The following is a 128,507-nucleotide window of genomic DNA, read 5'->3' on the forward strand; positions in this document are numbered from 1 at the left end:
CTGCCACGTTCAATTTAGTTGTGCTTCTTCCGATCCCAGCACAGCTCGATGAGGTGTGCTTCTTAGTAAACCTAGCTCTGCTTGAGTATCGAGCTGACTTTCATCAATCATCATCGAGAGGCCTTGGACCAAGGATGTTCGAGGTGCTTCTAATTAGTGGTCAGTTTTACCCATCAAATCCAGTTTGACTAAAATGTGTGTTTTTCATCTCTCTCTCTATATATCCGCACGACATCGCAAGCAAATGGAAGATTGGCTTGAAATTCAAAATGCCTACGTGGTGCTGACGTAGTAATGTTATACTTGAAACACATAGCCCTAATCTACTCCCATCTGTAAGAGTTCAAATCGCCTGTAATTCTACACGTAATACCGGGTGATCGTGATACACCAAGTCACCTCTGTACTTACAAGAAACCCACGTAGCAGTCTGATTTGCCTTGTCACGATTAGGCAGTGCCATTGTAAGGGCACTTGCTTTACCGCTTACCGATACTCAGCTTGCACCAAAATAGAACTTCGAACTAGTTATTCATGAACACTAATGAGGAATTGGTCTTCAGTCTTAACACACTGTATTCTTTTTCTTTTTCTTATTTTAATATCTTTTATGTATATGAGGAATAAATTAGCAGGACTCCTGCGATTCACGGGTTTTGTTAAAATAATTTGAGGTAAAAGGAGCTAATGGGGAAAGTTGGGTGAACCCAATCCAAGCCTACCCTATTCAACCAAAACTTTTTGCATAGGGATTGAGTTTTTGAACTTAATGCTGGACCTGGGCCAAAAAGGGCCTAACTAAACTCGGAATAGGCTTAGGTTGAGGCTTTGGGTACTGATCAGGTGTAATCTAAGTTTGCCCAACATTTTATATTATACATATCTATATATTATTAATCTATTTTACTGTTTTTATATTGAAATTGAGCTACAAAGATCAATATGCTTAAGTTCAAGCCTAGCCCAAATAGGAATGGCAACGGATTGGGTTCAAGAATAGGGATGATAGGGTTGGATTTTGAGAATCCAAACCCTTTCCGCAAATGAAAATGTAAAACCCTCCTTGGTTTGGAACCCACATCTAATTTTCTATTATTTCTTGTTATATATAACTAATAAATAAGTAAACTAACATAAATAAACAACAAAGTTTCCAAATATTTGAGTAGGACATAAAAAAAACGCATAAATTATCAATTATTCTTTATATCAAAATCAAAATATTATTAAATTCAACACCTAGTATACAAAAGTTTATATGCTTTCTAATAATATGTGGGTTGGGGATAGGAGGGTCGATTTTAGCCTAGTACCATACCTTACTCGTAACGTACGGGTTGTAGAATCCCAAAACCCGATTTGCCCCAAAACCCATCCTTCAAGCAAAATCCCGCCCCGTCGGGGTGTATACCCATTGGATAGGGTAGAAAATGTGCCTAGGTTGGTAAACTCGAGCTTAATTTTGAGTTGGCCAAGCCTAAGCTCAAGGTTTGAGACTTAGGATTGGGTTGACCCTTAATCTAACCCAATCCACCCAAGTTGCACCCCAAAAAAGAGGACTGTGACTTTCCTAATTGTATTAGTTTTAAATTTTTATTACATTGTTTTAACTTTTACTAAATTTTTATTTAGTATTAGTTTTTATTATTTTAAATTAATAATTATTGAATGTAAAATGAATAATTTTGTTACTTTTTTAATTTTATAAAAAATTATAGTATCATTATCAAATTATAAGATTTAATTTGAAACTAAAACTAAACATGTATTAATTTGTACTTACTTTCTTTTTAAATAAAAAATCTTGTATTAATAAAAATTATTAAAATATTTTTGTTAATATGTATCACTTTTATATATAATTTTAATATGGAAGAAACTTAATTAATAATTTGCTTAACCAATAAAAGCAAATTAACTAAATAAAAGTATATTATTAAATAACCCAGCTTAGGCGTATGCAAAATTAACTAACTAATAATTAATTAGTTTTAACTAATTAACTTAATTTAATTAAGCTAATGAAGTAAATTAGTTAAGGTACTCAAGTTAATTTAATTTAACTAACCTCTCTTTGATCCTAGCATGACCTACCTAAACAAACAGAAGGTCATGAACAGAAAAAAAAAAAAAATACTGACCTCTCCTAATCGCACCAGGAAAAATTAACCCCATGAACTCCTAAATCTTTTGTAAAACTTTGCAGTAAAACGCTTTAAAAGAATAAAATGAAACATATCGTAACTTGTGCTCCAAAGAACAGAATGTAACTAACAAAATACAAATGTAGCATCAGCTATGGCACGTCTTCCCTCCATTGGATTTATCCGGTCACCTTCTATCAATCAACTGCTGATAGAGAGCAAGATAAAGAGAAGGAAAGATTATAGCAAAGTGAAAAGACGTTATGGAAACGGAACCGAGAGTATTGGAACTGGAGATTAGATTGAGCTGTAACTCAATTGTAGAAATCTTTCCCACTGTACGTATTGAGTAGAAGATCAATAGAGAGAATAGACTGTAGAGTTTCAAATGTGGAAAGATTTCCTACTATATTCGGATAGAAGAGAGAGTTTGAAAGGTGGGAAGATTTCCCACTATATAGGGATTGGTTTCCTATTGGGTTAGATTCCACAAATCATGATATATATTTATACGTCTAATTACTTGGGTCCAAAGAGAAGATTGTTAATTAATTAATTAATTACTATTAAATAAATAAATACCATAACGAGCATATATGGTATTTATTTTAAATTTTCAGTAATTATCCTATAATGGTTTTAAAGTAACTATTTTAAATTTCAGTAATTACTTTTAAAATAATTATTTTTAGTGATTTTCAGAATTTTTTAATTTTCGATAATTTTTAGCAATTTTCAGAAAATATATTCAACATTCTCTATTAATAAATATAGTATTTATTTTAAAATTTATTAAAAGTTTAAAACTACTGAAAATATTAGTGAATGGAAAACATAATTACTTCCAACATAGTAAATTTTTTAATTAAATAGTTTACTATAATTATGGAAAAACAAACCTAGCTTAAGAAGTTTGTTTGGCATTAAAGTAATTAAACAAAAATTATTGAAGAACACAATAACAAAAATAACATCGTAAAATAACAGAAAATGGGTCGGATTTGAAATTGACAGAGAAAAGATCCGACCCATTTGAATAATCTCTGATTCTCTAATCTCTATTACCCACTTTGCATGTATAGTGATCGCTCGAATGGGCGATCACAATAGATGCGTCCCAACTAACACAGGTATGCTAAATGTAATAGCATACCTCTGTAGTAGCAAAACGCCAAAACTGGTGCAATGAACACAAACCTTCTTCCATTGCTACTGTGAGTCTCTGATCACCTAAATCAACTGAATGTAACAGTAACAGTGGAGGTATGTTGGAGAAGAACTTTATGATTTACAGTAGCGGTGAAATGTAACAATAACTAAATGATTAACAAAGTGAATCACCTGTGGAGGAGGTTTTAACTGGTAGAGGTATGTTGGTAGTCATTTCCAACTGAACTTCATGAGAATCAAAGGACGATTGAACTGCAAGAGGAGAAGATGGTGGTTTAGAAACACAATGGCACGGAGCCCCTGTTTTGCTGGCTAGAAGAAGAAAGACGATTCCTCTGGTTTGGCAATAATTTTGCTTACCTGTAGAGCACAATGGGCTGGACTTTGTAGTGCCACTGGTTTACCTTTTAATCCAATTACAATTGAACCGCAATAGGAGAAGACTATAGGTTAGAAACACAATGGGGTGGAGCCCTTGTTTCATGTTTTAGAAAGAGAAAAGCGAAGAAACAATTCTTGCCTTATCTGTAGGATGGGTTCTCTTGATTGAATAGTTGGCTGAGTTGGAGAAAAGAGAAGATGTCAGTGTTTCACTTGGAAGAGAGAGACTGTGAGATGCAGTAGGAGTCCGATTTTGGGTTGAAAGAAAATCACGATTTAGAATAGTGATTGATTCTAACTTTATTAAATCACAAAGCCTTAATTGATATTTTTCATTATTGATTTGCCACATGGCCTAATGAAGATTTGTGAGTGGATTAATTAGAAGAAGGGTAGAAAACTAAGAGGCGTACTGGCCCTGTTTTCTTACCCTATCACATCTCCTCTCACGATTTGGAGTTTGAGAATGTGAAGTAGTGGGTCAGGCATCATGATGGGGATTCGTGAGAGAGGGAGAAGACATTTATGACATGGCTTCATGAGGGAGGAAGAAAGGCCAAAATGAGAGAGGCTAGGGCCTTTTCATTTCTTCTTAACTCTTATCTCTTAAGGGGAATTTTTTAACTTTAAGAGAAAATTGGTTGTCCGTTTCCTCTTATATCTTATCTTTTAAAGTGCAATGATACAATTTTTTTGTTTTCCAATGATACCCTCAAAAAGATAAACAAGAACCCCCATATATGGGTCAAAATAAATATTTAATAGTTTTTAGAATTCAGAACAACATTCTCTACATTCAAAGTTCAGAGGAAAGAAAAGTTCACCAATACCAATACACCTCTTAATGTAATTATTACACTTTTAGATGTCAGACTTCAGAGCAAACGAACAGACCCTAAGAATTCTACATTGGGATAACAAAGAAAGCTCGGGCCACCTATGTGGCACCTTCTACTTCAGTGTATATATATATAGTACTAATTGCCTTACTATGAATTGAAATCCTCTATGCATGTGGGATACACACATTAGGCTTATGTGGTGTACCATGAATTGCCCATCATCCTTCTAGAGGATTTGAACACCCTTTTCAAGTTCTCTTGCACTGTTTCTTAAATTCCAAATTGAAAGAGAGAGGAGAATAGATGGGCCATATATCATCATCATCCATGCCTTATCCCAATGAGGTTATATAGATGGACCATACATAAATATAATATATCCCATGACTCACAATGGAATAGGTGAGAAATGAATGTGCAATTTATTTGGTACCAATGTTTTGCTGCCACATAGGCGTTTTTTAATGTCGTGTTAGTATATATTTGCTAGTAATAGTAGAAAAAATGAGAAAACATCAAATAAGGGCTTTTTCTTAGACTATACCCCTTCCGATTTTCAAGATGTGGTCCAAAAAATGTTTTTTCTTTTTTTTTTCTGAAAAAATGGCTAACCAAAATCAAGCGTTTTCTGAAAAAAAAAAAAAAAGGATTTCAGACATGATGCTGATGTGGTACCATTATTGATGCTAAAACCTACTGTCATAGTATTTGGTTCTATGGCCATTTACTTAAAACTAGTGTCATGTCATCATTGGAGTAAACACCATGATTTTCTCGATTTGTATGAAGGCCAACAGTTGAATAAAATACCATTTTTAATATTTTCTCCAATATCTACTTGTTTATATACTGTTCAATTTATGTGACACCTACCTGTCAAACAACACTAAATAAATGTTCATCATTCACTCTCATTTTTCAAACCACAGTACCAAACAACCCCTATAGGGTTGACCCGTGCATGGACAATAGGACCATGTTAGTGTCCCAACCTCGTTGTCCACATTATGATTAATTAATTAATTAAAGTATGGGTAATGAGTGGACCCGTGCTTGTCCATTCTTCAAGCCTGATGGTATTTGGCGTGAGGTGTTATATTACAGAATAAAAACCTTCTCAGGAACCACACCTAACAGCAGACCAAACTATCTGTAAAAGTTTTGCTAGAAGAAACCGTTTCTGATGCTTGCAAGCATGCTTACTATCCTCTCTAGAGTCTAGTCCTTTTCTTAGTTATTTAGCATATTCTTTACTTAACTACCTTAGAATAGGAAAGAAAGACCGAGGCTCCTGAAAAAGAGAGGGTTTTAAGCATGTGGACAAGATTAATTAAAGCAACAAATTGAAAAGGGAGAGACAATTAAATCTGTTTTATGATCAACACTGAGGGCAGAACTCTGCAAAATGTTAGTCTGGCAATGCTTACGCTTTATCCACAAAGCCTGAAGTCGACATATCTAGGGCAAACTCCCTCTCCTCTATATGATTTCACCGGATATCAAGAAAGAATGTTGGGGACACAACACTTTGCATCCATTTTGCTTCTTTGTATAACCGGAACCTGATTGGGCCGGGCTGGACTTCAATACGTCATAGGCTCACAGCAATTTGATTCTTCTGTTGTCGCAGAAATTCTTCTCTCCATGAATGTCCCTAGTTCATTGTTTTGAAAACTGGACCGGATTGAATAACCGGAATGGTTGATTCTGGAACTGGTTATCGGTCCGGTTTTAAACTTCAAGACCAACCATTTGACTGGGATTCGAATGGATGATTGAACTGTTTGACCCGAAAACCAATGGTCAAAATGGTTTCACTTCTGATCCGGTTTTTAAAACCATGCCCTGCCTAATGGGGTGAGTTCAATATCACTTAGATGTTGATATGACCTAGGTATCCAAGTGATGATCTTTCCCTCAACTTTATGTTTCTCCTACTTTCTATTAACCAAACACAGCTTTAAATCCATGATATATAAGCAGAAAATGCAATTGCCAAAACAGGAAACACATTGCTCCCTTTTAACTCATTGAGTGCACATGAAGGGTTATATATTTGCAGGTATAAAGAGGAGGGAGAGGATCTTCTACACTAATTTGTATATGCAATTTTACATGCACTTCCATTCAGTTTGTCACAAGTATCCTGTGTAAATCATTACTATCTAAGCCTTGTCTCAATCATACGGGATCAGCTAGCTATACATGAATCCTATTTTGTCATTCCATTTTATTTAATGCCATATCGATTGTTAATTTATGAGTGCCTAAATCATTTCTTAGTATTTCAATTCAAATCCTTTTTGGTCTATTCCTGGTCCTGGCCTTCTATATATGTTAGCCCCAGCCCCTCCAACTTGTAATCCATCACTTTCTCTTACTGGTGTTATAGGTGACTTTTTATATCTGCATGCGATTGAATTATCTAAGTCTATTCTTCTGATTTTATCACTTATTATCACTATTCCTAAGTTCCTTTGAGTGATTTCATTTCTAACCCTATCATTTCAATTCTTTCCACTCATATATCTTAAACACATCCCACTCATTTTTTAACATGTTTCTTAATTACCCAACACTTTTCCCCCACATACAGTGTTACTAGCCTTAGAACCATTTTCTTTTGATCCAAGTGGTATTCACTTATCACACAAGACTCCCGATGCATCCTTTGATGCCCATCTTACTCTAATTCTATGAGTGACATCCTCGGTCTCTCACTCTCTCCATTGTTATGAATTATTATCTTACCAACTGGTTAATATCTATTTATATGATGTCAATTATAGTAATATTTCTAGCCAAACCTGCAAATTTTTAGCCTTGGCCTGGATTTTGTGTTCAGGCCCAGCAATAGGTGTTGGGATTTGAGACTTGGGAAGAGGGCTGCAAACAGCATTGGATTGTTCCAGTCCGAATTTGGTTTCGATTCCATTAGAGATGATCCAAATTCAATCCATTGATAATTGGACCAAATGTGGATTTACCCCTGATTAGGGGTGCAATAAGCAAGGGAGAACACAGCGTAGTAGCCACCGTCAGTCATTGTATGTACGCAAGAGAGGGAAGATGTATGGCTTTCCCTCCATTGGGCAGCTCCCTTCTCCTCTTCTTTTCCACGTTTCTACGAAAACCACTTCGGGAAAAAAAAAAAAAAATCTGAAAAAGGGTTAGTCTAATAGTTGCACTACATCCTTGTTTTTTCCTTACCCAACCTTTCCTTCTTTACCACAGCAAGTGAGAAAGTTCATTCACCCCTTAATTCTTCTTCCCTAGGATGCTTTCCAATTTCTCACGGGTAAACAAGAGACATGGTGCACGGGTTCTCAATTTCAAGGCAAAATCCCTTGAGAGAATCAGGAAAGGACAATCAAGTACGTCAGTTCTTTGATTTTTGGTTACTCGAAGCAACTAAGCTCCATTTTGCTTCTGGTTTTCTCTTTTTATTTTGTTTCAGGTCTTCAGTAATAGGGGTAATATGACACCATATATGTTAAATGGTGTTGTTTTTTAATGTATGATATCGAAAGAGGTATGACCAAAACAAAGCACTCCATAAGTTTTGATGAAAATCACATGATTGGTCATTTCTTTTTTGATTTGTTGTAAGCTTTTTCAATATCACGTTTTCCTGGTATCGTAGTCGAACCCTCTTTTCCATGGGGCTCCTTTTAGCTGTTGGTTATTGATTTACGGATTCCTTGTTTGGGCCATTTGATGTTTGGACCCATTGCTGAAATCCAAGTTAATGTTGTGTGTGTATAGGATGTAACATAACTTCCATCTACGAGAGACCTCCAATACAACCATATGGTTCTAGGTAAAATTCTTCAATCGATATTCTCTCAAAGAACAATGAACAATGAAAGTAATATATATACAGACTCATACAACAATCCGTAACCCATTACACTCGTATCATACCTGATTTATCATGATTCTCTCTCACTCCTAACTGACTCATAAATAAGGAACAAACTAATAACAACTTTCACAAATGGGCCCATGTGGCTCTCTACTACATACATGGCCCAACATCTAAGGGAAAACACCCACTAATTTATTCTTCCAATTTAAACCACATTCAATAAGTGGGCCCACTAATAGACCCATTTGTTAGGCACATAACAAATTAACAATGTGTGTGTGAGAGCGAGAGAAACCTGAACTATCGTTTACATACAATTTTTTTGATAGATAGTGGAAATTTTGATTCTCTTGGGCTGTGATTATAGTCAATTGTAAGCATATTCTTTTCACAAATTGTGCATTAATCCTCGATCAAGTTTTGATGTTCCATAGAGGGTTCAAACGTCCTTCAAGGCTTCCAATGACTAATAGTGCATTTAATGTTCTTGAACCGTAATGTGCGCTTCATGAACTGCCCAAGCTTCTCCTTCATTGATGTTACATTAGCCTATATATTTAATAAATTGCTAATTATTAAATATCTTAATAATTTATATGTATTTTTCAATTTTATTCTTATTTTTTATAATTTATTCATGTTTTTCAATATTATTTTGAATTTAATAAATTATTTTTTAGGAAATAGTGCAAATTGAACTCAAAATTACCAAATAGTCTAATATTAAGGGTAAAATAATAAAACCAAGGAATTTTAGATATAAAGGGTTGATCCAACACAAACAACTTTATGTATTCAAAGCGTCTAAAATGTAGAAAAGCATTTATGCCTATTTTTAGATTTCAAACATTTTTAATATCTTTTTAACTTTTCAAATTTTAGATTTATCAAATGCCACTTTATTTGTGGTAAAAGCCATATAACAGAATTAGGATTAGGTGAATGTGATGGTTGTGTTTTGGGTTGTGAAATGCTCGACACCAATCATAATTGTGAATTGAGAAATATTGGATGACTGTAGGCTATACGCATCATTTTATGACTGTTGTGGAATATTATTATTGGTTCTAACGCATCAAAGGTGGTGAAATTCGGGTTGGCCCAATTACCATTTTATATTGGGCAAGTTTAGATCTGCTCTTCATAGAGTGCATCTCACAACACGTTTGGCCATGCATCTAGAACATCTTCGTACTTGAATATATTTATTGGTGGGAAGATGCCCAATGCACGAGGTGGGATATGTTCTCCACCCAACGTGTCTTACAATGACCACCGTGCATTGGGAACATTTCCCGTACGGAGATGTTCCCATTGCACAGTGGAGTTTGCCTGTGAGGCGCCATCTGTAAGGAGCAGATCCGATCTCCCAATGCACGGCTACTGTGAGGTGAGTGTGAGGTACGCTTCGTGAGCAGCAGATCCAAACTCGCTTCGGGCTGAGGCCTTTGGTGTGAGAAGCAGATCCGAACTCGATTCGGGCTGAGGCCTTTGGAGCCGGGCCCATTCCCGTTCAAACTTTGACAGCAGCCCAAACCGAGACCGCCCATTTTGTACCCCGCTGTCCGCATCACTGTGCATCCAATCAGCGAAGAACACCTCTTCGGAACCAATTAGACATAGACAACTGTTGCTTTTCAATGGCAACTGTCCCTCTACGATTGGCAGGATGACAGCAGATACGAACTCGTGCGAAGGTGGGAACCGTGAAACGATTAAACGAGAAGCTTCTGAGTTTTGACGCAGGTGGTAATGGCGCTTGTATTTCAGTTTTGCATTTCTCTCTGAAATTCGAAGGTTCAGAGATCTTTGAAGTGATTTCTGTTTCGATATTCGGTCAAGCCAGTGCTTAGCAATGTCTTCTCCTGCAGAGTAATCACCTTCTCCATCTCTTTCTTTTCATGCCCTCTCCCACCCCAGTTCCAGAATCCAGATGCATATTACTCCCTTTCTCATTTCTATTGGCCTCATATATTTATAACAATTCTAAGAGCTTCCTAGAATTGGTCATCGATGCCAAAATCTCAGATCCTTATGATAATTCCTTTATTTTAAAATTCATTTTATCTGCATTTCCTTTTGTATAAATTACTAAATGAAGTTCTGGTTTAATGATTCTGATACTCTTGATATATTCTATTCATAAGATGAAACTTTTGTGCCGCAATTATAATTCCAATTCATCCTTTTGTTTTCCCCCTGTTGTTGTTTTATGAACTCTTGGGCTGTGTACGATATGCTCTTTATGTAATTGTTACATAAATTTTGTGGGAGGTGTTGTCGCCATTTACTTGTTTTCATATGAACATATTTTATTTGGGTGAACAATTTGATAACTGCTGCTTAGGTTTCAATAATTCATCCTTCGGTTAATACTGCAGACTTGTGTTCATTGATAATGGCTTTTTGATGTGGTCTTAATCTGGTTAAGATGGACCGGTTGTTGTTAAGTCCGTGGTTATTGTTGATAATGGCTCTCAATGCTGTTCTCGAATATTCAGTGGTTTGAACCTACCTCCTTAGTCCTGACTGAAGGAGCACAGTGTACTTAGATGCTGTTGTTTTCCCTTTACACTCCTAACTTATCTGTTCCCTTTTCCCCTTTTTGTTTTCAATTTATGGAGGATCATATATAGATTTGCCACTGGTTGGATGAATGAACATTGTTTAGTAGTTGATATCCGTACTGTGTGAACTTGATCTTACTAAGTTTAGTAAAGGACCTGGTTGGTGATGGTTTAATCTCTTAGAATGAAGAAATAAATGATGCAAGTGCTCAAACAGTGAAACTTACATTAATAAGTAGAGAACAAGAGTGATAGCTTATACACCTATTGGTCTCTAAGAATAAAAAATGAGTGGATGATTCTGGGCAGTATCACTGATATGCCTAACCACTGGAGAGGTCATGGATTTGGAATAAGAGACAAAATCCACTGGAAAGCTAATAGTCCACATGTTCATGTGAAGTATTCAGAAGAAATGCATATATGTATCAATGTTTTAAAATGTGGAGGCGTGACGCAAGGCGTTCCACTACTTAGAGGCGTGAGGCGTAAGCCTCCTTAAGAGGAGGGGGTTAGGATGAGGATGAAGAGGAAGGGGGGATCTCATTTTTTCTTTATTTTAATAAAAATCTTTTATACTAAGAAGAATAAAGATGCATAACATTAGTTGAAGGGGGGGGGGGTCTTGTCGAAGCAGGGGGCAAAGTGGCAAACCACTTTCTTTCCCCTTATCTTTTCTTCCCTTCCCTTTCCTTTTCTCTTTTTTTCTCCTCTTTCTTTTTCTTTCCCTTCCCTTTCTTTTCCTTTCCTTTCCTTTCCTTTCCTTTTTTTCTTTTTTTTTCTGTCTTTTTATATAAGATGTGCATGAGGTGCATGAGGTGTATGCCTCTAGCACGCTTCATGAAAAAAGCACAAGAGGCATACGCCTCAGAGGTGTCAGCGCCTCTGGCATACGCCTCAGGGCGTTTTGGGAGTGCCTCGCCTGGAGGCATGCCTCCCACGCCTTTTAAAACACTGATATGTATCTCTTAGAATGTGGAGTTCTCCTTGGAGGTTTTGAAGAGTAGAGTTCTGCTTTGCCTCAGTTCCTGGATGTTGGCTGTTTATGAGTTTAAAGTCATTCCAGCTATTGACCAGAGAAGAAACCTTCCATAGATTGGCCATTTTTTTCCAGGAAGACCATCAGGAGAACTTTAATTTCCCTTCATGTGGAAAGACAAGTGAAGCTTGCATTTAATGGATGCTCAAAAGGGGAGCCTGGAGCTGGCAGAAGTTGGAGGTGTCCTGTTCAGCGAACTTGATAGTCTTGTTAGCATTAGTGCCCCGATTGGAGATGTGGATTCCATGGAAGCAGAAGTTAGAACTGTCTTAAGACTCTTAAGTGGCATCAATAGTTAAGCAATTATATCTCTCATAATTGGCTATTGAGGTGACTCGGAAGTTCTATGGAATGCTGTCAAAGGGTGGGCAGTGGACCATGGCATCTAAAGCACCTATCAAACTATAGGTGGGGGACCTTAGCAGGCTTATGATCAGAAATGTTGGAGTCCTAAGGAAATGTATAGTGTAGCGGATCTCTTGGAAATTTGGGAATAGTAGGGGCTTTCTTTTATACAGAGAGCTGTATGTGCATATCTTGTGCATCATTGCACGTCCTCTCATCTACTCTGGTTTCTTGATGTATCACACACACACACAGACATATTACCTTATCAACTGTATCAAGAAACTTTGATTTCTGCCAGTTGACCAAGTATACTTGATCCAAACCAACAAGTAAACAAATCCTTGTCCAAACTATTTATGATTGCCTATGCAAATGCTGTTTCATAATTCCATTTATTAAGGGAAATATATTCTGTTAATTGGAGTTTAGCTAAGCCATGTTGCAAATCATGTATGCACCTATTTTTTTTTTAACTCTATTTTGAGTTTTTGACTAACCCCAGTAACCATCATAGCATTCCTTATTATGCTTTTTCTTCACCAGATTCTATAAGTCGCTTCCACCTGTTAGCAAGGCCTATGGAACCCTGTGTTTGTTGGCTACCACAGCATTTCACTTGGGACTATATCATCATGAAGATATTGCACTCGTATACCCACTTGTGTTCTCTCATTTTCAGGTACAGCTTTCTACATTTGTTGATTTTCTGATATTTATTGAAGCATACCAGCAGTACCACTATCAATATCGGATTCATTTTGGCACATCTAATGCAATGATTAACTAGATTGTATAGAATTTAAACAGTTCTTTAAGTGTGGCTTAAAGCCTTGGCTTTTAAATTTTTAAAATTCATTTCTTTTGGAACTTCTAATTCTAATCAAACTGACCATCTTTACCCTATTTCCTCACTAATTGCTTCTGCACATTTCCTTCTTAGTTCCTTAATACTCAGGTCCTAATGATAACTTCCTCCTATTTATTTTCCTATCTTAACCTCTTTCTTTGAAAATGAAAGGCTTCTTATTTGTATTTCTCATCCCAGCCATACAAACTTGCTTCTGCCAGGAAACTCTAAAATTTTGAAAACTTCTATTACAAACCCTGATTTCCTGGGCCCACTGTGACAAACTATGGTTTCTTGATAGTCCAGCATGTAAGATATTTATTGCTGAATGAATTGATGGAACCAGATTTTAGGGATGAAGACATTGTCATAGAATAAATTTTAGCATGCTAATTTCAATCAGAAGAGTTTTTATGAAATCAATTTTTTCCTGATTTTCTTAGTAAGATGAATTGCTTTACTGTTCTAGATGAATTGCAAGTTCAGAAAGTTTGTTTCATTGGATTACAGTTTCTTGGTGGTCCTTTATGCAAGGTGGTCATTAGTGATTCAACTTGACAACTTGGAAGAAGATAAGATGTTGCAAAGAATATGGTATGATGAAGTCTAAGAGTACATCAAAAGAAAACAAACAATATGGTATGGTGAAGTCTAAGCCATATCAAAAGAAAACAAAGAATACGGTATGATGAAGTCTAAGTCTGAAAGGGATATTGGCAGCATATTGGAGGAATATATTAAATTTCAAAGCCATCAATTGCGGACCTTGACTGATGCATGTTAGGATGCTTTGTAATCAAAAGATATCCTAAATAGGAGAATGTTGACAAAAGGGGTAATTGCAAGCACCAATTACTTGTATAAACCAAGAAGACAGTCGAGAAGAAATGAAATTGTTAAAGAAGTGAAATGGTAGATTTCTTTGTGAGGTCTGGAATTATTTAATCACATGCCGAGCACAAATTTCACACATGTTAAAAGGGTTGACAAGGGTTTGTTGAGATGAGTTTGGTTCTGAAGGCTTTCTTAAATGTAGGAGATGGCCAAATAATGTCCTATAGTTGTGGCTCTAAAAATTTAGGGCTAGGAAAGAGAAAATTTAAATCATAGAAATTTAGGATTTTACAATAAAAAAAGGAATTTTAGTAAGTGGCTAATGGGAACTAGCTAGGTGTCATTTAGGGTTTTTCAAAATGATATTGAGGTTTTAATTTGGAAAGCAATAAATGATAGTGTGGTTTAATGTAGGATGGCAAAAAAGAGATCCATGATTCTATAGTTAGCTTTTTCCTTTTATATTAGTTTTATTAGTGTGGAATCATGACAAAGAAATTGCCAAAGTAAGAGAAAAGTCTTTGGCTAGGGTTTTTTGTTTGGTTTATCTTAATGGCCTTTATTTGGCTAGGTTAGAACCTTGTGAAATTTAGGTATGTTGATTAGGATGGAATTAGGGTTGAAAAGGCTGGGCTTATGCCATGAAGAAACCTAAATTGTTAATTTTATAGATTAATGACAAGACAGATAAGGTTTTAATTGAGATGTTAAACATTAATCATTTACCAAGAACCAGTAATAGGAATTCTATGATTTATATTGAGGAAAAACAGACCTTAAATCTGGAATGAAGTAATTTCTGAATAACAGCCAAGAACTTAGAAATAAATAAAAGGATGGGAATTGAGAAAACGTTAATTAATTTTTCCTTCCCAAAGTTCTGACTAGTGCTGCACCTACGTGCAATTTAGGGCCTTGATGAGGTTTCCACTATCAGATATGCACCTCATAGAGTGGGGCATCCAGATATTCCAAGTTTATATTGACTTCCAAAAATTTTTAAAAAGAAAGAAAGAAAGAAAGAAAGAAAGAAAGAGGTTTCTTAAGAATTAGTTCTAACAATAGCACCACCACTTAATTGGACCTTGAAACTAAAGTGAAAGCCCTTTAACAACAAATAATCTCTTTCCATGTAGCTATGCAACTATGATCCTCTAACAATAGGATCTCATGGAATATCTATGAGATCCTTTTGTTGGTTGTAGGAAGCCTTGATGAGCTGAGTTGAATTGGAGTCACACACAGAACATGTATTTAATTTAGAAACTTTATGTATCATTTACCATGAATCTGTATATCATATATGAAAATGTAAATGGCATTAATTTTTAGTATACTCTTTTTCTCAATTGATTGGAAAGTTATGATCCTTTTCTTTCACCCTTTTGGGTTCCTCTGTCCCTTTCTGAAACTTTTCTGTTATATTAATTCTAGGTCTGGAGGTTGGTTACAAACTTCTTCTTCCTTGGCAAATTTTCTGTCAATTTTGGAATTCGACTCTTAATGATGTAAGTATTAATTCCAGAAAACTAAACATTCAATGCATCAGGAGTATTATGCTTCAATTGATAAAAAAAATGGTTATTTCCACTATTTAATGGGAGCAGTCATTCCTGGATATCCTTTCTTTTATCTTTTGGTTACTATTCATAGCTTGCTTACTCAACGGAGAGAGGCTCACTTGGGTCTGTTTCTGTACCAACTTGGTTGAACAGACAATTTTAGTCATCTCTTTTACTTTTATTAAGGCTTTCTGATATCGTTACTGATTAAAAAAATGCTACGAAGTTACAGCGCTTATTGAAACTTAAGGGAAATTTACATTTTCCATCTGTTGGAACTCACTAGTACCACTTTTTTTTTTTTTTTTTTTTTTAATGCTCCAGAGCAAGGTATGGTGTCCAGCTAGAGAGGGGGCCCTTTGAAAGGCGTACTGCAGACTTCTTGTGGATGATAATATTTGGAGCCTTATCATTGTTGGTGTGTGCAAATTTTGCCCTATTATTCAGTATTCTAAGAGCTAATAGTCAAATCAACTTGTAAAGAATCTTCTTATATGAAAATATAAAAAACAGCAAGGCTGTGTTTGGATTTGGTCAACAGCGGAAATGGGGAACATAGAAATTTGATCTACTACTCAGAACTCTGAAAAACTGAGCCATGTGAAATGCAGAAAGCAAAGGACCTTTCTCTCCATCTTCTGCCATTCGTCTTGTTAATTTGTCCTGTGTCTATCTCTGTTGCTGAAATCCAAACATAGTCTACTGTTCATTACTCTTTTATTTTAAATTTTGTAATTGTGTGGGTGAAATATTGTTACACTTGTTTTTCTCATATTTTGTTTGGACATGGGTTTTCTAGGTGTTATCTGTCATTCCTCTATTATGGACCCCCTTCTTAGGGATTTCACTAGTATTTATGCTTCTTTATGTCTGGAGTAGAGAGTTCCCAAATGCTCAGATCAATATATATGGACTCGTCACGCTCAAGGTATGCTAAATTCTATTTCTTTTGTAGCTCTTTTTCTTTCACATGTGACACTGCTTATTTAGATATCGGTATGACATATTGTTCCTCTTTTGTAAGTATTTAATTTATCTGCTTGCAGGCATTTTATCTACCATGGGCAATGTTTGCTTTGGATGTGATATTTGGTTCACCCCTCATGCCAGATCTGCTTGGGATCCTAGCAGGACATATATATTACTTCTTCACAGTGTTGCACCCTCTAGCTGGTGGGAAGAACATATTGAAAACTCCTGTATGGGTGTATCCTTGTTTGTTCCCTTTGTTTGGAATACCCCTCTCACCCCACTTTTTTTTTTCATTATTTTTCTCTTTTTGTAGAGTTCATAATTGTCCATCTAACCTTCAGATTTGATCCAACCTTAGCACTATTGCCTTGAGCCCTGCTTTGCAGATCCATTAATCAGACCAGTCATTGATCAAACCCTGACCCAATCTGATTTGGACTTGCTCCACCTAAATATATTAAGTCTGCTCTGCATAATATATGATCCAATAGATACATTATTTACACCCTTTTACAAGTTTTCATGTGAACATTTAACTAAAATCGTTTTGTAATTTGGAGTCTTAGACATGGATACATAATAGGGGCCATCACTTGTTTTAATAGTAAAATCTTGGGCTGGAAAATATCAGAATGCAGATCCAAGTCTGAGAGCACCCACTTTGTAAAAAAAAAAGCCAAAGGTTAGGTCCATATCCAGCCCACCCCTCCCAAGACCCCAGGTGGCTGAGACTAACATCAGTAATAGTCTTTAGAGTTTAGACTTGATTACATAATATTTGTTTGAAGAGGATATTAGAGGAACCCCTCGTGCCAAACTATATCCCTTTTCTATTTCTTTCTTATTCAAACTTCTGTTTTGTCATGCAGCTATGCTCCTTCAGTGTCTTAGTTGTGAAGATTTGGGTGCTGTAGCTTTGATGCATTTGTTGTTTTATTGGATGAGTTTCTAGAACTCTTGCCTGATTCTGAAATTTGATGTTTCAGTTTAATAAGGTCTTGTTCAATCAGATTCAATGAAATCCAATAAGTTGGCAGATTTTGAATATGCCATCTTTGGAACTCATCATGAGGACTGGATTAGTTCCAGGTGTGTACATCAGACTGGTACTGGATCCATCCTGATCTGATCTAACTCCAACCTGTTAGGACCCTAAATGGTAGTGGTAACCTGTGGAGTTCAGATATTTGTACTACCTAAGAGGCATGACAATTTATGGGTGATCCATAGGGGCTTCTTCAGGCATACATTTTAGCTCATTTAACAGACTAACATCCAATTGATAATACACTTTTTCCAAAACTGCAATGCACTGAACTGGTAGAAAGTATTGGGTCGTGGCTGCCAGGTAACTATTATGTTGTTTATATGCAATAAAGGACCTAAGTATTTGCAATCTTGGGCATGTTGTATTTTGCTTGGCATATCCTACAGTCTGTTCATACCAAAGAAATTCATGTGTATGTTACTTATCTAATGGGCCAAATGTCAGTTCCCCTTGGTTATGGTTTATTTGCAATTTGACAATATGCCAGATTTATAGGGCTGTATGGATTTGCAAGGCTTACTAGGAAAAAAAATGTCCACTTGGTATTTTTATGGTTTGTCTGGACTTCATCTTTCCCTAGTTGTGCAAAATATTATCTGGGTAGTACACAAGTATCATATCTGGTGAAATATGTACATTTCATTTCCTCTGCTGCAAGTTCCATGACTACAATTTTATAGAAATAAACTTGTTGCACGGTGGAACGTGGGACCTAATGCAAATAGTTCTTCACAGCCGGATAGGGCAGCTGGTGTTGCTTTCAGAGGGAGCAGCTATCGGCTCAATGGATAAGCTTGTTCTCTTGCAATCTGGCGGCCTTGAAACATGTACTGTTATGCCATCTTGTTGACTTTTCTGATGATAACACTGCTGGGAATAGCAAGAAGCAACCACTGTAGGCAAAAATGATAGCAGAGACACATGAATACTGCTCAGTGCTGACACTGCAATTAGCCTTCTCTGTACACTTCTTATACAGAAACCCATGTTTTCTTCTGGTCTAGACTACAAAATTCATCATTAAGAATGGTTATTCTGATGTTATTGCAATGACCCTTTAACTGGAAGTTGAAATCTTACTGAACTTCATGTTTGAGTTACATTGGATTTACAGAAATACAAAAAGCAAAGTTTTATTCTAAATCTGGCTTTTTACAAGATATAGTCGGATATTGCATTGCAACAGGCCTTCACCCCCCCGCTTGAGATGCAACTACTTTTTTAAATAACCATAGGAATGGCTTGTGGGGCGCAGAATGGTGTCTGATGTGTTCAGCATGCATATTAATCTAGTTTATGGGCATTTTTTATTTTCAACTTCAAGAGTGCATTCTCTCTTAAGTAAGTTGCGGTGGGGGGAGTTCGGTCAATGGGAGAGTTGATTAATATTTTTGACTATTCATTTTTTTGATAAGTATGGGCCCCATGATTAATGAACTTTCCGCTTTGCCTAGAAAAATGATATCCATCTCTCATGCAAGATTTAAAATTAAGAAAGCTTGTCCATCCTTTTTTTGTTTCTTTGAAACTGGTTCACTATCGAAATTTTGAACCTTACTCTCATGCATGTGGATAAGTTATTTTTCTACTAGATAAAAAAATACCGAAACACCAACAGATAAAATTGCCCCTTGTAAGAATAGAATATATATGGGTAAATATGGTAAACTGTCAAATTTATCCTAGTAAATATCATTATTAAAAAAAGCATGGTAAATGTATTTACCCTGATACTTCTGAAAAGGCCTGAGAAACGCTTACCAAACAAATGGCTTACTGAAAATGAATGGGCCTAAGTGGCCAAAGGTTTTTATTGGATGAGAGTGATTTAAGGAGAAAGTTACATATGGTTAGTGTTAAAAGTAAAATCCATATCTCGTCCTAAGACTAGGTAAAATTATCTATGCATTCAACTGCATTTCATTTTACTTTATCCTTTCTTCACTCTGGTCTTGGATAATATTTTGCTTCTTTCGGTACTTTACTCACAACCAACATGACTTTTGTAGAAAATTAGGTCCCTGGCGTATTATCAACTGACTATATTATTGCAGAATAAAAGTTCAGAGAGATAAACCAGAAAAAAAAACTTTAATCAAGAATTCCATTCTGCCAGAAAACACATAATACGAGAACAATGTTTTTAAAACTGGACCGGACAGGGAATCGTTTTGGGTTCGGTTCTCAGGTTGAATGGATGGTCTGCTCTGACAAAAAATTAAAAATTAAAAAAGCACAGAAAATGGTCAAAATCATTCCCGAGCTGAATGGTTCGACAATTCAATCACCTGGGTCAGCGGTTCATTAACCAAATCAATGGCTTTTTGGCCAAATAGCGATTTTGGAGTAAAACGGAACTGGTTAAGTGATCAGTTCCTGATTTTTCCAATCTGACTGTTTGGTTCGGTCCAATTTCTAGTATTATAGTGTCAATTCCTATGGTAGAAAAAAGGTATGATACTTTGGCTTAGAAAAAAAGGTGTGGTACTTGAAAAAACTAACATGAATTTGAAATGAATGTCTTATCAAAGAAAAAAATTGAATGAATGTGGGAGTTTAGGAATTTCCATCCTGGCAAGTATTCATCTCAATGGAGGTTTTTGTTTTTTTTTTAAGTGGATTTTGGGGCAGAGATGAATTTTAGGATTCTACAACTCATACAGGTATTAAGCATTACATATTGAATATTGCTAGTTTGTATGTTGATTTCATTGTTGTAAGACATATGAAGTTACCCATTATGTATTAAAATTTAATAATACTTTGAATCTTATGCAAAGGATAATTGATAATTTATATGATTTTTAGATATTTAAATCAAATAATTGGAATTTTTTATATTTGTTTGTATTTTTTTGCTTGTTTGTTGCTTATATATAACATGAAATGATAGATAGAAAACTAGATGCAGGTTTTAAACCGAACCTGCCCCATTCTCAAATGGAGTTCAGATTTGTGCCCCACAATGTCCCACAGTACATCCCCACCGAACTCCCTCAAATGTAAGAAGGGTTTTGTAATTTCATATACACAAAAGGTTTGGTCTTTGAAAATCCAAATTGTTGTGGTTGCGAGGAATATATGGGTTGGAAGGTTTGGAGAGGTGGAGAGCATGGTTTTCAAAATCGAACTGGACTGAACAACTGGACCAGAAAAACCGGGAACTAGTCACCTGACCGGTTTCGTTTCCCCTAAAACCATTGATTTTGGCAGCAAACCGCTAAACCTACCGGTTAACTGTTCGAATGGTTTTGACTATTTTTTAAATTTTTTGTTAGAACGGACCGGTCGTTCGAGTCGAACGGCCAGACCGTTTGAACCGGTAACTGGACCCTGATCGGTTCAGTCACCGATTCGTTTTTAAAAACCATGGTGGAGAGGATGTAAAATTTATAAGACCCTCTTTGAACCCGCCTGTTGCCATCCCAATATGGGACACCTTATTATCTCACATGTTAAAATCTATTATTATAATTTAAAATATAATAATATCTTAGAATCCACGTCAGCCTACTCTATCTTACCCTTTTACACTTCTTAGAATTTTGTGAGTTTTTTTATTTAAGAAAATAAATCTTAAATAAAAAAAAATAAAACATTGATTACTCGCAACCAATTATGTTTCCTTTTTATTAGAAAACCTATAATCACTCCCCTATAAAATAAATATGGTCATTTAGGGCTGGGCTGGGTTTATGATCAACCGAAGACCAATCCCAAGATTTGGGCCTAAGACCCAAGCCTGAACCATCCGAGGTCAAATCCGATCTTTCCAATCACAGCCCAATGCGAGGACAAAAATCCAAGTTCAATCCGTATAAAAATTCGAGTTTAATTGATCCGTTGATCCCGCGTTGCACTCCTATTAATAATAATAGTGAGGTCATATCTGCGTGGTATCAGCACTTTCTTGGGGCCGTATATACCTGCGATCCATATTTCATGCCAAATTTGATCAAGTCAACATTTCTAAATCAGTTGCAGCGAGAAAAAAAGAAAGCCATTATTTATTTCCTTCTGCTTATTCGAATCCAACAGGAAGAGAAGAATAGAATAGAAGGGAAGAGCAGAGCAGAGCAAAGCTCGTTACGCAGAAGAAAACACAAAACCCAGGAGAGAAGGAGAACGATAAGAAGAGAGAAAAATGTCGTGGCAAACTTACGTCGATGACCACCTCATGTGCGACATTGAGGGCAATCACCTTACCGCTGCAGCCATCATCGGTCACGACGGTAGCGTATGGGCCCAGAGCAGTTCATTCCCTAAGGTTTATTCTCTCTCTGTCTTGCGAATCCCCATTTCTTCTTCTATGTCATTGCCATTTCTATACAATCTAATCCAACTCCGATTGGTTACAAGGTTACCTACCACTTATAGAGAAGCAATTGAAACATGATGATTGTTCTCTGTTTCAATTCTGTCGCTGTATGTTTGATTATCAATCAAGTAAATGTGCATCATTTTCTTGAGTAGCAGACCAGTCTAGCAGGCATTTTTTTTTTCTTTTCATTTTAATCTTCAATGGGGTGATTCTTCTCGCAAGATGTCATCGTTATTTCATGCAGAAATTCCTAACAATGCAGAAATGGGTGTTCTTTTTGTTGCATATTTTCAGTTTGAGACCGAGGAGATAAATAGCATTATGAAAGATTTTGCTGAACCAGGCTACCTTGCCCCAACTGGCTTATTTCTTGGGGGCACAAAGTACATGGTAATCCAAGGAGAGCAAGGAGCTGTCATCCGTGGGAAGAAGGTGATTTGATGTTTACTTTCTTCCTTCTTTGACACCGACTACCTTTAAATCTTTCACACAGTCTAAATTTTGATACAGAGGGCACTTGTAAATGCTCTTAATTAAGCCGTTGTCAAGAGAGATTCATGAACTCCTGTTTAATACTTGTGTATTTAATTTTACAGGGATCTGGTGGCATCACCATAAAGAAGACCAATCAAGCTCTAATTTTTGGTGTCTATGAGGAGCCTGTGACTCCAGGACAGTGCAACATGGTTGTTGAGAGGTTGGGGGATTACCTCATTGAACAGGGCCTCTAGGTCTCCATATCAAGACTCAAGAGTCCCTCCCTTGTCTTTGTTTTTTACTTTTTTCCCCCCATTTCTTATGTAATTCTTTTCCATTTTTGCGTCCTCCCTCCCTATGAACTGGCAATGGAGATGGTGCAGATAATAACTGTCTGAGGACGGTAACAGTTATTTGGAGTCTTAGGGGTCATCAAATCTTTTATTTTCATGTCTACCATATCTTCATGTATAAATACAATTGAAAACATGGATTTGCCAATATCCAAAAACCAATCAACTGGAATCATAAAATTGGTAGCGAATCAAGTGTTATTTATCAAAATTCATGCATGGGTTTTGATTCATACCATATTTTTTCCATTTCATAGATTTTCCCTACTATTAAGTTTTCCAGAAAAAACTGATTTTTTTTTTTTTATATAATTTTCATGTCCATAAACATACATATGTAAATGCAGGTCTACAAGATAAAGACAAGTCGAAAAAGTGCATTTCTTGTATTTTACGTCCTAGGAAACCATTGGGTCAAGGAGAAAGCTTTCTTGAATCACTCATCATACTTCGACCCAATGTTATCAACCCGCAGACCTGGATTGTCGAATCATTCAAACTGTCATCAGGTTTCAATTTTAGGTTTTGTTTACTTCAAACTTCAATTTTGACCGAAAACCATTGACTTCATCAAGATCCACTCTAACCCCTGCGTCATAAATGTATGTGCAAATTGCTGTAACAAAAAAAGTGAAGGTGCAAATTTTGAGATGTCATAATTTTGTGCAAACTTTTGAAACCTATGCATTTTACATCTTTTTCTGCAATATATTTTTGCTAGAAAAAATCCTTTTTTGGTCTTGAATCTCAATTTTTAGTATTTTTTATAAATAAAAATAAAAAAAATCTGAAATAATATTAATTAAACATTAAAAATAATACTTATATATTACATCTAAAATATAATTGTACATGATTTTATTAATGTAATACATATTTATGACATGAATAATCATACCGGTGCATAGACATGTTAATGGGCCGGGCCCATTTAAAATTTGGCAAAAGTCAAACCCGAGACCGGCCCATGAACAGGTCTACCGGTGCAGTTCATCAAAAGGGATCCTCTGGATTGACCACCTGTGCAGTCCATCAATTCCTATGGTACAATGGCCCATCTTTTATCTTTTATTAATACTAATGTAAGAGCATACATATGCAAACAATTATTAACTATACGTGATATATAGTATTTTTGAATAACAATGAATGATATACAGTCTGTTGATTTAACTTTTATCATCTGTTTGGATCAAAGTAAATATCCACTTTATATAATATAGATCTTCTACAAGTCATATATGAAAATAATGTGGCTTCGTTTTAGAATTTAGACCCCTTTTTTCAAGATGAAATTATATATTAAAAACTTTTATGAGACAAAGAAAACAAAAAAGTCTAGAAAAATGTAATGGAGCATTGGAGTCCCATCCTCTTTAAATGAGGTGTAAATATACAAATGGTACCCACTAGCCTGTGGAGGGTGGTTGTATGTTGGCGTGATGACTGATGATTGTCCCCACAATGGCGACTAAACGCACAGATTGCACCCTTTTTTTTTCTATGGATTAAACATAGGTCGCATGTTCACATCTTTTGTTTGATAGTCTGTGATTCATTTTGTTATGGATCTTAACCACCACTTGATTTGATTTGTGGATTTTCTTTAAGGGAGCTGGTTGCGTTTTTGAATTGATGGATCCTTCAAAAAGTAGGTGGCTTTGTCTATCACTTTAATAATTATAGAGAGAGTTGCCAACTGATGACTGATCTCATCACAGATAAACAGTTCAAAGTTCAAGCAAAGGAAAAAATGGTGGTACCTTGCTGCTTGCTGTCCACAGTGAAAGTTTTGAGTACTCTTTCTTCTTCTTCTTTTTTTTTTTTTTCTTTTTCTAATTCAATCTAGTGTATTAATAAAATGGTATTCAATAACATTAATATGAATTTTGTTTAAAAACTGAAATTTACCAAGAATTCGAACCTTCTGATGAAGGATTCTAGATACAGTTTATCTTTTAATACAACCTAATTTTGTAGAAAAGAGAGTTTAAATGACCAAACAATCTTATATAAGGCAACTTAATTAGATAGATTAAACCTCAAAGGAATACTAATTGTGTTCTTTTTTTCCCCATATATACTATTCTTGGGTTATTTAGTTTTTTTTTTTTTTTAGTCATGATATTGAGATCACTCTCATCATAAAAGTAATGAGATACCCTTCTAAGCTGCAACATATCTATAATCCTTAGACCAAGCTTCAACACAATCAAATCTAGATTACATATAATTGCAAAAAAAGGAGTTAAATTTATCTAATCTTTCTGATTTTTATTTCTTTTACATAAGCGGGACCTATTTAATGATGGGTCCAAATTCTCTACAGGTGGGATAGATAATGAAAAATAAAGAAAAAGAAGACACCTCATTATATGATGAGGGCGCTCTCATTGTATGTCTGGCTCTTTCTTTTTTATTATTATCTTTTTCTTTTTTTTTCTCTCTAAAAAAAAGTCATGTATCGCTTTTATGCCATATAGTTATATGTGAACTGGAAAAAGAAGGAAAATAAAAAGCTGACCACAATTTGAATTATAGTTTCGGGGATACAAAGAGCCAAAATGGTCTAGGGCCTGCAATTGCTCACCTATCTTGTTTTCAAAAGCATGGGCCCCAAAATGGAATCAGTACTAATTATAAGATTAACTAACTAAAAATCAACTTAAATAAATGGCCTCAATAAACAAATAGGGTTGTAATATTTTTTATGTTTTAATTAGCAAGTTGTCTTAGGTTTTAATATTTTAATTAGAAATACCCCCAAAATAATTGCTTATCTTGGCAAAGGTTTTTACTTTTTACACTGAAAATTTTCATGTGGAAGATTCCTGAGTCATATAGTCTACTCAACAAATCAAATTAACATTATCTACACCCATGTAGGAAAAATGATTTATTAGATGGATTCATCAGAGAAGCTTACTAGATAGACAAGCCAAAGTTTTAATTTCTTCAAAGGTGGCTTATTTGATCTATGTGACGAGATTTTTAAGTTTGCAGACATTTTTTCTATATAACGGCTGAAGTGGTTTAGCTGAAGGACTTATTATTGCTTTGTTATTTAGTAGAATGAAACAATTAATTAAATATCAAATTAATCAAAAATTATAGTAATCAATTTCAATCCAATTTCAATTTCAGCTTCAGCCTTTAAGAAGCTCATAACCTATTTAATAGCTTGTTAACTATAAAATAAAGTAATAAGTTATTCAATTCAGCCACTACAGTTGTTATCAAACGGCTCCATTTTACTTCAAAATTTGAGGGTGAGACGAGGAACCGTATAGATGTGTTGTGGATTCTTTAGGCTCAGTTTGAAAGGAGTACAAATACAAATATGTATTGTATAAATACATACAAAATAATATAAAATAAAATGTTTTGTGCTAATATGTATTCCTACTTTCAAATGAAGCCTTAGGCTCAGTTTTGAAAAGAGTACAAGTACAAATACGTAGAGTGTAAAATCTTATATTTTGTATGTATTTGTACCTACATATTTGCATTTGTATTCTTTTTAAACCGAGCCTAAAATAACAGGAAAATTCCCGATTAGTACCCTGTACTTTGGCTCGAGTGATAATTTGGTCCCCGAACTTTAAAATGCGACAATTCAGTACTCGAACTTTCAAAATGTGACAATCGAGTATCTACCGTTAATTAGTCCGTTAATCAGCCGCTAAGCGACATTTGAAAAGTCAAAAATACCCTTCGAATGCCATATAATTCTCTTTATCAACCATCCAAATGTTGACAAAAAAACTAAACAGTCCCCAAATCCTAGCCTCTTGTATTCAAAAAAGTTGGTGACTGTTTAGAAGAACCTAGAATTTGGGATTGTTCATTTTATTGCCAATGTTTGGATGGTTGATAAAGAGAATTAGATGGCATTCTTAGGACATTTTTGACTTTTCAAATGTCACTTAATGGCTGATTAATAGACTGGTTAACGACAGGGTACTGGATTGTCACATTTTGAAAGTTCAAGTATTGGATTGTCACATTTTAAAAGTTCAGGTACTAAATTATCGCATTTTAAAGTTCGGAGACCAAATTGTCACTCGAACCAAAATACAGGGTACTAATGAGGAATTTTCCCTAAAATAATATACAATATAAGGTTTTTACACTCTACATATTTATATTTGTACTCCTTTCAAACTAAGTTTTATGTATTTACACCATACATATTTATATTTGTACTCCTTCCAAACAAAGCCTAAGATTCATTCTCAATGTTTATTGGCTCTCCTATGTCCAATTAACCTTTTTCTTGAAGCAGAGTGGTGCCCAAAGGTATGAACATTTTTTTTTATTTCATTGTGTTAATAAGGTTTGAACAGTACACTTTTTCATTATGCAAGAAGCACTTCCAAGTTTTCAAAATTTTGTCTGAAATTACAGTAAAATAATAAAAATTTATAATTTATAATAAATGTGAAGTTTTAATAAAATCTCACTCTCTCTAAGTGGCGGACTTGAGGGGCATTTATGAAATAGCGTTTAATGCGCATTCTGAGGGAGAGAAGAGACTGGAAATGCTCAAATGCCATAAATTAATTATTTATTCGCTGTTTTTACATTTTCGGTGTTTCTACGCTACCTTCTTCATCATATTTATACTGCCCCCTCGCTCTCATTTCTCTCTCGCGGCGAACAAGTCCATCCTCCATCGTTGTGTAAGCTCAAAGCCTCAAACACACCGTACAAAAACCAGTAGTAGATCGAAGAAGAAACCCAGGGATCGAACAAGATGTCGTGGCAAACCTACGTCGATGACCACCTGATGTGTGACATCGAGGGCAATCACCTCGCGTCCGCGGCGATCATCGGCCAAGACGGCAGCGTTTGGGCTCAAAGCTCTACCTTCCCTCAGGTTTATTTCATATTTCTCTTATTATTAGATTGAAAAGTTCGGATTTTTGTACTTCTTAATTGGTGGGCATGTTTGGTTATGGTTGATTATTGACGGGTTTCTTAGAATTTATGGATCTAATGAGGATCTCTGGAGATTTGCATTGATTATAATTGAACGCATGACGGGTTTTCTGTGTTACTATAAGATGCCTTGGTTTTTGGTTTTATCTTTCCCCCTCTTCCTGGTTACATGCATGTAGATATGATGATTGTTTCGATCTAAAGTAAGATCACCAGCTACCTCTTCTTTTTGAGTTTTTGGCTTTTTAGTTTGAAGCCGAGGTTTTCAAGCCCATGTGTACATTATCTTGTTCTGGGGTGATTTTAAAGCAAGCGAATCTGTATATGTGTAGCCGAACCAATTTAGTTGTAATAAGACTGAGGATGATTTAGATTTATCACCAGTGTATTGCCCCTGTGATTCGGATCGTGATGTCTTTAATTCCTTTACTGGATTATTTCGTCGAGGTGGATTGATCTCCATCGCATGTTTAATATTAGCACTAGTTAATGGCATCCCGCTTTGTGGGTGAAAATGGCTACGACTGAGTATAAAGTGTCTATACTTGCTCCGATCCTTTGTGTTCACCAGTGTATTGATCTCCATCACCAGTGTATTGCCCCTGTTATTATGTTGTTTTTGTTGGTGCCAAACTGATTCTCAAGCTAATCCTAATAAAATCAGCAGTTAGTTACCATATGTTTAAGCATTTTATATCAGAGCATAAGTTTGATATCCACAGTTTTCCTTTTTTTGTCATATGCTCGTATTTGGCTGGGTTTCTTTCAGGGGAAAATCTGGCGATGATTTTTACTAATTTAGAAAATAATGGGTTACTCAGCTTTAAGACAATTTTCAGTAGTAATTAGATATGAACACAGTCAAATCTCATAACCTGCATAGACTGTAGTATAGTTTAACCCTGAAGAAAGATTTTGTATTAATGATTTTGCTCTTGTTTATTTCTGTTATTTTTATTTTGGGAATCATAATCCATTGCTCTTATGTGTTATTGACTATTGTTGTAGTTTAAGCCTGAGGAAATAACTGCCATTATGAATGACTTTTCTGAACCTGGATCACTTGCTCCAACTGGCTTACACTTTGGTGGCACAAAGTATATGGTGATCCAAGGAGAACCGGGGGCTGTTATTCGAGGGAAGAAGGTGATACTTTCACATCCTTTCTTAACCTATCAACTTCTTTATTTGTATGCTAGTAGATGATATTTAAGGATTAATGTAAGGCACATCATTTCACATTGCTCAAATGGTTATTGCTAATGGACCTGCAATTCTCAAATGGTAGGGCATCTATTAGATTGGTCAAATCTTCTTTTTTTTTTGTGTGTGTGTGGGGGAAAGTGAGCTAATGGGGTAGCTCTCTCCCAAACCCAGGTGAGGGCAGGATTCAACCTCAAGTCTTTGCAATATACAGCCATACATTACCAGCAAGTTAGCTGGCACCTTCTATCGAAGTGTCTTTGTATTTTGGATGGTCAAACAGAAGGCTGTATTGATAATATGGATTCGGGTGACAACACACACACACACGTCATAGCTTGCAAGTTTGGACCATCAAATTGTAACATAAGGTCATACTTTGCTGAGTATCTTAGAGGCATGAATATTTTAGCATTCGAGGTGATTCAAGAGTAAGTTCAGACATTTATTTTGACTGTCAAACAAACTAACAAAGGGCTATAATGCTTTACAGATCATCCTATGCTCAAAACACTGATTTTAACTCCAGGTGGCTAACCACCTACTTCATGCCACAACTAAACAAACCTTTGTTCAACTGCCACATACTGTCCTTGTTATCAAGTACAATGTGTGATTTTGTCTATTTTTTTGCTTCTTTTCCATTTTTTAACTGTCAAAAATAAGGCCATTTGAATAAAATTTTACCTTACCCTTTTTCAACAAAAAAAGAAATGCTTTGATCAGATCTCAAGGAACATTTCTGGTAATAGAAAGTTTGTACAATGGCATACAAGAATTTGATGGACTTAAGATCATGACATGACAGCTACTTTCTTTAAGAGTCTTAAGATAATGTGTGGGTTTAGATCTGTGCCCCGTCGTCCATCATAAATGGTGTTAATGGACAAGTAGCTTCTATCTACTGCAAATATGTTTCAAATTCTAGCAACTCTTTAGTACTGTACAGAGCTCTTGTAGAACCATTTAATTGAATTTGCGAATTCAAGGATGGAAGTTAATCACCTACAGCCTCGTAAACTTACATTTGTAAAGGAGCTGGTTAAGAATAACATCTTGTTTCTATAATGACATTTTTATCAGGAGTAGTGACAGTAGTCAAGACAGTATTCCTTTTAGATGCGTGCAATCGGATGGGGGTGTATAAATCAGGTACCAATTTAAAGAACTTCCTCTGCATTGGGGGCCAGTCCGCTTCAAAATTTGACAAATGCCTATTCAAGGCCTACCCAAGTTGCACCCCTACAATCTGACTGACTGGTTTAATGACAAATGAATGGTCACTGGACGGTTTTTTCAGAATTTGTACAATGGATGACTAGAATCAGTAAAGGACAAAATTTATTTAGTGGATTTATGGAAATGAAGATTGAGTTATACAGGATTCTTTTTGTGCATTTCTAGATAGTTGCAAAGGTATGGATGTCAGTCCAGTATGGCTTCATATTTCCATCTTATCAGGTCTCAGAAATAAGGTACATTAGTTATACAGTATGTTTAATGTTGTAATAGTTAGGCAATCCTGTTTTGTGATCATGACTACCATATTTCCTGCTAAAACTTGTGTTGAGGAGAGTGGTATAATGGTAAATTGCATTGTATTTCGGGCTTGATCTTATGAAATGGAAAATATGACATGTATGTGTCAGTCTCTGACATGGATTCAAATTTTCAAACTCGACTAATCTCAAAAATATGATAAATGGGTTCCATAGTATGTTTTAACTAGATCATCATGTTTTAGTCCAAGATGTGACTATAACTGCCACATGCCTTATAAATCTTGTTTTGAGGGTGAGGTGAGAATCAGACAATATTGATAAATTGCATATTATTTGTGGCTTTATGAAATGGAACACCTGAGACGTCTGTGATTGGTACTGCAGTGTGTGTTTGTGCATGTATGCTTGTTGATTGGGTTGGTAGAAAGGGGAAAGCAATTTACTGTCAGAAGCTTAATTATTTTTGGCTGCATTGTTGCTTCTCTGGTTGTGGTGTAGCTCTATTAAAATATATCAAACCTGACTGCTAGCCTGCTAGTAATGGTCCATTGTTGACTTCTTTTGGACTTTGAATCCAGGGCTCTGGTGGTATTACTGTCAAAAAGACCAATCAGGCCTTGATCGTTGGTGTCTATGATGAGCCACTGACTGCTGGCCAGTGTAACATGATTGTTGAGAGGCTTGGCGATTATCTTATTGAACAGGGCCTTTAGTTGCCTCGGTATGTTATATACTTGTATTACTCACAGCAATTCTTTCTTTTTATTGTTTTAGCTTTCTTTATGGGTTTGCATCTATCCACCTGCCTTTGGAATGGTTGCAGTGAAATAATATTGCATAATTTGAGGTCATGAGGAACTCTGCGTGGAAACAAAGGTATTTGGTTGTTGGAGCGTGGTAGATATGATCTATTCCGTATTTAAGCTGTCTTTGTATTCTGCCCATGAAAAGGGGTTATGATGATTTTCAAGTGAGTGAGAGATACCTTATCTGATCTTATCTATCATTCTGTCAAATAGAGAGTTTTGGGATTTTTATAATGGATGTGTTAGATTGACCTTTCTTTCGTGGTATCTATTCTCTCTTTTGTATGTCTCATAAATTAAAACTGCATGTTTCATGTTTGGTTTCTTCCGTTCCCTTTATTTTTCTTTGAACAAGTGTTACCATGACTGTTATAACCGTGGCAAGCCGGATATTTGTGTACTTTAAGCAATGGTACTGGTAGGTAGCATCACGGAGCTCTTAAGAAGGGTCTCCAATGGTGTCAATTGGACTGGGCTCGGTCCCATCCGATCCAGTCCATTTTACAAATGGACCAGGTCCAATCCAAATTTGGACCAGTCCAATTCAATTCAGTTTCTGGACCTGTTTGAAAAACAATCTGAAAAACCAAAAATAGGCTTACATTACATGAGTCCAAAAATTGACTTTCTGGTGAAATTAATAGTTATTGTCGGAAACCCCTCTTAGAAGTGTCTCTACTCTATCAATGCAATTCAATCACTGCAGAAGTCCTTCGGAATGAGCTCTTAAAGCAGAAAGTATGGCTTTCCCCTGAATCAAAGAAAGCTTCAACACTCATAAATGGGCCTATAGGCACGGTTTTAGGATGGTGCATTTTGATATCAGATCCAAAGTTCCAAACCCCCTTTCATGTTGATACGAATTTAGTTAGGTTCAATGAGAGTTCTAAATGATCCTTGGATGGATGGAAATGGAGTTGCCCCAACTAAGCCTAAGATATTCCACTGCAACTCAATCAACACCTGATGGTTTAAATTTAAACAATAAGTAGTCAGTTCACGTGCCTGCCTGTATATATTATGTTATTATATGGTCACACAATCGATTTTTTATTCCACTAGTGGATCGTAGCAGATCAATTGTATCACATTTTCAAAGCCAATTCAATCCGATTTGATTAAGTGGGTGTTCAAACCCCACTTAAAGAAACAACATTAAAATCAATGAATTTTTATCAGAATTGCTTAATTGAAGGTTTTTCCCGTGTTTGTGTGAGGAGAGTAGACCTGCTGAAACTACGGTGGCAGCACTCCCCTGTAGCCCCCAATCAAGCACGGGTCAATGATGAAAATAAGAAAGCGTGATTGTTTTGAATTTATTTACAGTTTTTAGTTTTTACCTGTGTCCGCATGGTTTTTTAGGGCCATCACATCAAAACACTATGTTCGAGTGTTAGAATTCCTCCTAATGTGGGTGTCCGGTGGGTTGTTTTCTGGGATGTGGGATTACCTTGAACCATGGATCTGGCTTCTGTGTGTGTGTGTGTGAGAGAGAGAGAGAGAGGTCCACATGGACACATGAAAGATCAATAGTGAGAGTGAGAGTACTGTGTAGCGTTGAGAGTGAGATTGGCATTCCTCTTTTTACAGACACCACAGGAGGTAAAGGTACTCTGTTCACGGGCTAACAGGGTGGCAGTCCCTTCTGCCACGTGAAGTGGCAAACCCAGACAATTATGTGATAGAATTCGATTGCAGGATTTAAGGGAATATTCCACCAAACTATCATCAAATCATGGCAGTTTTTTCTGAAAATATTTTAGTAAGAAGAAATTTCTCAAGCAAACCGGAGAAACAAAAACAGAAACACCAAGACTCGACCCAAAACACCTGAAGCTAAGAGCTAAAACTTGTGCAAATAACTGACCTTGACCTAGGGGTGCTCACGAGGCAATTGGTTAAACAGTTGACCGGTTCGGTTTGTTGATTCATTGGTTTTTTATTATTTATAATACATATTATAAAAAATATACAAATATATAATAAAACACTAGAAATATATATTAAATATTATATTTTAAATAATAAATAATATATTATATATTTATATATAATGCTTATTTATTAATTTATAATATAGATAATATAGATAAAATATATATAAATAAGTATACCGGTTGATTCAGTTAACCTCTGGTTTTCTATTTTGGTTAACTGAAACCAAACTGGTACCTCCAGGTTTTTTAAAATACTAAACCAATCGGTTCAATTAACTGAATTTTTAGTTCGGTTTCGGTCGGTTCGATTTTTTGATTTTTCTTACTCACCCCTACCTTGAGCAAACATCAATAGAAGGGGATTTTATGACAATACATTGCAAAACTTTGAGGTTATTTGTTTCCACTACGACTCAAAAAATTAATGCAACAACCACCTTCATTTCTTTGCTTATCTTGGCTAATTTTCAACATAGCTGGGTCAGTTTGGTTCACAGTTAAAATTGGAATTGGAATCAGAATCAAAATCTCTTGAATTTCGAATGGTCTATTTCCATAATTTGTATAATCTATTTGGTTCAGACTTCAAACAGGAATCAAAATAGAAATTGAAATCAACTGAAAGACCAGGGGATGGAGACAAGCGGAGTCAAGAGGACCCAGGGGGATGAGCTGGAATGGGATTTCATTCCTAAGGGGAGGGGGAGGGAATGGCCATTACCTCGAATGGAGACAGGTGGAGCCAAGAGGAACCAAGGAAGCCATGGCCCCCCTACCACGTATATTTTCCCCTCCCCCTATTCCTCATTCCAATAATTGCCCCCCAATTGCCCATCCATATTTATTCCCCCCCAAATCCACTTTAGGTTTTGACCCTCTCATATGAAAATCACTTAGGTTTTGGGATTACAAGTTATGGCTCAGCTTGGAAGGAATACAAATGTAAATTTGTAGAGTGTAAAACGTTGTATTTTGTATGTATTTACACTACAAATTTGCATTTGTAGTCCTTCCAAACTGAGCCTAAAAAGAAAATCAGCCAACATAAGTGTCAGGTTTACAAGTCCAAAATTGGAGCAATTTTTGCACTTAAAGTTGGTCAATAAAAAAAAATGTAGATTCTAGTCTTCGAATTTATGTTTGTGTCCATCACAACCAAAAGCATTTGATGAGAATACAAAATCAAACCAATTTTGCATTTTCATAAACCCTATGTATTTGCACTTACACTCTTACCAAACGCAGGCTTAAATTGCTTGAATTCTTAGTAGATGTCCATATTATCAAAACAGTAGGGTTCCAAAAGAAATGATGGAGGTGTTCATTTTCTTTTTGTTCCGAAATGAGGTCAGCATTGTCATGATATCATGTTTGTGGTCGTAAATACATCAATAATTCAGTCTTGAACCTCTGCCTTGCACGTATCTGGCAATCTACACAACTTCTTAAGTCTTGAATAATGGGCCTTGGGTCATCTTAATCAAGCCCAATTAATGGAATGGGAGCATGTACTGGCATTCCTTGATATTGAAATCATGAAATGAGATAAGACACAAAGAATGAGTCGTTAACTTAGCCAGCACTTTTGACAAAGGATGTAATGGATTCAGGGTTTTAAAACCGGACCGGACAGGGAACTGTTCTGGGGACTGGTTCCTGGGTCAAACAGTCCGAATGAGTGCCTTGTTCTGAAAAAAAGAAATTTAAAAATTAAAACAAATGGTCAAAAACCTTTGTCCAGGTCAACAGTTTGATGGTTTGACTGCCCGGGTTAGCAGTTCGCTGACCAAAACAATGATTTTTGACGAAAAAACAATTTTGGGGTGAAAGGTTTTGAAAACACTGAATGGATTAACTATCCACTGATTTCTAGTTTTCATTCACATCCTCATTCCGATTATTGTTTTTAATTTGGTAAACTGGACTATAAAACCCAATCAAGGTTTCGAATTATGGCTCAATTTGCCTCGAATGTGAATTTCGTTTGCACTTGGTGTAAATGCATGGGATGGGAGTACAGATAGGTTGAGTTTAAATCCTCGTTTACTTTTTGTTTCATATTTTCATTTTGTCTCATTTGTTTGTAATAAATAGGAAGTAAAATGTAGTCCCCCTATGTCCCTGCTTTATGTAAGGAGAATGGAGAAACGAGACAAGGAGAATTGTTTGTTTGGAATCTGTCCTCCTATGAAAGAGGATTGAGAAATGAAGAAAATGGTGCAAATAAGACAATAGTATGGCCTAACTTTAACTTGGACTGGGCTAACCTGAACCCATACCATGGCTGAGTTGGGTTGAAACTTGAAATTAGGATTAAGGTTAGGGTTGAAAAGTATGGTCTAACTTTAACTAATTTTGGGTTGGATTAACCGATTAAGGTCGTGGCCTTAACAGAGAGAGCACCCCACTTTTCTCTTATAGACCTGATTCTCTAAACAAATTAATCAAACTTTTCTTGAGCTTTTTGTATTCGTAAGATGACCTTTCAAGTTTCCATACAACTTTCTTGTTAATCCTGCAAATGCTGTGTTCAAAACGCCATGAATTGCTGATTGTTTAGTGTTGAAACAGTGAAACGGTATCCAACTAGTAATGGTGGGGTCAGCCTTTCAACCGGTCGTCCAAAGTCTCCAAACCATTGAATATGAATAGAAACCAATATGGAGTTGGATACTCATATCCACCAATAACCCCCATCTCTTGAAATGAAAGAGATTAATATATAATGAGCTTTTACATAAAGATCTTGACAGTTTATAGACCATTTAGTTGAAGGTGCATTTTTTAGCACGAAGACAAAACTTGAATAAACGAAAAAAAAAGGCAAGAAGTTCCACTTCTAACTTTCCGAAGTAAACTTAAATCGAACTTCTCACATCTTTTCAGACGTGGTCTTTCAATGGAAAGATCTTCCTCCAACCAAATGAAAAAAGACTGACCGAACTAAATCATTGAGAATGAGAAATGAGAGTATTTTAGTAAAAGAAGGTTGTTTAGCATGATGAGTAAGAGAAAAGATAAGAGTTATTTTTTATTTTAGGAGGGATTGGATCTTCTTCTTTACTGCAATCAAGGTTTTTAAAACCAAATCGGTCAGGGGTTCGATTCCCGGGTCAAACGGTCTGACCATTCAAACCGAACAGGACAACCTGTTCTGACAAAAAAATTAAAAATAAAAAACGACTAAAACCATTGAATGATTTGACTGCCCGAATCAGTGGTTTGCTAAGCAAATCAATGATTTTTTATGAAATAATGGTTATGGGGTAAAACAGCCGTTCACCTGACCAATTCTCTGTTTTTCTGGTCCAATCCGGTTTTGAAAACCATGACTGCAACTTTCCACATGCCACTATCTCTGCAACTAGCAACTGCTACAAGATAACGATCAACCGGTAGTGATCCATGCTGCCACAAATCTTCTCATCCCGCCCCCCTGGTTGAAGTGTTGAACCGTTCGCCATCACCATAAATAAAACTGGGTGGCTTACCGGTGGCGGTTTTATGTAGTGTGAACCACAACCACTCTCTATGAGGTGGTGTTCAGTTTGGGTTCGTTATTCAGTGCAGTGGGAACCACTCTGAGGTTTGAGCCTTTGAGGTAGTAGTAGTAAGTGGACCGGTAATGGGTATGCCTCTACCTCCCATCCACTCGGCCACTCCAAACTCCAAAGTTTCGGTCCTTTTTTCTATGTGCTCCCCCCATTAGCCATCAGGCCCATCACCCACCCACCAACCACCCTCACTCTAGGTGGCTAGGTTAGGTTGTCGAAGCATATAGCATAGCATTAACATAACATCCATGACTGAACTTGGGGGAAGCCTAAGCTTTTCATAAATTGATTGAGCAAACTAAGAGTAGTCCTCCTCCCACAGCCTGTACTCTTGTCTCATTTTTCTATAGCTAGTACTCTTATCTCATTTTTCTATAGCTAATTACCATTAATCAATTTGCCTTACCATTGACATTCACACAACTGTCTTCCCAGCGTGACAATAAGGGTGTCAATGAACCGGTTTTGGATTGGACCCCGTTCAATCCAAAATCAATTTGGGTGGACCGAAAAAAACATAGTGGATTGGGTCAAACTGGTCCAAAATATTTATTAGACTGGACTGAACCTGATCCATCTGTATTAAATTTATATTGGATTTGATTGGATTAAGCCAATATTCAGTCCATTGATCTAAGATAAAAATATAGGTGCCAATGGACTGAAATTAAAATGAATTTGAACAAATTAAATGGTCCAAACAATGAATTGAACTCATCAAAAATGTTCTAAATTATTCATTGGATTGAATTGGACCTGATCCATTTGTAATGGACTCACATTGAACTAGATGGGGTTGGACCAAATCCAGTCTAATCGACACCCCTATGTGGCAATGTTAATCTACCAACTACCTTTAATTTGGCTTCTTTATACTCATGATTCTATTGACTGTTGTATTTGTTCTAAGTATTTATAACACGAACGAGTCGCCAGTATCAATGTGCCGTGAGATCTCAGCAAGGTAGATTCCAATTGGAACCGGGGGAAGGGCTCAAAAGGTTCATCTCAGTTCTCAGGTCGTGGATAGTATCAGATACATTCGGTTTTAGGGTCGGTTTAGGGTTTTGATTATTCAATTTGAATTGGGTTTGGGTTTTGTCCGACCTGCTCCAATAGGTCATAATTTGACCATTAACTCTATCCTAAACTTCAAGATTTATTTAGATTTTTGGATTTTTTTAAATGAAAAAACCTCGCTGCCAATTCGATTTTTATTGGCATTTATTTGCGGTGTTGCAAATCGATATAAAACCTCATTTATAGCTATTATATCCATAATCACGTTTTTCGAAGTCAACGGTTAAGAGATTTTAAACGTTCTGTATGAAACTCCATCGACATGAGGTTTTACACTACAAACACTCCCCTTTTTAAATACGAAGCTCTCATCAATCCTCAAACCAGAGACTCCCTCTCCTCTCTCTCTCTCTCTCTGGGTCTGAGTCTCTTTCAATTAACTCTTCAGGCAATTCTCTCTTCTCTCGTCGGAGGTATTCTACCCACCTTTCTTCTTCTTCCTCACAGATTTATTTTCTCCTTCTTTGTTCTTCTTCATCACTCCTTTCCCAGAAATTCTAATTGGCTGATGGGACCTTCTTTTTGTAATAGAAACGGAAATGAAAGAAGTTGGGTTAAAATGAAAGAAGGCTGATGGGACCTTCTTTTTGTAATAGAAACGGAAATGAAAGAAGTTGGGTTAAAATGAAAGAAGGCTGATGGGACCTTCTACCCACCTTTCATTTCCGTTATTAAAAAAAAACCTTCTAAATTGGCTTAAAATGAAATCTCTGTAATAGAATATGCAAAAGATTTTCAGCCGTAGGTCCCATACAGCGCATAATAGCAAGCCGGCTGACATGGGTGGCGCTGAAATACTGTACTCGGTGATGGGTAGTTGGGTACTTACGCGGTTGTCTATTTGGTTGCAGCACAAGTGACTGACGGACGACGCCGGAGAAGATGATTATCAGCGTGAAGGAGTCGACTATGGTGCGCCCGGCACAGGAGACGCCGCAGCGGAGCCTGTGGAACTCTAACGTGGACCTGGTGATGCCGAGAATGCACACTCCTGGCGTCTACTTCTACCGGCCAACCGGTTCGGCCAATTTCTTCGATCCGAAAGTGCTCAAGGAAGCTCTGAGCAAGGCTCTTGTGCCGTTATATCCCATGACCGGGAGGTTGAAGGGGCGTTGTTCGTCGAAGCAGAAACTGATTCCGTCATCGATGATTTCGGCGACTTTGCCCCCACCATGAAGGTCAATCAGCTTATTCCGACAGTTGATTACTCCGGCGACATCTCTTCGTATCCTCTCCTTGTGTTGCAGGTTCGTGTTTTTTTTAAATTATTACTAGGGGTTTTTGGCAGGTTCGTGCAATCTAAAAGCCCCTTATTAACTATTTACCATTTTTAGGAAGTTAAGGCAAAAAGCACGCGTTTGGTTGATCAATATTGAACATGAATAGATTTCGATATCAGTGGATCGGGTGAAGTGGTACACCCTCACTGACCCCACATTAAACCGAAAGCTCGGGTCAACCTTAATTGGGTTTTGGGTCGATGCAAACCCACGCTAAAACCGACCCACTGGCATTGCAGGCATTCAGTATTTGTAAATTTAAGCTTTGATTGGAATTTGGCGGACCAAGCCAAGGAGGGGGTGGTCGGGTTTTATATTCCTTTTTTTTATCCGGATCGGGTGGAATACGGATGGAGTCAAACCCGTAGAGAACATGACTCATAGACATTCCTTATAATGAGGAAGGAAGTTCGGATCTCGAGCAGATTGTCAGTTTAGGGTGGATTGTCAGTTACAGTGGTTTGGAGATATTCTTATCTATTTTTATTGGTGAAGTTAATTCATCTTATTCGATGGTTTGATTGTAAAAGTTATTCTGATTCTTCTAAATTCTATTTTTTAAAATGTATTTCTATTTATTTGACCTGCTTAGCATCTTTTTATATTAATCTCTTAAATAAATGAAATATGATTGAAATCTTCAAAAATTTTCTCATGATGAGATGTGCTATGTCAGATTATACTAGACGGGTGTTAACAAGAGATAAAGAAGAACAAACCAAAAGCAAAATTTGTCCCGACCCTGCCCTCGACCTGCCACTATCAAGTGCAGCCAATCAAAAGCAAACATGTCAGTGATGTGTCATTTCACGTCTGAGCGGACAAGCGAGATTTGGACTTTGCATCGACTGAATCGGAAATCCGGTTTCTGAGCGACTGAGCTCTAAGTGATGTTTCCAACAAACTCGGATGTCGGGCGCCAATAATGTGATTTCCTAAGATATGTGGAGAATTCGGATGAGCTCCTTATTACGCGCGCCCCACATAGGAGGCATACTAACCAACGGCCTATTATAAGGCTTGTCATAGGAGGCCTGATGATACATGATGCAATGACATCTAACTAATAAGAGTTCAAATCAGCCCCCACAAGGTTGCCCCTAACAACCTCCCAGCGGACATCCCCGTCGTGTATTGGTAACATCTCTCAATGTTATCAATACATGGGGGGAATGTATTGTGGGACATTGTGGGGGTTGATTCGGTCTCAACTAATAAGAATGATAAAACATGATTAATGTTAGAGTGTGGTATCCATACAAATTCTGCTTATGTCTATCCACATAATATTGCAGTGACGCCTGGAGAACATCTCATCCTCCTATATAGTATTATGTAGGGGGAGAGATGTTCCCAATTCACGAGGATAGTGTGTTGTGGGCAGAGTTTCCGTGGACACTCATCTAGTGGGCAGGCGATCCGGAATTGATTAATGGTAAGATTCATTTAGCGGAGAACATGATCAACTTTAATCTTTTTACATGTGGTAAATTAGGGTCAATTAATTGAATGGTTGTGTAGCCCTAACCGCAAAGTTTGCAACTAGTAAAATAGTGGGTTATTTACTAGAACACCCTTATAGTTTCACGTTCAACCTACCCTATAGTTGCATTTTACTAAAACAACCATTATAGTTCACAATCTATTTACTTAATCGACCTTTTTTAACAACGATTTGTTTTGTCAAAATAGTAATAGATCACCTAAACCTAAACTAAGAGGTAAATCTTTAAGGGCATGAACCCACGATTGTTTATTCCAAAAGTATCTTTAAATTGAATGGAAAATGTTCAAGGGTATGGATCCATGGTTATTTATTCAAAAAGTACCCTTAACACTTTTTGTATAGAAAACAAAATTGGTCAGATAAAAATAAGATGTTTTACTATAGACAAAAATGTCATTTTTATTTATAGTTTCTTTTGATTAAATTTATTTAAATGAATGTTAGGGTTAAAATTGTCATTTTCCACATTCATCTAATAGAAGGTCAATTAATAAATTGATTGTAAACTATAGTAAGAGGTGTAAATCAGCCCATGCCACATGGCCTGCAAGTGACCCGTGCTTTTGGCAGATCGTGCTATACTAGCCCACAGGCCAGGTTGCGCCATGCTTGCTACCTCTAGAATACTTCAAAGGGTCAACTCAGCACACCCATGTCATGTTGTGACACAAGCTAAGCGTTGGGCCGGGTTGTGTCATAGAATGAGCCAAGCCATGAGAGATATATTTAAAAAAAAAATGAAAATTTTAAAATAAAATAACAAATAGATAAAAAATTGAAAAAATCTTTAAATTTTATTTTATATAAATTTTGATGTGTACAATTATTTATACATATAATAATAAAATTATATATATATGAATTCAACTACTGTCAAGGCAAGTTGGTGCTCGTACCGTTGGAGCAACCCCTTGCAACCTTGCATTGGGAATATCTCCCATGAAATAAATCACATAAGTACAAAGATATTCCCAGCCTAAGACTGTAAAAGCTATTGGAATGGGCTTTGCCTTAAACTGGACTCTCTCTCTCTCTCTCTCTCTCTCTATACTTTAAAAAGCACAAGTGACCTCAAGAATATTTTTGGAATTTTCTAATGACAAAGTTTATCCCTCTATATTTAAATTTATTGATAAAAGTGAGGGCAAATAGGGTAATCCATTTCTGATATTAAATGAGTTGAAAAGAGGTAATTTAAAGATATTCAATTCTCTCTCATTAAATCCAACATTTAAGTTATTAACTTGCATTCATGGTCATTGAATCATATATTTAAGTCATTTTTTGTTTCTTCTCATCATTAAGTTCTATTAATTAAATCCATACTTAATAAATTAATAATTCCAATAACATAAAAGCTTATACTTTTAAAATATACCTAGCAAAAATAATGTTTTCATCTAGGTGGTGGTAAGAAATTAAATCATTTCGGGTTAAAAGGGTTTAATCCATGTTGGCCACGATTAAATAAGAAAATTAAAAATAGATAAAATGAAAAAAATAGAAATTAAAAAATTGGAGAACATTTTTAGCATACATATTAAATAATAATAAGTATGATAAATAAGAAATATTTTTATTAATGATGGAAATAGAATGTCCTATTTTCTCTAATTAAATCCTATATTTAAGATATATTTTTCTCATCATTAAATACTTGTAATTAAATCCACAATAGCAATTTTAGTAATATAAAAATAAATATTTGGAAAATTAAATAAAAACAAAACCATTTTCTTATAAATGATGAGAAAATGCCATAATTAAGCTTAAATATTTGGAAAATTAAATAAATATTTAAGCTTATAAAAACAAAACCATTTTCTTCCTTCTCGGTGGTGGGTAAGCAATTCGACCATTTGGGGTCGAATGGATTAATAAATAATGCCATAATTAATAATAAGAACTATTTTTATTAATGATGAAAATGGAATGCCAAATTCAAAATCTACATAGAAATGAAATGATGTCATATTCAAATAATAAAATTTTTAATAATAGAAAATACAAAGAATCACAAAAATAAAAAAAAAGATTAAGAAAATTTTGGGTACAAATCTAATGTTATATATTTATAAAAAATAAAATATTGGGTATATCTCTAATATTGTGCATTCATTATATTGAACAAAATAAGTTTTATACATAAGAAATAATTTTATCAATGATGAAAATGTAATACAAAATTTAATGTTAACCTAGAAATCAAACAATTTTTGTTTTTAGATGGTGGGTTAGTGGTTTGAGTAAAATGATACCATAGAGAAACAAAAATTAAGTGCGATAAGTAAAAAATATTTTATATATCGTAAATGAAATGTATAATTTAAAGGGAAAATTATAGTCAAAGTTTGTTGTAAATTTAAAATTAGGTTGCAAGTTGGTACATAAACCAACAAAATTCTCACAACCATCTCTACATTTCAAATTATAAAAACCCCTGCCATGTCATCGGAGGCTTATGTGGTTGTTGTTAACATAGGACTCTTAGTCCATGTTGGATACAGCAAAAAACCTATACTGAAAATAGGTTTTAAGTTTCTCTCCCACTCCCTATATCTCTCGATCTCCCTCCCTTCTCTCTCACTCTCACAATCATCTCTCGATCTCCCGCTCCCTCCGTTTCTCCCACTCTCTCAGCTTCAATCTATAGCTAAATCAAAACCTCTCTCTCTCTCTCTCTCTCTCTCTCTTGTTCTCCCTCAATCTTTCTCATTCTTCTTCATCACTCTCCCTCTCGGTCAATATCTTCTTATCCCTCAGTCTCTATCATTCTCCATTTAGTGTACATTTCATAGCCAATAGCTTATTGCGATTTTTTTTATTAAATTGGTGTAATAATTATTGAACCATACCAAGTTGGTCTCATATTCTTTTATACGATTTGATTAATATCATATAAGTGTGTAAGAAAATAAAAAAAAAATGAGAGAGGGAATTGGAGAGAAACTAAGGGAGAACGATATAAATTAAGGGAGAATGAGAAATCGACCAAGAAAGATAACGAGAGAGATTGAGGGAGAATGCTAGATAGAAAGAGAGAGAGAATGAGAGAAATTGAAAATGAGAATGTAAATATAGGAACCAAAAATCATTTTTGTTTATTTTCAAATCACATAGTCATTGAGAATATAAAGAAGACCAAGAGAGAGAGAGAGAGTGAGTGAGAGAAAGAAAATAAAAACCATTTTTTTTTCAATCACCCAACACTAAAGGGCAATTTCATTATAAGCTTTTGTTGTGTCCAACATGGATTAAGAGTCCCATGTTGGCAATAGCAACATAAGCCTCCAATGACATGGCGAGGGTTTTTATAATTTGAAATGTAGAGCCGGTTGTTAGAATTCTGTTGGTTTATGGACAAACTTGTAGCCGAATTTTAAATGTTCAACTAGTCCCAACTATAATTTCCCTAACTTAAAACTACTACAAAAGTAAAGCTATTTTCTTATCTAGATGATGGATCAGTGATCTAACCTTTCAAAAAAAAAAAACCCATAATGTCATAATTGAATAATAGATATTTAAGTTTATCTTTAATCATATTGTTATTAATTTTTAATTTCCATCTTAACTATGATATATCTAAAATTCAAATAATTAATATAAAAGAAAAAATTTTCACGTATAAAACTTGTACTTAATTACTAGTATATATATATAAAAATTGATGGTCTCGCTCAAAACCCAAGCCCGGCACGACCCACGTGCCGTCGTGCCAGACCATGGTTGGCACGCCTAATGTACGCTATGGGATGTATTTAGTAAAACACAAATAGATTTGGCCAAATTCATGAAACTAGTGGTTCAATTTCTTGCTCTTAGGCGCCGAGGATTTATCAGTCCACGGTACCATGCGCGCAGAATTTCAACCCGGAAGGATAGAGTTAGCACGTGCATGAGATACTTGCCATGTTTAACTATATGATGCTTTTTTCTTAATCAGATTACACGTTTCAAATGCGGAGGAATATCTCTTGGACTAGGGGTGGTACACCACGTGGCAGACGGAGTATCTGGTCTCCACTTCATCAACACATGGTCGGACATGGCACGTGGCCTCGATCTAACCTTCCCGCCCTTCATCGACCGAACCCTCCTACGCGCACGGGACCCACCTACTCCCTCTTTCTACCACATCGAGTACCAGCCACCTCCGCCCATGAAACACCCTCCGCAAACCCTAAATTCCCAATCAGGTCCCGAGAGCACCACAGTCGCCATGTTCAAGATCACCCTGGATCAACTCAACATCCTCAAGTCAAAGTCCAAGGATAGAGCCAACTCAATCAACTACAGCTCCTTCGAGATGCTTGCTGGACACGTGTGGCGCTGCGTCTGTAAGGCACGTGGCCTCCCCGATGATCAAGAAACCAAGTTGTACATTGCCACCGATGGACGATCCAGATTGCGCCCCCCGCTTCCACCGGGTTACTTCGGAAACGGCATCTTCACCGCCACACCAATCGCTGTCTCCGGCGATCTCCTATCCAAACCGTTGACATTCGCTGTTGGGAGGATTTATGATGCGCTGGTGAGGATGGACAATGAGTACCTGAGATCAGCCCTTGATTATCTTGAGTTGCAGCCTGATCTGACGGTTCTCGTACATGGGGTTCACACATTCCGGTGTTCCAATATTGTGATCACGAGCTGGGTTCGGCTGCCGCCTGCCGATACACGATGCGGATTTTGGGTGGGGCCGCCCGATATTTATGGGGCCCGGTGGGATCGCTTACGAGGGGTCTGGCTTTTTATTCTACCGGGCCCGGTCAATGACGGTAGATTGTCGTTGGCCATCTCGCTGCAGTCGGATCACAAGAAGGTCTTCCAAAAGATTTTATACGATTTTGTAGGAACCGAAAAAAGCGATAAATCGGTCCATAAAACTATTAAGGGGGCCGATATTTCGGATATTTGGCTTTTTTATTGTTGTTGTTATGTTGGGTTTGCTTGTTTCCTTCTAAATAATATGTACTAGTGGAGACCCGTGCGATGCACGGGATTCATTAAGTGAAAGTTAAACAATAGAAAAGGTCACCTACTAAAATATCATTTATAGTTTCATGGATTTACTAAACTCTACCCTATATTTTGTGTTTTATTAAAACAACATTTATAATTTCCAATGGATTTAATCAATTTTTCATTAGATGACAGTGGAAAATGATAGTGTTGACCATAATGCTCATTTAAATAAATTTAAACAATGGAAAATAAAAATAAAAATACCATTTGTATCCTTAATAAGACACGGGCAACCACTCTATTGGCTATATTTGGTTAATTGTGTTTTATGTACAAAAAAAAGTGTTAAGGGTATTTTTGGAATAAAAAATCACGAGTCTAATGATTTTATGAGATGTTTTTATTTTCTTATTTTCTTACACACTTTATGGTATTAATCGGATTGTATAAAAGAACATGAGACCACCTTGGTATGGTTCAAAAATTATTACACCAATTTGATAAAATTCACAAGAAACTCTTGGCTATGAAATTTACACCAATTGGAAAACGACAGAGATTGAGGGGCAAGGAGATTTTGACCGAGAAGGAGAGTGAGGGTGAAAAATGAGAAAGATTAAGGGAGAACAATAGAAAGAGAGATGTTTTGATTTGACTACAGACCAAAGCAAAGACAATAGGAGAGACGGATGGAGCGAGAGATCGAGAGATGACTGTGAGAGTGAGAGAAATTGAAAACCTATTTTCGATATAGGTTTTCTTCTATGTCCAACATGGAATAAGAGTCATATGTTGGCAACAACCACATAAGCCTCTAATGAAATGGCGGGGGTTTTTATAATTTGAAATGTAGAGCTGATTTTCAGAGTTTGGTTGGTTTTTGAACCAACCTACAACCTAATTTTAAATATACAACCGACTTTGACTATAATTTTCTCTTTAAATTATATATTTCATAAAATATTTTTTACTTATCACACTTAATTTTTGTTTGTCTATGGTATCATTTTACTCAAACCACTAACCCACCATCTAAAAATAAAAATTGTTTGATTTTTAGGTTGACATTAAATTTTGTATTACATTTCCATCATTATTAAAATTATTTCTTATGTATAAAACTTATTTTTGTTCAATATAATGAATGTACAATATTAGAGATATACCCAATATTTTATTTTTTATAAATATATAACATTAGATATGTACCCAAAATTTTCTCTTATCTTTTTTAGTTTTGTGATTCTTTATATTTTCTATTATTAAAAATTTTATTATTTGACTATGACATCATTTAATTTCTAGGTAGATTTTAAAATTGGCTTTCCATTTTCATCATTAATAAAAATACTTCTTACATTTCATAGTTATTTATTTTAATTTTTTATTATTTAATTATGACATTATTTATTAATCCATTTGACCCCAATTGGTCAAATTGCTTGCCCACCACCGCGAGGGAAGAAAATGGTTTTGTTTTCAAATTACTTTTCAAAATATTTATTTTTATACTATTAAAATTAATATTGTCAATTTAAACACAAGAATTTAATGATGAGAAAAATATATTTTAAATATAGGATTTAATGAGAGGAAATAGAAAAATATTTTTATTTTCAAGTGGTTTTAAATTTTACATTCCGTTTTCATCATTAATAAAAACATTTCTTATTTAACATACTTATTATTCTTTAATATGTATGTTAAAAATGTTTCCAATTTTTTAAATTTCTATTTTTTTTCATTTTATCTATTTTTTAATTTTATTATTTAATCATGGAAGCATGGATTAACCCATTTGACCCAAAATGATTTAATTATTTTCTTACCACGACTTAGATAAAAACACTATTTTTGCTAGGTAGATTTTAAAGGTATAAGCTTTTATGTTATTGGAATTATTAATTTATTAAGTATGGATTTAATTAATAAAACTTAATGATGAGAAGAAGTAAAAATGACTTAAATATACGATTCAATAAACATGAATGCAAGTTAATAACTTAAATGTTGGATTTAATGAAAGATGATTGAATGCATTGAATATTTTTAAATTACCTCTTTTCAACTCATTTAATATCAAGAACCAATTACCCTATTTGCCCTCATTTTTTTATTATTAAATTTAAATATAGAGGGGTAAATATTGTCCTTAGAAAATTTCAGAAATATTCTTGAGGCCATTCGTATTTTTAAAATAGTATAGATATAGATATAGATCTTATGTTTGTATCCACATGTTTTCAAAACATATCTGTATTCGTTTTCAAATTGTAAAATACGATACCCAACACCAATGATTTGATCCTTGGTTGTAAGGCTCAACCTGAAATAGATGATCATACTATGAAAATTGGAAACTGGTGGCCTTTCCTGATCGCGATTAAATGAAGGTTTTTACAATGTTATTATCGGTTGAGCGGGTGAACCACCTAATGAAGCACGGGTCAATGATGAAAAGCATGATTGTTTTGAATTTATTTACAATTTTACATTACCTGTGTCCACATTTCATTGAAGAGTTGTAACATGGTGCTTTCATTGAAAGGTTGTAATATGTATCCTAACTAGAACTGTCCAGGGGGCTGGGTAGCCCAATGGTCTGACCTGATCCGGCTCATCCTAAGTCAGGCTTTGTATAAAATTTTAAATCCACAAATTCACGCTTGGTTTCTAAAAATCGGGCCTTGAGCTTTTCTAAATAAACACAGCCTAATAATATTAAATATATAATAGAAATATGATATATATATTAATAATATTTCATATCTAATATAATAATAAAATTAATAACAAAAAACTATTATATATAATAGTTTTCTGAGAAAGAGGTTATATGGACACGTGAAAAATCAGTAGTGAGAGTACTATCTAGCGTTGAGTGATTGGCTTTCCTCCTTTTACAAACAGCACAAAGGTACTCTGTTCACGGGCTAACATGGTGGCAGTCCCTTCTGGCACCAAACCATCATCAAACTAGAATTCGATTGCAGGATTAAGGGAATATTCCACCAAACCATCATCAAACTAGAGGATTTTTTCTAGCAAGAAGAAATTTCTCAAGCAAACTGGAGAAACAAAAACAGGAAACACCAAGACTCGACCCAAAACACCTGAAGCTAAGAGCTAAAACTTGTGCAAATAACAGACCTTGAGTAAACATCAATAGAAGGGGATTTTTATGACAATACATTGCAAAACTTTGAGGTTATTTGTTTCCGCTACGACTATTTTTTTACCACCCCAAAAAATTAATGCAACAACCACCTTCATTTCTTTGGTTATCCTGGCTAACTTTCAACATAACTGGGCCAGTTTCATCCACATTAGAATCGAAATCCCCTTGTTGTAAAAATAAAAAAGAGAGAAGTAGAATGAGACTTATCGGTAATCACTTTCCAAATTAAAGTTGCAGTAATGTAAAGTTGCAAAATCTCGAAATCGAGAATTGTAGGTAGGAGGGCCGAGTCGTACCACTTAGTCATTCTCTTTAAAATCACATTTATCCCTATACGGTGCAGCCGGGTGATCGTAAATCAATCGCCAAGATAAAACAGATCGCAGGCCACTGGTAGGCGTGCACTCACTTACCAGACCTCCGCGAACAACAGGAAGATGATGCTCATATTTCACAGAGAGGAAAGAGAAGACTGGGTCGGCCAACACTCTTCTTATAGAGTGCTCGCTCTCAAACCCGAATGGACACAAATGTGTCCATTGAAATCGAAAGCGTTTTATTTTAAAATTAAATTTGAAATTGAAGACATTTTAAATTAAAAAGGTGTAATTCGGTTACGAGCCTATAACATGGGCCCGAGCCCAAAGCCCAACCTAACAGAAGAAAGAACTCACTGCCAATGACTGTGTTCGCCGGTGCTGAGTTCGCATCAGAGAGAGAGAGAGAGGATTCACCGCTGCCACCAATGCCTGTGTTTGTCGCTTCGTCGATGCTTGAGTTTGCGTCTGAGAGAGAGAGAGAAGTGAGAAGAGGAAAGAGAGAGAGAGAGAGAGGACTCACCGTTGGTCCACTGGAATTCACTGGTTGCGTCGGTGACTTCGCTAGTTTTGTCTGCTTGAGAGTGAGGTTGCATCAATGAGTATTCCATTACTAAGATGAGAGGTTCGACTAGAAAGAGATGAATGAGAAGAGGGGTAACTTAGGATATTTAGGGTTTTTTATTTAACCTAAAAGTCGAGTCAGGCTTTTTTAACAAATCCTGAGCCCAACCCATAAAATAGTCAGGTTGTTCGGCCCGTAATAGATTCAAGCAAGGTTCAAAGTATCATTATGTATCGACCGGTACGTATCATTCCGGGACCCCTCCGATACACCCCTACAATGGGTGTATCGGGGGTCTGACCAATTCAAGGGGTGGAGGGGTCCTAGACCGACTCCCTTAAACCAGTTTTGAAAATAAAAAATTAAAAAGAAGGTAAAAAAAAACAAGTATCGAAACAATACACCCCTACCGACATTTCGGGCGTATCTATATTTTGAACTTTGGATTCAAGCCCACAGGCTCAAATCTGTGTTCAAACCCATTCGGGGGCTGGGTTGGCCCGTCGGGCTATTAGGCCCATGAACAGTCCCTACCCATATGGAGCAAAATTATAAATATACTCGACCTCCGCTCCTTTCCCAAGTAATGTGAGACAAAGAATCTTCCCATACACTCAAGGGTGGGAAGAAGAAAAGACAAACAATAGAGAGGAAAGAGATTCTTGAAAATTTGAATCTCCCTCCAAAACCCTTAAATTCCGAATGGTCTATTTCCATAATTCGTATAATCTCCTGCATCCAAATTTGGGATTACAAGTTGAAAAGAAAATCAGCCAACATAAGCGTCAGGTTTATCTGAGAATGCAAGTCAAAAAACAAAAAAAAAAAGGATTATATATATACTAATAAAATGAACAAGAAATGGCTACAAATAAAAAGAGCTTAAACATAACTGATACACTTTTAATTTCCGACTCTTAAGAAAACCATAAAGATGGGAAATGGTAAATGGGTTGACGAGAATAGACACTGAATAGACACACTCAAATGACACCAAAATTTAACCTATACCCAATGACCAACCAATAATTAACCATGGTGTCACAGTCACAGTAGCACATATTAGAACATGACTATGCATGCATTTACAGATCTACATCCTAATCCAATATTCCAATATAATATTAATATAAGTAACTTGGAATATAGATTTCCTCTACAACACTTGTAACTTGGAAATGCAAACTTCCCTCTCGAACATATCTCCCTGCATGTAACAGGATATTTTCTCCAAAACTTCTTCCCATCCCAGGCTTCTTTTAAATTTTTAACACCGCCACAAAATCAGAAGAATAAGAGAGAGAGAGAGATCATAAGTAGGAAACCAGTCATCCATGCAGAAATACTCAAGTCTATAGATGGCGAACTTGAAAGAGATGCTGTGACATTGCTTGCAGCGCTCGTATTACTCCTGTGCAAAATTGAAAGCAAAAGATTTTCTTAGCTCAGTGATAAACTATGCTAACACTAGAATAAGGAAAAGGAAAGATTATTATCTCACTGAGATATACGTACCCAAATGTCATGTACAAGCAATTGTCGTAGCCTGCACACATTACACACGCTAATGATGAGTCCAAACCCAGTCCCAGCTCCAAGAAACAAATCCAGACAGACATGTACAAAATAATTGTAGGTATTATGACAAACAAGACAGTTCCATGAGGGTTTTATGACAAGTGGAAAACCTTCTAATCTTGCAGACCCATTCCATTTCTGATCACGTACTTGATTTAGAACGGAACAGAGATGAAGAAAGTATCATTTGGTCATGATCATCCAACAATGAAAAAATTTGCCTTGATCAATTACTATAACAATAATTGGATTTTCCACTTACAGGACCCCTTCACACAGCTGCCAAAGGGTATAGTGGATACTCACTTGGAGAAGAAATAATGAAGGCCTTATTTTGAGAAGAATTATCACTAAAAAAATGTTGAATGCACAACATACTTACTTGGGTTCTTGTTAGTTTTCACCCCTGTACCTCCAAAGCTGCAAGCGACATCTGTAGCTCCATTTTGCTGGTAATAACTATTAAATGCAAAGGATGCATGAGAGACTAAAGTATCCGGCTGATAACAAGCCTGGCTAGGCTGGATGGCTGAACAATCCACATTCCCAGGGCCACAAGTCCAATCTAAAGCATTTTGCAAGTCAAGTTCCGAAGCAGTAGATGAAGCAATGCACCAGGTTCCATTAGAACTAGTAATGTTGGCCTCTGTAATGTCAACAGCCCCTCTTCCAGTCAAATCCACGCTGTATACACTTGTCTGGTCAGGATAAAATAAGCCCCAGTTCCTCTCAGATTCCAAGCCGGGTTTCCTGTTCTCATTGAACAATGAAAAGATATAGACATCAAGCTCTTCCCCAGGCTTTGCTGGTGTTCCTGTATCATTCACGACATGGCGAATTAGATTTGAGTTATAGGTTTGGGCATTATCTGGAGTTGCTGCAGTCTCTTTAGGTGATCCTTTGGAGGGCCACCCAGTCTCAGTAACCATTATTTTTATTGTTCTGAAATTTAGTGCCATCAGTGCGAAATAGAGAGCATCAATCTGGGCATCAAACATGTTTGTATAAAGCAAGCCCGTGTTTGGATCAATAACTTCTGAGGATGACTCAAATAGAGCATAATCTAGAGAAACTTTTGTAGGGGAGTCTCTATAAGCATAGTAAGGATAAATATCAACCATGAAAGGGGACTCGTTCTCTGCAAGGAATTCCAACATGGGTTTCAAGAAGAAGGCATGCTTTGGGTCAAAAGCGCCAGCAGATGGTGGGAATGATCGAGATAAGACTCCAAGAGAATGAGTACTAGAGACTTTAATCTTCTTGTGCAAACCAGCTTTTTTCAGAGCAGTGTGGACATTTCGCATGGCAGGTATGACAAGGGCTGAGATGTTGGTGGGGCTTTCAGTGACTTCTGCACCAACTGTTATATATGTAATCTTAGTGGCAGGATAGTAGGGCATGATGTTGTTTCTAAGCCATGTATCTGCATTGGATTGAAATTGGGAGAATGGCAGCAAATCTGAATTTGGAATCCCTATCATTAATTCAACCCCAGTATTGGCAAAGGCCTTGAGAACCTGAATGTTGGAGTCGTATATCCTTACATATTTGATATTGTGCAGATGAACCAATTGGGCTACTTTATCAGGGGTGGGAAGATCATCAGCATTTCTTCCATAGCAGACTCCAATTGTGCTTGCCCTGCAGAGCTCTGTAATAAAAAATGACAACTTTAGCAGCTTAGGGCAATATTGTAGGAGCAATTTCAACATTTCATGGAAGCAAAAAATTTTCAACTTTTGAAGCAATGAATCCTGTTTAGAATAAACACAAATGTCACAGATTATTGGTAAGAAAATTTAACTCTTGAAAAAATATGCTTTAAGAAAAATTGATCTCTTAATTTCTGTAGGCTGTAGGCACAAAGATAAAAAATTTAAAAAGGCAACGAGTTCTTTGTACTATACCTGTACAATTTATATTGAAGTTTATACCTTGGCTTGCATTGCCACTTGGGACTAAGGGCATACACCACTTAAGTTGCAAAATATGTAATTGTGGCCTAGGAATCAAAGCAAAATCTTGGAGCCTTGCTTTGAAGCTACATCATTTAAAGCTATACAACAAAGATGGTAGGCTTAAACACTGAAAAGAGCAAACCTATCAATCATAACAAAGCATGGGGAATCACAGGTCTCTGAATCACAATGTAAGCAGAGGTTTTGAATGTAGAGACTACCTAGTTCTCAAAAGTCAAAAACACAATTCAGCAAACCACTTCAGTTTGACTAGCTTTACAACGGATTGATTAAATAGAGACCTGGCAGACAGCCATCACAAAGCCAACAGAAAATAAATATGACCATCAGAACACATGGTAAAAACCAAGTTGGCCTGACTTTCCAAGTCCCAACCATCTTGGGATAACAAATTAACATGAGGACACACAGATTTGATCATTTGAGTCTGAGAGCAGCCACATTGTGCAAGAAAACGATGAAGGTTTGGCCTGTATCCAGTCCACTCCTCTCAATTCTGGATAGCTGGGCCCAGCACTGGGTAATGGCCCTTTTATCAGTTCCCACAAGACATCATGATCAGCCACCCCAACCAACATACACAAACCTAAATGTCTCCAATGTTGTCAAGGCTGTTTGGTGAAGTAACATTAATCTTGGCACCATCACCAGATGACAAGATGAAGGAAGCCTACGCTTCTGACCACTTAGTTGCGTGATTAATCAAGTGATTCAAACTATTATTTCTATTTCTATTATTCTAGACATTATGCGTCTAGATGAATCCGATGGAAATATGGAATAATAAATTCAAAACACTGCATTGCCAGTCCATTATCAAATTTCTCATCAGAGTAGTTAGCACCTACTCTCTGACTACATTTTCATAATCTGCACGCTAACTTTTGTTCAGTAACCATTTGAATGAGGTTATACACATCAATCTCCCAAGAAATATTATCTAACTCTTCACCATCAATAAATGTTGAGGTGATCATCTTTCATAAGACACATTAAATGGTTGTTGTGTCTTTATCCACAGAATGTGTTACTCTAAATTTAATATCTTAGTTGGAGAAGGTTACAACGTTTCTCATCTACCTATCCATCTCATAGCTGTAATCTAGTAGGGCGCCTCTCTCTCCCAACTCCTCTGTAATTTCTTCTTTGTGGGACTCACTACCACATTTATCATCCAATCATATTTGATGCTCGCTAATCCAGCTTCCATGTCAGTTGAACCAAACCTCTAAGGCTCTAATACTGCAGTTCAAAGGATGGCTATAGGAGTTAATGGCAAAAATAATTGCTTTAAGTACTTCCCTAAAAGCTTAAATGCTTCATAAACTCAACACTGGTCATTACGTTGGAGACGCTGTCACAGTGCAATCGTTCAGTGTGACATATTGCACCAAGTTGAAATGTATACTTAGCATGGATAAAATCCAGGAATTGCACGCATAAAATGAGTACAGATAAGGAAGCCAGGGAAATAATAGATAAATAAAATCCCATGTTCTTCTTGCTCAGTCCTCCACAACAAACAACAAGCAACAACCTCAAAGTCGCAGTAAAGATGGAACACCAGAGAAGCCAAACTTGGCATTAATAACCTCAAAGTAATGTACAAAAGCTATTAATTTCCGAAACCATCAACAACCAACATCTAGCAATAAGTAGCAAATCAACTTAGAAAAACTAGGGGAGGAAAAACACAAACACTTGCTTGTTACAAACACTTCCTTGTTAAGGATTTCTGAAGGAAAAAACAAAAACAAAAAACAAAAAAAGGCCCTCCTCCCTGTCCAAGTATTGGCATTATGGGAAAGAAAGGAGGGTTTTGCTCCAAGTTACAAGATTTACAGAAGAGAGAACTGTACGAAAGAAAACGATATTTGAACGGACAAAAGTTAAAGTAAACATCAAGGGAAGACCATACCAAAAAAAAAAAGTGCTCGCACGGTTACACCCAACAAACAAAAATGAAAGATATTATGGAAGTATGATAACAGTAGCCCAAATCAGAGAGAAAACACCAAGACAAACTGCAGATGAAGATTAGCTTAAAATGCTCTAAGATATTAAGCAATGCAAAAATGGGAGCAAGAAAAAAGAAAAGTAACAAAATAAAAAGTCGGACTAAGTAACAGAAACTGAAGATTTTATGATGAGTGAAAAGAAAGTAGAAGGAAAAAAACAAAATGTAGTTAAATAACATAAAGAAGAGAGGTATGGAAGCTCAAAACCATAAGAGAAAATGATCTGAAGGGCGATTAATGCAAGACGGACCTGTATAGAAAGAAAGTAGCACTAACAGCAAAGGAGTCGCAGTCACAAATGCTCTCGCCATTCTTCCCCCTTGCCACCACTAACTTTACTTCCCACCTTCTTTCTCTTTTTCTCCTTTTACTTTAACACCTCTCTCCCCCTTCACCAACCTTTTTCTTTTCTGTGTCCTGAAATTCCGACTGTAACGTTGGATTTGGCGTTGCCGAGGAGATACCTTCTCTCCCTTTCTTTACACTTGCACAGTTCCACTCACTCTCTCTCCCTCTCTCGAGCTCCGAGTGCGAGACAGAGAAAGAGAGAGAGTGGTCAGTAGGGGAGGGAAAAAAAGAGTTAGGAGGGGGAAGGAAATGACGAGCTGGTACGGGTGCTTCTGTTGGTGTCAGCATTCGAAGCGGACTTGAGGCAGTTTTCTCAAATATGGTTTAGTGAGAGCATGTCGATCCCGTAGCTGAAGTATGTATGTCTGTTGCCTGTTGGACTTGAGACACAGATATGCATCGAAACAACGAAACACACTGACACTACACGCCATTTCAACGGTAAAATAAAAAGAAATAAAGCGAGAAATTCTTGGTTGGTTCGGTTGGCGATTTGGGTCTATTGTATCCAAAGTTCCAAATCTATAATAGTATCCAAGTGTTGAACGGGAGGACATGAAGCCTCCGTCACACCCTTACATCAACCCCATCAAGATCAAACACACGAGTCATGACCCCCATGAACGGGGTTTGTTTTGTGATGTAGGCAGAGGGCAGGCCCCACCAGCATTCCGTGAAAGACAGTTGACAGCGAAGATGAGAAGACACAGCTGGATTCTGACCATCTGATTCTTTCCTTTTGTTTCATCTGGGAGAGTAGCCTGTAGATGTATGGCTTGACGTGGACCTGGCTAAGAATTGAGGGCTAAGCTCACGTGGACCTAAATCTTAGCCCAATACAATGGCTTGACCTTGATCATAAGAACTCGTTGCCTTCGTTTAATTAGGACATTAGAGAATGATCCCTGAGCACCGGGTAAGTAAATATGTATATAATTTAATTTGAAGCTTATTATTTAATTATCAAAAATTAAATTAAAAAATTAATATGAGTCTTGCATTTTTGTAATTGACAATCTATTATTAATTTGATTTAAGATATTAAATGATATCTTATTGGTAAACAACAACTCACTTTATTTGGTATTTTTATTTATCTAATAAATCTATTTTGAGTTATTTATTTTTAAATTAAATTAGGTTGTGATGATGCGCGATCTAGAAGCTCCTAGCTGGAGAACTGCTTGGATGTACTTGCGTGGTGAGTTGGATCAATCTGCAAAACAATGGTCAGAGTGACTGGGATGGAAAATCCAATGAGGTCGCTCCGTTGCTTAAATCGGTATTCTGTGTATTTGCGAGCTAGTATGGATGCTAGAGAGCTTGAATGTGAGTAATTGTGCGTACCTGGACCCTGGAGGGGTTGATGCTCCTATATAGCTAACCTATCGTGGGTCTCACGAAACGGTTTCGAGATCTTCAGCCTGAGTGGATGAGATTTGTTTCCGCTTTAGTTGGGGGGTAACGTACCAGTCAATGAAGTTTATCGTCGCCATCTAATCCGGGTGGGAAGAGGATAAGGCCTACCTTTACGCGGCATGATTCTGTGACGTTCGGAGTCCGTTGGGAAGCTTTTGGAATCGATTACATGTCACCTCAGTTCCTGGGCCCCGAACTGGCTTAGGCGCCAAGGTGCTTTTATGCCGAGATGACTTTATGCTGAGGTGACTCTATGCCGAGGTGTCCAAACATTCAAACTCTGAAAATCGTTGACTAGGCTACCCTTGCTGAGTTGTCATTCTACGGGTAGATCGCGTCCACGCGACCTTTACTTACTAGGTCATGCCAAATTATCCCTCATCAGGTTGCTTCCTAAAAATTTAGTCAAGTTTGTAATTAATAAAGTATCTTCTTTTTGGAAAAAAATATCATTTAAAAACAAACATGGTTTATGGTAATCTTTTAATGGGTTCCACATTTGTATTTAATATACTATGGATAAACATGTATTAAACTAATAAGTAAATAATCTATTGAGAATGTTTAGGAGTGAAATTACCCACTTTTTGAATTCTATTTCTTGAATTAATAGGATGCCACGTGTCTGAATGGTGGTAATGGGTTGTGAGGTTTAGTAGCAACTGCTTAGAAAATGCCACATGTTTAACTTTTCAAAAAATTGAGAAAGTCACATGTTTGAATGGTGGGGGGGTGTAGTCTAGTAATGGGTTATGGGCTTTAACAGGAATTTCTCAAAAATTATCACATGTCTATCTTTTCAAAAAATGAGAAAACTATTTGTCTTAATAGTGATAGTGGGTTGTTAGTTTTAACATCAACTTCTCGAAAAATACCATGTATCTAGATTTCCAAAAAATTGAAAAGACCACGTATATGAATAATGAGGGTTATAACCCAAAAACCTTCCTTTAATAATATATATATATATATATATATATATATATATTGGATTTACATTCCAAGACTCCATAGTCCACCACCTGAGAGCTGAGATTTGAGTTTCCTCCCCACCCCCCCCCCCCCCGCTATGAGAAGACTACTCTTAATTTTCTCAATCAATTAATTAATGGAAAGCTTAGCCTTCCCCAAGTTAAGTGGTTGGTGGATGATTGATGGGCAATGGGGGGAGCACACAGTAAAAAGCGACGCAACTTACCTGGGTCAGGGTGCCTGATGAGTGGAGGGTAGAGGCATAGCCACTACCGATCTACTTACTAATCCTCAGGGACGCTCAAACCTCCCCCACTAGGTAACGAACTGAACACCACCTCATAGAGACTACAGAGTGGTTGTGGTTCCCACCGGATAAAACCGCCACCGATGACCGACCCAGTTTTATTTATGGTGGTGCCGTGATGGTGAACGGTTCAACACTTCAACCGGGGGGCGGGATGAGGAGATTTATGGCAGCAATGGAATGGATCACTACCGGTTTATCGTTTGTCTTGTATCACTGGCAAGTTGCAGCTTGCAGGGATGGTGGCATGTGGAAGTTGCAGCAAGAAGTGAAGAACATTCAATCCCTCAAAAACCCTCGTTTCGCATTCTCAATCACTTCTCTATTAATCTCTTTCATTTCAAGACCCCATATCAAGTTCTTGCATCACTAATACTAAGGCTTGCTTGTCAACTATTTTTATTTCAATATTATATATCGGATTAGACTATTCTTTTGGATCGGATAGGAATGATCCAAATTCAACCCCATTTTTAATCAAAACCTATTATCTGATCCCAAGGGGATATCCGAATCTAACAAGATAGGATTGGATCATCATCCAAAGTTCCAAACCATTTGCACCCCTATTGTTGTAACATCTGCAGTCCCATATCCACATTAATTGTTTATGGTGAAAGTAGTGCAGATGCAGCAGATCGATGCATAGGGTCTAAAATGAAGAGACATCTAAGATGCCGTCTGTCACTATCATCAATTAATCTGCTCCAAAACCCATGGCTGCCATTGTATTAGAAGTTTGAACCTATATTATCAAGAGATGCTAAACATACTGCTTAGTTGCCATTAATTTCCTTTAGTTTTAAACCTCAATAAACTGAATGTACTCTTGTCCATGAGCTTTGCTTGGAGAAGCCTCAAAAGGCATTTTCAAGTGTTGGTGGAATTTTAGAGTTTAAATTTTAGGGTTTTAGGGATTAAGATTTAAGGTTAAGGCTTAGGGTTTAGGCATTAGGAATTTAGAATTTAAATAAGGAATAAAGAGGTTGGAGGTGGTAGAATGCATATCCTCCAATGTGTTAAGAGGCAAATATTTTACCCTTATGGGGGAGGGTTTGCAGTTAGCTTGGCAAGTTGGAGCTTCCCATGTTTGTATTGTCTATTGAGGGAGATGTACAACTGATTGTTAATATCTTTTTTAGAGGACACGAAGCCTCTTCGGGGAATAAAAACCAATGTCAATTGGAAGTATTTACTAAGGAGGTGTTTGATACATTGGCACTGCATTGTTATTATGTTTTGAGCTGGTCAATATAAATTTGTATAAGTGAGATTTTTCTACTTGAAATAATTTGAAAATGTTTTGAGTTGAATTGATATTTTTATCTAATATGTCAAAATTTCATATTTCTCACACATACATTTTTTTTAGTTGAAATGACAATCATATGTGATGTGTCAATACATATTTCTCACAAATTTGTATTTATAAACCCAAAACACAACCATAACACAATGTCATTATACCAAACACCCCCTAATTAAGAAAGTTCTCCCACCACTCAATTCACCATCTTTTACTCAAGAGGGTAACAATGCAGCACATTGCATGGCCATAAGAGCTCTTTATAGTTTTATCTTGTATATTTTTGCATCCTCTCTCCACTTTTTTGAGGATGTTATATCTCATGAGATGTATTTTAAGTAGGATCAATAAATTTATCATTTTGGCTTAAAAACATGAAAAAAAAGGAATGTATTCAAATGAACGCCCTAACCCTCAAAGAGGTTTATTTTATTATGATAAATATGTAGGAATGACAACGGGGCAAGGTGGGGCTGAGTTTTGTATGCCCCATCCCTGACCCTGAAGTCAAATTCCCCACCCCATCCTTGTCCCATACCCCAAAAGTGCTAGAAATCCCAATCCCATCTTCATCTCCCCATGGGGAATAGGAATCCTCAAATTTGCCTTGCATCACCCCACTCATTCCTACTTGCAAATCTTTTTTTTTCTTTTTTTTTTTTTTGAAACCTACCATCCCTGCCATGTCTTTGGTCACTAGAGTTTTGGATTTTCCTGAAACTTGCCCTGAACCTGATCAGTGGTTAAAAACCAACCCATCCTAATCGGGGCAAGGCAAGGCAGAGTCCCAACAAATACAGGTCAAATTGCCATCTCTAACTTTGAACATAATATGTATATAATTATATAAGGCTATGTTTGGTTTGAAGGAAAGGGTAGGGAAAGGAAGATGAAGACGTGGAAACTTATACATGGTTTTTAAAGATTTTCTGCCTTTGCCTACTTTTTCCTTCAAACCAAATACAACTAAAATGTTCTTTATTGCCAGGACAGACTAAAGAAAGAGAAAAGTACGAGATTGTGTTCATATGATACTATAGTAGAACCAATAAATAAGAAAGAGAAGAATTATATGTGCCGGACCGGAGAATGAATTAGCTAAACTTGATAGTTGTGTTTTGGAGTGTAGGGCCAATCATAAGGCCCCATGTCACCCATAAATTGTGTGGGTGGGTCATATATTCACTTTAGGATTGGTCCCATCCCATGGTCTCACAGCTTCAAAAACACAGCTATCAATTTCAGCTGGATCATCTAACTCGTTCTCTGCTGGACCCACTCGCAAGTTCATCCGCTCCCCACTTTTTTTTTTGTCAGTGTGTCAACTACAATTCTTTCTCTTTAAATTTAAAGGCATAAAATATAGACAAATAATTGCAGCAAAAAATACATAAATATATATATATATATATATATATATAAATTTATGGGTGCATAGTTGTATGTATATGCACGCATGCATGAATACACATATACATAATAAATATTTACATTTTTCCATAAACAAATAATTATATATATTTATATATGAAGTTAAGATGGACTCAGCCCAACGTTCAGTGATGATATTGTCTGATTGTGAGTTATTAGAATCGGATTGTATTTGCATCCCCTATTCCAGCTGAGGTTTGCCCTATTTTTGTGGATATCTTGGTACAGAAACGTGGCCTGGTGTCAGTGACCATCTCTCATGTTCCTCGCAACTTAAGCAGGGTGGCTCGTTATCTTGCTTGTATCTCTTGTGATAAAGGTTTTTGGTTGGGAGCATCCCCTGAATGGCTCCTTTCTATTATCGCTTCTCTTGATGCAATTCGCTTTTAGGGGTGGATTTGAGTTGAATATTTAGCTATTCGAATTCGATTCACTGAAATTATGTTGGGTTTAAGCTCAATTTGAGTTAGAAATTTGAGCTCGAACTAGGTTCAGCTCGAATTCGTTTGCAAGCCATTTTTTTTTAAATAAAAAAAAAAATATATATATATATATATATATATACTATTTTACATATAAAAAATTAAGAATTATAAAAATTACTTATTATTATACATATAAAAAATAAAAATATACATATAAAAAGATTTTTGTTTTACATAGAAAAAATAAGAATTATAAAAATCATTTACTATTTTACATAAAAATAAAAATATTATATATAAAATAAAAATTATTTATTTATTATACTAGACTCACGAGCTGAGCTTTACTGGACTTGAGCCAAACTCGATTAGCAAACGAATTAGCTTATATATCAGACTCGAAACTCGATTTTCACAAACCCAATTCAAATAGCTCGTAAAAAGCTCGACTCATAAACACCCCTACTCACCTTTACTTAATGGAATTTCATTTATTACCAAAAAAAATCAAAGTTAGGTTGAATTTATACTTTTCAACCCCTGTCCTAATCCTAATTTGAACCCAACCCAACCACGGGATGGATTCAGGCTAACATATCCCAAGTTGCAGCTCTACCCAATGTTATTATCTAAACATAGTCTTTATTGGAAGTTTTTAAATTGTCAACATCCAACAGCTAATATAGGCTGTTGATCCAGAATCCTAATTCGGTTTGACCCATCCCAAAATCATCCTTCGGCTAATATTAGTTTCATCATACCGCATTGTATGGCAGAAACCCATGAGTAGTGAGTTAATCTGATTAAGGTTGTGTTCGAGAGCGTTGGGTGTGCTATTGAAATCAAGAAGAAACCCTATTGGTCTCTTCTCCTATATTCCTATTCACCATTTCTTTATATTTATTTAATTAATCAATTTATTGTTTTCATTTTTTTAAATCAGTTACCATTTTTATCTATTTTTAATAATTAAACTGATTTTTAATGCATTTCATTATTTCATTGTTATTTGATATCTATATTTGAAAATGTACATATTACTTATATTTTTATTATTTAATTAATTTTTATAATAATTTTATTTATTATTTAACCTTTTCATAATTTAGAAAATAGATGCCTTTGTTAACATTTTATAGGACTGAGATATATACTAAACTGAATAGTGGGGGAGGGATTGAAAAATAGCTCTGCAATATGTGATGATCATAGCAAAAAGATTCATTCATAGGATTAAACTATAAAATATTCATTTATCGGAGGTTACAATATTTAAATCACTATCGTTTTAGGCTCTGTTTGGAAGGAGTATAAATGCAAATATGTAGAGTGCAAAACATTGAACTTTGTATTATTTTATATGTATTTACACTGTATATATTTGTATTTGTACTCTATCCTAACTAAGCCTTACTACTTTTAAAGATAAAAAATGTGACAAACAAATTTTCATGCTTAATACTAGGGTGTGGGCATGGATTGGTTCAATTCAGTTCTAAAGCAGAATCTAGAATTGACCCTGTTCTAGTTTTTTGGATTAGAACCAAGGTTCAAAGTATCAATACAGGGTGATATGTCGGTAGGGCATATCGGCTTGTATTGGTACTCTTTTTTTTTTTTAAATTTGGTTAAGAGGGGCTAGTTTAAGGCCGGTCTACCCCCTGAACCACTTGCCGACCCAAAACACCCTTATAGAGGTGTATCGGAAAGTCTCCAATACAATACATATCAATCGATATGGCCAGATACATATTGATACTTTGAACCTTGATTAGAACAACAACAACAACAACAATAATAATAATAATATAGTTCCAAACTTATATTACCATTATTGATTAAATTGAGTATTTTAATCTATAGGTTGTCATAATATATTGATATATAGTTCAAAACTTATAATTGTCATTTAAATATTGTAAATATTACCTTTTATATTACTTAATATATACATTCAAATAATAAATTGAATAAAAATGACCAAACCATTTAAGTGACTCAATGGTCAAATGAGACCATGTTCTTTGTAACTATGAGTGTTTGGGTTCAAATCTTCACATCATTAATGTATTTTGAAATTTATTTTAAGACAACTTTTGCTCCACGGTCAATTCCACCATGGCCAACCAACAAAAGCTTGTTCTTTGGATTAGTTCAAGTATGGGTAAACCCCTAGATCCTAGAACTAGCTTGGGTAGGGGTTAGTTCCAAGAATTTGGAAATAGACCCTACATAGTAACTGATTGGGTAAGGTTAGTTCAAGGCCTCAAAGGTTAGTTCAATTTGGTTTCAAGTAAAACCTACCCATTTGGTCACCCATACCAATTACTTGGAGCTATTCTCAAAACTTCTTAATTTTTTCAATGATTAGAATTGAGATTTATTAAACACACCACCTAATACATTGTATTCCAGTCAAAGATGCCATCACAATACAGAGCTATTTACTTAAGCTTGCTTCTGAACCAAACATAGGCTAGTTCAGTTTTGGTTTGAGTAAGCTTTAATTATCTAATAATCATGGAGTAGGGGGCCCAAAAGTTAATAAACATGGATGGGGAGCTAAAATATAAGTGGGGTATTAATGGGGATTGTGAGGATTTTAAGACATATGAGGGAGGGGGAGCATGACTCCTCTCTAGCACCCCTGACTCCACCCCTATTCACCAAGGTTAGGAAGTCTTACCCAATAAGAAGAAGAAGAAGAAGAGGAAGAAGAAGGAGAAGAAGACCACCCATATTCCAACAAAAAGACGAATAGTAAAGCTCTTCAAATATAACATAGAGCATGGAAGCCCAAATTTCATACCCACAAAAGCTTTGCACATATGGCATTTACTTAGATATTAGGAATATCTCCCATACATATGTGTTTAACTCAGAGGGAGATATTTTTTATGTGAATAAATGCTAGCGCTTTTAGAGTGCACAAAGTTTTTGTGGGCAGGAAGCATGCAGGCTGTAAGTTCTAGTGGATCACCAAAAATGAGTTGTAGAAGAGGAGCAATGCTAGTTTCACATGAATGAAGTCCATGAAAGTTCTTAATAAATCATAAAGTGACTAAAAATGATATTATTATTGTTGTTGTTGTTGGCTTTTTGCTTCATGGAACTACACAAATAGAGGGTAGCCCTATCTCCCATCCCCTTAACCACAAACCAGGTTGCATCAATTAAAAATGGTTTTACCAATTGAACCATCATTAATTGGTAAAAAATGTTCTTAAAGAAAATAAGAGAATGGGATCTGCCACAACAATAAATTTTACCAACATGCCCACACATTGCAAATATGATGGATCCCACCCTCATGGTGAGATGTGTGGACACAAACTATGTTAAAACATGTTGGGACAATTGTTTGTTATGAGCAGATCCGGCAAATAAGACATTGGATTTTACCAATGGATAAGATTCAACATTTGTGATTTCAAAGCCCAAAGATATGAAGTCCCAAATTTTAAGCTTTGTGTGATTTTTGGGGCATAAAATTGTTTTGCTTTTCGCTTATTATATTTTCCAAAACAACTCTTATCAATTCATATTTATTTTCCACAATCAAACCCAAAAATAAGAGCTTACCTACTTGCTCCCTCTAAAAAAAGCTTAATGCTAAAAAAGACAAACTTATTCAAACGGAGTCTAGTTTTTTATTAGGGAAAATTTTCGATCAGTATCATATACTTTGGCTCAAGTTACGATATGATTCCCAAATTTTAAAATGCAACAATACAGTGTCCGAACTTTCGAAATGCAACAATGCCATTAACCAGCCACCATAAAGTGTCATGTAAAAAGACACAAATGCCTTTCAAATGTCATATAATTTTCTTTATCAACCATCCACTAAAATCAGAAGAGATCGTCAAATTTTCATCTCTTTTAATTTTTCCCTCTAAGAGAATAATCAACTGAATAGCAAACTGAACAAGAATAATGATTTGTTGAAAGAGAGGAGGGGGAGTATAGACCGACACCATAGTACTACACCGAGAAAATAACTCCCATTGTCGGAAAAATCAGAGATACAAAGAGAAGAAAAGGATGTAGAGAGAAAGAGAAAGAGAAAAGTTAGGTGAGAAGGAGTGGGTGGTAAGGAGCTCCAGAGTTAAAGTTAATGGGAGTGGAAGAAGAGGCAGGTAATTGCGACGACAACAGCCACTATCATTTTCCTTGGTCTTCACTGCACACCCATCAGCTACCCTGACTTGGTGGCGTTGGTGGTAGGTAGTCTTATTTTTGGTCCTGGTTACCAATTTCCAAAGCTCCGTAGCTTTACCTAAAGCTCACAGGTACTGGAATACTCATTTTACCTTTCTCTATTTCTTAGTCGCTATCCTCCCCTCTCTCTCCATTGTTTCTGATTTTAGGGCCTCTGGGTACAATCTCCGGAGATTCGATTTAACCACTCATTTGGAATTCCTGGTTGCTCCCTGTTGCCTTCTTTGCTCGAGAAAATGTTCCAAATTTTCAAGAAGGGGTTTTAATTGTATTGAATTTTGACTGAAAATGGATGAGGATGCATTTACAAGCATTGGTAACGGTATGTAAGCAGACAACAAGGTGTTGCAGACGTTCTAAAAGAGCTTTGTTCAATTTCAGAACATCCTAGATCATAACAGGTTGCCCATCAATGTGATAAACCAGAACCATGAGTTGAAGAACCTGGACAAGTGATTTTGATTCCAGGAGGGTGGTTGATATCCATGTTGATCTTTACCATATCAGTTGAAGCTTCATCCGATGGGGATTCAGGTGAGACATTGAAATCGGATGGGAAGTTCGCATGTCTCCACTTCGCTAACTCTCTATACTAATTATTTTACACCGTGTGAATGAAGAAATTTTCAATATCAACGCAAGTAGATCGGATTATGTAATTCCTATATCTATAATGGGGATTTACTCGACACAGTTCCCATTAGAATAAAAAAAAAAAACAAGATTTGGAACAATTCCAACCATCCAATGAGTGAGTTTATGACATAGAGTTGGGGCTTTATTTCATCTTCACGAGAAAGAAGATAAGAAATGTGTATTTTATTTTTAAGGATAATTTTGATATTTTAAAAAAATGCATATAAATAGGGCTTATTTGGTGCATCTTTTTTAGAAGATCCTTTTGTAGCTTTGGTAATCAAAAGACGCATTGAGCTTTTAATATAAGATCTAGGCAATTCGAAGACAGTTTGGCAAATACATCTTTCCTTGTATCTGTATGCGTTTTTCTACGTGAGATTAAAACTCAAAAGACTTGAAAAACTTCATTTAGTGGCAGCCCAAAATCTTAGATCTTACTGAAAGAATGGTAAGATCCATCTAATGGATGTCAGAAAGATTGCGGAATGGGTGGGTGAATTTCAAAAATTTTTCCTACCTTCTCTCAACTGGGAATCGTATTCCCTAAATTTAGAATACAATATTCAAAAATTCTACTTGTACCATAATCGAACCAGATCTGAATCAAAAGGGAATGGAGGAATTATACCTGATCTAGAGAAGCAGTATCTCTCAAAGTTGGTGTTCACGCCCAAAGAGGACACCAAGATCCGCTCCTGCTGAAGATGACACAGTTGTATGTGGAACGGAACCAGCAGAGTGCGTCCTACACACTGAATCATTCGCAAGAATCCACTGGAAACTCAGAGCATCAAATCTTTTCAGTCTTTTTCTACAAAACTGATGTCAAGAACCAATTTCTTGATTTCTTTCTTCTTCAAAGATCGAATATTATAAGAATAAATGGTGACGGCTGGAGGAGAACTCCTGAAGTGAATATGGCTGAAATTGCTTCTCTTCTCTCTGGAGTGTGTATGAGATCTAATCTCAATTCGTAGGATAATTTCTTGCACAAAACCCTAGGTTCGAAATCTGATTATGATCTCTTAGGGTTTCTCCTCTTTTCTTCTTGATTAAGAAACTTCCTAATTAAGAGTTATCCCAATCCTAATTAGTATTTGGATAGGGGATGATCTTAATCCTATCTACAAATTAAGTTAGCTTACTCCTGATCTTATCAGAAGGTTACTAAATTTAAATCTGATTTGAATTTGGTCTCCCAGAGTGGATAGGGTTAAAGGCCCAATCCTTTTGCTAATTTTAATCCCAGATCCGCCCCATAGATGGGTGATCATATCAGCCCAGCTCGAAATGGGCTTTTGGCCCATTAAGTGTTTAGTACTTAATTAGTTTTCAATCTGCTGCCCAGTTGGGCTTCTTTGTATGGCGTGGGACCCGAGTATTGATCTACACACCAACCACATGGGTTCGGCCCAGCCTTTATTACAAGGCCCAGTCGAATTCACTAAAAAGCTCAGTGAACCCCTGAGCCCATCGCATGGACCCTATGGGCCCAACATTTACATTAAGTGGTCATTGGACTAAGCCATCTTATAAAAACCCAGGGACTGTGGGCAGGTGCAAGATTAACTCATCAGGTACTATCCTAAATGGCCTTACACTTAACCTCTCAGCCCTTAATAATCAAGCATTGCCGACAGTTTGGTTTCCATTAGAGAGAGTGCATTCCCGATCATTACCTTTGTCCGACAAAGGGGCTGATCCTGTCACTATGACCACCCATTCAGATGAATTCTCAAACTATCCCAACATGCCCAGGTTTTGACCATCGTTAAGGATCTCACTGATTGGCATATCAAAGACAGTCCGGTCCACCTAGTGAAGTGTCATAATCGAGTCTAGGGGTCAGGTGTAACTTTCCAATTTTGCCCATCTGTCTCCAAGGTCCAAAGCAATACTAGAAATCTGGTCCGGTTCAAGGATTCGAGTAATCCCATACTACATGTGCCTTGGGTCTTACCCTGGTGGTCGAGACAGACTATCCCAACACTTGGTGGCACACCAGTATCAACCTTGGCAGGATAAATCTCCCAGACTTATCCAATGGCTGTGAATATTTAAAACTAACATGAGTCTTAATAAGTGTCCAGTTTTAGGGTCTTACACAGAATTATACCAAACAATATGAATCAAACATGTACTTTATTTATTTACACTAAATATCAAAAGTAAATCAAATCGGATTGAAGTTAAGGGCATACAAAACTGTTTAACATTTACGCCAACCAAACAAAAATATACCAAAAATCGATGTATAGACCGCGCAAAAATACACACCAAACGAGGCCACATGACGATCAATTAAAGCATATACTAAATTGTCGTGTTTTGAAATTTCTGATAGTAAATTATCGCGTTTTAAAATTCGTGACCAAATTGTCACTCGAACCAAAATGCAGAGTATTGATCGAAAATTTTCCGTTTTTTTATTACCGCTTACGTCCATCCTGACGTCACGGTAGAATAATAAAGAGAGTACCGGCTACCCGCTACCGCATTTTAGGCTTAAAGACAGCTCTTATCGTCGTGCTACGACTTGCGAGTTACGACCGCTTGGCAATTAGCCAGCTCGTCCAAATCCAAATGTACGTGGCAATCCGCGACGCGACGGACTTCTCGGCCCATCCATCCATACGTACCTTTTTTTTGACGCGATGGATAGTCCACAGTTCCATCCATACGCACTTTCGACAATTTTTTTTTCTTAAAAAAAGAAAATTTTCGATTAATACATGTAATTTGGGTTTAATGTCACTTTAGTCCTTAAACTTATAATTGATACTTGAATTTTTAAAATATATTAATTTAGTATATGTCATTAACTAATTGGTTAATTAATCATTAAGTAATATTTGAAAAGACCAAAATATATTTTGATTGTCATTTAATTTTTTTATATCCATCATTCATATATACATTAAAAATTACTATCTCAAGTATTTGTCTTTTTTATTTAAAAAAATGGAGATTATGTTTTCGTGGACATTTGGGTGATTCCAACTTTATTAAATAAAAGAAATAAAAATTTATAATTATTTATTTTTTTATCAACGTTTGAATAATTATAAAGAGAATTAGATGATATTTAAAGGATTTATATATCTTTTCAAATAATAATTAACGACTGATTAATAATAAATATTAAATTGTCATATTTTAAAAGTTCAACAAGTAAATTATCCACCATTTTAATGTACGGAGACCAAAATGACACTAGACCCAAATTACAGTATACTAATGTAGAATTTTCCCTAAAAAATGCTCTCGAGTCTCAAGGCGAGGTTTCCGCACGAGAAGAGAAAGCCGGCACGATTCTCTTCCTCAGATCTTCTTCTTCAAGTGGCAGGATCCTGAACCCCGATCTTAGGACCTTTTGTTCTCATTTTCTTTTCGTCTGAACACTTTGGATAGAAGAAACAAAGCAAATATCAACATGGGGATCCCGGCAGATTTGAGAGATGCCTGGATAAATAGAAGGAAATCAATTTTGATTGCTTCTCCTGCTGAAGAACAAAAAATACTCCGATCTAAACGTTGTACTGAAGGTCATTCAACCTATTATTTAAACCCAAAATTTCATTTTCTTTCATTTCCGTTTGTATTTTTGATCTTCTACTTTGATTTATATATATTTTTTGGCTTTATACATTGATTAAGATTCGAATGCCTGTAATGAAGCTATAAAATTCATCTTATTTCCTCTCTTAACTTCTTTCATTTGAAATAAATCATTAATTGATTCTTTAGTCGAAAGTTTGGAATGCCTGTAAGGGATACTCTTTCATTATTTCGTATTTATAAAAAAATTCCTTTTTAATCAGAATTATCAATAGATGCTAATCTTGCCCTTTCATTATCAATAGATTCTAATCTCTTAACTTCTTCTTCCATTTTCCACGATATTTTTATAACTTCCTGTTGGTTGTGCTCATCTGAACTACAGAAGGGGTTCGTGCCGGAGCCAAGGCAGCAGCAGTTGCATGTGTCGTCAGTGCGGTGCCAACGGTATTGCTGTCTTCCTTTTTCTTCTTTCATCTTCTATGCTGGAAATGTTCTTGGATTTTTGGTCATAGGTGTTTTTAGCTTAATATTTTATGTTTGGAGATCATGAATCCATCTACATTTATACGAAATGTTATGTGTTGTTCATTCGTGCCAAAGGGGTTGGAACTTTTATTCAATTCTGGTTGCACCTTAACCATGATTCTTCGAGACCAGCCTAAGTAACTAATACATGGATTCCATTTACAATGGCTTCTACATTTTGCTTCACATGAAGCCACCTTTTTCAGCATATATATACTTTAATGTATAAAGGTGGTACATTCAATATTGAAGGATCTAAATTATTGAATAATCTCACTGTTTCACAGTTCACATTGTACATTCTGTAATTCATGGTCCTGTTGATGGAAGCAATGCATTTTTTGTTACTTTAAATGACGTAGAACAATCATAGATGAGTTTTGGATCTGCAAGAAAGGCACAATGCAAAAGAAGAAGGTTAGATCCCAAGTGATCCTTAATCAAATTTTGACAAAGGATTTTGATTTAATGTGGATTCTTTTCATATTTTGTAGTAAACTTCTTGTTCAGGAATTTAAGGATATTATTGAGGTAGAATAAGAATAAGTGGGGCTGAGGCTTATATTTCAAGGAATGCTATTTGAGTTATAAATAATTATTGCTCATATTATGTTATTAAATTTTAGCTCCATTTATCTTATTCTCGAGTTTATTTCTTTTGGTTCAACTATACTATGTTGTTTATAAATTTGTACTCCTGCAAATAAAGCATAGGTTTTGATGGTACGAGGTCCTCTGTAAGGAAAATAATCATGACATGATATACAAGCTTATACAAATGCCATGTTTGTCAGGTTATTAAAGAGTTTGTTCTGTTTATCTTGGGCATGACTAAGTTTGTTTTCTCTTATGGGATCAGGAGTTGCACAAAAGAGCAGACTGAACTTCTCATCTTGTGGTCCTATCATTATACATTTATCATAGCCTCCTCCAAAATAAATAAAGAAATAAAACCAGTTGATTGGAATATCTTGTTTTTGTACTCCTACGATATGTTTTTTTGTGGTGCTCAATGGCCTCTATCTCTATGAGGAAAACAATTGATAAAAGAGATGCTAACTATTGGTCAGTTGACCAAGTCTCCAGATTGTAACCATTTCTGTAATAGCACCCATTATTGTTGTAAAGGCTTATACTAAACCATTTCATGATCCAAGGTTTTTGTCAAAACATAGATTGTGAAGTAACAGTTGCAAATTTACCAGCACCACATGCTCTGATCAGGCAAGTGGAGTTTGGGCTTAATTTTGGAACTCTTGGACCATCTTCATTTTCATATTCAGCTAAACAAACGTGAGCTGATGTTGAGAGGGCTGGGCTTGGCCTATTCTCAACTCTTTTAAGTATTTCTTATGGAGGTACAAATGACCACAGCTCTCATTGTCATGGTGCTATACTAGCTGGTAATGCAAATAACCTTGGTGGTAGATTGGTCCAGATTTATATGCACATGCACCCATTATTTTTTACTGTTTTTGTTATTATGTTCTTAGTGAAATTCAAATTACTTATTTTGAATCTGTCTAATGTTTTACTGGGTAAGTAGAGGATGATATGTGGGAGTTTGCAGCTTCTTGCAATTACTGTTGATCACTGGATAGACGTGGTCAATTAGGGGGAGTTGGGCCATGTCAAGGGACAATAGCCAATGCTCCAATTTGTTAGGAAATCCCTGAAAGATTGTTAAGTAAAGTTGAATTGGAGAAGTGTAGGTGTTAACATCCTAAACACTAGGCAAAGTTAATTAGAGTATCTATTCTTATTTGTTATAGAACAAAGAGATATTGACAAAAAAATACTAAAATCGAATCCTATATAGTATTTCTTCCTTATGGAAGGCAAGATGTCTGGTTTTGATTGGAATTTTTCTTGGGATTTACAATTTCAAGGTCATAAAGCATGGTTCAGAACACAAGAGGCATAGACCTCCTCTGGGGGGAGTAAGACAAGCTAAAATTGGTCCTTTCTTTTTTCCATATGAGGCATTCATGAAGTGTATGCCTCCTGTAAAAAGCATCTGAGAGGCATTAACGCGTCTCGCCTAGAGGCGTGCCTCCATGCATACACCTTCCACACCATTTAAAACATTGGGTATTAGAACCACCTTTTTGGGGTGTTGGTGTGCCACATCATATGATCAAGGCAAGGTTCAAAGTATCAATACATATGCCCCGTATCGGGTGTATCGCATTGTACCTTTTGGGGTCCGAAACACCTGTTTACAGGTTTTTTTTGTGAACCCCTTTTTTATAAAAAATATATATAAATACCAAATTTTGAAAAAAAAAAACTAAATAAACATTAAAAGTGCATGGTTTAATTTACTGATACACCTCTGCCAATACACAGAGGTGTATTGATATTTGAACCTTGGATCAAGGTTCTTGAAGTGGTGGGTGTCCAAGGTGATGGGACTAATTGGCTTGATATCTTTGACGGTTGCATGTCTCTGGGAAATATATTTAAATTGTTTGCTTGGTCAGCACTTCTGTTTCAGGACAAGGGAGGTGGTTGCTGTGGATGTAAACTAAACTTTGTTAGTGGAAACTGATACTCACTCTGTTTGTGTTGTTTTGATGTTGTTGTGTTTTGAGATGGTTGGTCTTTGGATTTATTCTTCTTTGGTCAGCCTCTGGTTTCTCTCATTAGGGTATGTGCGGGTCTTATATTTTGTCAGAGGCTTCTTTTATCCCATTCCTTTTGGCTGCTTGTGGTTGGCTCCTCATGGAATTAGATAATTAGTTATCTGGTTACATATTAAAGATGTTGGGTGCTGGTGTATGTGGGATATATTGGCATTGTTCTAAGTTTTGTGCTCTCTCATGCTTTTATTTTAGAGTAAAAGACTTAAACATGCCCTGAGTTTTTGGAAAATGACTTAAACATACCTTGACTTTTCAGATTGGACTTAAATATACCTTTTTGCCGGTATGTTAAATAGATACAACAAGAAGACTTTTTTCCCTCAATTATTATATGAAATCGAAAGGTGTTCAGCATTTGTCTTTAAGCTCATGAGAGAATGATATGGAAGAAAAAAACTAGGAACTCAGAGGGATAAGATTAAAATTTTCATTTGGTATTACAGTTGGCATTGAAGTACAAAGTGTAAGCAATCCTTCTTTCTAAATTCCAGAGAGAAGTAATTTTGGTGTAATTAACTCCCCCGGAAAAGAAACCCAGTTTTTATTCCTATGGTGGTGGAAGGCTGATGCCTTCTAATCTGAATAGCTCATCTATCAAAATTCTGAAGGCGTCTGAATCATACAAGTATACATCATTGATTTCTCAACCTAATAAGTCAATATGAAACCAAAGATACTGATATCTTGGCAGCATTCCGAGTAACTCCTCAACCTGGAGTTCCACCTGAGGAAGCAGGGGCCGTGGTAGCTGCCGAGGTTTTTTTCTTCAAGTGCGGAAACCCCAGGACCAGAAGTAGTAGGATTCATTCTCATAATATAATAAAAATAAAATATGTCGAATTTTTTTGCGAAAATTACCGAAAAGCCTTCAAATTTCTGCTTCCAAACCAATAAAACAATGGATGGGTGATGGTTGTTTTGCCTTTCAGGCAAAATTTCAAAGTAGCAGCAATTAGAATCAGTGGGTCCGGCATCCATCCTCACAAGAAACAAGGCCTTTTTTTCCATGATGTCAGATCAAAATCTAAACAAAGAATAATTTCATATGGAATATGTTTAGTCGATCGTGATCCATTGCAAGATAGTTCTATTCAATTCAATAGGCACCACCAACAGCATCTGCAAGAATGGTAGCTGTGGAAACATAGTATACCAGCGTTGGGGCATCTTGGCGTTGTCTCCAGTCAATGTATACATGATCCACTTCAATTCAAGAATTAGAAGGACAAAATAGGTTTTTTCAAATTTTAAATGGGTGAGTTGGCGTTAGATACAAATGTAATGCAACTTTTACTGATAGAGGATATATTTAAGTCTATTTGAAAAACATAGGGTATGTTTAAGTCTTTTACCCTTTATTTAACCTGCTACTGGTCTTCGTACAAAGTGAGTCTTTTAGTTTGTTGGGTTGCTGGTAATGTTGATTGTATTTTTGGTTGGCTTGGGGAGTGTGCATATGTTCAAGTCAAGATAGCATATGCACACATTTCTATACATACTCTGAATTTTGTCATTGCTTAAGATGAATATAGTAGCAGACATTTATCACAATCCAATCACAATGGATTGCTGGGTGCATGGTTAAAGATTCTGCAAAGCCACTCAAAGAAAATAGCTTTTGAATCATTTGGTTCTTTTTAGATATGCTAATTACCTTTTTTTTAATGTCTTTAGTAAGGAATTTTCTCATTACAGATTCTCTTACTTCCTCATTTGTATGTTTATAATGTTTTTTTTTCAGTTGGTTGCGGTTCGTGTAATCCCTTGGGCAAAGGCAAACCTCAATTATACTGCTCAAACACTTATTATATCTGCAGGTACTGTCATGGCTCAATTTGTATGTATTGAGTTTACACTTTACACTCAATGTGCTTTCATCATAATACTTATAAAAAAATGTGCTTTCATTACAATTCCAGATGCATGAACGAGACATAACTTGATTGTTGCTTGCTTGTCAGAAGCTAGATTTTTGAGAGGAGTCTGAGTCATGCATAGATGACTAAGAAGTTTACTTTGTTAATTTTGTCTGTTCTATAAATTCAGAAACTAAGATGATTATGTAGGTTGTTCTTGGACAGGAGGTTTAGAGCTAATTGGTCTCTATCCCTTTTGTACTTTGAAACCAATTCATCAGATGACCAGAGGTACAAGTAATTCAAGTTACCATACAATAGAAAGTATCATGTATTCTAGTCATTTTTTTTTCTTTAGATTTACACCAGGTGGGTAGCCTGTTCCCCAACCTGGGTGAAGGCAGGTATTGATCCCAAGTCTCTGTTACAACCAGCTAGAAACCTTACCAATTGAGCCATTTGGCACCTTCATATTCTAGTCGTTTAAATTCCTTGAAAGACTACCTCGTTTTCAAATTCTAGTCCTCTTTATTTCTTTTAACCAACAAAGCATTATTAGTTGAGGCAGTTCACTTATCTAAAGTGTTTAAGCATAAGCCTCTTTATCATGCATTTAGAAACAAAACATATTGTAGACTCCTTTTCTTTTTTCTGTGTGGGGAGTGTGTAGAGCCTTTTTGTGTTTAGTACTTCATTTAAAGAGCTAGAGCCTAGAGGTGACTTTTATTAATCTTTCTTAACCCTAATTGGATTTAAGAGGCTAATTGATTACCGAGTTTGCTTATATTGATACTTTTATCATTACAAGGTGGTAGTTGAGAAGTCCATGTAGAACCTATTTGGATGTGAGACACTTCCATGTAGTGTATTGTTGTCAATACGAGGGATATTTTGTAATTAGAGAGTTTCCAGGTACTTGAGCACCCTTCATTATCCTATGTGTAGGGACCAAATACTCTTGAGAGGATGCATGTTGGATCCCGGCTGATTATGCAGAAGCTTCTTGTGGAGACCCAAATATGTAATTTGCATGTATTCATTATCTTTCTTTGTCATTTTGATTATCATGCCATGATTATAAACTAGGAAGTGCTTTTCTGGAAGTCACTTTCTTGGTGTTATATTATATGTGGTTTAGGAAGAAATTGTCACCTGATGCTCGTGTGTGTGTGGCATTAGTTTTTAGCACTCAAAAGTTTTTGTTTGTTTTCTTTATTATTATTATTATTATCATCATCATCATCATCATCACTATCATTCAAAACTTGGAGGTACACTAGACCAACCTAAGTACCCAACCTGGATAGGGGCCAATCTCCCACCCTTCAAAACTAAATGTCCTTTGACTTTAGAAAGAAAAGGTATTAATTGAAAATGGTAAGCTGAACTTACCCTGGTGCTTTCTCTGTTGATGATTTTTTTTGGTCTTTTTAGATCAGTAAAGTACACATCATGGCTTGCAAGTAATATACTCAAAATAACTTCTTACTTCTGTTGCAATTTTTCTTTGTTCATATTTGTTATGGCAAGATGCTGTTGATGCAAAATTCCCTGTTTATGAATGCACACTTTTTTAATTACATTAAATTATAGCAGTCAGCCTACATGTTGGACTTGTTTGGAGGTAATGTTAATAATTGTTTGTATTCGTTCTTGGATACCTTGGCATCTTTGTCTCTCGCCCTTTTTGTCTGAATAAAGTTTACCATCAACCATTGGGATTTGGGAGTTCAAAACTGTCCCCCCTCCTTGTCTGAACAAAGTTTGTAGTATTAACCATTGATGGTCAAAAACCTCATTTTCAATATGAATACCTAACTCTTTGGCTATTTGTAAACAGCTTCAATTGCTGCCTACTTCATTACTGCTGATAAAACCATTTTGGAGTGTGCAAGGAGAAATAGCATTGCAGAGTTGGAGAAAACAGCTTAACAGGTTGGAATGGATGTAACAATGTTCCTGGATCACAATGAACAGATCTTACTAATGTTTTCTTTTGGTTCTGAATATGGAAAATGCTTATCTAAGTCATCCGTTCTACTCCTATCTTAATGTATTTATTTTCAGTTTTCTCTGTATAATAAACAGGAATTGTTGTTGTGCTTTACTTTTTTTTTTAACATCACTTCTCTGGTTCAGACTCTCTCTCTCTCTCTCTCTCTCTCATACACATACATGTTTGGCTAAGCTTGCAAGTCTGCAGCCTTTGAGAGTCGTAGCATCTCCATTGGGGTTTGGCCTTGTTTCCTTTGGTCCACCTATTGAAAGCGTAAGAGGTTACCGATAATATATATTGCTAAAACTGGGTTTTTGACCTCTGACCTGTCTCATTGGAGGTCACTCAGGATATAGATGTGGCGCCTACAGAAAATTGGACAAGGGCTCAAGGCCAAGGGAAGCTGAATTCGGAGGGTCGGTTTAGTTTACAGTCAGAATTGGAATGGCCTATTCCCTCCGTTTATTTGTTGAATTGGAATTAGATTTCATAAGGTATGCATATTCCTAAGAATGATTGGTATTGGGTAAAGAAAAATAAGGTTTGGGGAGGCCGGAATGGGCTATTCCCTCAAATGCGAAAATGTTACTCTGCTGGAAATGGGAATGGGAAATCCTATTCCGCCCAGTCAAACAGTTTGGCTTATTCTTATTCTGATTCAGATTCCGATTCCAAACACCTGTTCCCGTGAAGTAAATAGATCTTAAGGTCTCGTTCGCCTTTTGGTAAGTTATTTACCCGGGTAAACGTAGTTATCTGTGTAAGTTATTTTTGGGAAATATTTACCCGGGTAAGTGCATTTACCCATGTTCTTTTATTTTTCATGTAAATAAGACAGTGGCCATTTTAGTCATAAAAATCCATTATTAAAAAGGACATTTTTGTTCCATTTAAGTGTTGACAATTTTTCTCTTAGGTGGGAAAGTTATTTACCCACCTAGTAGATGGGTATACCTGGGTAAGCAATGTCTAGGAAAATAAACTTTCCCTTGTCCTTACATAAATCTGAAAAAATAACAATGAGATTTTTTCCATTGACCAACTTTTCTCCTCTCAAAATCCAAAAAACGAAACGCCTAAATATTAATTATGATCAAGTGAATGTATAAGACTGACAAGATTATGAAAACAGAGCCTTCGGCCAGTGTGAGACTGTGAGCGCATGTGATAGTGTGATTGTCTCAGCTCTTAAACATGGCATAATATATTTTATATTTCCTTGCAGTATGATTAATTAGGAAAATGTTAAAGGCTAGCGTTCTGTTCACAATCACATGGTTTGAGAGCTCCAGACCAATAACCCATTGTTTACTAGAATTCCTCTTATTTTGTATAAGAAGAGCTGTTGATAATTTTTGTTTTTGAGTTTGAGTGCATTCTAGGGGAATAGGGGTACATATTCCGTTGGGTCATAATGAGGGCAAGGTTCGTTGTATCGGTGGTTTTTTTTATGTTTTACTTGGTTGATTTTTTTTTTTGAAATCAGTTCAGAGGGGATGGTTTAAGGTCTGGATACCCTTTGAATTAGTGGTTGACCCGATACAATCCCTTTAGGGGCATATCAGGAAGCCATCGACATGATACGTATCGGCCGATATATATCGATACTTTGAACCTTTTCAAAATATTGATACACCCGATACGTCGGTAGGGGTGTATCGGGCAAATCGATACTACATTTTTATACTTTTTTTTTGCAACCAGTTCAAGGGGGGCGGTTTAGGTCTCCTCCACTCTCTGAACCGGTCAAACCCTCGATACACCCATTGTAGGGGAGTATCAAAGGGGTCCCAGAATGATATGTATCAGTTGATACGTGTCGATACTTTGAACCTTAACCTTGTATTAGGGTGTTTGGAACTGTGGGTGTTTATTAAATAAATGCTGCCACATAGGTGCCACTTCAGCATTTCCCCCATTATGTGAATTTGTATGCATAGGGATTTGCAAAAGTCAAGGTTCAAAGTATCGACACGTATCAGCTCGTATCAGCTGATACGTATCATTTCGGGACCCCTTCGATACACCCCTATAGTTGGTGTATTAGGGGTTTGACCAGTTTAGGGGGTGGAGGAGCCCTAAACCGGTTTCAGGAAAAAAAAAGTAAAAAAAAACATAGTATTGATTCACCCCTACCGATATATCGAGCATATCAATATTTTGAACATTGGCAAAAGTAGATTTCAGTTTATATGCACGCCTATCATTGGGGGAAGTTTCATTTTAACGCTTCTCCCAACATGTAGACGTTTATTCACTGTTTTGCTGATGTGGTGCTTAATGTCTCCTAAGTGTCAACAAACGGGTTAATTATTGCATTTTTTTTACTTTACAAACAAATCAAGTACAAAACATTTAATCAATAAACATCCACAATTTCAAACACATACAATATAATTATGGAATCGCTCTGCATTAAAACTTGCAAATCGAGACATAGAGAGAGTTCAGGTACAAACAGAGAAGTGAGAACCACCCAGCCTCCCTTGGCTACAAATACATTCGCCTGAGTAGTCGGCAGTTTGGTGGGAAGGCATCCTCTATCTCTATATACGATTATGATTTCTTAGCAATTAGCATAGCCATGGAAATTGAGTTGTCGCCAAGTTTGGAAGTAGCACAAACTGAACCTAATCAAATTTTCTGTTGCTTGAGCCTTGAATGACTGTTGACAGTATAATTGTGATTTTTGAGAGATACCCCATCGGGGTTTGCATCTTATCGACAATACCCCATTGAAATTCATGGCCAAGTCGGGTTCGTATTTTTCAATCCCAACCATAACGCGGTAATTGCCTAACCTACTCAACCCATTTGACCTTTTTTTTTTCATGTTCTAACTCGGCCCAAGTTGAAGTTGTATCCCTAGTCTAGTGAAAAATTGAAAATTGATTACTCCTCATGGATTCATACAAAATACAAACTCAGCTCTGGGCGGGTGGTTTAGGAATCTGGATGGTTGGGTTGGCCAGCTCAACAGTCGAAGTTTCACTGCTGACGTGGCTATATTGAATGACTAATTGCTTTGTTTTTCGGTGAATGAGTAATTTATACCTAAAGTAATTAAACTTTTTTATGGGCAAATAAGTAATTAACGAGGTTGTGACTTGTTTAACCAAAAAAAAGGGTTATGAGTTGTGAGGTCCTCTGTCTGTCCTCACCGTCACCGCCAAAGTGTAAAGATTGTTAAATCAGAAAAAGAAAAAAAGCAAGAGTAACGGTCTCGTAAATTAAACCAGAAAAAAAAAAGGATAAAGAAATTGGAAGACAGAAATGTTTCCGCGGTCTGTCTACATTTGAATTCTAGTGCTTTCACGAGTCATCATCACTCATCAGTCATCTCTCTGGGACTCTTTGCCTCTGCGTGTATTTGTGTGTGCTTACCTGCCACAGGAGTTGAAGCCCTAGTGGAGAAATCATAATCCCTAGGGAAGCCTACTCTAGAGATCATGAAGGGCACCAAGCCACTGAAGCAGCTCAAGCTCTCGGTTCCTGCTGAAAAAACTCCTATCACCGACTTCCTGTAAGTAACTGTGTTCATTCCTCTCACTTTACTTTACGTCTTTCTTGTAACCCTCCGTCCTGTCTCTTGCTCTGCTTCAATCACATTGCGTGCTTATTTGATCAAACTGAACAGATCGGTTGTTCTTCATTATTCTTGAAGAGCTTGATCAAGAATCTATAAAGGATGCCTTTCAGTGCTCGTTCGAGAATTTCCTTGCTTTTATTTTGAATTTATGATAATTAAAGTCATTACTTTTTTAGGACTGCAAGCGGCACGTTTCAGGACGGCGATCTGCTTTTGAATCAGAAAGGTCTGCGGCTGATCTCCGAAGAAAAGGAAACTCGTGTAAGTTTATTCTGATTCGTATTCCATACATCATATGATTGTTTTTACTTGTTGCCATTTGCATTTACAGGTGACCATCTATTGATTTTACTACTTCTTGAAAAGATGAAATATGTATTATGGAATCTTTGTCATTTATTCCATTTCTTCATACCGTTTCATCTCTATTAATGCATGCAATTCAATTTTGTCTAGTTAAGATTGACGAAATTTGGAGAAGATCTGCAAATATTAGAAGTGTTTAGTGGAAGTGAAATAACTTTGTCGGTAGTATTTTTCATGGTGAATTTGAAAAAATAAAAAATAGATCGCGTCTGCCAATATCTGTATCATGTGCCTTGCAAGTGGTGGAAACAGTAATGTGATATTCGGATCAGATAATCAAATCAGTGAACCAGTGAGGTTTCAATGCCCCAGTTTTTTCACAAATTTCACAGGTTGAATGATTGAATGTCCAGTTAACCCTGTAAAACTGTAATCCAGTAAGCTTTTAAATTTTATGTCTGGTTCAGTTCTAACTTCTAATAACATTTTTTAGTCAGCTTAAATTTATATTGGAACTACCCTATGTTCCAACCAAACTTGTTAATACCTCTCATATCCTTTTGAAATTAATGATTATTTAATTTGATTTTTCTTTGTTCAACATTGCTTGTGTGTTTTCCTTTTTAATCCCCCTGTTTATGTACCAACCTGTCTTGCACTTGCTGGCCTTTCTAGTATATTTGAAATTGACGAAACTGTCTTTATGTACAGATATCAATGTTCTTGTCAGTTGTTCTTTTTTCCCTTTCTGTCTCTCTTTATTATTTTTTTTTTGGTAAACATGTGGTTGTCAAGTTAATATGATATCATTGAAATTCTTTAACTTTAAATCTGAACCTTCTCCAATAGTCACTTGCCATTGGAATAAGTAACTTGCAAACAAAGAAGGTGACTTGGGCATTTGGCATGACATAGAAAATATTATTCTGTCATTTTCTTTATAGTTCTTTATGTTTATCTTATTTTCTCATGAGATGTTTCGTTACTTTCTTGTTGACAGTCCTCTGATGCCAAAGAACTTGATTTCCAAATCTCATTGGAAGACCTTGAGACTATCAAAGTCATAGGAAAAGGAAGTGGTGGTGTTGTTCAACTTGTTCGCCATAAATGGGTTGGAAGATTATTTGCCTTAAAGGTCATTATATTGGAATCTCTAACTTTCTTTTCCAATTGCTATTTGATTTTGTGAACTGATTTTGAGGGATTTATCATTTTTATCACTTAAACTTTTACTAAATTTTGTATCATGTGGGCTTTGGAATAAATGAGAAGATATGATTTATGAAGTAGACCTTTTAGTTAAACGCTTGTATTTGTTAGAAGATGCACACACAATCAGCTGTGGGTTGACAAATCTTAAACGTGAAACATCATGGTTTCATTCTTTTTGTCTTTGTTCTTTGTTTTATTTTATTTTATTTTATTCACTATTGTGGGGGCCTTCCATGCACTCAGCACCATTTTGGCCAAAAAGTAAATTAAGGATACATATTAATGGATTAAACATTTCTTTGTCTCTGTTCTCATTGTGGTTATGCTGGAGAAAGATCAATGTAAATGAATAAGATATTTTAGTGGAATAATTAATGTTCTAAGATATTTTTGGGTCTCTTTTTGGGATTAGGGTTGGGGGTGGGGAATTCCCTGCAGAACACCCACAAATGACTCTTAGGATTAAATTGCCATAGTAAGGATATGGTATTAATCAATATATGGATTTCCCTTTTGAGTTGTTGTTCTTCACTTCTTATTTTGTTAATTACATTGACCTTATAAATCTCTCTAAGTGAATCAGTTTAGTCAAGAACTCAAGATAGATGGACAATTAGTTGGTGCCTGGGTGATGACCATTCAACCAAAACCAGAGTGCTAATTTAAAGATAATGATGCACACACACACACACACACACACAATTAAAGGCCAGGAGTATGCCATAAAGCATATGATATAGATACAAAATATTACTAAAATAAAAACATCTTTTGATGTTTTGAAAATTTGAAAGCCTAAGACTCCTAATTCTTTGACTAGTTTGATGAGTATCTGACACTTTGAGTAAATTAGGGGGAAGGGGAACCTTTTTTTTCTATTTGTTTTTTTAATACCTTCTTATTGCTAATAATTTCCCCACCCTTTTGATATGCTCAACTATGTAGAAGAGCTCTGCTGAATCTATTCTCCAGTAAAGGGGCATCTTTCAAATTAATAGGTCAATGTTTTTTGCAGGTCATCCAGATGAATATTCAAGAGGATGCCCGCAAACAAATTGTACAGGAGCTGAAAATAAACCAGGCATTGCAGTGCCCACATATAGTAGTTTGCCACCATTCTTTCTACCACAACGGGGTTATTTCACTTGTCTTAGAATACATGGACCGTGGATCACTAGCAGATGTTATTAAGCAAGTGAAAACGATTCTTGAGCCATATCTTGCAGTCGTTTGTAAGCAGGTCATTGTATTATTAAAGGATTTGCACATTTTATCATGAGACTGGATTTTCTGCAACAATGAGTGGTCTAATGTCTTTTATTTTCATATTTCAGGTTCTTCAAGGCCTTGTATATTTGCACAATGAGAGGCATGTAATTCATAGGGACATAAAGCCATCCAACTTGTTGGTAAACCACAAAGGGGAAGTGAAGATAACAGATTTTGGGGTGAGTGTCATGCTTGCAAGCTCCATTGGTCAGCGGGATACATTTGTTGGAACCTACAACTATATGTCGGTAAGTTTAACTGTTATTCTGCAGTTTTCACACTTACTCTTTGGAGTAACTGGCTTAACTTCTGTTATCTATATTTTTTTTGTCCTGTCATCATTGAACAATTAGGCAAGACAAATTCCATGTGATTTTGCATAAGTTGAAGTATTAAGACTAAAGCATTTCTATTGTCCTTCAGCCTGAACGTATAACTGGAAGTACTTATGACTATAGTAGCGATATTTGGAGTTTGGGCATGGTTGTACTTGAGTGTGCGATAGGACGCTTTCCTTACAAACAATCTGAAGAACAGCAGGGTTGGCCAAACTTTTACGAGCTTCTGGAGACTATCGTTGTAAAATCACCACCTTCAGCTCCACCAGATCAATTTTCCCCAGAGTTCTGTTCATTTATATCAGCCTGGTATGGATCCTTTGTCTTATGTAGCAACTAGAATGGTTCGCCTCATAGATATTTGGATTATTTTATCTTGTCCATCTCTGGAGTTTTAAAGTCAACTTTTTTTGTGCCCGCATGTTTAAGGTGGTCATTTATGTTGCTACTTTATGTTCGTTAGCATATATCTGTCTGTTTCTATCAAATCCTGCCTCAGTTGCTTTTGTTTACTGTCAAGTTACATTATCATTGTATTATCCCAGTATCAATAATTTTTATCAGTAATTAGTGTAAATCCTTTGTTCGTGGCATGAAAAATCAAAGCAGAGAATACGACAACTTTCCTGCTCAGAAATGAAAGAGGAAGACCGTATGACAAAAAAGGAGGAACATGTGAAACTAAAGAAGCCAACCTTCAGTCCCTGCAACCTTTAGTCCTTCTAGACCAAGAGAGAAGCCAATATGCAGGCCCTGAAGAAGTGATATGATCTTGGCCTTTATGGCAGTAGCCTCCCCGGAAGGATCCAAATAAGCAGCAATCGCTTCCCCTGAATGGCTCCTAAAAGCACCTTCAATAAATCCTGTGTTTCCAGTGGAGAATTCATTAATAAATTGAGTCTACCCTTTTGGGGGCTGTTCTAGTTGCTATCCTCTCAAGATGAAATTTACTCCTCTGAACTCCTATCACAATACTAGAATGTAGATAGTTTAATGTTTAAATATAGGCTATTATATCTCCCCCTTTACCCTGAGAGCATGTTTAAATATAGGCTATCATCATCATCATCATCCATGCCTTATCCCAACTATATGGGGTTGGCTACATGAATCTTGTTTTGCCAATCCGTTCTATAGCCATATCCACCGTTAAATTATTAGTGCTTAGATCATTTCTTACTACTACTACCCATGTCCTTTTTGCAACACCATAATTCCGCTGCATGAAAGCCCCCTCCCAAATGGGTATTAACATTTCTGCAACTGATCTACTTAGAAACAAACGAAGCATTGAAGCAATGAGATTTTAAGTTTGTTTCATGCCAGACTTTTATGGCATTATCATGGATGTTGACAATCTCCATTGAGATACTGCTCTCCATTATGGTTCTTTGATAAAGCCATTATCTAATGTTGGTCCCTGCTATCTGGGGTCCTGGGAGGGTGGAGAGGATACATACCTGGCCTTTGGCATTTTTTTAGCATAAAGGGGCTGCTCTTAGATTCAAACCCATTTTCTCATGCTTGTCAGCCTGAGATTTACAATGGCCCTTAGATTATCCTATGATGGGATTGTGTTTTGGTTGACTAATTTGAGTTGTTGAATGTATTTGCAGCATACAAAAGGACCCTAGAGACAGAATGTCATCGTTGGATCTTCTGGTTAGTGTTTATTTGTTTGGCATTCTTAACGTTTTAAATTCTGCTCAACTGCTGAATTTGCTTGTGCTTACAGAATCATCCGTTCATCAAAAAGTTTGAGAATAAAGATATACATCTCGCCATTCTAGTGGATAGCTTGGAAGTGCCAGTAAATTTCCCTAGGTAGTTCATGGTCTCGTAATGAACAATTTTGATAGACATTGTAGAAAAGCTCATTTTGTTGTAGCAAAATTTTCATTTTAATACATAGATAAATGTGAGATGTTAAGAGTGCTGACTTGAGCATACATGTAGTAGATATTTCAATGCATTGGATCAGAAAACATGCAACCGAAAAACAGTTCATGTCTGAAGTAGCTTTGAAGCAGCATTAACCCAATACAAGCAATTACGCTGTTATTGGATGTTTCTTCATTATGACAATTGCAATCGTGGAGGCCCTGTTCAGTAGGGTTTAAGGCTTTAAGCCATTAAAGGGAGCTTCAAGACAGCCATATAAGCGGTTGAAAATAATTATCAAATCTCAATACCAAATTCCAGTATTGTAAGTCTTGCCAAGCCGGAGAATCATATGCATCAACCTTCACATTTTCAGTAGTCCCTTTTGCTATTTGTTACTTCATCCATGAGACCATGACTAATGACCGTGAGTGTTGCCTCATCGAAGGACTTGTATTTGTATGATTTATCCATTCTAAAAATTCGTGATGGTTCATTGGTTCTACACTTCACCGTGTACTACTCTCAGAAGAGAATTTCAAATTTCAAATCTGACGGCGCTCAGCTAAGCACTATCTAGCGGATCTCGCATCATCTGTCCCTAGGGACAGACCCGGCCAATCTAATTGGAACACGTCGCCATTACCGCCCGAATTTGAAACTGGCAGAAGAAAAACCCTCTAACGGCAAGATGGATGCCAAAAGTTATGAAAAACAATTATGTGAAGTCAAATATCATCTCCACTGTGATCTGCTCTCTTTCCCTCCCTCCTATTCTCTTCCCCTCCCTCCCCACCACCCCATCACCCTCACCGACATCAATACTTCAATAGCATGAGAAACCCCTTCACCACCGCCATCTTGCCATAAAAACCCCGCAACCATCTGCCGTCTTGCCATTGAAACTTGTCAACTGAGTTGGGCCCCAGAGTAAAAGACGACCCTATAACCCGAGCTCCACCGCCGCTATTGAAACTTGTCAACTGAGCTGGTCTCGGAGTAAAAGATGACCCTGCAAATCGAGCTCCATTGCTGCTTCCTTCTTGCCGTTGAAACTTGTAAATTGAGCGGAGTCCCAGAGTAAAAGACGACCTTGCAAACCAAGCTCCATTGTCATTGCCGTCTTGCCATTGAAACTTGTCAACTGAGCTAGGTCCCGGAGTAAAAGACGACCCTACAACCCGAGCTCTATTGTCGTTGCCATCTTGCCGTTGAAACCCTGCAACTAAGCTGCATGCCGTAGTTAAAGACGACCCTACAACCGGGCTCCATCACCGCTGCCATCTTGTCGTTGAGCTGCAAGCCTGCAACTGAGCCTATTCCCATAGTGAAACACGACCCTGAAGCTAGTGGAAGTGTTATATTTTGACTTATATTATCTGATGATGCGCAATCTGGCCGGTCTTATCTGTCAACGACCTTGCCTCTGAACTGAGTAGCAGGGAACCTGAAACGGAGAAGATGAGGAAGCTCCGGGGGGAACCCGATGTAAAGGCTCCGAAGCTCCGGTTAGAATCCTTCAAAAGCAAGATAAAACCAGATAGCGCAAAGTTTGCATACCATGTTCTTGGGGGGTAGAGAGCCATTTATAACTACCTCGCGCACTCACTCCTAGGCTTCTGTCAGGTCGGGTATGATTACTTCCGTGCTTCTGCCAGTTCGGGTGTCATCACCTCTGCTGGGGCAAAACCGCCACTGCTCTTTTTGTCGGAGCCGTCTCTATAACTGGAGATGGCGGTGGCAGGTGGCCGTTGAGGTGCGGCTGTCAAGCGTCAGATCCCAAGTCAGTCAGGTGCGCCGCCCCTGGATACGGACTCCTTCGGTGTCAGGTACGGTGTGGTTTGTCTAGTTCGGTGTTCCGGAGGCGAAGTGCTGGAGCGGTGTGCGAGGCGAAGTCTTGAGTTCGGATAGGGGAGTGTCCCGAATTGCCATGAGGCGGGCCAGTACGGGTCACTGCTTTGTGTGGCTCGGGGCCAAAGGGAGAGTTCGGGCTCCTCGTAGGGAGTTCGAGCTCTTAGTAGGGAGTTCGAGCTCTTAGTAGGGAGGTCGTGCTCCTCGTAGGGAGTTCGGGCTCCTCGAAGGGAGTTCGGTCTCCTCGAGGGGAGTTCGGTCTGCTGGTTTCTTCCCTTTGGTGTTTGCACCCTGGGTACGCTGCTTTAAGTGCCGAGCTACTTGTTTTTTGCCATGTGGCGTGATTGCGAGGTCGGGCTAAATCTTCCTTCATCAATTGCCCCCCACTCCTCGCGCTAAGGGTCTTGCCTTGGCGCGGGGAGTTCGCAAGGTGTCAGGTAGATTTGCTCTGTACTTTGAATCTTGGTTCTGACGGCGCGAGGTGCGTTGTCAGGGTTCCCTGGGTTTCTTCGAGCGTCCAAAAGGCGGGAAGCGTGCCGGCCTGCCTAAACGCTGATAGATGTGGCGGCGTGCGCTTTATTTCGAAATTTCAAAAAAGCGCGCCACTTGGGAGGCACGATAGTAGGCGTCTTTTCAAATTTGAAAAATCGTGCCGCTGCCGCTTTTATTGAGGAGATGTGCGCTAGCGTTCCGTCAGTTTCGAAAAGACGTGCACCGGCGCTCTGTCAGTTTCAGAAAGACGTGCGCCAATCACGTCTCGGTCTCAGGGGATGTGCGGTCAGTGCGGCTGTGGGCCGTCGGATTGGCTTTGATCTAAGCCGTCGCTTTTCGGTCACTGTGAATATAAATAGCGGGGGGGGGGGGACCCCAGTCGCTTTCACTTCTGTATTTCTCTCGAGCTCGCGTCCGAGTTTCAGCTCGCATCCAGTTCGCGTCCAGGTTTTTTCAGTTCGTGTTCAAGGTCTTCTGCTCATCCGAGCTCCTGTGGTCTACAACCTTTTTCCGGGTGAGTACTTTCTTGGATCCCATCTCACTCCCCGATGTCTAGCTTGGATAGCTCGGATAGTCCTTCCAGCGGGTCTGATGTAGGTTCTACGAACCGAGTTGCATCCCCTGATAGCCCTAGCGAGCCAGAGGTAGAGCTCGAGGAAGAGTTCGAACTCGTAGGCCGAGGCGCTTCGGGTAGTTTGGCGTCCACCTCTCGTCGGGGTCGGATGTTAGACAAGTTTGGTCCTTCGACCATGACGCCCGAGGGGCTCCAATCCCTCATTACCTACTATAACTTGTCCGGGGAGTACGCTTATTTCATACCTTCGAGTAGCTTTCCTTGGGAACACGGTCCTGATGAGATTGTGATATTCCGGGAGCAGCTCGCCGCGGGGCTGAGATTGCCTTTCCATCCCCTCCTTGTCGAAGTCTTGAACCACTTCGGCATGACGGTCGGCCAGCTTCACCCGAACTACATTCGAAATTTGGTGGGAACAATCTCCTTATTTTGCGAAGAGAGCTTTCCTTTGGACTTGGAGATTTTTTCTTCAAACTTGATGCTTAAGAAGCAAGCGGGTCCCCTCCCCGGGCATAGGCGGGCATACTACCTGTCTCCTCGCCCGGGCTTTAAGCTTTTATATGAATTCCCCAACAAGGTCCCAGCATGGAAGCGAGACTATTTTGGGGTGCGAAGTGTGCTGGGGTGGCCGTTTCAGATCGGGTGGGGGATGCCCGCTCCTGACTCCGGGATCACGCTTGACAAAGAGACGGCGAAGGGCCTCCGGCAATGGGCGCGGCTTGGGCTGAAGTGTCAACAGTATCTGACGGAGGCCAAGCTCATTGCAGCCGGCCTGAGCTCGGGTAGGTTCTTCACTTAGAGATTCTGTCTTGCTGTCTTTCTTGCTTTTTACTGATGGCGAACTTCTTTTCGCAGGTGTGATGGATTCTCGAGGGACCCGAGGTGGGCACTTGTTTCAAGGCATGAAGAGGAGAAAGCGGGTTGCCAAGCGAACTCGCGCCGAGATGCCCCGGGATGCAGGGCCCGAGGTCCTGGACTATCCGCCAGAAGATCTGCCCAGGGAGCCCGAGATGGTTCCTCTAATGCAGGAGCCGGCAGGGGGCCCTTATGCTGAGACTACTTACACAGGGGCTCCTACATACTCCGGTGCTCCTGCTTACTCTGGGTCTGCTCATACGCGAGCTGGGCCCTCGGGCTCGGGGACCCCAGGGGATTTTAGGAGCGTGCTGTCGTCGACCCATGCTCTTCAAAAGAGTAAGGAGGCTATTTTCCCCGAGGAGGTCGCGGCGTGGACTGATCTCCCTCTACATCAAGTGGCCTGTCGTGTCGTTACCCATGCCATGGTGGTAAGTGTTCTCCCTTTTTTAGAGCTCTTTGGCTTTTGTTTTGTTGGTTCTTTTGATCACTCGGTTCCTTTTGGTAGGTGAATTCTTCTATACACGCCTTGGCGGCTCAGGTGGAGAGGAGCTCGAGGCAGGCGCGAGCTGCCGAGGAGGCTGCTCGTGCTTCACGGATCAGGCAGGCGACGTCTCAAAGAGATGCCGAGGCCATGGGAGTGGTGGTGAAGCACATGGCGGACTTGAGGCTAGATCTGCAGCATCAGGTCGATTACCTTCAGGAGGACATCAGGGAGAGGACGCAGATCTTTTCTTAGGGTATCGAAGATGCGAAGAAGAAGGTTGTCGATGAGTACATTGCTTCACCGGGCTTTGATGATCTGATGGTGGATTCATACAGGAGGGGTTTTAAACTAAGCCGGTGGATGATCCGGAATACGTACCCCGAGCTCGATATTAGCGCCATATCCACTTCGCGCATAACTCAGGAGATGGCCAACGCTGCTGACGGTGAGCCAGACTCCGAGGGCGAGGCGGGGCCTTCGGGTATTGTTGAAGTGCCTTCTGATAATGAAGAAATAGCTCTGGGCTTGTAATTTTTTTTTTAAATGTACTACCTTACTTTTGAAATGGAATGACTTTTGGTTAAGTGTTGGTTGTTCTTTCTCCCGAACTGAGCATATTTGCCGAACTAATCATATGTCCGATCTGTTTCCTGTCCGGGCTACCGCACTCGCGCGACCTGTTTTGGTGGTGATTTTATCCACTTTGATTGGCGGTCTATAGGTAGTATCGCCTTTGGTTGACGATGTTCCATGCTCGGGGTACTTGCTTACCCTCTATGGTTTCGAGCTCGTATGCCCCCTCGAGTGCTTTCTTTACTCTCTAGGGTCCTTCCCAATTTGGTCCGAGTTTTCCCACGCCGGGTTCGGGTACCATCATCTTACGGAGAACCAGGTCGCCGACGCGGAAGCTCCTCTTCTTTACTCTGGCGTTATAGTACCGAGCGACCTTTTGCTGGTAGGCCGCAGTTCGGATGTGCGCAAGGTCTCTTACCTCATCCAATAGGTCGTAGTTGGTGCGTAACTCGTCTCCGTTTGTCTGCTCATCGTATGCTTCTAGTCGCACTGTAGGTACTTCGATTTCCGCCGAGATTACCGCTTCGGTGCCGTAGGTGAGGTTAAAGGGGGTTTCTCCCGTAGCGGTTTTTTCCGTGGTTCGGTGAGCCCACAGGACACTTGGTAGCTCGTCCACCCACAACCCTTTAGCTCAGTCTAGTCGTGCTTTTAGTCCGCGGAGGATGGCTCTATTCATTACTTCTGTCTGACCGTTTGCCAGCGGGTGTGCGACCGACGTGAAGTTCTGACAAATTCCCATATTTTTGGCACCATTCTTGGAACTTGATATCCTCGAACTATGTGCCGTTGTCGGAGATCAGTACCCGAGGTAGCCAGAAGCGACATACTATGTTCTTCCAAAAGAAGTTCTGTATGTTTCGGGCTATAACTATTGCCAGAGGTTCAGCTTCTATCCACTTTGTGAAGTAATCTACTGCCACCACTAGGAACTTTCTCCCACCTGTTGCTGGCGGGAATGGCCCCAGAAGGTCGATGCCCCATTGTGCAAAGGGCCATGGACTAGTGAGGTACTTGAGGTCGGCAGCAGGCTGATGGTGGATATTGGCATGCTTCTGACACTTGTCGCATTTTCTGACGAGCTCGACGGCCTCTGCCTTCATCGTTGGCCAGTAGTATCCTTGTCGAAGTGCCTTTTGAGCGAGGACTCTGCCCCCCAGGTGTCTGCCGCACAAGCCTTCATGAGTGTCACGGAGTACGAGTTCGGCTTCGGCAGGTCGCAACCAACGTAGGTAGGGGAGCGTGTAGGATCGTCGGTACAACCGTTCGTCTATTATGACGTATTTGGCTACCTGGCGCTGCACCCTCTTGGCTGCATTGCGGTCCGCAGGGAGGGTTCCATCTAGCAGGAAGCTCGCGAGTGGGTCTATCCAGCTCGGCTCTGCTTCAAGGACGGGAGCGACCTCTTCTGCCCCATCGAGAATGCTGGGCCGAGGTAAGTCCTCTATGTACACAGTTCTCATGGCGTTGTGACTTGTGCTGGCTAGCCGGGACAAGGCATCGGCCTCAGTGTTCTCTGACCTCGGGATTTGCCTGATGAAGTGTGACTGGAAGTTGACCAGAGCCTCCTTTACTTTTGCCAAGTATGCAATCATAGTGAGCTCGCGTGCTTCGTACTCCTGTAACTTGGTTGACCATGAGCTGGGAATCACTGCAGATAACTATGTGCTTTGCTCCGACCTTGTGTGCTAGGTTCAGCCCGGCTATCAGTGCCTCGTACTCCGCCTCGTTGTTGGATGCTGCGAACTCAAAGCATAGTGCATATTCCAATTTTGTTCCGCTCGGGCCGCGTAGCACTATTCCAGCCCCACTGCCTACTGGTTCGAGGAGCCATCTACGTGAAGGATCCAGGGCTCCTCATCCCATCTTGCGTTTGGCCTAACCAGGAGAGAAGCTACACTGGCTGCTACTTCACGGGGTTCGGACTCTATTGGCTTGGGAGCTCCGAGCTCGCCCGAACTGGGGATCTCGGGCTCGACCGGCTCCGGGGTTTTGAGGCTAAACGTGCACTCAGTGATAAAATCTGCCAAGGCTTGGGCCTTAATAGCAGTTCTTGGCTTGTACTGGAGGTCGTACTCGCTGAGTTCGATGGCCATTTCGTTAGTCGACCGGAAACCTTGGGTTTGAGTAAAACTTGCCTCAGAGGTTTGTCAGTCAGGACGATGACGGTGTGAGCCTGGAAGTACGAGCGGAGTTTCCAAGCTGCTATCACCAGTGCGTATGCTAGCTTTTCTATCTGCGGGTACCTTGTCTCTGCTCCCTGCAAAATTTTGCTAACATAGTAGATGGGTCGTTGGACCTAGTCTGCTTCTTTTATTAGTACCGAACTGACCACCTCGTCGCTTGCCGAGGGGTACAGTTCTAAGACCTCGCCCTCCTCGGGCCGGGCTAAGGTTGGCACACTAGCGAGGTAACTTTTTAGCTCGTCAAACGTGAGCTGGCAGTCTTGGGTCCATTCGAACCCTTTGCCTTTGATTACTTTGAAGAAAGGTAGGCAGTGGTCTGCTGATTTGGACATGAAGCGGCTATGCGGCCGTTTAGCCTCTGAACTTCTTTTACTTTCTGAGGTGGTCTCATATCTAGGATGGCTTTTACCTTGTCTGGGTTGGCCTCAATACCGCGCTAGTTGACAATGTACCTAGGAACTTGCCCGAGGTGACGCCGAAGACACATTTGTTAGGGTTCAACTTCATGCTAAATTGACGCAAGATTTGGAAGATAGAATCTAAGTCTTGTATTAATTCCTCTGAAAACTGTGTCTTGACGACCATGTCGTCTATTTACAAGTCTTTGGAAGGTTGCCCCAGATTTTTTAATCCGAAGGGCATGACCTTGTAGCAGTACAGGCCGAACTCAGTTATGAAGCTGGTTTTTTCCTCATCGGACTGGTCCATCCAGATTTGGTTGTAGCCCGAGTAGGCGTCCAGGAAGCTTAGCAACTCATGTCCCGAGGTCGCGTCCACTAGGCGGTCAATTATGGGGAGGGGGAAGCAATCTTTCGGGCAAGCTCGGTTCAGGTCGGTGTAGTCGACGCACATGCGCCACTTGTCGTTTGCCTTTTTCACCATCACTGGGTTGGCCACCCAGCTCGGGTAATGGACTTCCCTTATGAAGTCTACTGTGAGGAGCTTCTCGACCTCCTCGTCGACCGCCCTCCAGCGCTCTGGGGCTAAGTTTCATTTCTTCCGTCTAACGGGTCTGACTACAGGGTCAGCATTAAGTTTGTGAGTTATCAGGCTGGGGCTACTACTGGGCATGTCGGCCGCGGACCAGTTAAAAATATCTAAATTTTGAAGTAAAAAACTCACCAGTTCGGTTCGTAGGGGTTCCTCGACGGAAGCACCGATCTGTAGTGTGCGAGTTGGGTCTGCAACCGAAGTCGGGACTGTGACCGTTTCCTCTGTGGGCGAAGCTCGTTCCTTGCCTTGCTCCGCAAGCCGCTCCAGTTCAAGGTCGTCGGCCACCTTGGCTTTTCCCTTCAGGGCAGCAACAAAACATTTGCAGGACTCGAGCTGGTCGCCCCGCGCTACCCCCACACCGAAGTCCATAGGGAATTTCATGGCCAAATAGTAGGTGGAGACCACCGCCCGCAGGATATGCGTGATTGGCCGCCCTATTATGGCATTGTATGGGGAGGGGGTTGCGACCACCAGGAAATCATGATTGAGTCTGACCGCAGAAGGCCATGTGCCGACTTCCACAGGTATTGTTATTTTTCAGAGGGGCCTGACTTCCTCTCTGCTGAAACCCACTAGAGGAGTGTTCGCAGGCTTCAGCTCGCTCTTCTGTAACTGTAGCTGGTCAAATGCTGATTTGAAGAGGATGTCCGCTGAGCTGCCCGAATCTACGAGTACGCGTCTGACCTCGAAGTCGCTGATCCTTAGTTTAATGACAAGCGCGTCATCGTGGGGGTAGTGGACTCCTCGCGTGTCGTCTTCCGTGAAGAAGATTGGTTCTTCGGTCTTCGGTCTTTTTGGGGGGTTCCGTTCCTCGAGGGTCGCTTCGCGAACTGAAGTCCGGGCTGCTGTCGAGGTACACCCTGCTACCACCGAACCTCCCACAATTACATGGATGGTTCCCCGAACTGGCCTCTCTTCCGGAGGTTGTCGCTGCAACGGTTCGGCTGGTCTACTGCTGGATTCGGGGGCATCCTTTTCGTGCTCCCCTTGTTGACCTGCCTTATTGTTATTATTGTTATGTTGTACAATATTTCTTAAGTATCCGCGACGGATGAGTCCCTCTATCTCGTCCCGGAGATTATTACACTGTTCGGTACTATGATCGTGGTCTCTATGGAAACTACAATACAAATTCTTATTTCTCTCGTTCGGATTTCCCTTTAGGCGAGGTGGCCACTTTACGTATGGGGCATCCTTGATCGTCATTAAGATCTCGGTCCGCCATGTGTTTAACGGCGTGTAATCCTTCCGAACTGCTAGGGGAGCTTGGAACGACTGGTTCGGCTTCGGCTCTCGGGCTGGGTTTTTTCTGTCGACTGGGTTGGAGGGCTCGCCTTCCATCTTTCTTTTCTCGTTCCCGCTTTCGGTTCGTTGGTTGATTTCTTCTTCTGTCCTCATGAACTTGTCCGCGAGCTTGAGTAATTCGGCCACGGTTGCGGGCTGGTTAGCTACCATGTGCCATTTAAACTCTTTGTGCGTTACTCCTCTCTTGGCCGCCGCGAGCTGCACCGCGGGGTCTAACCGCGGTATCTGTAAGCATGCTTCATTGAATCGCTTGATGTAGCCCCGGATGAATTCTCCTTCCCTCTGGACTACTCCGAAGATGCTTTCCTCTGTTCTGGAGCACCGTTTGCTGGTGACAAAGTGTGCGGTGAAAATTTGCACGAACTGGGCCCAGCACTTTATCGACCCGGGGGCCAGGTTCCTGTACCAAGTGCGGGCTACCCCCCTGAAGGTGGTGGTGAAGGCCATGCACATGCACGATTCACTGGCCCTGGCTATGTGCATTTGGGACTGGAAAGCGTCAACGTGGTTGTTGGGGTCAAAGGACCCATCATACTTGTCCAAAGGTGGGAGTTTGAAATCTCTGAGCAAGGGGACCGCCAGGAGTTCTGATGCGAGGGGGAAAGGAACTGAGAGAATCGGGGCAGTTCCTACCTCGTCCGAGCTCGTCTCTTCCTTGCCTCTGAGCTCTGACAGGACACGGGTGGCAGTTCGGCGACTTCGCCGGCGCCTTCGTTGTTGAGTGGGCTTGGTACTGACGCTGCTGGCCTTTGGGTTGCCGAGCTCCATGGGCCCGGAATGCTGGTAGTCTGCTGCCAGGGCGCCGAATCGGTTTTCCGTGAGCGGGAACTCGGGCTTGGAGCGCCGAGGTGCCGATCTTGTAGGCGAGATTCCTGACCCGCCTACGAGTTGCGAGGCGGGGATGATTTTTCTCTCTCTTCGGCTGGGGACGAGGCCTGGCTGTTAGGGGGGTTCTGGGGCCGGGAGGCCTTTCCTTGGTGAGGGCGCCCACCTGTGGGGAGGCCTTAACCGGCCTCGGAATAGGGTGCCGAGGTGGAAATAGTGGTTGGTTCAGCGGCAGTTGGGGGAACTGTTGTTGATAGTGATACTGGGAGATGTTGTGCAGTACTTGGTGCTGATGAAGTTGGTGTTGCTGGAACTGTTGCATTTGGGCTTGCATTGCCCGCATGCACTGCATCAGGTCGTCCAACCGGTTTTGGCTGGCTGTCAGGGGGACGACAGTTGGTTCAGTAAAGGTTGTCTCAATAGGGGGAGGAAAGGGGATGCTCATTGCAAGAAGGTTTACGGGCGCCACTGCTTGTGGCGCATTCAAGCTGGGAATCCCATCCACCGAAAGGAGGATGGTGAACTGTCCAACGCACACCACGGGGACTTGAAGTTGTTCCCCGGTGGTGTTTGTCTCCGTGCCACGTCCGGCATTGCTGGAAGAAGACATGAGTGTTGGGTTTTTTGAAGAAAAGAGGTTATGAGAGTTTGGAGGGAGGCTTTTTGAAGCGTTTCCCACAGACGACGCCAATTGATGATGCGCAATCCGGCCAGTCTTAGCTGTCAACGACTTTGCCTCTGAACTGAGTAGCAGGGAACCTGAAACGGAGAAGATGAGGAAGCTTCGGGGGGAACCCGGTGTAAAGGCTCCGAAGCTCAAGTTAGAATCCTTCAAAAGCAAGATAAAACCAGATAGCGCAAAGTTTGCATACCATGTTCTTGGGGGGTAGAGAGCCTTTTATAACCACCTCGCGTACTCACTCCTAGGCTTCTGTCAGGTCGGGTATGATTACTTTCGTGCTTCTGCCAGTTCGGGTATCATCACCTCTACTGGGGCTGAACCACCACTGCTCTTTTTGTCGGAGTCGTCTCTGTAACTGGAGATGGCGGTGGTAGGTGGCCGTTGAGGTGTGGCTGTCAAGCGTCAGATCCCAAGTCAGTCAGGTGCGCCGCCCCTGGATACGGACTCCTTCGATGTCAGGTACGGTGTGGTTTGTCTAGTTCGGTGTTCTGGAGGCGAAGTGCTGGAGCGGTGTGCAAGGCGAAGTCTTGAGTTCGGATAGGGGAGTGTCCCGAACTGCCATGAGGCGGGCCAGTACGGGTCACTGCTTTGTGTGGCTCGGGGCTAAAGGGAGAGTTCGGGCTCCTCGTAAGGAGTTCGAGCTCTTAGTAGGGAGTTCGAGCTCTTAGTAGGGAGGTCGGGCTCCTCGTAGGGAGTTCGGGCTCCTCGAAGGGAGTTCGGTCTCCTCAAGGGGAGTTCGGACTGCTGGTTTCTTCCCTTTGATGTTTGCACCCTGAGTACGCTGTTTTAAGTGTCGAGCTACTTGTTTTTTGCCATGTGGCGTGATTGCGAGGTTGGACCAAATCTTCCTTCATCATTATCTGTCAAAATTAAGTTCCATTATCACTATTTAATAATGATGCCTTAATTGTGCAGGCTTTCTTCCATAAGAGGGATTTTTTCCAAATTATTTACCACAAAATGACCCTAGTTTTCAACAAGATAGTTTATTTAGGTTTTATTTTGGTTTGGTGTATATGGGGTGAATCCTCTAGAGGTTTTATTCATGTTAATAGTTTATTTAGGTCTTATTTTGATTTGATTATATTGAAACAAGAAACTTAGATAATCAACGAAATCATTCAATTCAAAACTTGGTTTTGACTTTCATTTGCCCCTCATCAAACATGTTACTTGCAGCACCCGGAGGAATGGACAATGAACATGTTACTTGCAACACCCGAAGGAATGGACAATGAACATGATCTATTGCCTTGAATAATTGGATTGGTCAATTACCTTGAGTATTTGAATACAGTAATTTTGGATCAGTTAGAAGCTTGATATGTGGAAAATTTGACGAATAGAAATTTTGGATCATTCAATCGTTCAATCTTACTCAAGTAGAAGTAATTCAGCAATCCATTATACAGTAGCAATAACAGAAGAAAGAGATGAAGAGAGGAGTAAGGTAGCTCCATGTCATACATTAAGGTCATATTTGGATATCCAAAGATCAAGGACTCTGAGCCTTTACGATGTTGAATTTGTTCGGAGAAGCAGAGATGGAGAAACCTCATACAAGAGAATTGTTCGAAGTGAGGATAACCTCATACAAGGAATTGTTCAAGGTGAGGATAGCGCTCATGGTTTTTTGCTCTAAATGATGTGTTTCATCATCATCATCATGACCAAGTTGCACCAGATAAATTAGAGCTGATGAAATTTGCAATAGTTTTGAAGGAGTCCAACAGTCCCAATCATGAAAATAAAGTCAATAGAACATTTATAAAGTCTCAAAAAAGAGTGAAATCCTTTAAAAGAAGAAAACACGGTCTAAACCAATCATAAATCTTTGTAAACTAAATTATATAATGATGCGAGAAAAGCATGATTTCCCCAAATTCAAGTACTGAACCATTAGTAGTTTTCAAAATAATGGTTCAATTACTTGAATTTTTAGGATTTTGGAAAAAACACTATATCTCATGGCTTCAAGTTCCAAATCTTGTAAAAAAGGTAGCTGCTTTGGTAGGCATTAACAATGGAGCTTTAGTTAGGTAGCTTAAAAATTGAATCCGTTGAGTTTCAAATCACAGATATACCAATTCAAATTTCAGCTTTAATATATTAGAAATAATGGAGTGCCCCAAATCAGATTAACTGAAATATTTCATAATTAACCGAAATATGTCCACTTCGTCTTTAACTACGGCATGCGGCTCAGTTACAGGATTTCAACGGCAAGATGTCAATGGCAATGGCAATGGAGCTTGGTTTGCAGTGTCATCTTTTACTCTGGGACTCCGCTTAGTTTACAAGTTTCAACGGCAAGATGGAAGCGGCGATGGAGCTCGATTTGCAGGGTCGTCTTTTACTCCAGGACCCGGCTCAGTTGACAAGTTTCAACGGCAAGATGGCAGCGGCGGTGGAGCTCGGGTTATAGGGTTGTCTTTTACTCCGGGACCCAGCTCAGTTGACAAGTTTCAACAGCAATACCGTAGATGGTTTTAGGGTTTTACAGCAAGATGGCAGTGGTGAAGGGGTTTCTCATGCTAGCGAAGTATTGATGTCGGTGAGAGTGATTGGGGCGGTGGGGAGGGAGGGGAAGAGAATAGGAAGGAGGGAGGGAAAGAGAGCAGCTAGTAGTGGAGAGGATAGGATTGAAGACAAGCAGATCCAACTGTCTTTTGTCTTTTGTCTTTTGTCTAAACTCTGGATTCTACAATAGGATTGAAGACAAAAAAGGGAATGAAATTCTTGTGGTTGTCGAATCTTTGAGTAGGGAAATTTTGAATTAATTAGCAACCCAAGTTCAGATGTACTACCAACAAATTCTAACAACATTGTCCCATTAAATCATTACAATTTGACATTAGGAACATCTCTTGGGCCCTCATCTTTTGAGATGCCATTTACTTCATAAATACACTTACCTAAGGCAACACTTATCCCGATACTATATTTATCCATGCTTTTTTATTTTTTAGATAAATAAGACAATGATCACGAAAAATCATTATTAAAATTAATAATTTTGTTTTATTTGAATTTCTTCAACTTTTTCCCTCATGAAAAAAAAAATAGTTATAATTACTCGTCCAATGGAAAATGAATTTTTTTGTAGATCCCACATGAATACGAAAAAGAGCATGAATATCTTGATTAATGAAAATTAAAATCTCATTGATCAACACTTTACTCCCAAAATCCAAAAAATGACCAGCTACATTGACTTGTTCGGTTAGTACTGGGAGCTTCTATTAGTAAAAGATCCCTACCAATCGAATGATAAGGGAATCGATCAAGACTCTCGATCTCCAATCCACATAAACTCTGCCCATGTCTACCCATAACACACTACGCCCCATGAATTGAGAATATCTCCCCCGCATAATATTATGTAGGAGGATGAGATGTTCTTCACGTGTGACTGCGATGTTATGTGCGTAGAAGTGGGCAAAATGCAATGATGCATGATTTGTGCTGTATTCTCTATAAATTCAGTAACTATGAGTTGAGGTCGTGTTTTTGAAGTCTCTATTAGCCTTGGCTAGGGTTGTTCACGGGCCAGGTTGGGTCAGTTTACTGTGATTTTTCCAACCGACCCAACCTGGTCGGGTTACTTGACATAGAAACTGAAACCGACCCAGTGTTAAGCAAAACCGACCTGGTTGGTTTGAGTCAGGTTGGGTTGGTTTTGGTTCTAAGTTCATCCCTGTATAAAATCTTGCTAATTTTAAAAATAGTCATAAATTGAACATCATTTCAGCCAATCTCGTATGATAAAATTTAAATGAAAAGTTAATCACAAAAGTAGTTCATTAATCACTATTCACTAATCCAAAGTTTCTTGCAACTATTCAAAAACTAGGTGGCCTAATGGGCTTTGAAACTTCATGTTTGAACTAAGAACTAAGTCGGTTTGGTTTGGGTCGATTTCGGTTTTCACATTTTGGTTTTCTTGTGCGAAAACTAAAACCGACCCGAATCATCGGTTTAAGAATTTGCACAATCCGAAACCGACCCGTACTGAGGAAAACCCGGCCGACTCAGGTTAGGTCGGTCCAAATTGATGAAAATTGGAGATGAAAGAGCTTTTGAAAACCCTAACCTACAAAAAAAATTTTGAAAACCCTAGGGCAGGCTACATTGACACACTGATTTTATGTTCGTTTCCATCACCGCCGAAATGGCGATATCCAAAAGCAGACTGAGGACAAAAAGGAACAAAAATATAAGGTGAGGGTATTATGGTAATTTAATTAGAATGTTGCAACTTGAAAGCCACAGAAACCCTAATTTCATGACCTAGTTATTATTATAAATAGAATCCGAATGTTGAAAGGTGAAACTCCACTCCAGAAGCCGACTTTATCATCTCTCTCTCTATACTTGCTCAGTTTATTCTCTGGGTTGATACCATCTCTTCCTCATCCCCAATGGCAATCTTATAGTCAACAATCAATCTTAAGGTTAAAACCCTAGTTGGCTGTTTCTCTTGTTTCTGAAAAAGTGAAAAGAATGAGAAAAAGCAGGGGTTGTGTGTATCGGTGTTGTGCCTTTGAATGCACTTATTGCCGAAAGAGTCCCCTGCAACATTGAGTTGGGGAAAATGGGCAGTTGTGTATTGTCCTTCTGTTGATACTTCAACAATCATTTTCCCCATATCTTCATCTCCTTATTTCCGTTTTTGTCTTTTGGTGAAACAAATGCTAGTTGATAGGGTTCTAGAGGTTGGTGGTAGAAGTGCCGTGCTGTGGTATGTATCAACGTAGTAGTATTCATCTGTCATCGATCTCTAGATGTAGATATCTTTGTTGATTCATGTTTGAAGCTTTGTTAGTTGCCCAATTCCTGGCGACATCCTCTCGAGTCCCATCTGGTTTGGATTAAATAACAAGTGATGCAAGTGGATTATGGGTTTCCTTTAAATTTAATCTACTTTTGTTGGTTAAGATTGGATGGAAATAAGTATTTCAGAAAGAAAAAAATTGTTATCAATCAATTGACCGCCCGCCTTTTTGTTTTGGTTTCTTGGTCGTCGCATTTCATCAACCAAGTCATCACTCGCAGGTTTTCCCCTGTTCCCGTGTGCTGGGTTCTTCTATTCAGAACCTTGGAGTGCTGTGACGTCTATCCTGAATCATTTCCAGAAACTGGCCTTCCCCGGTTTCGATTCCCTCACTCCTGAAATAAAGCCTCACCAAGAAGATTTCATCTCACCTCTCCCCAACTCTGAGTTGTTTTGATGGATGTGTGATTCTGTCGTAAACAACAGAAATAAGAGTAGTATGTTCAGAGCTAGTTTGAGTCGGTAATGATTTGGGCTTCAGCAATTGGCTTGTTGCAATCTTCCCATAAACCCACAGCCTTGCATGGAATCTAACTTGGCAGTACTTATCAATTTGTGACTCGCTGACACCTCCGGCGTTAAATTAATCAGTGGATTGCAGTTGGTGATGATATTTTATTGGAACTGCGCAGCATTTTAGACTTCCCATTGGCTGTATGCTCTAAAAGAGCTAAAATAAATCGGCAAGAAAAGAAAGAGATAACCAGAAGAACAGTCATTTAATCTTGATTGGTCTGCCAGAAAAATGCAATCCAAGAAGCCAATGGAATAAAAATATCCTCAAAGTCCCAGTACTGATAAGGGGAGCCAAAAGTTTCTGCTAATCCATTTAAGAGCGATTTCTGTCCATTTAAGAGCAACTTGTGTCAGGTTGATCGAGAACGATATCTTCTGCTTTGCACTTATTTGGTTGATCATCTTAACAACTAGAATGCTAAACCTCTTTCCATCTTTTCTGTCACTTCAGTCATGTCCTCCAAATTTATTCAATCATCAATAGAACCAGTTGGTTGAATGGACCTCAGGACAGTCTGTCTTCCTCTAAAAAATTGAACCAGTCAAGTCATCTGGCACCTCCTCATCAAGCATTACGCTTCTAACTAATTCCCCAAAAAAGTTGATCAATGTTACGATGTGCATTACATCATCAGCGAGTTTTGGTCTTCGACATCCTGGTTTTGATCTTCTGTTCTTTTGGTCCACTTCTCTAATTGCTTCTCAAAAAGTTGATTGAGGTTACAATGTGCTTTAAATTCAATTCTGTTTGGAGGTTGTTATTCTTATCATCGACACCCCAAATTAGATCATCTATTCCTTGCAACTCAGCATTCACTTCTCTTGGATCTATCAAATTGTTTGGGCCTTTGATCATATAGCATCATTATCATCTTCTTAAGATGTCAAGCCCTCTTTTCTTTGGCTTGTTTAATGAAATTCCCAGTTTAGTTACCGAAAAAACGTATTGTCCCAATAGATAAGATTTAGGAAGAAGTACGGATTTGTCCAATGGATATTTCTGATTTACACTGCAGAGTTATAAACATTCAAAAGGATCACAACCCACACTCTATACACTAACGTCCGCCCATGAATTGGCAAATATTCCGAGCTAGCCCCTACCCGGCCAGTACTTTGAACCTACAAATTCTGACCCTGGACTGATTGGTCATTCTCCCTAAGTTTACCCACAACTTCTACAATATCAGGCTTATCCTAATGCTCTAATTGCCACTCATTAAGTTGGTCTTTGGTATCATTCCCATTTTCTAAATTTAATTTCGGGTTTTATGCATATTTTGTATTGTTATTTGGTGCGATTAGATTAGACACCACGTAAACAAAAAGGTGAATTTCATTGCAAAAAAATGTCAAAATGGTGTTTTTCTCTAAAAGTGATTCTCACAAAACTTCATGCATCATTGCATCCAGTGTTGCTTGAAACGGTTTGGTGCCATTAGAAACGCTTTCAAAAGATGATTCTGCAACAACACCATCTAAATAGTAATGGCATTTGATGTTCCATTTGGGGAAATTCTGAAATATAATGAATCATGAAGGCACATAAAAAAACTACCAAATGGGATGGTGAATAATGGCATTGATGATGATTATCTAGAAATTAGTGATTTTTGTATTAAAGTTATTATTCAATGACATGTCATCCTTAAAAAAATCGGAATTAGTTGAAAATCAAGAAATCATCAAAAAATGTTATCCCTAAAAAGTACTGATTTGAATAAACGATTTTTGGCTGATTTCCCAGAAATTGGTATAATCAACCAACCAAACAAGAAAAAAATCACTGATTCTACAAATTCTGATTTAGATCCTACATGGCGCCGATTTATGAGAAAATCATCATCGATGCCAAGCATCACCAAAGAACTCGGAAGAAAACTGTAAACGAATGCTAATCCTATTCAATAGAATGAAAACTGTATATCCACGTTCACCCTTTACAGTTTATAAATGATCATGTTAGGGGTATATGAGGATTTTTACCGCCGCAAACTAGCTTGGGGTTAACATTCTTCAGTCTGTTTCTTTCCACAGGGGAGCTTTGTCATAAACTCATAATAGAAAAAAAATTGAAGAATTGTCAAAAAAGAAAAGAAGGAGGAGGCTCAAAAGAGAAACAACTTTCCACATTAACTTCTTGCAACTAGTAAGTTTGGGTGAGCTACCCGTTTATTTGTTGTCTCTCGTTACCATTTGATACATTTTTCCTCTAATGTTATTATTAGCTTCCCAATTTGTTTTATAAATAAATAGATAAAGAAGAGAAGAAATGACTTGGAAGACCAGCACCATACAACTATTTGATTATTTGGTTAATTAAAACTCTTCATTTTCAATTTCTCAGCGACCTTGGATTCAATCTCACAATCAGTTTTCTTGGATTTCTCTTCCTTCAGCACCCCAACTTAAAAATTTGAATATCTCCCATCTGATCCATAATGCTCAATGGAACAGAGACGTCATCAATTCTTTATTTCCTCTTGATGAAGTTTCAAAGGTTTTGAATACCCCAATCTTTCCTTCCACTCATTCGGCTTACTGGATTTGGTTTCAGCACAGCTCAGGGAAATTTACTGTAAAGGAAGAATATAAAAAAAATAAACAAATATCATTCCCAAATATAGTTCCTGGTCTCAATTTCTATTTTAAAAAGCTTTGGAAACTAACTATTGCACCTCAATTTCAACTTTTGCTTTTGAGAGTTCTTAATGACTTCATTCCTATTAAAAATATTATTGTTCAAGAAACCCACCAAAAAACTTGTGTTCTTGTGAAATAGAAGCTGAAACTACTGATCACTTATTCATGACTTGTAGTTATACCCAAACAGTTTTATTTGATAACTCTTGGAACCTTTATTTTCAAACTATATTTCAAGGATCTTGGACTTTATGTATTCAAACCCTCTATAATCAAACTGAGGATTGCTCTCTTTTTATGAATATTTTTAGTTGGGTAGCTACAGCTTCTTATTATATTTGGTATGCCAAGAATGAAAAGTGCTTCAGAAACAGGCTAATTCAACCCATTAATCTCCTGCATCAAATTAACAATTCTTTCTTCCATTCGGATCATCATTCCAATATCAATGCTCCTCCGATTCAACACTCAATGGATAAATTTACACTTACCATATCTAACAATTTGGATCTTATTGTATTTACTGATGCAGGGAAAATCTCAGATTCATTATATACTTATGGTGTTCTTCTCCTGTCAAAAAATTTATCTTGTTTGAAAATTTTAGGAGGTAGAACCAATCAGATCTACTTGGTAATTCAAGCTGAACTTTATGCAATTATGCAGGCTTTGTCAGAACTCTCACACTGGGATATATAGGAAGTTTGTATATATACAGATCCTCAGCAAGTTGTAAAGGCACTCCAGTAGAAAGCAGATCTTCTCTGGTCCTGCCATTGGCTTTTGTCTAGGATCAGATCTCTACTGTCAAAGTTTAGAAATTGTAAATTTGGTTTTATAAATAGAAAGTTTAATACTACCGCCCACAAAGTATCCCAATTAGCTAAGTCTCACTGTCTATCATCTTTTGTATTTTATGATTATCAAGATGGGATACCAAGGGTGGAGGACTCTATTATCTTGGTTTAGTTTAATATAATGAGTACCTTTCAAAAAAACAAAAGAAAAAAAAAAAAAACTACAAATTTCCTATTCAATTTTCCTACCCACTCAGATAGAAATGTGTGGAATAGAGAGCAAAAAAGAGAAACTTTTTCACACAGGACCCATAATTTCTGCCAACCAGTACGAGTGTTCTGACCTAAAATAAAAGAGCTTTATGTCGGCCTCTTGGACGCTGTGGCTATTGAATGATGGGATTCAATGGTCTCATCTGTGGGTTGCTGGCGACTTGGCGTGGTTAAGCATGGATGTCAACACTAGCTCCAGATGTGAAATCCGATTTTCTCAAATGTTATGAACTGTACTTTCAAAAGCGTCCTTATCCATCTCCTTCTCTGACAGGGATGCAAACGGATCGGATTCTAATTTGAGTATATATTTGAATTCGATACTATTAATTTTATATCTGATCTGATATGATAGGATCTTGTAAATATGGATTTGAATTCAAATCCCATGAGGTAGTTGGTTCTTTGGATCAATGATTTGAATTTGAATCCAATGAGGAAGTTGGATTTCTTGATATAATCCAATTTGATTTTTTTATAAAAAATAAATAAATTATTAAAAGAAAAATAAAATATAACAATTTAAATAAAGAAAAACAAAAAAAAAATAAAAGTATATTTTCAACTATTTTGATCATATATACATGTTTTTATAAAAAAAATACATAATATAACAAATTTACAAAAAAATGTAATATAAATAAATAAATAAATAACATATATAATGGACAGGATCTTCTCAAATTAGATAGGGGTGATCCGAATTCCATTCGATTTCTTATTAAATCCTATTACCGGTTCAAAGATCCGAAATGTAGTTATCTGAATCACGAGAATAAGGAATGGATCAGATCCATTTGCACATACTCTCTCTCTCTCCCTCTCCCGATTTGCATTTGCTATGAATTAGATAATAGATAAACTTTTACCCATTGTATATACTAAATAACAATTAGGGGGTTGTTCGATATAGACATATAGTGACTTAATAAAACATGGACGTTTTAATGTATTGAGCTCCCACCTTGGTGTAGTCGAAATCGCACCACACTCTCTAAGGATGTTTTGCACCGTTGTATGGATAACATGGATGCTTTTATCAAAGAAATTTTCTAAAAAGTAACTTATGAATTTATTGGAAAATTTTACATGAATAATTGCATTTAATATGACATAAATTGGTACATAAGATAATAAATTGTGAGATGGCCTAATTCAACTTATACTATAATATGTAGATCAAACTAAGTTATATTTCAACTTAAGTTTATATGGCATTTGTGAGATGAACTTCAACACTATATTTTCGAATGAACCACACTACCCAAACAACCTTTATATGGCATTTGTTCATGACCACGAGGTTTGTATAGTTTCCAAGTTGGGGTAAAAGAAAAATTAGAGATTTGGAGGTAGAGATACTTGCAGAATATTACAAATTAAGGGTTGGTGCCCTCTAAATACATCAAAAAGGTTATGTTATATCTAGAAGATCTCCTTTGGCACAAGTCCCCATGGATTCCATGAAATATTAAAGCGAAAAAAAAAAAAAAGACAAGAGAGAGTACTTGAATTATTAGGGTGAGGATGGTGACTCGGATGGGGATTGCCTTGTCCTCTTTTCCCTGTACAATGACCAAGGCAAAGGTTAACGCAAATTTCAAAGCTGAAAGGTGATAATCTCGAATATCTGGATAAAGCAAAACCCTAACTACTAACTGATTCATTAATGATCCTATTTTCCACTGTGGATCTCAGCATGATAAACAATTCTCTCTGTTCCCCATTAATTAATGTATTTATAATATTATCATGATGGAGTATATTGGCCCCAAGACCCTTCAAACCCCTCTCCTCTATCTTTTTCTTGTTTCCAATTTCGACTTTCAACAATGGGTGAAGGCCCAAAGCCAAATTTTGGTGATCCAATCTTGAGGACAATTCATTCATTTCCTGCCAATGCCACACGACATGATCAATGGGCAGTTATGGATGCTGATGAAGATTTTCATGGCTCTCCCACTACATCCTCCTCAGAAGTTTCAACTGCTTCCATTGCTTCATCTTCTTTAGACTATGCAGAAGATGCCTCTTCCTCGAGTTCACAGTCATCATCAGACTCATCACCTCCGATGCTGAACGAGCCTCTGTATGAATTATCTGAGGTGATGGCCCAACTTCCTATCAGGTGAGTAAATTAACAATCGAGGATGGGTGGTTAATACTTGTATTGATTGAACTTTGAAGCATCAAATGCTATTACTAGTACCGAAACCGATGGAGCTTGTATTGTATTTGCAGGAGAGGACTTTCCAAGCATTACCAAGGCAAGTCTCAATCCTTTTCATCTTTATATGAAGTCAGCTGCATAGAAGATCTCGTTAAAAGAGAAAATCCTCACAGAAAGAAAACGAAGTCATGTGGGTTATTTTATACCAACAAATCTTTCACTCCTAAAGCTTTCATATCAAAGAAGACCTCAAGGACAATTTTATCAAAGAACTCCTTAGGTAAAAGGAATAGCTTCACGGGTAGCTGTAGGGCGCCTCCAGTTCCTGTACAGAGGAACTCGTGATGTGTAATGCTATACTAGAATTGGTTTATGACACAAAATCCTCCCATGAATGGCTCAGTTTGGAAGGAATACAAATACAGATATCTAGAATTCTGGAGTGCAAAACTTGTATTTTGTATTATTTTGTACATATTTATAGTGTATATATTTACATTTGTACTCTTCCCAGACTGAGCCTATTTTTCAGCATCAATCACCGGCAAGGATTAGAATATGGATATGATATGTATCCAGTTACATTTAAATACACTGATATATATAAACATTTTGAAAATTTTAAATGATCTCCTACGTCTTCTTCAACAGTTCAACTCCCTTATTGTTGTAAAATTAAAAAAAAAAAAAAAAATCAGTATTGACTCTATCAATGCTTACCGATACCCATGTTAATCCTTGATCATTAGGTGTAATCATGGTTCAAGCTGTGAAGCAATTAACCATATGCATCTCTTTAGTACGTAACATTTTAGAAATCACAGTAGACCGGGTGTCACCGTCTAGGAAAAGGAAACTGGTTTCTCTATAAATGTCCATCCATGCAGCACAGCACTGGAAACGGTGCGATACGATACTACAAATAAGAACTAGAAAGCGGACGGGAGACAGGAAGCCAGGCACCCAGTGATCCATATTTGAATCGGAAGACTTGAAAATTTTCAGTAAAGGACCCCAAATGTCATCTTACATAAACGTTAGAGAGCACAACCCGCTACAATTTCCATGCTCGTACTTCACAAGTCATTTGGCCCGGGTTTTACTAATTAGTGAAAGCAATTAAAGACAAAATATAGGCATGGCTCAGTTTGGGAAGAGCCCAAATACAAATATGTTGCAGTGCAAGATCTTGTATACAGTATTTCTAAATCTTGTATTTATAATTCTTTCCAAAACTGAGCCATATTGTAGTTTAATGTCAATTACGGAGTTGTAACAACAAACCTTAAGATTGTGTTTGCAATCGGTGTAAATCAAGAATGGTGTAAAAATTTACGCTGGTTCAATTGCATTCGTGTTTGGAAGAAGAGTATAATCATGATTGACGTAAAACTTAATTTCAGTTCAGTTTTGCGTATGCTTGATAATCGATGTAAAACCCTATCAAACATAAGATTTTACATCGATTATTAATATAAATACTACATCAATTTTATTGATGTATAACTTTATACTCTTCACTAAAAGCAGCGGTTCAGTATATCTACATAATTGCAGGTACCCCCATCATTTTTGAAACGGTGCAACAATGCAAATGTCTTAATACTGTTTCAATAATGGGTTTCGACTATAGTACCAGAAATACATGACACCGGAAAAACTTGCAGTCAACCAATTGGTGTCATAAAAGAGATGACCAAAATTCACGGGGTGCTTTGATTGGTCAAAGCTCTTTAGTTACCATATTTTCCGGCATCATATATTTTCCATTTAATAATATTTGTATAGTATTTTAAAGTCATATATAACATATCTTAGTCTACAGTAAAAATAACAAAACTTTGAAAAAGTGCCAACCACCCGTGCACCAGCACCAATAATATATTCCAGAAAGAACATCCTAAAGTACAGACTGTCAACAATTCCTCAAACACAAGCATCACTAAATATTCATCAGTAACCAAAAGAAACTGAATAAGTCTGCCATCACCAAATGAATCTTTTTTTTCTCTCTTTTTTAACTCTGAATCTGATCTAATAGAATCTTTCTTCTCTTTCAACATTGGTGGAGTGACAATTAATTGGAGCTAGAAACCAAAGAAAGCTGTTTCCCTCATTAACAGGGTTTGGGGATGCCCAGCGCAAAGAATGGTCTTGATCAGACAATTTCAACAACGGAACAGACAACCTTCCTTGCCTAAAAAAAATAAATAACTCCTCTTTTGGATTTTGAAGAATCCCTTTAAAGGGAATATACAAATAAACAAGAACATAAGCATGGGTTGATCCCCAACATATAAATATGGACCTATACCATGGTTATTTTGGCTTTTCCTATCTTCATGCCCAAATAGATGCTCAGAAAGCATAACGGTAGATGGCATCAGCTACACCATCTTCATCATTGCTGGGACCAATCGCATCAGCCACAGCCTTTGCCTTCTCTGATCCATTACTGAGAGCAATTCCTAGCGAAGCCAACTCAAGCATCTCAACATCATTTTCACCATCACCAATAGCCATTATCTGAAAGTCAATGTGGAATCAGGGGAATTAATGTAACTGCTTCTGTTAACCTTTTTTTTTTCTTGAATGCTAGCAATCAAATTTAAGCATGGTGACCTCAAGAACAGTAACTTGAATATCTAAAAGCAGGCCAAGATCAATCATTGTTAAAGTTCCAAAACATTGACTAATGGCATGACATGGAACAAAGCATACAGCTAGACAAGAAAACTCTGCCCTAAACCATATCAAATCCTGATATGATTTGACAGGTATCCTAGGGAAATGATACTGGATAAATGCTGTACTCCAGTAGTGGCATTACTACCATAATGCATTTATTTTGTATTTTTTTTTATGAATATGCATTTATTTTTTGTTGGATCAGTCATTATCTACAATAATGTTGAAAGATTACCTAGAGATTTATAAGTACCAAGGGTGGTTCATACCTCTTTTGCATTTACATCTAAATGATCAAGCAGCGTTCTTACTCCACTTCCTTTTGAGGTTCCAGGGGGAATAATTTCAAGCATATCAGGCTGTGCTTGGATGACACCAGCACGCCCTTTTGTTGCTTCTGACCAATATGGCCTCAAGGTAGCAGCCACCCCTTCAGTAGTATCTAAGAAAATCAGCTTCTGTGAACCCAAGAAAAGATACTGTAAGTTAATAAAGAAAAGAGATTAGCAGAAGTAAAGAATTATCCATAATCGTGTTGCTCAGATGCTAAATGATGGAGTCAACTGATATGCTCAACTAGGGAATTTTGAAAATACTAGTTACTCTGCTGAAGATGTGCAACTTTTGAGGGGGACAAACCATAGAAAAGCCTCCATGTTGATCAATTGAACTCACTAGGAACAATTTTGAAAATTAAGTAGCACCAGGGTTATGGGCAGTGAGAAACAGCAAATCCCATGGAAAAAGACACTTATGCATTAGGGAACAAATATTTTATGCTTGGACACAAATTTTCCCTTGTCAACAAGACCACAGAGCGTTCTTCTCAATTGCTGGTAATTTAACATAAAGGAAGCATCCAATGAGCTGACAAGTCAACATAAATCTTTAATCTAATTAAAGTAGTTAAATCTATATGAACCCTTTTAATGATAATATGAATTTGAAGTTCAACCAACCAAAGGTGGCTCAGTTAGTAAGTTCTCTGGCTGGTTGTAGTGGAGATTTGAGATCAAATCCCACTGTCACCAGGGGCAACACAACACCCCCATTGTGTAGCCCCATGAAACAACAAGAACAACAACTTTTTACCATATTAGGGCCAACTTGTCTCTACCTGTATCTCAGCAGCAGCTAAAATGTGTTCAACCGAAGGCATAACCTCTGCCTGCAAAGAAACAAACAATTTCATAAGAACCATAGATAATGGGAAAATTTCCCACTAAATATATTAGTGGAAGAAAAAATGGAGTGTATTTTGGTACCTTTGGCTCATGATATACAGAATGAAGAGAGTCAACCAAAGGATGATCAAACAGTGTTAAACAACGATCCTGACTAAATGCAATAAGAGGAATCTTGTTCTCCCATGAGTAAAGAAATGCCTGCAGTTTAGAAAAAATCAAGAAGTTAAGGCAGCATGAAACAAAAGAGGATACTGATAATTCTTTAAGGAACTTCAGTTATACAGAATATTTATAGATATTAGCAAGTAACTTGAGAATTATACATGTTCGAAACTTGAGATAAATAAATGCTATCATCTCTTTGAAAGTAATTCCAACTGAGCAATATCTCATGCTCTTCTTGAAGCCTATTCAACATCTAAGGATCTCTTTTTTCCACACACTAAGACCAAGGATTCTTAATAAGTGTATTTCTAATTCAAATAACTTGTTTTATCCATAAAAAAATTATTTAAGTAACAATATGCTTCGAAGCCTTTCTCATGTAATCAAAGTAATTATAGTACAAACATCAAAATTGGGCACCTCCTTATGGGCAAATAGCATGTCTAGTAATTTGGATCAGTTTGCCCAGGATGATTTTAGGGCTAAGTTGGTACCATGGTAGATCTCTCATTCTGTAACTCCCCCCCCCCCTCTCGATGGGCACCCCCCATCTTTTGAGGGGCTAGCTTTGTTTCTTTAACTCTATTTTCTCCCAAGAAACAAAAGGGGAGGGGGGGGGGTTAGGGGTCATGTGGCAACAGCTGAAGAGGCTGAATTGAATGAGTTATTGCTTTGTCTTTAGTGGATAAATGATCATATACAAAAATATTTAGGGTTATAGTCATCTGCCTAATATTCCATTCAGCCGTTAAGGAACTCACAACTTAATTACTTATAAAGGACAAAGCAACAAGTCATTTAGTTCAGCCACTTCAGTTGTTACCAAGGGGGCTAGCACTATGTGTAGTAGAGTTTACCCATATCCAATGAGTCACATGTGAGTAAACCAAAACTTGAAAGGAATCAAATTTCAACATTGAAATTTCAATATCTAATGCAACCTTATTCATGATTTCTTCATTAGCAGCCAGCAAGATCATTAGGTAATGCCAGATGCCAAAGTAACACAGACAGCCCAGGTGGCAATAACCAGGAAATCTGACAGGATTCCAGCAACAACAGTCCAATGTTAAGCACAAAACAGCATAAAATCCCAACCATCCATGGGCAGAAGTACTACTGCCTGGCATGAAGATATAGAAGGATACAGACAAGACACAGCACCAGGAAAAAAATGAACCAACACCCAGAGAAAGGCAAGCAACACAAGCTCCAGTACAACTGTATCAGAGTATTCTACCATAAATGCTGTACATCAATAAACATCTGGAACAAAGTTTTCCATCAACAGTTGCTACTAGTCTAACACTATGGAAGAAAAAGCAGTTACTAGTTAACATGTTATGCATTTTCTATAAAAATTATTCGGAAGCAACTGATTCAGTTATTTGAATCTCCCATGAGTAAAAAACTACTGGTAGTTTTTCTTGAAACAAGTAGGATACGAAATTATTTAACCACAAAAAATTCTGTTGCCAGTAAGTACTACTAGCCACAGACCAAGTTATAACTTGAAATCAGAAGCACTATTTCGAAACAGAAAGCATCTACCTCTCTACAGACACTAAGGTCCAAATTTCTTCTAGAAATTTCCCGACCTTGTCTACCATAAACAAGCAATCCCTGGAACAGGAATACAAAATAAATGGTAAGAGACAACATCTTGTAAATAAAGTTACCAGAATTCTTTAAAAGAGTAATATATAAGCATTTTCCAATAACATAAATGCATAAGCAAGCATTTGTTGGTTTAAACAGATGTTTCGTTTGGCTTCAATGTGGATAGGGCATAACAAGTATTTACTCACTAAAATGAACATTCTGGGATGATACTATTTGATTGGTAATGACTTCATCAAACAAAAATAAGATACTATTATAACCTATGAATTCTTTTCAGTGCTATACGTTGGCTAGTCAACACTTCACTATCAACGTTCTCTAGAAATTAGCAAAATTTTCTTCACTATAAATCATCAATAATACTGCCAAAGCAAAGTATGAGAATGCCTGCTAAAATAAGTCCAAAGGTGTACAAGCAAAATTTAGAACATGAATGTCCATATGCATATATATCCATTTCTGTTTTGCTTCATTTTATCTGGTGGTAAATGCCAATGAGCTAATTCACGTGTTAAAGGATTAACAAAACAGTATATAAACAAGTAAATAAACCTGTAAGAAAACCCCAGGTGAAAACTCTGAAACAATGCCATCCTTTCCAGCTAAATCTACCATCTTCAAAGCACTTATAACAGCAGGTCGTGTCTGTTTACAAAGATAAAACAAATAAATTGTTACCAGCAGGTCCTACTTCCATTTTCTTTTGCAGGCAACAAGAACACAAAAATGAAATTGCATTCTAAGAAAGTAAGAAGACAATATTGGTCATTTAATGCAGAAGAAATGATAAATTGTTTATGTTGAAATGTGTACAAGCTGTTTAAGAAGACAGATTTTCAACTGAACAAGAGTTAGCACAACCTGTGAAGGCACTTCCACACAACTGACCCCAAGGTTAGTGAACCAAAGTTAAAAAGGGAAGATGCTATTTCTTCTCACCTTCCCAGTGGCTATAACCACTTTTACTCCCATTGATACAGCTTCTTTCAGAGCTTTTGCTGTTGTTGAAGAAACTTGACTTTTACTGTTTAGCAGTGTACCTTATATTTGTATAAAAGAGCAGATATAAGATACTGGGGAATTTCAGGAAGCATTCAACATCATGTTCTGTATAAGCTCACCATCCATGTCACAGAAGATATAGCTGAATTTTGGTCTATAAAATCGCAGACTGCCTTCTCTCTTCCTGTCTTCTAAACGTTTACCTGTAAATATTCTCAAACTGCCAATTTCTTTATAACATCTTATGCCTCTAAAAGTATTCAAGAGTACATGGAACAACATATAGGAATGAAGTTGATATTACGAATTAGGTAAGGAGTGAGCATACCAGCTGAATGTTCTTTTTGCAAACTTCCATTAGTTGCAGCATCATATGCACTCTGAATTAAACCTTTACCCTTCCATCCAAGACTTTTCAAGAGAAGTTCCTCCTCCCTCTCCATTTCTTCTTCTGCCTCATCGCTGATCTCATGATCAAACCCTAAAAGATGTAGCAACCCATGAACCTGCAATAAAGACAACAATTTATGATTCTTCAAGTTATATACAAATATTTCCAGCAAAGGTGAGTCTCATTATCCAGAACCCAATAGATTGCTCCTGATCTTTCTGATTTCCCATGAATCTCTTCTGTTCTACTGTTTCAGTTTCAAGTTTTCAACATGCCTTCAAACAACCGAAAAGGTGAAGGTTGCTGATATTTAGCATGTTTTCATCCACAAAATAAAATTGCAAGATCTCTGTGTGTGTGCACACACACATGCGCACGCATGTAAGGTGGGAAAAATCCTGCAAGATCTTGGTTGCACTTCATTTTATCAATTAATTAAATTGCCAGCACAAGCCCCAAAACTTTCATTTAGTGATAAGAAATCTTTCTCATGAGTATCAACTGTACTTTCATTTTTCCACACCCAGCAATTAGATTCCATATTACTTCATTTTTCCTTTAACACAATTCTTAAGATATCTCACATGAAAGGAATGAGAGAGGGACCTGAACATTTTAGAAAAGGTAATGGCAAAATTGATAAACAAGTTTGACAAAAATGACCTAGAGTGGCATCATATGTGACAAAAATAATTTAATAAGCAAACACAATGTCCTAAAATTGGACAAAATTGGAAATACTGCATAAATAAATGAAATAAACAGCTTGAAAACAACAATAGGAAAGAAAACATAATGAAACACCAACCAAGAGGATGCGTATCTCATCGAGAAGAGTATGTCCTCTTTCCTCTGCTTGTCTTGCAGCTGTCTCAACAGAAATGACTATGTCACCCAACATAAGCTGCAAATGTAGGAAAATTAATTGATGTAGTTAGTCAGGTGGATAAAAAGACAGATTTAGAAAGGGAAGTTGATAAAGAAGTTCAAATTAGTAATATATTGAAATTATTCTTTTTAGATAGTTAGAGAGTGAGAGAGAGAGAGATGGATTTTTAGTTGATAAGAATTATTAAGAGATTTCTATAAGCATATGAGATAGCATGGCCTTCATTTCATGACATTAGAATTGAGGATTTCTGCATTAAAAGGTATGTGTTGTGGGTTATTTTAGTTTATATGACAAAATTGAGAGGAAGGTATGATTACTTTGGTGGGTAAGAGCAGATTGAAGGATGTTGAAAGTTGTTTTGTTTGTGGGCTATCTCTTATCACCTAACCTTTGTACTATCCCTTTTTTATTTTTAATAACTTACTATAGAAAAAATGATAAGCATTTCAGTTAAAAAAATAAATCCTTACAATTGGGAGGTCAAGCCCAGGAATGTGTTGTGACATGGAAAGAACATCAGTAGCATGGTCCTCATCCCTCCAATCTTTATTAAGTTTCCGAATAAACTCATCATTGCAAAGAAGGATTGACAATTCAACATTCTCAAATTCACCAACATCATTTATGCTAGTATCTCTTGTTTTATATACAGAATCTTTTAGACCATCAAATGCCAACTTCATAGCCATAGGAGCATTTAATTTGAGCATTTCTGCAATACTCTGCAAGAATTGAGAAAATAAACATAAAAAAAAATGAACATATTAATCAAAGAAAGACAGAAAATCAACAGAACAAGCAAAGACAAAAACATTCTTCCTCTGGTGTCTCCCTTCCTTCTTGGCACAGAAGAAACAAACAAAACTTATACCTATTCCAAACAGCAAGGTCAGGGATAATTATATAAAGTTTTATCAGTACTAATCATAGCAAAAGAAGTGAAAGAAAATATGTTAACATTTACTTCCTAATATATGAGACGGCAGCTAGATACAGTTCTCCAGTAAACTACAGTAGCTAATTTCTAACAATATATTAGCAGCTTTTAACACTCCAGTTGTTCAGGAAATTGCAATTGGAAAAAGACAATGATCCCAAGGTAGGACCAACATATGAAATTACTTAAAGAATTCCAATATGCTAATGCGTATCTATAATGCATTCAAAACTAATTCAACCACTGCAGACAGAAACATATAATTAGAAGCGTCAGCATCACAAACCTACCCACTTACAAATATAACAGACATCGCCCGGAACCCTCATATTTGTTGTGTGAAAGTATTTATTTCGAGCATCAAAATACATCAAATGAGCAACCAAAACCGCATTTTGGTTCTACTTCTTTTTTCTTTGATGCAACAGTGAGCTTGAAATCCTAAATTTACATGTTTCGTAAAACCATTCACAATTTCCAGATTCGGAAGAATTTCTTCCAACAGTCACCCGACTTCTCTGTATAAAGCCTCGATTAATGCCACAAAAAAAGAGAGAGAGAAAGAGAAAGAAAAGCATGTAGATAAATGACAAACCAATTATTCTTTTTCTATATAGAAGATAAAGGATCATTCATCAGAAGAAAATACAATTACCAGAATTTCAGGATCGTCTGGCAATTCTTCTTCGATACAGATTCTGACATTGAGCTCCAACTGCTTCTCCTTCTTCTTGAACGGCTGACGCCGCACCTTTCTGTACCCTCGCTGCGTAGCAAAATTCCCTCGCAGAGGTCTGGAAGACGTTCCATCTGCTCGACACAAAACATGAAATCTCCGACGAAGAACTAAAGAATCTAAAGAGGAGATAACGGAACGAGTGGTAGAAGGAACAAAATTCGAATGCGATGGGGAACGAAGAGGAAAGCCGTTGTTTGAAGACGATTTAGAGGCGAGAGGAAAGGCACGTAAGAGGACTCGCGCCATTCGGCCGAACAATGGATCAAACACCGGCGGGATGGTTCCCGGCAAGGATTTGGACGGCGAATGGAGTGGTAGGGAGCGAGAGCGATGGAGAGAAGAAAGGCGAGGAGGCATTCAGCTGAAAGGAGAAAAGTCTTGTTTGGGTTATTATTCCGCTTATGGAAAGCGATAGCCACACGAAGATCCCAAGCCCCTCGTGCTTCCTTCAGCTTTCACCAACCACCCAGCACAATGGGGAGATGGGGAGAGATGAATGTGAATGAGCGGCCGAGCGGGTAGACGTAGACTAGAGAGACTAGAGAGGGTGTGGAAGAAAGTCGGAAACTTGTCTCTGCTTTTCTCTGGTCGATCCAGGATTAAACCATACGAGAAACAAACAAACCACTGGATAGAGTATGGTCCGCTCGGTCTTTCCCAACCACTACCTTGCTACGAGGTGTAGTGGGAAGGAGCCCTGTTTGCCTTGGCCCCCCTACCCAAGTTTTCTGGGCTATCAAACTTTGACTTAGACTTAGTCATGTGAGTTGTGACGTGAGCTTTTTTTTTATTATTTATTCCCTCTTTGAATGACTGAGTCCTGTCAAGTTCAATATTTTTGTTTGCCAAAAAAAAGTTAGGGAGAATGACTGATCAGTGCCCACCGTATAGGGATGAATCCTGAGGGTGAATTGATGCCATATTCACGGGCACGATGCGGTTTAGAGAGGCTATTAGTAGATTATTGGGTTGTCATTCAGAATTCTGCATTGGGTTGTATCTAATGGTCCTTTGAGTGGCCATCAGAATAGAATCGGAATCAGAATTGGAATGGTCTATTTTCAAACCTGTTTGGTTTAAATAGGAATTAAAATTAGTGGAGTGGGATCTCAGTCCCAAGGGAGAGGAGGGAATTACCATTCTTTCAAATGGGGAATGCTATTCCACCAGTAATGGGATTTTGGGCTTCTAGTTCTGCCCAACAAAATAGTTGGATGGCCCTAAATTACAATTAGGGGTGGACACAAATCCAACTTTTTTAGAGTTCAGCTTGTGAGAAGCTCAATTTAATTGTCTAAATCAAGTTTTGAGCCAAATTTGACCTCAATATATAGGTTCATTTGTTTATAGAGCCAAGTTCGAGCCCAATGAAGATCATAAACTCATGAATCTCACAAGCCTAATCGAGTTTATGTTATATATAATATTTTTAATTTACATGTTTAGTAATAAATAATTTTTAAATATAGTTTTATATGTATAATAAGAAATATTTGTATGTATATATATAATTGTTTTTATGTATATTTTTTAATATATATATATATATATATAGAGAGAGAGAGAGAGAGATAGAGAGAGAGAGAAGGTTGGAGTAAACCTCGTTACCTAGCCATCTCTCCAAAATGGAGAAAATCTACATGCTCTCCAAATTCCAGGTGATATTATACAAGTTATGGGAAGAAAGGAATCAATGGATCTTTCAAAAGAAAAAAAATCCACCCCTTGAGAATCATTGAATCAGCTTGCTACATCCTCAAAAAATATTCAGAAATAGCAAAAGAAGAGAATAAGCACTCTGACATAAGGTCGAATCTAGTCACTCCCTCATTTAGCTTGTACACAGATGGCCCATTTGATGAAAAATCAGGTCATGCAGGAATTAGATATGTACTCAAGAGCTCAGAATCAAAAGCAATCCTAGAAGTGCAAGGAATAGCATGCAAGCAAATGGGAGCAATGATGTAGAAATTAGAGCTTTAATTCAAGGTTTGGAATCAACAATCTGTCACAATTGCAATCATTTACTGGTCTGCTTAGATACTGAAGGACTTGTTAAGAAACTCAAAAACCATTCTCTTGATCACTCATGAGTGGATCAACTTCACTTGGGTACCATTCAAGCCAAGACAATACTTTTAGTCAATAGAATTTGTATATATTCCTCGTACAAAAAAACAAACTAGCTCACCTCTTAGCATACAAAGTTTGCTTGCATCGAGAAACAGAAAGATACCATGTTCTAGATTATTTTGATGTGCAAGCTTTGAATTGTTAATAGAACAAGAAACTTTACCAGGAAGAAAAAAAGGTTAGCTTACTATTAAGCTCGAGCCAAGCTGAACATGAACATATGAGTTTTTTTCAGTTGAGTTGAATTTTGAGTTCAGCTCAAATAGCTAAATATTTAGGTCGAATTGACTTGAATCCACCCTTAATTATAGCCACCCCTTGTACTATGAGATCAATGACAATTACCCCCTTCGACTTTCATTTGCAACAAATATGTCTGGTTGGTTGTTAAGTTAGATGATGGAACGTATTAAATTATGAAGATACCCCTTGAACTTTTTTATATTCTCTTCTCATCCATTTCCTAATTGAGCCAAAAATAATGATGTTGGTAAGGTGTTGGAACGTATTTGTTGGTTGGTGATTTGGAGTAGGGTTTTGGGGATTGGTGATGAGCTACCCATGTCCTGAATAGATGGATCGTGTCCCCTTCATACTTGCTACTTGTGACATCAAGGCTACAAGTAGACTTCTGGTTGGATTCATGATTAAGTTTCTTGTCGTGCCCCCTTATACTAATCCTTTTGTGGTTAAGGGCACAATTAATAGGTCAATAGCAAGGAAATCTCACATCTTGTAGCAGAAAATTGGGAAGTTATTCAAAGGTTAGAGGTGTTGTTCCCTCCACTGGTCGTTGAAAGCCTCCAGAACGATGTTGGATTTTGGAAAATTAACAGTGATGGTAGTTTTGCAAGCTCAAATGTTTCAGGAATTGATTTTATGATTAGAGACCCTGATGGTTTTTGTTTTTTGTTTTTTGTTTTTTTGGTACTAAATGAATTAAGGTTCATTGATGCTGATCGAATAGGAAAGAGTTTACAAAAGAGATATTGCCATTTCCACCAGAGGGACAAAAAGGGAGGAAGGAGACCTCTCCATACAGCTCTAGCAGGGCACAACGGACTAGCCAGTTTATGGGCTAGAACACTACAAGACCTATGAATATACTTAAACACACAACGTTCAAAACTCCTAGAATTCATAGTAATATCATGCAAGACAGGTTTCAGATAGAAAGGGAGTCAAGTAGTAGACCCTGTAAGTCCGTCAATTAAAAGCTTACAATTCGAGAAGAGACACATTCTGGTACAATCCATTGATTTTGCAAGCTGGAGACCTTCAAGAATAGCTAGAACTTCAGAGAATATAGCAGAGCGAGGCAGGCAAGTCACAATCGTAGCAGCTATGAAACTATTATCAGTACCTAGAATCAGAGCACCAGTACCAACAAAAAAACCTTCAAAAAGTGCCCCATCCACAAAGATCTTTGCAAAACAACTGAGATTCTATTGAGCAGGGCCGGCCACCTGTCTTTGCTTACTGTAAGGAGTTTCCTCTCGTTGGACTAAGAGTTTGGGCATGAGGTCCCTGCACAAACGATGGTAGTAAGAGAGTACAAAATCAGGCGTTTGTACTATCCTCAAATTTCATCAAATTTTCCGATTTCCAGATGGCCTAGACTAACAGAGCAGTGGAGCTTAGAAGTTCCTTTCTATCTTTTTTGGACATGTTAGGCTCAGCTAATAAAATCATCAACCAATCACTAAAGGTTCCTTTGTCAGTCTCCGGGACAGGTTACACCATAGAAGTGAATGCTCAACTGTGTCTATATGTGAATGATAGAGGGAGCAAAGGTTGGAGAGGATTACTCCACATTTCCAGAGGTTCAAGTTTACAAGGAATTTTTCCATGAACAACCCTCCATAAAAAGTGTTTAGCTCTAGGAATGACTGGTAGTCCCCAAATTTCTTTCCAGAGCATTTGGCCTTTTTGGTTTGCCCCGCTTGTACAGTGTACTGACTACATTCCTCTTGTTATCAACCAATGATTTTGCAGTATGGTAAGAAGGAAGCCATTTCTCTCCCAGTTCCAGATGTACTCATCTTTAACATCCCCTTGAGGAATGTAAATTTCCTTGACATCATTGACCATATTATTAGGAAGCCACTCATCTAGAAGTCTAACATTCCAAGTTTTAGAGGTTGGATCAATTACCTCCCAAATTCTACTGAAGGGACAATATAGAGGTTTGTCACAAGGTACTTTGTGATTGTGGCTATTAGGAAGCCATGGGTCATCCCAGAAATTTATGTCCTCCCCATTGCCAACTTGCATAAAAAGGCTTTTCAGTAGAACTTCCTTGCCAGCCATGAGGCTTCTCCACCCCCAAGAACACTTGCTACGAGGTTTGGATTGTAGGAAAGTGTTGTTTCTGCAATATTTTCCAAAGAGAACTTGGCTCAAGAGGGAGTTAGGTTCTGTTAGCACTCTCCGGGCCTGTTTTGCAAGGGGAGCCAGATTGAATGCTTTCGGATCCCTGAACCCCAATCCTCCTTCTCGTTTGGGTTTGCAAAGAAGTTCCCAATTCATCTAGTGAATTTTGTTTTGACTATTTCTCTCTCCCCACCAGAATTTTCTCATAGTTTAGTCAACCCATCACACAAAGATTGGGGTAATAGGAAGCATGACATCACATACACAGGAATAGCTGAAATAACTACTTTGATAAGGATTTCCTTACCAGCCTTGAACAACAATTGTTCCTACTGGGGTGCTGGATCCTGGATGGGGAGCAAGTTGTGTTTTTTTCTCCCTTACTCGCTGAAGTTACTGCTCCTTTTGAAGCTCTTTTATTTGTAGTCAATCATAACCTACAAAATGTTGTGTTTGATTCTTATTGCAGTCAGTTGATATTTGTTTTGAATGAAGTTAAAAATGTTTGCCATGAAGACATTTACTTTTTGCTTAAAGATCCAAAAAGCTTTGTGCTCAGGAAAGAATTTCAAGTTCCTATGGTGTCGCAGGGGGCAAATTCAGTAGCCCATCGTGCAACTTCCCTTGGTTTGAAACTTGAAAGGTATTTTTCAGAGTTTTGAGGCAGTCCCCTTCGGGCTTCCTTCTGCGTTAAATTATGATTTTCCAATGTCTATGTTCTACTCTAGAAAGTCTGATGTAGAGGATTGAAGACTACCCCTTTTGCCAGCCTGGGCCAAACAATTGAATTGTTTGACGACCTAAGATCCGGTTCTAAAACTGGGTTTCAAAATGGTCGGTTCTCCATAATATATTCCATGGAGAATGCCTTCATAAATAACCACATCAATGGATGTTATACCATTTAGTATCAATTAGTTTAGGTTCAATTGACCTAAAATTTTGCTAAACATAGGCTCTATAAACCTTGATTTTTTAAACTACCTTTAAGATTTAAGAAATTAACTAACTATATCTCTACTGTTTTAGTATTGTCTTAAAGTATTTCTATTTTTTATGATAATTGTCATACAATTATTTTTTCCGTTATAGACCGTTTACACATGATTTTCAATGTCATGAACTGTATTTGCAAGGTCACCCATGTGGATTAGAGATAGTTGGACGGGTTGTTAGAACCGTTGGTTGTAAACATGGGTTTTCTTACATAAGATGGATGAATTTATACGGTGGAGAGAAGAGGGAGAACGAAGATGGCTTGCAGAACCAAGGGTATTTTGGTTCAGTGCTTGGTCTGTAAACATGGGTGGTTGATGGGCACGAGGGTTCAGTGCCTCGAAGTGCACCAGCAAGGGACACTTACCATGTAACACATGGAGGGGGCGATGTAGAGGGAGAGGGAGGTGGAGGAAGAAAATCGTTAGATGGATTGCATAAAATTGTCGAAGAATTGCGCAGATGAGATCGTACGAGCTTGCAGGGGAGATGGAGAGGGATAACAAAGAGGGGAAGGGGGCGGAGGAAAAAGATCACCATCACTACTGGAAGTTGCAACGACGGCGGAGGTTTTGATCGGTTCTCTCCCTTTCATTATGTTCTTATTTCGAATGGGAAATAGAATCAGAAGCTGGGGGGTGTTGGCATAGCTCTCCATCCTCCTTTGAGAAGGTTCCCGTTTGAGAAACAAAACCGGTCACAATGGGCATGTTCCTTGTCAACTTCGTGCTTACCAGACTCTTTTGGGAAGGTTCTCCATTAAGAGAGGCTATCGTAGGTGAAGAGAGGGTTAGAAGGGCCGCTAAAAACTGTGCAACAAATCTATTCATGCTCTCAAACATGATACACCTATAGCCACCATCTCTATCTTTGCCTCTTTTCTTATTCATGCTATCGATTGAATCTTTAGAAATCACCTTCAGAGCAAGAATTTCCCGAGATGAGGAGGTTTCACTTCAAACAACAAAGACCATGTTTTTTGCTCCCCTTCTGATGACGGAGAGCACCTTCAGGTCTTGGAGATTCAATGAAGGCATTTGTTCTTCTTCCATATTGGAAAACGGTCACTTGAAAGTGAATTCGTTCGAATAGAAGTCACCAAGGAATTGATGTTTTATGTAGCCACTAGAATGTCTATTCTTCTTTATCAACCTATTCAAGGACCTCACCTAATAACTTAACCTTTAGGTTAAATCATTCTTTGAAATGGTATTAGAGCCACTTTGACCAACTTTGACCAAGTGGTCTAATGTTCAATTTTCATTACCTCCATTATAATTAATTAGGATTTAGCACGAGGGATATGGGTAGGCCTGTACTTGTTCACACTTCACGTCTAATGGGCTTTCGTGCAAGGGGGCGTGTTAGAGAATATCAATCCATCCAAAGACCTCACCTAATAGGTTGAATGGTTCTTTGAGATTCTTCACTATGGGCATAGCAATAAGTGTCTTCATGGCGTCGAAAACAAGAACAAAGGCTCATCTTCCACAAGGGATGAAGGGAACTTTTGTTCATCCATTCTCTTCTTCTATATCTTCTCTTTCGATTCCCAGTCGATTCCTGACCCTCCGTTGATTGAGGAGACGAGGGTTGGACTCCTGACGTTCTGTTGATTGAGCAGACGAGGGTTGGACTCCTGACCTTCTGTTGATTGAGCAGACGAGGTTTTTTTTTTTTTTTTGCAGTTGCTCGATAGGATCGACTTTGTTCATTCACTAAGTATTCAATGGTTTAATTTCTTCGTGAGACGGGTTTAAAGTCTCAGCTACGAAGGCATTGCTCCCGAGTGAACCTGAAATTAATTCAAGACGAACTTGTAAGAGAAAATTGTTAATAAAAAAATACTATTTTCCGGTTTGAAACTTTAGATTGGAAGTGAAAAGAATCTGATAACCTCACCAAAGAACATCTTCTCGGATTGTCTCTTCCTCAGCAAGTTATGATCTCCAACTGAACAGTAATCCATGATGAACCCATCAAATTTATCGCGCGGTGAAAAGAAGTCCTCGGAGCTTTGGAAGAAGTGGATGGTTAAACTGCTTCAAGACTTCTCTTTCGAACATCTCCACACTCGCCTTGTCAATCAACAAATTTGACAAGGCGAGTGCCCATTGCCCAAATCATATAGGAAGGTTCTCCACTCAAAGAGGCCATCATCGGCGATGAGGAGAGGGTTAGAAGAGCTGCTAAAAGCTGTGTAACAAAATTATAAACTCATCCGCCACACCAAGGTCTTGAAGAATGATGGAAAAAAGTCTTTAGAAAGGTTTAGTCAATTGTTAGAAATAATAGGATAGTTTAAAACAATATTGAAACATTAGGGGTATAGTTAGTCAATTTTCTAAACCTTAGGGGTAGTTTAAGAAATTTACCCTTTATTTTTTCACTTCTTGTGAAGCCAAGTGGTCAAGTTAGGTCAGTCTATGGGTGTAGTTTGGATCTGCTCCCAATATGCCAGAGCCCAGATATCTTGCAATAAAATACTCTAAACATATAGCATCAAGTTGCACGTTCAGAATATCTCCCATGCATGTATGTTAAATTTATATGAAAATGTTCCTAATATGTGACTATGCTTGCATAGTGTGTGCAGGACTTTTACTTGCAGGGAATCCCATCTTAACAAGTCACTACAGCAATACATGAGGAGAGCAGATCCAGTTTTCAATCTGTGAACCGACTTGAGCCCTTATTTAATCAACCTCTAGTTTTGAGTTCCATAAGATTGGCTGCCAATGATAGAAAGGTAGGGAAAGGAAGGGAAAAATATCAAAATCTATACAAGGTTTGTAAAGGTTTCTTTGCCTTTCCTTTCCTTTCCCTATTTTTTTCCTTCAAACCAAACATAGCTTAAGGCTATATTTCCAATATATTATTTAAGAATTCAGTGCACAATGGAATAGTTATATGCTTGTTGATTCAATGGCCAATGGTATTATTTAAGAATTCAGTGTACAATGGCATATTTATATGTTTGGATGAAACTCGATCTCTTACAAATAAAAACTCTGCATATATTGCATCCAACTACATATTGGGAATATCTTTTGTATATGTATATTAAATTCATAGGGAGATGTTGCCAATGTATAGTTGGATATCCATGTTTTTAGAGTGTACAGAATTTTTGTTGGCAAGTGATCGGTGATCCTATCACAGTCTAGATACAACCTATATATTTAGTCAATTGTATCATAGAATTCAAATAAGGGTATACACAAATGTGATTCCTTAAAAACTTGAGAGACTTTTGAAGAAGTGTGGTGGCCAAATGTTATTTTGATTATGAGAAACAAGAATCAGTGTTCTATGCCAAATGCCTACACCTTTTCTCATAATTTAGAAAATCTAGAATCCATTATTTTCTGGAAAATTTTAAGAATGAAAATTTTTCAGAATTGATGCCAAATGAGGCCTAAAATATTCAATTCCACATCTTCAATTCATTTAGGATCGATTCAATTCAAAACTTGTTAAATTTATAAAAAACTAATATAGATATAAAAAATTTAGGTATAAAATAAGAACACATGTATTTTAGAAAGACATAGATAAGTTTATCTAAATCCTAAATCCCATTTGACCAGCAGGTTCCCTTGCAAATCTGGGTATCCGCATGGAGTTCTTTCAAGATCCGTTTGGCATGTTTTTTGGTATGGTCTTTTAGCTGTTTACAAGTCATGAATACCAATTTTCAGTCTATTTCTGTTTGGCGCGCAAAAGATCTATCCATCAAAAGATGGAATGCTGAAAAGATGTGAGAAGCCCATTTTGGGCAGATTTTGGGAAGCTCCAAATGAAGCTTCTTGCGTCTTTTACGTTTTAATCTCGTGCGAAAAGACACGGAAAGACGTGCATCTACCAAACGTGCTTTGGACTGTTCAGATCTTCATGCAAAAGCTCAATGCATCTTTTGCATGTCCGAGCTACTAGAAGATCTTTCCAAAAAGGTGTGCCAAATGGGCCCTCAATTACCAAGGTTAGTTTAATGCTTTTGATGTTTTGCTGTCTTCTTTGGAGTTAGGTTGAGTGTCTTAAGTTGGTTTAAGGATTAAAATTTAGTCACAAATCGGGTGTATCGGTCAATTCATATCATATTAGTGACCCTTTGATACACATCTATACCAAGTATATGTTTGGCATCGATGCTGTTGATGTGTGGGTTGGAAGCACTATTTTTTGAGAAACGGTGTATTTTTTTCTATTTGGAAACGATGTTGTCAAGTAGGACATTTCCTGGAGCAACAACAATACTTTCTGTTTGGTACTAGTGCTCCATGTCTGTTTTCATACTGATACCCATTATAGGAAGTCCACGTCACTGCCACATCACGTCCTCATTGGTAGCAATGAACTACAATATGAGAAAATTCCAAATTCGATGTTGCTCCAAACCATACCTTCTCGATTTTCAAGACAACTTAAAACACCAATTTTTATAAAAAACAATTCAGAACAAACAAGCATTTCCTGGAACACATTTTTTCCAACATAATGCTGATATGTCATTGTTTTCTGGAGCAACAACATCAGTGCCAATTAGACGCTAAGTATTTTCAGGGTCTAATCTGTTTCACGGGGTAGACGGGGCCCTAAACTAACCCGCCAATATGTCCCATTTGCACATCAGCTTGTATCAATTGAACCCTTTTGTTTTATCGCAGGTTATGTCCTCTCCTATAATATTTTTTCTACTTTTTTTGATTCATTAATAAAATTTTAAAATGGTTGAGATTTACCTCTCTACTTTGAAAAAAATTTGGGACAAAAAAGAAAAAGAAATTTAATATATCCCATTTATTCCACAAAATAAAATTTCGAAAAAAAGGTATACGTATGTATAATAATCTAATTGGATTTTAATGAACCAAGCAATGCTTGAATGTAGTCATACATCTATCCAAAAAATTCACTTATATCCACGTACAAGACATTACAGCCACACATCAAGAACATGTAACAACATTAAAACATGGACTTCCCACATGTGATGGGATGATGGGTTAGGGTTAGGATTAGGATTGAGTGGATATACAAATCCCATATAAACGAACAAGATTCATCTTGGATTTTAGTAAAGAATTGAAGAGGTAGGCCCACACTAAGAAAAATAATTGAAATATAATATGGATATTATTACAGGGCCCACTTGATCATAAACGCTCACTGGCATTGGCAATGGTCGGTCCTTCGGTCTTCTAGCTTAAGGAATAAGATTAGTAGGTAAAGGTTATAACGCCCATGCATACCCCTCGCCCTCACGGACCACAGTATTCAAAACCGGAAAAGAAAAAAAAAAAAAAAAGAAAAAAAAAAACTGGGAGCTTGGGGGTTTAGGTTTGTGTAGAAGCATGTTTGCAAAACTACCGCATTCCACACGTATGTGGGCCCCGTAAATGAGTTGACACTTTGATCAACTGATGGTGATGGGCTCTGTTCTGGGATAAGACAACATTGTCGTATTGAAAATGGCTAAATATTTGACAGATTGCAATTATCCATGATATTTGGATGAATCATGGCCAATCTAGGAGCGGGGCCAGCAACTGAATGCTCCAGATTTACAGTTGGCGTTCCACGTGTAGAGTGTAGAGTGTTGGATGCACCAAATAACGTGATGCTGTTAACATGCTATTTCTAAATAATGTGTACACGTTATCGTCCTTATCCTTTTGTATCCGACAGACGGGCTTCCTGCGGGCTGCCCGCCTGCCCGTCGAGAAAGAAAATCGTAAATAATTTCGTACAGTGTTAACGGGTATTTATAGACTGCACTACCAATCAGTTCACTCCCACCGGCGATCAATTCAGCAAAGCATTAAAGAGGAGAGCGAGTCATCGAGAGGGAGAATGAGGGAGCCTGGAAAAAGTTCCAAAACTCATCATCATGGCA

The 128,507-nt window shown here is 37.8% G+C and overlaps 8 protein-coding genes, 1 non-coding gene and 1 pseudogene across 11 annotated transcripts; 8 read left to right on the forward strand and 2 right to left on the reverse strand.

Annotated features, from left to right (window-relative positions):
- Nucleotides 1–10,097: 10,097 nt before the first annotated feature.
- LOC104592028 (derlin-1-like) lies at nt 10,098–18,765 on the forward strand. The gene is made up of 7 exons (XM_010251168.3): nt 10,098–10,277; nt 12,903–13,038; nt 15,475–15,548; nt 15,927–16,020; nt 16,402–16,530; nt 16,649–16,809; nt 18,303–18,765. The coding sequence occupies exons 1-7, from the start codon at nt 10,261–10,263 to the stop codon at nt 18,412–18,414; spliced, it is 723 nt and encodes a 240-aa protein (XP_010249470.1). The 5' UTR covers nt 10,098–10,260; the 3' UTR covers nt 18,415–18,765.
- A 2,888-nt stretch (nt 18,766–21,653) lies between these two features.
- Nucleotides 21,654–22,921, forward strand: LOC104592029 (profilin-like). Its single transcript, XM_010251169.3, has 3 exons — nt 21,654–21,889; nt 22,238–22,375; nt 22,540–22,921. The coding sequence occupies exons 1-3, from the start codon at nt 21,767–21,769 to the stop codon at nt 22,672–22,674; spliced, it is 396 nt and encodes a 131-aa protein (XP_010249471.1). The 5' UTR covers nt 21,654–21,766; the 3' UTR covers nt 22,675–22,921.
- Nucleotides 22,922–27,357: 4,436 nt separating this feature from the next.
- On the forward strand, nt 27,358–31,550 carry LOC104592030 (profilin-1-like). Its single transcript, XM_010251170.3, has 4 exons — nt 27,358–27,652; nt 28,723–28,860; nt 30,998–31,140; nt 31,243–31,550. The coding sequence occupies exons 1-3, from the start codon at nt 27,530–27,532 to the stop codon at nt 31,130–31,132; spliced, it is 396 nt and encodes a 131-aa protein (XP_010249472.1). The 5' UTR covers nt 27,358–27,529; the 3' UTR covers nt 31,133–31,140; nt 31,243–31,550.
- A 6,693-nt stretch (nt 31,551–38,243) lies between these two features.
- On the forward strand, nt 38,244–45,564 carry LOC104592582 (shikimate O-hydroxycinnamoyltransferase-like; annotated as a pseudogene).
- A 4,855-nt stretch (nt 45,565–50,419) lies between these two features.
- Nucleotides 50,420–55,863, reverse strand: LOC104592032 (glucan endo-1,3-beta-glucosidase 13). The gene is made up of 4 exons (XM_010251171.3): nt 55,437–55,863; nt 51,572–52,840; nt 51,127–51,157; nt 50,420–51,022 (listed from the first exon to the last, which is right to left on the reverse strand). Exons 1-4 carry the CDS (start codon nt 55,495–55,497, stop codon nt 50,896–50,898), a joined length of 1,488 nt encoding a protein of 495 aa, XP_010249473.1. The 5' UTR covers nt 55,498–55,863; the 3' UTR covers nt 50,420–50,895.
- Nucleotides 55,864–69,520: 13,657 nt separating this feature from the next.
- Nucleotides 69,521–76,984, forward strand: LOC104592033 (early nodulin-93-like). Its single transcript, XM_010251172.3, has 4 exons — nt 69,521–69,799; nt 70,198–70,259; nt 74,727–74,802; nt 76,682–76,984. The coding sequence occupies exons 1-4, from the start codon at nt 69,688–69,690 to the stop codon at nt 76,771–76,773; spliced, it is 342 nt and encodes a 113-aa protein (XP_010249474.1). The 5' UTR covers nt 69,521–69,687; the 3' UTR covers nt 76,774–76,984.
- A 3,164-nt stretch (nt 76,985–80,148) lies between these two features.
- Nucleotides 80,149–85,481, forward strand: MKK6 (MAP kinase kinase 6). Of its 2 annotated transcripts, none has more exons than XR_016079729.1 (8): nt 80,149–80,360; nt 80,603–80,687; nt 81,733–81,867; nt 82,960–83,184; nt 83,279–83,461; nt 83,637–83,860; nt 84,161–85,213; nt 85,287–85,481. XR_016079729.1 is itself a non-coding variant. In XM_010251173.3 (8 exons), the coding sequence occupies exons 1-8, from the start codon at nt 80,287–80,289 to the stop codon at nt 85,377–85,379; spliced, it is 1,065 nt and encodes a 354-aa protein (XP_010249475.1). In that variant the 5' UTR covers nt 80,149–80,286; the 3' UTR covers nt 85,380–85,481. The 2 variants fall into 2 exon arrangements, 1 of the variants encoding a protein (XP_010249475.1); XM_010251173.3 differs by having other exon boundaries at nt 85,168–85,213.
- A 753-nt stretch (nt 85,482–86,234) lies between these two features.
- LOC148789594 (uncharacterized) lies at nt 86,235–90,253 on the forward strand. Its single transcript, XM_088893882.1, has 2 exons — nt 86,235–89,131; nt 89,205–90,253. The coding sequence occupies exons 1-2, from the start codon at nt 88,324–88,326 to the stop codon at nt 89,714–89,716; spliced, it is 1,320 nt and encodes a 439-aa protein (XP_088750008.1). The 5' UTR covers nt 86,235–88,323; the 3' UTR covers nt 89,717–90,253.
- A 10,509-nt stretch (nt 90,254–100,762) lies between these two features.
- On the forward strand, nt 100,763–100,904 carry LOC148789595 (small nucleolar RNA snoR135). Its single transcript, XR_016079974.1, has one exon. It is a non-coding gene; the product is annotated as a small nucleolar RNA snoR135 (small nucleolar RNA).
- Nucleotides 100,905–109,325: 8,421 nt separating this feature from the next.
- On the reverse strand, nt 109,326–117,649 carry LOC104592035 (haloacid dehalogenase-like hydrolase family protein). 2 transcript variants are annotated; one of them, XM_010251176.3, is made up of 13 exons: nt 117,026–117,649; nt 115,904–116,155; nt 115,350–115,445; nt 114,479–114,656; nt 114,270–114,353; nt 114,088–114,188; nt 113,701–113,793; nt 113,077–113,148; nt 111,439–111,558; nt 111,291–111,341; nt 110,443–110,631; nt 109,800–110,011; nt 109,326–109,682 (listed from the first exon to the last, which is right to left on the reverse strand). In XM_010251176.3, the coding sequence occupies exons 1-12, from the start codon at nt 117,464–117,466 to the stop codon at nt 109,844–109,846; spliced, it is 1,845 nt and encodes a 614-aa protein (XP_010249478.1). In that variant the 5' UTR covers nt 117,467–117,649; the 3' UTR covers nt 109,326–109,682; nt 109,800–109,843. The 2 variants fall into 2 exon arrangements, with proteins under 2 accessions (XP_010249478.1, XP_010249477.1); XM_010251175.3 differs by having other exon boundaries at nt 109,326–110,011.
- Between the last annotated feature and the right edge of the window lie 10,858 nt (nt 117,650–128,507).

The sequence above is a fragment of the Nelumbo nucifera genome, chromosome 8, assembly GCF_055504915.1.
Source record: "Nelumbo nucifera cultivar China Antique chromosome 8, China Antique-T2T, whole genome shotgun sequence".
Classification (NCBI taxonomy): domain Eukaryota; kingdom Viridiplantae; phylum Streptophyta; class Magnoliopsida; order Proteales; family Nelumbonaceae; genus Nelumbo; species Nelumbo nucifera.

What these genes read in the sequence shown, in the direction of transcription:
- LOC104592028 (XM_010251168.3), top strand. An exon ending in TTGTGTTCTCTCATTTTCAG is followed by an intron (nt 13,039 to 15,474) that starts GTACAGCTTTCT and finishes TATTAATTCTAG; the next exon opens with GTCTGGAGGTTGGTTACAAA. An exon ending in TTGAAAACTCCTGTATGGGT is followed by an intron (nt 16,810 to 18,302) that starts GTATCCTTGTTT and finishes ACAATTTTATAG; the next exon opens with AAATAAACTTGTTGCACGGT.
- LOC104592030 (XM_010251170.3), top strand. Translation starts at nt 27,530, where the DNA reads ATGTCGTGGCAAACCTACGTCGATGACCACCTGATGTGTGACATCGAG. An exon ending in AAAGCTCTACCTTCCCTCAG is followed by an intron (nt 27,653 to 28,722) that starts GTTTATTTCATA and finishes CTATTGTTGTAG; the next exon opens with TTTAAGCCTGAGGAAATAAC. An exon ending in CTGTTATTCGAGGGAAGAAG is followed by an intron (nt 28,861 to 30,997) that starts GTGATACTTTCA and finishes CTTTGAATCCAG; the next exon opens with GGCTCTGGTGGTATTACTGT.
- MKK6 (XM_010251173.3), top strand. Translation starts at nt 80,287, where the DNA reads ATGAAGGGCACCAAGCCACTGAAGCAGCTCAAGCTCTCGGTTCCTGCT. An exon ending in ACTCCTATCACCGACTTCCT is followed by an intron (nt 80,361 to 80,602) that starts GTAAGTAACTGT and finishes TTACTTTTTTAG; the next exon opens with GACTGCAAGCGGCACGTTTC. An exon ending in GAAGATTATTTGCCTTAAAG is followed by an intron (nt 81,868 to 82,959) that starts GTCATTATATTG and finishes TGTTTTTTGCAG; the next exon opens with GTCATCCAGATGAATATTCA.
- LOC104592032 (XM_010251171.3), bottom strand. Translation starts at nt 55,497, where the DNA reads ATGGCGAGAGCATTTGTGACTGCGACTCCTTTGCTGTTAGTGCTACTT. An exon ending in GCTACTTTCTTTCTATACAG is followed by an intron (nt 52,841 to 55,436) that starts GTCCGTCTTGCA and finishes TTTTTATTACAG; the next exon opens with AGCTCTGCAGGGCAAGCACA. An exon ending in GAAAACTAACAAGAACCCAA is followed by an intron (nt 51,158 to 51,571) that starts GTAAGTATGTTG and finishes TAATGTGTGCAG; the next exon opens with GCTACGACAATTGCTTGTAC.
- LOC104592033 (XM_010251172.3), top strand. Translation starts at nt 69,688, where the DNA reads ATGGGGATCCCGGCAGATTTGAGAGATGCCTGGATAAATAGAAGGAAA. An exon ending in ATCTAAACGTTGTACTGAAG is followed by an intron (nt 69,800 to 70,197) that starts GTCATTCAACCT and finishes TCTGAACTACAG; the next exon opens with AAGGGGTTCGTGCCGGAGCC. An exon ending in AACACTTATTATATCTGCAG is followed by an intron (nt 74,803 to 76,681) that starts GTACTGTCATGG and finishes ATTTGTAAACAG; the next exon opens with CTTCAATTGCTGCCTACTTC.
- LOC104592029 (XM_010251169.3), top strand. Translation starts at nt 21,767, where the DNA reads ATGTCGTGGCAAACTTACGTCGATGACCACCTCATGTGCGACATTGAG. An exon ending in AGAGCAGTTCATTCCCTAAG is followed by an intron (nt 21,890 to 22,237) that starts GTTTATTCTCTC and finishes GCATATTTTCAG; the next exon opens with TTTGAGACCGAGGAGATAAA. An exon ending in CTGTCATCCGTGGGAAGAAG is followed by an intron (nt 22,376 to 22,539) that starts GTGATTTGATGT and finishes TTAATTTTACAG; the next exon opens with GGATCTGGTGGCATCACCAT.
- LOC104592035 (XM_010251176.3), bottom strand. Translation starts at nt 117,466, where the DNA reads ATGCCTCCTCGCCTTTCTTCTCTCCATCGCTCTCGCTCCCTACCACTC. An exon ending in CAGACGATCCTGAAATTCTG is followed by an intron (nt 116,156 to 117,025) that starts GTAATTGTATTT and finishes CAATTCTTGCAG; the next exon opens with AGTATTGCAGAAATGCTCAA. An exon ending in TAGATGTAAATGCAAAAGAG is followed by an intron (nt 110,012 to 110,442) that starts GTATGAACCACC and finishes ATTGACTTTCAG; the next exon opens with ATAATGGCTATTGGTGATGG.
- LOC148789594 (XM_088893882.1), top strand. Translation starts at nt 88,324, where the DNA reads ATGTCTAGCTTGGATAGCTCGGATAGTCCTTCCAGCGGGTCTGATGTA. An exon ending in TGCAGCCGGCCTGAGCTCGG is followed by an intron (nt 89,132 to 89,204) that starts GTAGGTTCTTCA and finishes TTCTTTTCGCAG; the next exon opens with GTGTGATGGATTCTCGAGGG.